The 144,179-nt window shown below is 38.1% G+C and overlaps 2 long non-coding RNA genes across 2 annotated transcripts; both read right to left on the bottom strand.

Moving 5' to 3' along the window:
* Positions 1-13,305: 13,305 nt before the first annotated feature.
* LOC129493017 (uncharacterized) lies at positions 13,306-86,186 on the bottom strand. Its single transcript, XR_008661011.1, has 5 exons — positions 85,894-86,186; positions 85,647-85,739; positions 85,265-85,370; positions 22,149-22,320; positions 13,306-13,723 (listed from the first exon to the last, which is right to left on the bottom strand). It is a non-coding gene; the product is annotated as an uncharacterized lncRNA (long non-coding RNA).
* LOC129493016 (uncharacterized) lies at positions 68,921-80,281 on the bottom strand. The gene is made up of 2 exons (XR_008661010.2): positions 80,058-80,281; positions 68,921-69,112 (listed from the first exon to the last, which is right to left on the bottom strand). It is a non-coding gene; the product is annotated as an uncharacterized lncRNA (long non-coding RNA).
* Positions 86,187-144,179: the final 57,993 nt, after the last annotated feature.

Raw genomic sequence — 144,179 nt, forward strand, 5'->3', positions numbered from 1 at the left:
TATCTGATTTTTTCCTCTCTTTATGACTTTAAATTGATTAATATTGATTTAATTTTATCCCCACTATTAGTTAGTTACATCTCTTTGCTTTTATTCTTAGTAATTGCTTTAGAGTTTATAATGTACGTACTTAACTATTACAGTCTAGCTTCAAATATTATCATTTTATTGTATGATATATGAGAACCTGACATCAGTATACATCCATTATATCTCTCTTGGCCTTACTTAGTTTTATATGTCATACATTTAAATATGGTATATCTCTTTTGATACAGTCTTATTATTTTCATTTCAAACATTTGGTTATCTTTCAGAGAAATAAAAAATAAGAAAAATTATATTTCTCATATACATAATTTGTGGAGATATAAATTCCTTTTTATAGTTCCAAATTGTTATCAGGTATCATCTTCCTTTTGTCTTTAGCCTTTCTTGTCATGCAGGACTGTGGTTATAAATACTCTCAACTTTTTTTTCACTGAGAAATGGTTGTTATGTTTTGCTGGCTAAGGAATTCTAGGTTAATGTTTTTTCTTTCACTGTTTTAAAGATGTCATTCCACTATCCCCTGGCTGGCATTCTTTCTGACAACAATTTCTGCTGTTATTTTTTGTTGCTGTTTCTTTGTGAGTAGAGTATCTTTTTGCTCTCACTGCTTTAAATTTTTGTTATTAATAATTCATTGAAGTTGATTATGGTGGGCCTCATTGTTTTATTTAGCTTTATTCTGCTTGAAGTTCATTAGGAAAATGTTCTGATCTTATTTTTTTCACATATTTGTATGTGCTTTCATCTTTTACTTTCGTCTTGTTTTGGTATTCCAATTATACATATATTATTGGGCCATATGAACTTATTCCACAGCTCTCTGATACTCTGTTCAGTTTTATTTTCCTTGTGTTTACTTTTGATGTTTCTCTTGCTATATCTTCAAGCTCATTAATTTCTTCTGTAATATCTAATACACCCTCAGTATCATATGATATGTGTTTTCTTAGACATTATAGTTTTTATTTCCAGAAACTTGATTTGTGTCTTTCTTATATATTTTACATCTCTAATGTTCAATCTTCCTTCTTGCTTCTTGAACATATAGAATGTCATTTCAAAAACTGGTTTGATTTTATTTTCTACTAATTTTATCATCTGAATAGTTTCTGGGTTGTTTTAATTTGTTGATTTTTTTCCTCTTGATGAGTTACATTTTTCTGCTTCTTTTCACTTCTGGTAAGTTTAGATGTGTTGTAGCTACTGTGCATCTTATATTATTCAATTTGGATATATTTATAATTCTTACAAATATTCTTAAGTTTAATTCTTAGATGTAGTTAAGTAACTTGGAAAAAGCTTTATCCTTTTGGGTCTTGCTTTTAACTCACACCAAACAGGTGAAAAGCATCATTTTAAAAAGGGCAGCTTTTGTGTCATTACTGATGTAGAAACCTTCTAAAAAGGCTACCTGATGCTGTTTTTCAATTTTGCTGCTGGTAAAAGGAATGATTTACATATTTGTGTTTTAAAGATAGTTCCATCTAATCCTTTCAAAGGTTAATTTCCCAGCCTTAATTTTCCTGCATGAATGACTTTATAAGTGTTCAGCTGATAGACTTGAGGGAGAACTATGGATATCTGAAATTCTACCTCTGTGTATTTCTTTCCTTTCTGTTATTGGGCTGCAAATTCCAACTACATAGGCCTCCTTAATTTCCCAATTCTGTCTCTTCAATTTTGGAAGACTTTCTGGTCTTGCTTGAGTTTCTCATCATGTTCTGAAAACTCTCTCCAGGTAGTAAGCGGGGATAATTATATAGCTCATCTCCTGTTTTTACCCCTTATAGATCACTGTCCTTTATTTCCTGGCATCCAATCTTTTCAAACCATTGTTTAAGGTCTATTTTGGGGTGTTTTTTTTTTTAATTGTTTCAGGTAAGAGGTTAAATCTACTTCCTTTAATTTCACCTTGGCCAGAAGTGTAAATATTATTTACATTTTTCATATTAAACAAAATTAGTAAAAGCAAATTGCCCAGTTTTCCACTTACTGATAGGATGGGAATTTTTAGTATTAGGCAAAATTCCCTGGGATGCTAAATATTTACTCTTGAATTGAATGGTGTGCATGAATAAAGTGATTAGTTGGGATTTTTGAGGTATTTAATAGAAAATATTGATTTAAGTAAAATCTAATAATAAAAATCTAACTTTCAGCAAATTGAAATTAGTTAGTACTTTTATGTTAATGAGAAAAGGGGTAAAGAAACTTTTTAAAAGTATTAATTCCAGCCGGGTGCAGGGGTTCACCTGTAATCCTAACGCTGGGAGGCTGAGGCAAGAGAATTGCCTAAGGCAAGGAGTTTGAGACCAGCCTGGGCAATATAACAAGACCCTGTGTCTACAAAAAATTTTTGAAAATTAGTCAGGCATAGTGGCATGTGCCTGTAGTCCCAGCTGAGGGAGTACTGAAGATGCTGACAGGATGACTGCTCAAGTCCAGGAGTTTGAGACTGCAGTGAGATGTAATTGTGCCACTGCACTCCACAGAAAGAAAATGACAAAGAGGAAGCAAAAACAATAGAATATAAGAAATAGTAAAATAAGATAAAAACTATTTTACATGTTATGATAAGAGAAATTATATAAATGAAACCAACAAATAAAAAGAAATAGTGGAGGAAAGGTAAAATTTAATACTAAAGAGATATATTAGACCCTATCAGTTAGGCTTTGTGTCCCCACCCAAATCTCCTCTTGAATTATATTCCCCATAAATCCCATGTGTTAAGGGAGAGACCAGATGGAAGTAATTGGATTATGCCAGCACTTTCCCCATGCTGTTCTCGTGATAGTGAGTTCTCATGAGATCTGATGGTTTTATAAGGAGCTCTTCCCCTTCGCTCGGCACTCCTCCTTCCTGCCACCATGTGAAGAAGGCACTTTGCTTTCCCTTTGCCTTCCATCTTGATTGTAAGGCTCCTGAGACCTCCCAGCCACACTGAACTGTGTCAATTAAACCTCTTTCCTTGGTAAATCCCTGCCTCTGGCCATTCTTTATAGCAGTATAAAAATGGACTAATACAGACACAATCAGTAAAAAGATTATAACCATAATCTTTTATGCCACAATCTAAGAGTTTTATCCTATTCAAAGGAAAAAATCTAGATTTTGTCAATTATAATCAGTATGAGAAATTGTAATAAATCTCAAAATTTGACAGAACAGGGGAAAAATAGACATGCTTTAAGTATAATAATTAACATATAAATTCATCTATCTTTCCACTCTTGTACTTAGCAATTTTTTTCTATCTATTGATACAGATCATGGAGGTACAGTTCATAACCCTGACAAGGTGGTCAGAATGGCTTTCTGAAGCTGAGCAGACAAAGCAGAGGAGGAAAATGTCAGACAGAGAAAGTAGTATGTGTTAACTAAGGCACAGAGTCTTGAGAAATAATGCCCCATTCAAGGCTGTAAGTACAGAGCTAATTCAGTATAACAAGAACATTGGACGGCCCTTTGAAAAATGATCTGAAGGCTGGGCATGGTGGGCTCATGCCTATAATCCCAGCACTTTGGGAGGCCAAGGTGGGCAGATCACCTGAGGTCAGGAGTTAGAGACCAGCCTGGTCAACATGACAAAACCCTGTCTCTACTAAAATACAAAAATTAGCTGGGCATGGTGGCACATGCTTGTAATCCCAGCTACTCAGGAGGCTGAGGCAGGAGAATCGCTTGAACCCAGGAGAAGGAGGTTGCAGTGGGCTGAGATCATGCCACTACACTCCAGCCTGGACGACAGAGCGAGACTCCATCTTAAAAATGAAAACAAAACCCCAAAACAACAACAAAAATATCCAAAGAGATAAATAAGGAGTCAGTCCAGAGAGGTTTTTTTTGCCTGCCAGATTGCCTAGATTTTTTATCTTGTTAGTGATAAGAAAACTGTTTGTTGCATACATCATAAGCTCTGGATGGGAGCAGGCTTAACTCCAAATGTGACTTTGAGACTTACCAGTTATGTAACCTTGTATACTTTACTTGGCATTTCTGGCTGTCAGTACTCTCTTCAGTAAAATGGGGGTAAAAAATGCTTAACTGTAAGAGTAGGAGGGAAGACTAGAGCTATGTAGTATGGGACATATTGGAGCTACTCAACAAATATTAGCATTGTTTCTGAAGCAGAAGAGTAGCATGGTAAGTTTTTCCTTTAAAAATTGCTGCATTTTCAGCAGGATGGAGCAGGAGACACAGAAGAGCCATGGAGATGCCTTTGATAATCAAGGTGAAAAATTATATGGCTCTGAAATGGAGCAGTGTTGGGAGTGAGTGAATGTGGGGTTGAAGTGGAGGGAAGGGAATAGGTTAATTCAACTTTTCTGGTTTGATTTATTCACTTAAAGAGGAATTGCACGAGCGGAAGTAGGTTTGGAGGTAATAATAATAGCTGCGTGTATAGAGCTCTCACTAATTTCAGGAATATAGTGACTACTACAGAAGTATAACTACCATATGGTCATCAAAATCAGCATATATGGTTTCTGCCATCTCCATTTTACAAATAAGGAAAGTGGGATATAGACAGATACATTTACTGGACCAAGGTCTCACAACTGATAAATGGCAGAGCTAAGACATAAACCTGGCAGAAATGTTCCATTAATCATGTTGTTAACCATTTTACTCTATTGCATAATTACGAAAATCTTATGAAATATGTAAATCAGATGAGGCAACGTTCTGGGTCTTTCTACTAGAATATTTAAAATATTAGTCTTAGTTTCCTCACCTGTAAATTGTGATTATAAGGGTAGTTGATAATTTTCTTTCATTTCTAAGATTCCATTAACTTTACATTAATAATGGTGAAGAAGAAAGCCAGTGATATACAGAGAGGTAGCAACAGAGTCTAATTGGGAATGCAAATTTTAAAATCCAATTATTTTTCTATAGTAAGGGCTAAATGTAATGGGATTTTAAAATTATTATTTAGTTTTGTTTACAGAAAATATTACAGCACATATGCAAGCAAGCATCAGGATGAGCTTGTTCTTCTCTCTATCTCGGTTCATCTTCCTTATCCTTGGACCTTTATCTCATTGCATCCAGCCACCCTTTGTATAAAACATCCCCGCACAAAAATAAAAAGATGGTATAGTTATTTTAAATATGAAAGTACTTTTTAAAAGAGCACAGTAAAATAAAATTAAATGAATATCTCGTGAAATATATTATGGAATAAAGTTGTACATGGCTACTCCATTACCAATCTGTTCATTAATACCTCTCTTTTTTACTCTGTTATTCATACTTGGAAAGGAAAAATTAAGAATAAGAGGGAAAAGGTGACTGCAGAAAAAACATGAAGCCAGCTGTAGGAGAAAAAGCTAAGAGACAAAAGAGAAAACAGAGACTAACAAAGTAGAAAAGAAGAAGAAAATGAATCAGAAATAATGAAAATACAGATGGAGTGACAAAAGGAAGGCTGATTTATGAGAAACTGTATGCCACATTAAATTAAAATCCTTAAACAAGAAAATACACACAGTTTTAAAGGTTTCTTTAAAAAAAAATAGGTGGTTATGTGGCTATTTTATCTACCAGCTTTTGATGTGCAGAATTTTACAACAAGAACACTTGGACACAGGAAGGGGAACATTACACACCACACCAGGGCCTGTTGTGGGGTGGGGGGAGGGGGGAGGGATAGCATTAGGAGATATACCTAATGTAAATGACCAGTTAATGGGTGCAGCACACCAACATGGCACATGTATACATATGTAACAAAACTGCACGTTGTGCACATGTACCCTAGAACTTAAAGTATAATAAAAATATATTTTAAAAAAGAATTTTAATAACATTTCTTGAGCACCTCGTATTCTGTACCATTTGCACATGAGTAATTAATGAGAATGCTGTTGTTGCCATCTTAGTATTCACCTAAGTGCATACAAGATTATTTGTTATGCAAATAAGATGTAAATGAATCCATTCTGACTTAAGAGACTAGATGACTCAGGGCTATCAAATTCACCTAGGACAGGCAGTTAGGAAACAGAAAAGCAGCATTAACTACTGAATGTGTTATAAAAGAGACCAGCGTGATGGTGATTTGACGGGCCTGGATGCTGTTCAAGGTGGAGCTCTTTTCCAGATGTAATGCTGGCTGTAATGTTGCCTAAACCTATAGTTAATTTATCTTCTTCCATCAAGATCCAAATCACACACAATATAACTGCCTTTGTAAGTAGACTATCCATCATGGCTAACGATGCAAAGATGAACCGGATGGCCAAAGGTCTGATACACTTATCTTTTACAGAATAAAAGAAAAGAACATCTGATTTTTTCATAATATACAAGTCTCCAATAGGTAGAAATACTTTGAATTCTTAAACTAGTTGGGTTTTAATCAGTATACCCTGGCCATCTCTAATTTTCAAAATACATTGAATTTCAGCAATATATACCAATTCAAAAATATTTTTTCTACAGGAGAATGTTAGAAGTGGTGGTTAATTTCCAGGCCAGCCCCAGTAAGCCTAAATTCCTTGAGTCCTCATGTATTATGTGTCAGGCCTCTGAGCCCAAGCTAAGCCATCATATCCCCTGTGACCTGCATGTACACATCCAGATGGCCGGTTCCTGCCTTAACTGATGACATTATCTTGTGAAATTCCTTCTCCTGGCTCATCCTGGCTCAAAAGCTCCCCAACTGAGCACCTTGTGACCCCCACTCCTGCCAGAGAACCCCCCTTTTTCCTTTACCTACCCAAATCCTGTAAAACGGCCCCACCCCTATCTCCCTTCACTGACTCTCTTTTCGGACTCAGCCTGCCTGCACCCAGCTGATTAAAAGCTTTATTGCTCACACAAAGCCTGGTTTGGTGGTCTCTTCACATGGACGTGCATGAAATTTGGTGCCGTGACTCGGATCTGGGGACCTCCCTTGGGAGATCAATCCCCAGTCCTCCTGCTCTTTGCTCTGTGAGAAAGATCCACCCACGACCTCAGGTCCTCAGACCGACCAGCCCGAGAAACATCTCACCAATTTCAAATCCGGTAAGTGGCCTCTTCTTACTCTCTTCTCCAACCTCCTTCACTATCCCTCAACCTCTTTCTCCTTTCAATCTTGGTGCCACACTTCAATCTCTCCCTTCTCTTAATTTCAATTCCTTTCATTTTCTGGTAGGGACAAATGAGACACGTTTTATCTGTGAACCCAAAACTCCGGCGCCAGTCACGGACTAGGAAGGCTGCCTTCCCAGTCAGCCTTTAATAGGGTTTAATCATTGCAGGGACGCCTCTCTGATTATTCACACAGGTTTCAGAGGTGTCAGACCAGGCAGGGATGCCTGCCTTGGTCCTTCACCCTTAGCGGCAAGTCCTGCTTTTCTGGGGGAGGGGGAAGTACCCCTCAACCCCTTCTCCTTCCCCCTTAGCGGCAAGTCCCGCCTTTCTAGGAGGCAAGAAGCCCCAATCCCTTCTTTCCACACCCAGACCTCTTATCTCTGTGCCCCGATCCCTTATTTCTGCACCCCGTCCTCTTATCTCTGCACCCTGATCCCTTATTTCCATGCCCTGACCTCTTATCTCTGCACCCCAACCCCTTATTTCCATGCCCCGACCCCCTTCCCACTTTTCTGGAGGGTAAGAACCCCCCACCCCTTCTCCGTGTCTCCACTCTCTTTTCTCTGGGCTTGCCTCCTTCACTACGGGCAATCATCCACCTTCCATTCTTCCTCCTTCTCCTTTAGCCTTTGTTCTTAAGAACTTAAAACCTCTTCAACTCTCACCTGATCTAAAATCTAAGAGTCTTATTTTCTTCTGCAATGCCGCTTGACCCCAATACAAACTTGACAGTAGTTCCAAATAGCTGGAAAACAGCACTTTCAATTTTTCCATCCTACAAGATCTAAATAATTCTTGTCGTAAAATAGGCAAACAGTCTGAGATGCCTGACCTCCAGGCATTCTTTTACACATCGGTCCCTCCCAAGTCTCTGTTCCCAAAGCAACTCGTCCCAAATCTTCCTTATTTCCCTCCCACCTGTCCCCTCAGTCCCAACCCCAAGTGTCCCTGAGTCTTTCTAATCTTCCTTTTCTACAGACCCATCTGACCTCTCCCCTCCTTGCCAGGCCGAGCTACGTCCCAATTCTTCCTCAGCCTCCACTCCTCCACCCTATGATCCTTTTATCACCTCCCCTCCTCACACCCGGTCCTGCTTACAGTTTCGTTCCATGACTAGCCCTCTCCCACCTGCCCAGCAATTTACTCTTGAAAAGGTGGCTGGAGCTAAAGGCATAGTCAAGATTAATGCTCCTTTTTCTTTATCCCAAATCAGATAGCGTTTAGGCTTTTTCATCAAATATAAAAGTCCAGCCCAGTTCATGGCTCGTTTGGCAGCAACCCTGAGATGCTTTACAGCCCTAGACCCTAAAAGGTCAAAAGGCCGTCTTATTCTCAATATACATTATATTACTCAATCTGCTCCTGACATTAAATAAAACTCCAAAAATTAAATTCTGGCCCCGAAACCCCACAACAGGACTTAATTAACCTCGCCTTCAAGGTGTACAATAATAGAGTAGAGGCAGCCAAGTAACAATGTGTTTCTGAGTTGCAATTCCTTGCCTCCACTGTGAAACAAACCCCAGCACATCTCCAGCACACAAGAACTTCCAAACACCTGAACCGCAGCGGCCAGCATTCCTCCAGAACCGCCTCCCCCAGGAGCTTGCTACAAGTGCCAGAAATCTGGCCACCAGGCCAAGGAATGCCCGCAGCCCAGGATTCCCCCTAAGCCGCGTCCCATCTGTGCAGGACCCCACTGAAAATCGGACTGTTCGACTCACCTGGCAGCCACTCCCAGAGCCCCTGGAACTCTGGCCCAAGGCTCTCTGACTCCTTCCCAGATCTTCTCGGCTTAGCGGCTGAAGACTGACGCTGCCTGATTGCCTCAGAAGCTCCAAAGACCATCACGGACGCCAAGCTTTAAGTAACTCTCACAGTGGAGGGTAAGTCCGTCCCCTTCTTAATCAATACGGAGGCTACTCACTCCACATTACCTTCTTTTCAAGGGCCTGTTTCCTTTGCCTCCATAACTGTTGTGGGTATTGATGGCCAGGCTTCTAAACCTCTTAAAACTCCCCAACTCTGCTGACAACTTAGACAATACTCTTTTAAGCACTCCTTTTTAGTTATCCCCACCTGCCCAGCTCCCTTATTAGGCCGAGACACTTTAACTAAATTATCTGCTTCCCTGACTATTCCTAGGCTACAGCTGCACCTCATTGCCACCCTTTCCCCCAGCTCAAAGCCTCCTTCACATCCTCCCCTTGTATCTCCCCACCTTAACCCACAAGTATAAGACACCTCTACTCCCTCCTTAGCGACCGATCATGCACCCCTTACCATCCCATTAAAACCTAATCACTCTTACCCCACTCAATGCCAATATCCCATCCTACAACATATTTAAAAGGATTAAAGCCTGTTATCACTCGCCTGCTATAGCATGGGCTTCTAAAACCTATACATTCTCGTTACAATTCCCCCATTTTACCTGTCCAAAAACCAGACAAGACTTACAGGTTAGTTCAGGATCTGCACCTTATCAACCAAATTGTTTTGCCTATCCACCCCATGGTGCCAAACCCATATACTCTCCTATCCTCAATACCTCCCTCTACAACCCATTATTCTGTTCTAGATCTCAAACATGCATTCTTTACTGTTCCTTTGCACCCTTTATCCCAGCCTCTCTTCGCTTTCGCTTGGACTGACCCTGACACCCATTAGACTCAGCAAATTACCTGGGCCGTACTGCCACAAGCCCTCACAGACAGCCCCCATTATTTCCGTCAAGCCCAAGTTTCTTCCTCATCTGTTACCTATCTCAGCATAATTCTCATAAAAATACATGTGCTCTCCCTGCTGATCGTGTCCGGCTAATCTCCCAAATCCCAATCCCTTCTACAAAACAACAACTCCTTTCCTTCCTAGGCATGGTTAATGCTGTCAGAATTCTTACATAAGAGCCAGGACTGCACCCTGTAGCCTTTTTATCCAAACAACTTGACCTTACTGTTTTAGCTTAGCCCTCATGTCTGCGTGCAGCAGCTGCCGCTGCTTTAATACTTTTAAAGGCCCTAAAAATCACAAACTATGCTCAACTCACTCTCTACATTTCTCATAACTTCCAAAATCTATTTTCTTCCTCATACCTGACACATATACTTTCTGCTCCCCAGCTCCTTCAGCTATACTCACTCTTTGTTGAGTCTCCCACAATTACCATTGTTCCTGGCATGGACTTCAATCTGGCCTCCCACATTATTCTGGATACCACACCTGACCCTTATGACTGTATCTCTCTGATCCACCTGACATTCACCCCATTTCCCCATATTTTCTTCTTTCCTGTTCCTCACCCTGCTCACATTTAGTTTATTGATGGCAGTTCCACCAGGCCTAATCGCCACACACCAGCAAAGGCAGGCTATGCTATAGTATCTTCCACATTTATCATTAATGCTACCACTCTGCCCCCCTCCACTACCTCTCAGCAAGCCGAACTAGTTGCCTTATCTCAAGCCCTCACTCTTGCAAAAGGACTATGCGTCAATGTTTATATTGACTCTAAATATGCCTGTCATATTCTGCACCATCATGCTGTTATATAGGCTGAAAGAGGTTTCCTCACTACACAAAGGTCCTCCGTCATTAATGACTCTTTAATAAAAACTCTGCTCAAGGCCCCTTTACTTCCAAAGGAGGCTGGAGTCATTCACTGCAAAGGCCCTCAAAAGGCGTCAGATCCCACTGCTCTAGGCAACGCTTATGCTGATAAGGTGGCTAGACAAGCAGCTAGCTTTCCAACTTCAGTCCCTCATGACCAGTTTTTCTCCTTCACATCGGTCACTCCCACCTACTCCCCCTCTGAAACTTCCACCTACCAATCTCTTCCCAAACAAGGCAAATAGTTCTTAGACCAAGGAAAATATCTCCTTCCAGCCTCACAGGCCCATTCTATTCTGTCGTCATTTCATAACCTCTTCCATGTAGGTTACAAGCCGCTAGCCCGCCTCTTAGAACCTCTTATTTCCTTTCCATCATGGAAATCTATTCTCAAGGAGATCACTTCTCAGTGTTCCATCTGCTATTCTACTACCCCTCAGGGATTGTTCAGGCCCCCTCCCTTTCCTACACATCAAGATCGAGGATTTGTCCCTGCCCAGGACTGGCAAATTGATTTACTCACATGCCCCGAGTCAGAAAACTAAAATATCTCTTAGTCTAAGTAGACACTTTCACTGGATGGGTAGAGGCCTTTCCTACAAGGTCTGAGAAGGCCACCGCGGTCATTTCTTCCCTTCTGTCAGACATAATTCCTCGGTTTGGCCTTCCCACCTCTATATAGTCTGATAATGGACCAGCCTTTATTAGCCAAATCAGCCAAGCATTTTTTCAGGCTCTTAGTATTCAGTGAAACCTTTATATCCCTTACAGTCCTCAGTCTTCAGGAAAGGTAGAACAGACTAATGGCCTTTTAAAAACACACCTCACCAAGCTCAGCCACCAACTTAAAGAGGACTGGACAATACTTTTACCACTTTCCCTTCTCAGAATTCAGGCCTGTCGTCGGAATGCTGCAAGGTACAGCCCATTTGAGCCCTGTATAGATGCTCCTTTTTATTGGGCCCCAGTCTCATTCCAGACACCAGACCAACTTGGACTGTGCCCCAGAAAACTTGTCATCCCTACTATCTTCTGTCTAGTCATACTCCTATTGACCATTCTCAACTACTCATACATGCCCTGCTCTTGTTTGCACTGCCGGTTTACACTGTTTCTCCAAGTCATCACAGCTGATATCTCCTGGTGCTATCCCCAAACTGCCACTCTTAACTCTTAAATAAATAATCTTTGCTGGCAGGGCTATGCTGAACCTCCTTAGGCACTCTCTAATTAGATGTCCTAGGTCCTCCCAATTCTTAGTCCTTTAATACCTGTTTTTCTCCTTCTCTTATTCCATTTAGTTTTTCAATTAATACAAAAGTGTATCCAGGCCATCACCAATAATTCTAAATGACAAATGTTTCTTCTAACAGTCCCACAATATCACCCCTTACCACAAAATCTTCCTTCAGCTTAATCTCTGCCACTCTAGGTTCCCACACCACCCCTAATCCCGCTCGAAGCAGCCCTGAGAAACATCACCCATTATCTCTCCATACCACCCCCAAAAATTTTCACCGCCCCAACACTTTACCACTATTTCATTTTATTTTTCTTGTTAATATAAGAAGACAGGAATGTCAGGCCCCTGAGCCCAAGCTAAGCCATCATATCCCCTGTGACCTGCACGTACACATCCAGATGGCTGGTTCCTGCCTTAACTGATGACATTCCACCACAAAAGAAGTGAAAATGGCCTGTTCCTGCCTTAACTGATGACATTATCTTGTGAAATTCCTTCTCCTGGCTCATCCTGGCTCAAAAGCTCCCCTACTGAGAACCTTGTGACCCCCACTCCTGCCCACCACAGAACAACCCCCCTTTTTCCTTTACCTACCCAAATCCTATAAAACGGCACCACCCTTAACTCCCTTAGCTGATTCTCTTTTTGGACTCAGCCCGCCTGCACCTAGGTGAAATAAACAGCTTTATTGCTCACACAAAGCCTGTTTGGTGGTCTCTTCACACAGACGCCCATGAAATTATGGAACACTCTTTATGTGCCAGGCAGTAATTTATGTTCTTGGAATACAAATACAACAATGAACAACAGGGATGGGTCCTTGCCCACAAAGAGCAATAAATGAACAAACAAAAAAGTAAATAAGCCCGGGTGCAGTGGCTCACACCTATATTCCCAGCACTTTGGAAAGCTGAGGCAGGCAGATCATGAGGTCAAGAGATCGAGACCATCCTGCCCAACATTGTGAAACCCCGTCTTTACTAAAAATACAAAAATTAGCTGGGCATGGTGGCACGCATCTGTAGTCCTAGCTACTTGGGATGCTGAGGCAGGAGAACTGCTTGAACCTGGGAGGCAGACGCTGCAGTGAGCAACAGAGTGAGACTCCATCAAAAAAAAAAACACAAAAAACAAACAAACAAAAAAGTAAATACACAGCCTTGCCTTAGTTGCTATGAAAACATATATATATATATATATATATATATATATATATATATACTAGACAAAGAGGAGGTGAAGTAACAGGAAATAGTTTCAGGTAGGTATCCCACTCTAGGGTCCGTGAAATACTAAGCAGGTACTGAGACAGAGTTTGGAGTTCAAGATTTTTATTCGTTTTTAATGCCCGTGAAGTAAAAGGAAAAGAAGAAAAAATGAATAGTGGAAAGAGTCAAGCTGTGATGCAGGCAAGACACACCTTCTGAGAACCCGCTGTGGAGCTCTGGAGCAGGTATTGCTCGTTAATGCCCCTGTAGGTTGAAAATTATCAGTCCTTTTTTATCTCTGCCTCACTCAGTGGTTGAATGTAGACTGCTATAGGAAGGGCATAACTTTGAATGGACCGTTTCTGCAAAGGAGGCAAACCTTGAAGTTGCTGACAGACCAAGGTTTTCCACTGATTGTACTTCCTACAACTCAGCAGCATGTTCTTCCCTGGAATGGGATCTAGGTGGCACAGTTTTATGTCCACCACAATAGGATCACCAAGGAAGGTTTTTTCTGAACAGAAACCTGAATGAAATACAGAAATAAACTTTGCTAACATATAAAAATGTATAGCTACACTCAAGACCCTAAAAAAAAATTTAATAAACTATTTTACCATTCTTTAATTTTATTAAGCAACAACTTTTTTTTATAAGAATATCTGAAGGAAACAAGAGACAGGCAGTCAATGAAGAGATCAGGAAAGGGGTTCAGAGAGCCTGGGAAGTGATAATAAGGACAGAAGTACAAGAAAGGGGAGAGAGGATAAGGGTGTACTAGGCACAACGATCAAAATATTCATTGAGCCAACATTTCTTAATAATTGAAGGTGCCTCATGGCAAAGGCAGCCAGGCGGCCATGTTAAGTTCTAGGCCGCCCTAAACCCACCTTGGCATAGCCGTTTGAAGCCAGCACAGATACTTCACCCAGGGAAAAGTAGCTCACACAGGCTAGACAGCACCTATGACTTGGCATGTCATAGCACTATAGCATTTTTTTAAATTCAAAGAAAACAAGCCAAAACAATACTTATTTGCAAAAATCTTTGTTGATTTATTTGACCTTACTTGATGTGCATTATTTAACCTCACAGCGAGATTAAAAAATTCAGCCAAACTATTCATAAACGTTAGAATATAATTTCATATAATTCACTAATTTCATATAATCCTAAGTAATCTACTATAAACAATGAAAGTGAAGAGTAGCTGAAGCATTTTAAAGAAGAGACAATAAGACCACCAAAAGTGAGAACCAGCAATATTTAGGAATAAAAATATCTGTACAAATCTACTTTCTAGATGAGCAGTTTTTGGATGTATTTTAGAACATGCATAGGTAAGCCTATAGATTTCAAATTATATATTCACAGACAAATCATTTTTCTAGGATCGTAGAATGTGACAAGACAGAAAAACAAAACGAAACAGCAGTATATTATAACAAATATCTAGTAATACAAAGCTCAGGCTACTTCACAGCCCACCATTATCCTTAATTATGCCAACAGTTAATAACAAAAGTATTTTATTTGCAATATTACATATCTGTGGGAAAGTCATAAAGCTGATGGAGACCTACCAGGAGCAATAGCCCTGCCCAGAATTCACAGATGACAGAATAAGAAATGATGCTGAATTTCATAAGGTGCCTGATATTTAGTAAGCAACACAATTATCATTCATTTTTTTCCATCAATATTTATCAAAGGAGAAAAAATGTTGATATTTTACTATTTCCAAAATCTACTTCCCAAGCAATTAGCCTTTTTAAAATAACCAATTAAAGCACAAAAATGTGGCACTGAATTTTTATATTTATGTATTTTTTTGTATACAGTAATTAATTATAACAAAATGTTTCAGTTCTACCCAAAGGGAGTTATGCTTGAAAAGTATAAGACAATTTACTTTAATTAGGTAACACCCTTATTTGAGCTATGTTATATGAGAATTTTTAAAATATCTTTTTTCTCAATATATTAGGGTACAAACAATTAAAAAGATGGAAGTCAGAGACATTTTCAAAAGTACGTTGAGCTTGGTTTAGCTGCTGAAGGATAGCAGATATACAGACACGAAATCTTCAATATTTATTTTGATGTTGTCTGGGAATATCTGCTGAGCATGGCAGCCCACTCTCTTTAGATCTGGCTTCAATCTTTAGCAGTGCAGGAAAAGACTAGGCTAGAAGTGGGCTGGCATTGACAGAACTGACCGTCTGTACTCAGTCCAAGCTCAGTGTCAAAATATATGACAATATATAGAACGACCCAGACAAAAAGTTACCAAGTAGGTGAAGTCCCATGATAAAGTATGAGAGTGTCTCAACAGGTGCCTGGGAAGGTGAGGGCTGCAATGGTTGAGGTGATGCTTAGGTAATCATGTCAGCAGAAAGGTCCTTATCACTGCACCACAATCCCACTCACTAGCAAGTTCTCCTCAGACCTATCTGTGGTTATAGGTATGAGGAAAGCTACTGAAATAAAAGCTTGGGAAAGGAAGCATAGATCAAGCATAGTTATATGATATGAGGCACCAGATGTGAGCTCCTCTCTGGGACTAGGAAGAAACACAATTGGTCTATGTGAACTGATCTCCAAATGTACTCAGTACTTCCCCATGTCAAATCAAACAATGCTTTTATTTGGTCATAACTTGTCATCTCTCTTTTTTTCTTCCCTTCCAAATATCTTATTTAATGAAATTGAATTAACTCTAATTTTTACTCACCAGTATCACCAGTACCCAGATAACTCTCAGATCCAATGGTTTCATTTCAGTCCTCACCCTGAAACATACATCCCTGTGTAGAATACTTCCACTTTTTTGGAATCAGCTCTCACTTCTTTTCCTTCTTTCTCTCCCTTCAATCCTGGGACAGAGCAGGAAAGAGGAAGAGAACTGCAAGATGGGTAGATTTTTACAATCCATCCCAAGAGGGAGAAAAGAGGAACTCTGAGGTTACATGAAAGCCAGGTTTTGAGAATTATTTAGACACGTCATTGTATTCAGTGGACTGAAACTATTATTGAAAATAAAAAAAATGAACACAGTCATTTTTATAATAAGGAATTATGTAGAGAAGGATCTGTTGAAGATGTTATCCAAGTGGTTAGAAAATAGCTCTTTGTGAGAGTTTTAAGGGTCAGTGAAAAGAAAGGATAAAGCTATTTTCTGCTTATAAGTAATGAAGTCTGGGATTTCCACATGGATAATTATACTAATGGGTATCAACATGTTATCTTCAGCCCCTAACTCATTTAAGACTCACATTTCCAGCTTCCTATTGAGTATCTTCACCTGTTAGTCAGGCACCACGTTATTTTCAGGCATCTTAACCAAGCATACTCAAAACCAAATTTGTACCTATCAAGCATGTTTATTTTCCTATATTCTCTCTCAGTAATAAGGACATTATAGTTCATCCAGCCTAACATGTTAGCCATTTCAAATCAATTCTGACTTCTACTTTTCTCATGAGTCTGACATTTAATTCATCAAGTACTTTGTCCTGTCTCTTAAAGAAATTTCACTTCTAGCCCTTGTCCTTCTTTGTGTCCAATCCATTGACTAAATTCTAACCATCAAAATCTTTTGTCTAGACTTTTGAAATACTCCCTTATCCATCTTACTGTCTCCAATGTCATATTTTAGCTGCTCTCCCAAACTACCTCCAGTTTCTCATTTGTAAAACAAATATGATTACTGCATCCTCCTTTGTCTATGCACATTGCACATGATCTCTCCTCAAATAGAACCGTTTCTTCTGCTAGAGAACTCTTACGATCATTCAAGAAGAACTCATCAGTTTCTGTGTCATAGCAGGATAAGTCCCCAACTCTTTTTCTTGATCCCATCACTTTGTATGAACATGAATTACAACATTAATCACTCTGAATTGTGATTATGCGCCCCCTCCTCCCTCCAGAGGCTGAGTGCCTTAAGTGCAGGGGCATTTTTCAGTCACTTTTTTATTGTCCAAATGCCTGGTTGTTGGATGAATCATCCCAATGACGGGCTACCATAGGTGGTGCTAGATATTCTTACTCCACATTTGACTAAAACTAGGGTTAAATCCTAGGAATTAAAGGTAAAGCTGAGCCTTTAGTTTGAGCCCAATATCAAAATGTAATCCTTGATAGAAATGGATAGGTGAGGTAGGTGAGGTAAGTGAGGGAGATGAGTCAAAGGCTGGAAACCAGACTAATCTTCCTAAGTACTAGGATTCAGCAAAGCTAAAAGCCATTCATTCATTTCAGTCTTGTTTTTCTTCTTTCAATATTTTATCCCTGTGGTTACTTAGAACTAGAGTTATTTGTTCAACACATTGTTAAGATATCATCATAATTCACTACTTTTCATTTGATTGTTCAAACATCCTTACAGTTTTTAAATAGAAGTCATTTGCATTATAACCTTGCTGCTCTGCTTTAGTACTTATTCAATTCTTCAGATTGTTGAATAATGAAGTATTACATAAATGCTCCATAAGATTAAACAGTCAGTATGGACTGAGGAGCTGAACACATCTATGTTTAGAAATTGAATGAGGACTGCATCAAGAGAAGATTGTCTACAAAATGCAATGATTCTGCTTATTATTGGAACACAAATGTAATTGTTTTTTATAATAACTCTTATAGCTTTCTTTTACATTATTGACATGAGAAAAGCTTATTTGCTAGAGCTGTCAACCAGAATGAAGTACTGTGTTTGGAGAAAGAGAGAGAGAGAAAGATAGCATGTAATTATCTATGTATCTATATCTATTTCTGTGTCTTATACGTAAGAAGCTTTAGTGAATATATGGATCCCTGTGTGTTAGTCCATTTTCACACTGCTATAAAGATACTACCGACTGGGTGCAGTGGCTCACGTCTATAATCCCAACACTTTGGGAGGCAGAGGCAGATGGATCACCTAAGGTCAGGAGTTTGAGAGCAGCCTGACCAACATGGTGAAACCCCATCTCTCCTAAAAATACAGAAGTTAGCCAGGCATGGTGGCATGCACTTGTAGTCCCAGCTACTGGGGAGGCTGAGACAGGAGAATTGCTTGAACCCAGGAGGCAGAGGTTGCAGTGAGCCAAGATCATGCCACTGCACTACAGCCTGGGTGACAGAGCGAGATTCTGTCTCAAAAAAAAAAAAAAAAAAAAAGATACTACCTATGACTGGGTAATGTATAAAGGAAAGAGATTTAATTGACTCACAGTTCCACATGTCTGGGAGGCCTCAGGAAACTTACAATGAAGGTGAAGAGGAAGCAAGGCACATCTTCAAAAGATGGCAGGAGAAAGAGCACAAGGGAAACTGCCACTTTTAAACCATCATGGGGGAAATGGCCCCCACAATCCAATCACCTCCCACCAGGTCCCTCCCTGGACATCTGGAGATTACAGTTCAAGATGAGATTTGGGTGGGGACACAGCCAAACCATAGCACCCTGATTAAACAATTAGCCCCTAAACTAGGGACCATGTAGCAATATAATTCCTGATGTGTGCTTAATTTATCATCTCTATGAATTTTTTGTAATAATTTAGAAATTTCCTTTTTTTGGTAAAAATTCAACATGTATTTGTGATTTTAAAACAACCTCTCAGTAGATTATGAATAAAAGGAAAATATCTTTATTTTTTATATTTATTTATTTAAGACAGGGTATCCCTCTGTCACATGACAGGATCATGGCTCACTGTACCCATAACTTCCCAGGATCAAGCAAGTCTCCTGCTTAGCTTCTGGAGTAGCTGGGACTATAGGCGTGTGCTAAGTTTTGTATTTTTTTTTTTGTAGAGACAAGGTTTCACTATGTTGCCCAGGCTAGTCTTGAACTGCTGGGCTCAAGCAGTCTGCCTGCCTCAGCCTCCCACAGACATGAGCCACTGTGCCTGGCCCAAAATTTCTTCTTCTTATTTTTTTTAGAATTTTTAAATTGACAAATGAAACTTTTTAAATTGACAAATGAAACAAGTTGTTTTGAAGTCTGTATACACTGTGGAAAGACTAAGTATAGCTAACCAACATGCATTACCTCTCATAATTATGATTTTTGTGATACAAAGATTTTATATCCACTCTCAGCATTTTTCAAGAATGTAATTTATTGTTAGCTGTGGTCACCATGTTGTGAGATAGATCTCTTGAATTGAATCCTTTTTCCTAGCTGAAATTTTGTATCCTTTGACCAGCATCTCTCCCCTTCCCCCTCAGCCAACCACCCAACTCCTAGTAACTATCATTCTACTCTCCAATCTATACTAATGTCCTAATAGATAAGATATCTCCAAATGACATATGATGGCAACAGTGATTGATGCATGCAGCAAAATGCAGGGCACTCTACCTTGAAAATGATACTGTAATGCTGTAGATGTAGAGTTAGTTAACAATTGTAACCTAAACAGATATATATCCTTAACACCAATAATTTCACTTCTACACATAAGCCATTTGAGAAAAGAGATTCTGTCTCCGTGTCTCCCAAAATGCCTAGCACAGTGGTAAAAAAGATAAATATGTAATAACTGGTTATCTGTTAAAATTGTGTAAAATTTTTGAGGAGGCACAGACAGGCACCTACTTCTTTCTTGGGTATTGCAATTTTCTCTTCCCACCATTTTCTATTACTATAATCATAGTCATCTTTATTACTTACTTACAATATGTGACTGTTATGTTATCATTGCAGAGACCTTTTCCTTATTACCAATCTTCTTTTAAAGCATTACATGGAGGAACATGAACATTCAAAGTTCAAGATTTCAAGACAATCAGTTCTGTTTGCCTGATTTACAGGATGAAGGTCACAATAAGAGAAAGTGATCATAATAGTCAATATTTAATATGTATTTTATATATATATTTTTTTAGATTTAACAGCTGGTTAAATCTATTAACCATATATCACCTAACCATTTCTATACCTTCCTATCACTCTTCTTTTCCCATTCTCTCTTAATTCCAATTTTCCTACAACACACACACCCATATACATATACGCACACATGCACCCACTATCCATAAGACCATCATGTCTGGAGATTTTGGACATACAGAGACTAATAAAATTCAGCAACAAAGATCGTTCAAATTCATAACTCAAAAATTATCAGGTGCAGAAATATATGAGCTGAGATGAAGAAAAGCCAAAATACTGTGAGAAGTGGAGTATCTTTCACAAAAGACCTTCTAGGAAGATCATATGGTACTGTTCTGCATATCTTTCCTTTTACAACATTGAATGTTTTAATGTGAGCTTTGCTGATTCAGTTTCGAATCTTATCACTAATCCTGCCCTTAAGCAAAGCTGTAAAGAAAGTGAAATTAATTTTATACATTTCCTATTCTGCATTCTGTGATCCTCCCCTTCCTTTGAGGGTCTAACAACCACTTTCTGCTTGTGCCCATTACAACCCAGATTTTCACCTTTTGCACCTGGAACAGGCCTGGCCTTCCACAGTGCTCTATGTGCTGTGAAATCCAGTTTCTGCTATTAACAGTGTGTTCAATTATTTCATGTATTTTCTAATAGCCTTAAAGTTTACTTTGAATAGGCCTGGAATCTCTAACACAATTAAATACTATAGCAGGCATATAGTATTACCAAGGAAAGTAAAGCAAGATATAGAACAAACTTGAATGATGAAAACTGAGACAAGCTGGAGACAGGGACCACGTCCAAAATGGACATCCATTATTCAACTGTAGCCTAATGTTATCATGTGGGAATGAAGGCCTAGTGTTGTAAGATTTTAGATTTTTAAAGAGGAGCCAGAAATGTGGATCTTCATATAAAAATTTCAATATTTGTAAAACACCATAAAAGTGAAAAAAATACCTATAAATCAGAATTTAGACTATGTTGACATTAACTTGCTTCCTCTGTTATAAGCGATTTTAGAATAAGATTTTATTCTTGCTTAATTCTTCTCTTCAGAGACACCTAGTGTAGTAGAAAATCTAACACTTAAAAACGGGTCAGGTATGGTGTCTCACACCTATAATCCCAGCACTTTGGGAGGACAAGGTGGGTGGATTGCTTGAGCCTAGGACTTTGAGAGCAGCCTAGGCAACAGAATAAGACCCTGTCTCTACAAAAAATACAGAAATTAGCCAGCTGCAGTGGCCTATGCCTGTAGTCCCAGCCATTTAGGATGCTGAGGTGGGAGAACACTTGAGCCCAGGAGGTCAAGTCTGCAGTGAGCCATGATCATGCTACTGCACTCCAGGCTGGGCAAGAGAGCAAGACCCTGTATCAAATAATAATAATAATAATAGTAATAATACTAAAAATTTTGTGATGGGTGATAAATATCATAGGGACAAAATGTCATGGGAGTACAGAGATGGGAGAGGGGACTTTCATAAGCCTAGAATGTTCTCAAGGAGTATGTCTCAGAGAATATGAACCTCAAATGAAAGTAGGCCTTTACCAGAGAGAGAGAAAATAAAGGGTATTCCAGAGAGTTGTGTGTGGGAAGATGCAGACGTAAGAAACAGCAGCATTTACTTGGGGAAAAAATAGTTTAGGTTCTGTTCCCAGGTAAGTGGAATTATAACAGATACAGTTTTTGAGGAGAGTCTATTTGGGGCAGGAGGGCCTCTTGAGTTCTTATTAATAGTTTTAAAATGTGAACACACCTTACTGCACATTCAGCACATGTACCCCGGAACTTAAAGTATAATAAAAAAAAATTTTTTTTAAAGAAAAAAAATGTGAACACACCTCTATTTCTCTCTCCAGGTAATTTTAACATGACCTTGCTACTCCCTTGGATGAAAGGATCATCACAAAGTTTTACAACAAACTTTATGGTTATGGAAGTTCTATATTTACATTTGGAAGATGACAAGTTTGCCAGTAGCAGATATTTTAATTAAAAATATTTTCCTTACTGTTCCAACATCTCTAATGTTTTTAAAAGTAGATTTATCTTACTTACAGGTTCATATGAGGTAATTGAAAACATGGTGATCTCAGATACAGCAGCACACATGTGAGGAAATGTAGTAGTCAGTCACATTGGAATACCTTCAAAATCTTCAGTAAAATATGGTTGACGTTGGCAAATAGTTCATTTTCTCTATGGAGCTGTCCACAGAGGCTAAAAATAGCTATAAATAGAAGAATCCAGATAAAATTATGTTGTATCATGTGTCATATCAATAGTAATATATACAAGTGAAAAATATTGTGAAAATAGTAGAGGTAGAGGCCAGATATGTTAATAAAGGGGTTTAGAGATAAAAGCATGAATAAACATGGCATAGGTATTTTGAGCCAGGCTTTTCAATGATCATAACATATTCTATATTTATATATTCACATATTTTTGCATATATACAACCTATTCACATTCAAAGAAGTTGTTGCAAGAGTGTACAAAAATGTCACTAAGAAAAACAAGATTTATCAGGTAATTGCAGTGTTTGCCATTACTTTTAATTACTTTTAATGGCGAACACCGCAATCCCTTTTGCACCAACCTAATATGTGGCCTCAGGTAATATGCCTGTAATTAGCTTGTTGGTTTTATTTGAAAACAACTATTGTGTAGCAGTTGGAAAGTCATTAGCAGGACTCTTTTGTCACATTCATTTTATGCAGGATAACCTTGAGTCCACTCTGTTATATACCTATTTGCAAGAAAAGTCAGGTTAGTTCATCTGTTTCTTTTACCCTGTTCCCCCACCATGTTCTTATTTTATGAATGTATTTTGAGTGTGTTTACTTAACCTGTAGATTTCTATTTTGTGTGGATTTTTTCATGGCATTTTCAGCTGATATGTTGATTAAATTTATTCATATTCTTAACCAAATCCGAGCATGCTGATCAATATTTTCTGAACAGAATTGAGTGTGAAACACCAGATAACAGGAGCAAATGCACACTCATTGATGTTTCTCTACAGTGAAAATTATTTTAAGATGTGGAATGATTTATGTGTGTGGATGTGTGTCTCTTGAGATATGATGGTATAATCAATATGTCCCACTGAGGACAAAGTCCTAAGGCTAAATGGTTTCAGCTGGGCTGTGAAGGAAAGCAACTGAGAGTATCATTATTTTGAGAAAAATATGAGTTTATCTAGATAATGAGAGTTTGCACTGTAGCAACATTCCTAGATGAAATCTCTGTACACCAGAGGTTTCCTCTAAAGCTTCATCTTATATACTTAGGTGAGGGTGAGGCAAGGGTTAGGTGGCCCACTAGAAGGAGACTTCTGTGAGATTCTTCATTATGCATCTATTATTCTAGGATTTTCTCACTTGCTGAGTTCCATAGTTTTTATTTATTCATAAATATCAGGAACAGGAACAACCAAGCCAGATTCAAAGAGCCTAACAAGGAAGAAGATAAAACAGCAAAAGTTGAAAATGAAATGTAGATGATGACACATAAAATTAAGGCATCACTGATTCATTTTTAAAATAATTTTTAAAAAGTCTTTCTTTTGTGAAAATCCAAAGAAAAAGCTCCTGGATAGAGTATGGGGAAGAAAATGGCATTTTCTTGGTATCCTTCATCTCAGCCAAGAAGGAAATCTTACGTTAAAAATGAGTGGTTGCGTTAAAACCTTTTTTTTCTGAGAGTCTTTAACATCATCAGAATAAATTATCCTTCTGCATCAAATTCAAATGAAATTTATCTGGAGCATTTAATGTAGGTAATATGGCTTGGCTCTGTGTCCCTATGCAAATCTCATGTCGAATTGTAACTCCCAGTGTTGGGGAGGAAACTGGTGGGAGGTGATTAGATCATGGGGGTGGATTTCCCCCATGCTGTTCTTGTGATGTGAGTTCTCACAAAATCTGATGGTTTAAAAATATGTGGCACTTTCTCTCTCTCTCTCTCTCTCTCTCTCTCGCTACCATGTGAAGAAGGTGCTTGTTTCCCCTTTGCCTTCCACCATGATTCTAAGTTTCCTGAGGTCTCGCAGTCATGCTTCTTGTCAAGCCTGTGGAATTGCGAGTCAATTAAACTTCTCTTCTTCATAAATTAAACAGTCTCAGATAATTCTTTATAGCAGTCTGAGAATGAACTAATACAGTAGGACTATCAGTTTAAAATACATAAGAGACACAGAATTATGTAGTTTAAACTAATTTTTGCAGATGTGAGGTGTTCTTTCCTCTTTTAATTACTAGACAAAACATTTGAATGAATCTTAAATGTATTCAGATAGATGAAATCACTTTTCCACCAACCCATCCCCAAGGCCGTCATGAACTACCAGTTAAGAAAATCAAATTCTGTGCATTTCTATTAACTTTTTAATTTTATAATTTATACTCTAGTCCAGTATTTATAGCTTTTTGGGTTGTGTATATTTTGGGGGCAATATTACTTACGGATAAGAAAATGGAGGCATGAGAACTTTATCAATTATTCTAATTTTAAAGTGCAAGTTGCACTGTAAACAGATCTCAAAGTACTGTGTGAAGTAGATTGGAGTCACAAGTAGTACTATTAAAATTGTGAATAGCTTGATGTTGCAGCTGTAGTTGAAGCTTGAACAAGTAATTGTGAATGTGATACAAAATGAGACTGATCAGCCAATAACCACAGAGTCATTGCTTTAAGTTCAATGTCAAAGTCACTTCAGACATGCAGCACAATCTTTTTGAACAGACTTGAGTGTGTAATAAGTGGAATAAATGTTTACCTAATAATTTACCTCTGCAATATAAGTTATTCTAAGGTATGAAATGCTCCTTGAGCATTTACGTGTTCTCCAAGGTTGTGATGGAATAATTTATTCATTCTTTTAAAGATCAATTGCTAAAGCTGCATAATTTCAGCTAGAAATGAAGGAAAGGAAGAAGCAATTGCATCATGCTTAGAAAGGCAAATGTGAGTTACATTGAGTAATAATGGCTTACACATTCCAATGAAACCTCTGTGGCCCAGTATCTCCAAAAGTAAATAAATGCCTTGAAGAAAGTAAGATATAAACTTAAATGGCCTGCTAAGCAAGCTCTGATCTAAGGCCTTTCATTTTGTATATCTGTTATCCCAGGCATGTATCTTACTAACAGTACTGTAAGTATTGATTTATGCATAAAGTGTCAGACATAGGAGCTCACATCTTTGGTCTGAATATGGTTTTTAACAGTGTATCTATCACGGCAGCTTTTTAAAGTTAAGTTCCTTCAGGATATAGAAAACCTTTAAAGAAAAAAAGTGACACGTGGATAAGTTGTTTTCTTCTCATTTCCAAGGATTGACAATTTTTTCCTTCCTTCCTTCTTCCTTTCTTTCTTTTTACTTTTCTTTTTTTTTTTTTTTTTTTTTGAGGTGGATTCTCACTCTGTCACCCAGGCTGGAGTGCAGTGGTATGATCATGGCTCTCCACAGCCTTGACCTCCTGGGTTCAAGGAATCATTCCCACCTCAACCTCCAGAGTAGCCGGGACCACAGGCACATGCTACCATGCCCAGATTGCCATTTTTTTAATGCAATATTTATAAAAAGTGTTTTCCAAGTCTATAATCTATGTGATATAAATGGCATTTATTCACTTTATAATCCACAAATATCATTTTTCTCATTTGAGAAAATCCGTAATTATGAACATTGTGGCCAAATAATTGGCACCATGCTATTTACATTTGCTGTCTCTAAGTTTTATAACCTATTTTTATTTATTGATCCTGATTATTTTATTTAATGATTCTTCTATATTTAATGAGATGCCTTCTAGTTCTAATATTCTAGAGCTGAATAAATATTAATCATATTCACATCTTTTATAATTTTATAAACTTTGATTCCTCCAACCCTATGTTCACTCTTACCTCTAAGTTTTTGTCTCTTTAAATCACATGTCTTACAAAGCCCATTGATCTTTGTACAGTTGTTCTTTTCTGGATCAGTTTCTTTTTTTTTTTTTTTGAGACGGAGTCTCGCTCTGTCGCCCAGGCTGGAGTGCAGTGGCGCAATCTCGGCTCACTGCAAGCTCCGCCTCCCGGGTTCACGCCATTCTCCTGCCTCAGCCTCTCCGAGTAGCTGGGACTACAGGCGCCCGCCACCACGCCCGGCTAATTTTTTGTATTTTTAGTAGAGACGGGGCTTCACCGTGGTCTCGATCTCCTGACCTCGTGATCCGCCCGCCTCGGCCTCCTAAAGTGCTGGGATTACAAGCGTGAGCCACTGCGCCCGGCCACAGTTTCTATATTGTTATTTCTTTCTTAAGGTATGGCATACAGAACTGCATTCAGTACACTAATTTCAATAAATAATATTTTATTCAAGGATAAGAATAAACTAACTAGCTAATTTTCCTTTTAACTACATTCTCAATAATAAGCCTTATTGTTCTGTTGACCTCATGTTTCTCAGAAAATATTCTTAGGAATGATTCTACAAGAGGAATGCATTTTCCTTGCAGTATAGAAAGTATGGATGTGGGTATTGTGTGTGTGTGTGTGTGTGTGTTTAATTTTTATTTTTCAAATGCATTATTATACTAGTTCATTCAGATATTTAGCTTCTACTCATATGCCAATTTATACGTAAGACTCAGTTGTAGCCTATACTCCTCCACCAGACATTTCATTTTCTTTAAGTATTTAGTGCAATTTGAAAGTCATGAAGTTTCCTTGCTGACTTTCTTTCCTAGTGAAGATGTTCAGGTAGGTCTTGGCAGATCACCAAGAAGGTTAAATCTTATGTATTAGGGTTCTCCAGAGAAACAAAACCAATTGAATATATAGAATGAAAGAGTGATTTATGGTAAGGAATTGGCTCACATGATTATAGATGTTGGCAAACCCAAAATCTGCAGAGCCAATGTCCCAGTTGGTGACTGAAATTGGAAAGCTGCTGTAGAACCAGGAAGAGCTGATGTTCCAGTTTGAGGACCATCAGGCAGGAGAATTCTCTCACTCAAGAAATTGCCAGCCTTTTCTTCTATGTAGGCCTTCAACTGATTGGATGAGGCCCATCCACACTATGGAGGGCAATCTGCTTTTGTCTAATGACTTAATTGTTAATCTCATTTAAAAATACTCTCACAGAAACACCCAGAATAATGTTTGTCCAACTATCTGGGCACCTGTGGCCATTGTTACATCATGGTATCTGTTTCTCATTTTTGAAAGGAGCCTATCTCTTCCTAGCCTTTGTTTTTCTGTCTATGAGTCATCCCCTCTTTAAAGAATTTGTTCTTCCCACTTCATACTGATCAACTGCTTTTAATACCCTTAATTACATAATTTTGTATAATTTAAATTCTGAATAAATTGTTTCTCATATAAATGATCTATCAAATAATTCTAAAATTAATAGAAACAATTTCCCTTGAAAGAATACCATATTGCCTTTCCACTAAATTTCTATGCATATTTAAGTGTAAAATAATCTTGCCTTTTATTGTAATTCCAGACAGTCAGATATGGTAGTGTATTTTAACAGTTTGTACTTTTCAGGGTCTTTTCTGGGTGCAAATTACATTAGCTATGAGCTTGTTCCAGTTGTTCAGCAGAGTATGGATTTGGATGTTGTTTCTTGACAAATGAGCTGAATAATTACTTACTTTAGCCATGATATTGTTTATATTTAAGTTCTAGATTGCTATTAGATTTGGAACAGTGATTCCTAAACAAACCAATCATCAAAATCACATGGAAACTTATGAAAAATACAATCATAGGCCCCCAAATCCGTAATTTTAAAATATTACTTTTCTAATTCTAAGCCATTGATGAGAATATTTGGATTTACAAAGTATTTTTATTAATTGTCTGGTTTCTTTTATTTTTTACAATTATGTATAGCTAGATATTTAGCTTTTTCATAATAAAAATCAAAATAAAGAATCCATTGATTCTCTTTGTTGAATTCTATTTCAAAGGTCAGCTTTTCAACTACCATCATTATATAGTCCTGGTGATTCTCAAGCTGGCATCCTACTATTGATTGATTGATTGATTGATTGATTTAAAGATGGCGTTTCACTCTTCTTACCCAGGCTGGAGTGCAATGGCGCAATCTCGGCTCACTGCAACCTCTGCCTCCTGGGTTCAAGCGAGTATCCTGCCTCAGCCTCCTGAGTAGCTAAGATTACAGGCATGCACCACCACACCCAGCTAGTTTTGTATTTTTAGTAGAGACAGGGTTTCTCCATGTTGGTCGGGTTGGTCTAGAACTCCTGACCTCAGATGATCTGTCTGCCTTGGCCTCCCAAAGTTCTGGGATTACAGGCATGAGCCACCATGTCTGGCTGTTGATTTATTTTTTTAAAAAGCTTTTATTATTTTCTTTGGAATATAAAGCACAGTATTCCTTAAAGTCTTTTTTTTTTTTTAGCTAGTCTTATGGGGTTTTTTGCACCTGATTTACCTTACTTAATAGATTTTCTTGTTTTGTCCCCTTTACCAGTTGTACCTTTAAAAAATGCCATCTCCTTTTCCTCACCCACAATGACCTTTTTTGCTTTGCCAGTTAGCCATACAGGGTTTTTGTTTGAGCACCTGGGTTTCTTGATCCTTGGCACATATTTTCCCTGGGCTTCTAATAAGGTGTTTTAAACAGTTTCCAGGTTTCTGGTAGATTATTTGCTTTTTTTTTTTTTTCCAACTCCCTTGCATTTTATTCTAATATTCACATTTTGATGTAGGTCTCTTTTCCAAAAGTGAGTTAGCATGTGTTCTATGTTTCTTGGCTTTTCTACCCTCAGTAGAAAGTGAAACTTAATCATATACTAATCACTAATATATAATGATTTGTATAATTCCTGATTCACTTCCTGTCTTTTATGCAGAACTTAGTGTATTTCCTTTCAGTGTGAATTCTAAAATTACTTAATCTAAGAAGCAGTTATTTATTCTCCCAAAAATGTATTCCTCATACCTATCCTTAATGAGAAAAATCTATGAATCCAGATGTGAATAATTAAAATTGTATTTGATTACCGTCTGTACTGATTTCGAGTATTCACACCTAGTGTCAATATTCTTAGCATATATATTATATTATGTGTATAGCATATTATACATACTAGCATACATACATATAGCATATTATATATGCTAAGAATATATATATAATACATATATAATATGTATTTGGGCATAAGATGAAGAGGATTGAAGTAATCATAAATCTCAGTGCATAGCACATTATTTTTATTAGCTTCTCTCTTGATTGACTGATTAATTGATCAATTATCTTCCTGCCATAGTTCTCTATTTTCTCCTTCTAGACATGCGATGATGCTAAGAAATTTAACACATCATTTTGCTTATTTGTGTTCTTGCAAAATGTGCATTGTTATTTTATTTGTATTTTGTTGCTTATTGTACTTGGTATATTTGTAAAAAGTATTTTGATAGATATTTCCCACTGTTCTTTATGTTTAAATCCGTGCTCTGTTTCTGTATAGTGCTGAGTCTATCTAACCTTTTGTTTCTAACTGCTGTATAATACTCTGTGGTGGACATCCATGACTTTTCCTTTATTTTCTCTTTTAGTGATGGTGACTCAAAGTGCCTCCAACTCTCCTACATTATTTAGCCCTGGTTTATGGCACCATCCACCACTAATTTCTTGCTTGCAATTAATTTAGGAAAGACTAATTCTCCTCCAAGTGGCTTCATAGTAAAATCTTTATTTAGATGAGTGCTTCTGAACCTTGGCACTTTTAACATGTATTGTAGGATATTTAGCAGCATCCCTAGCTCCACCCACTACATGCCAATAGCACTGTATTTGTGAAAATTAAAACAAAAACAAACAAACAAAAACCTCTCTAGACATTGTCAAATGTCTCCTGGGGGAGCAGAATCAGTCATCGATGAGAACAATTGATATAGATCTTCTAAATTTTTATTTAGATGCTACTTTTGTTAAATCTGATATATTCTTTGTTGTCTATTACCACCTGTAACTCAGTGGCACTATATCTTGGCTTCTTTTTCTACTAGTTTGTTGTTTTTCCAAGATGTCAATTACAGAATTTTACTCATTTCTTGACAAGCATTTTATTGAGGAATACAATCTATCTGCTTGCTTGATTGGATTTTTACATAATCACTGGGGAAGAAAATCCTGGCTTCTTTGCCAAAACACTTCTGACATTTTTCAGTGACTAACTCCTTGTGTGATTTTTGTTTTTCATTTTTTTTTTTTTTTTTGACAGGGTTTTGCTCTGTCACCCAGGCTGGAGTGCACGGCATGATTAAAGCTCACTGCAGCCTCCACCTCCTGGGCTCACACTATCTTTCCACTTCAGCCTCCCAAGTAGCTGGGACCACAGGTGTGCCACTAAGCCTGGCTAATTTTTCTATTTTTTATAGAGATGGGGTTTCACCATGTTGCCCAGGCTGGTCTCAAACACCTGGGCTCAAGCAATCTGCCTGCCTTAGCCTTCTAAAGTGCTAGGATTAAAGGTGTAAGCCACCATTCCTGGCCTGTGTACATTCTTTATATATAATGATGTTCTTTTTTTACTTAATACACATAAGGCAGACTTGAGGTTAAACAGAAATGTCAGCACTTATCTTTAATTACTTAATTTCAAATTTGCAAGGAAACAAGCCCATGATTTTTGTCATACCCTGATTTTAATTATAACCTGAGTTATCCAATTATTTCACAGATTTGATTTTAGGCTCCTTCTGTCTGTATTAAAAGTGAAGCTTCACCAAAAGGTCCAAGATCTCATTACTCAATTAAGTGGCAGATTCATTACCCAAAGAATCCAACTATCAGCAGCTATCTTCTTTTTAATTACTATCAAATATGAACAAGAAAATTACATATTTAGAGCCTGAATTAACATTTCATTTCAATGACTCCTAAAAATATATGAAATGTTATGTTGAACTTCCAATTCATATGGGTCTGAAATCATGCAAGCAGCATATTTTTAGAAGTTTAAATTAGTGACAAGGTTAAAACTCTCAACAAAGGGTTTAGAGTCAAAATATTTGAGTTTAATAACTGATTTGTCCTTATTCATTTTGCTTTAAAGTCTCTAAATTTTGTTTTTTCAACTGAGAAATGGCAAAATTATTTTAAGATAAAATTACATTAAAGTCCATTAAACTCAAAGATGCTATCAAATAGATGGGATCATTTAATTCTTTACTGGAATTTGAACAAAATTTTGACTCTGTCATGTATGAGACTTTATTTGTAGTGGCAGAAAATTATCTAGAGAAATTCATCTGGACTCCATGAAGCTACCAACATCATCTGGTATTGGTTACATACTCATCTTTGATGCTCCCACCGCTCTATTTCTGCTATGACATCATAACTCACCACTTCCAGTTTGTCATTTGTTTTTCCTCCCTATCTTATCCATCTATTCTTGGCCAACACAAAAGATCTGCTTACTTCTGATTTTTGGTCCAACATTTCTTCAACCTGTCCCCCACCCAGCTCTGGCTCACAAATATTTCTCACTAAATATTCCATTAATGGACCTAGTCATAATCCCTCAACTGGTGTTCTTATGCATGGAACTCAAGAATATATATTGCCCATAAAGATCCAGCTTACAGATATTCATCAAAAGAGCAGAAACAAGTCAAGATAGTATTAGATTCTGAGGTCATGTAATGCCCCCAATGAATAGTCTCCATCAGCTTCCCATTTAACCGAGAGTAGAATTCAGTATCCCTACAAACACATCCAAACATGATTTGACATATCTATACCATCTAACTTCATCTGCTGCAGCTGTACCGTAGCACATTCTACTTCATCCACACTGATTTTGTTTCTCATCGTTGAATAATACAAAATAGACCTTGCAGAGTTGTTTTTCTTTCCACTTGGAATCCACTCCTTTCACAGTAAATGCCTAATAAGTATTTGTTGAATGAATGAATGTTTCATACCTCTTACTTACCTCTGTTGCCACTTGTAAGGGCTAAGGATGAAAGCCAATGTTCTATTATGTGACTTACAAGGCCATCTCATCTAAATGCTATGTCTATTCCCAGTTGCTCATTGGTGGTTATCCACTGAACTTCCCTCCAAAAATAAATGCATAACTATGTATCAAATGAATATTTTCATAAACCTAAAAGGTCAGTATGTAATAATATATTTTACAATATTTTAGAATAGATCACGTGAACTTAAAATATGCATTTTGTACCTGATCTGTTTTCCAGCTATACAAATCATAAAAATAATTATTAGTTAATGACATTAAAAATCTGTAACCAACTTATTTTGCTATTAATTATGTGAAAGTTGTTGTTGTTGTTGTTTTGAGACGGAGTCTTGCTCTGTCACCTAGGCTGGAGTGCAGTGGCACTATCTCGGCTCACTGCAAGCTCCGCCTCCTGGGTTGACGCCATTCTCCTGCCTCAGCCTCCCGAGTAGCTGGGACTACAGGCGCCCCACCACGCCCGGCTAATTTTTTGTATTTTTAGTAGAGACGGGGTTTCACCGTGTTAGCCAGGATGGTCTCGATCTCCTGACCTCGTGATCCGCCCGCCTTGGCCTCCTAAAGTGCTGGGATTACAGGCATTAGCCACCGCTCCCGGCCATGAAAATTTTTTAACTTCTGTGTTTATTGATTTATAAAATATAAATGAATTTGTATGGAAAATGGGTAAAGTAAAAAGGAATGAAAATGTTTATAACATTCAAAATTGAAATCTGTGATACATAATTTTTTAATGATTACAGGAAACTGGCAGACCCATGAAAAGCAGGTTAAATTACTGTTTGGATTGATTCTCTTTATTCATGCTGAACTTTGCTAATACTATCTAACATATGAAGAAGCTGCGAGCTTAATCGTTGCCATAATCAGAAAATATAATAGTGATAATACACTGCAGGCTCGCACAGTGCTGTGTAATGTTTCCAGCCAGCTGCAATCTCTCTCTGGCAACCAGATATGCCGAGCTGTATCTCCTGGGGGATGAAGGAGAGACAATGCATTTATACATTCAAGTGAGTGTGTATCCAATTTGAACATTCTCATCAATGAGAAAGACCGATATTTTATGATTATTTTTCCTTTTGTTTCCATTTCTGCATAAAATGCTTCTTAAACAACATAGTAGGAGGAGGTTATTAATATCTGTTACGTAAACTACCTAAATGAAGAACACCAGCACTTACATGTTAACAGGCCATTGGTGTTGAGTCATAAAAACATCTAAATCTCAATTCTGCCATTTATAGCTAAGCTTGGGCAAGTTTCTTCATTGTTCATAATTTAGTTCATGTCAGTAAAATGGTGGTAGGTGATGTTTAACTTATAGGTCTAATCAGAAAGATTACAGTTGAAATGCCTTGCACAGTTGTTGACCCACTGAGCACTCAGAAAGTTTAGGCCTTGAAAAACCACACCATCAATTATCTAACTAATGATAGATTCAAAGCCGTGTGGGCAGCACTCCATTGAAGAATTTTTATTGGTGTTATGGTTGGAAACCATGTCTTGATTGACTTGGTGTGATTAGGATCTTGCTCTGTGCCTGGCTCATGTGTGATTAGGATTGTGCTCTTTGCCTCTCTCATAATACGTGCTCATTAAATGTTGATTGCTGTTGAATGATACTCAGCTGTTCAAAGTGAATATGGAGAACCGAGGGTAGGGGAGAAAGGGGAAGGTGGGTCATCTCCCTTTGTTTACCTTTCTACCAAAGAGTTTGTTGATTGCTTTTATCCTAACGATTTGAGTGTTCTCTCATCAACACTTAGTTTCTCAACAGCTTTGAGTTTAGCAATCTGAACCTTCCCCTTGTCTTCTACTGGCCAGACTCTGGGTTATTTTTTAATCCCCTGGGTTAAGTCCTGGGTGATTACCACAGCATCCCTTTCCTCCAGATCTTGCTGCTCTACAAAGCCATACAGAGCCCTTCAGATATTCAAACACAGAAATGGTTTCATAATAATTTATTTGTAACAGAACTCTGTTGTTTGCTTTTCTGAGATCTGCTCACTCAGGAAGCAGGGTTCCTTAGGGCAAAATCTCTGTGCAAGGCACAAGGTGAGAGGCTCAGAACATATTGCACCGATTTAAATAAAAAAGCCTCTCCTAGGCCTGTGTGTCTAGCTCCTCTGCTGACAAAGTCTTTCTCATAGGAGAAAGAAGAGAACCAGGAAAGGTGGCCTGCCCTAAACACACTCTACCATCTTAGATATCTTTAAAACAGGCTTTCAGAACTCTTGTGGGGGACATATTGCACTGCCCAATTTAATTGCCAGTGTCCTGCAGTATCTTACCAGGGCAGCTATGGTTCTGCCCAGTGTCAATAAAATGGGCAGAGTTTCAGTGAAGCAAAATAAACAGGCTCTAGAGATCTGCTGTAACCCTTGTCAACAATAATATACTGTACACTTAAAAATGTGTGAAAAGAATGGATCTCATGTTGTGTTCTTATCACAATGAACTAAAATTTAAAAAAACACGTATGTTTTAAAAAATAAGTAATACAAAATTGTGCCTTCTTCCCTACTAGTGTGGGAAGAAAGGAAGCTAGACTCTTAGAAGCAACAAAGGCAGGCATAGAATAAGATGAAATTACATTTTAATGTGGTGAAATCTAACAGCAAAATTTTGCGTGCAGGGAGGGGAGGGTGCAAGGGGGAAGGAAACGATTTACCATTCTCTGTCACTCTGGGGTTAAAATTAGTTTCAGTGATTCACTTGTTATTGCTGTGTACTGTGAAGGCTTTATTTAGCTTCCCATTTGGGCATTTAAGTCCTTTGTTCATTTAAAACCAATAAGGAGAGAATATTAGTTCATGAAAGAATAATATTCTTCGTATCATCTCTCAGGGACATTTTTTCTCGTTCTTCCAGAAACCTGGGGCTATTGCATTGATTTGCTTTTCCATCTACAGGCAAGTAGAGAACACTAGTAGAGCTTTGCTTACGGTATCATAGATGATTTCCCCTCATTTTCCAGTGTTGAAAATCAGAATATCTAGTTCTAAACAGGTTGTCATGGTTGTGTGTGTCTCTCTTTTCAGGTTGGGTTTCAAAGCGAGTCTGCTTTATAATTTGTTTCTGAAAATGCTCATTGACTTGAATGCCAGTTGGATTAAAGGGAAAAAACCTCATTTTATGATTTGTACAGCTGTTCCTGAGCCCAAATTCTTATAAAAGGTACCGTGGTGGCATTTCCTTACCACAAGATTGACAGACTGGGGAAAGCTAAACATTTTCTTTTCTAAAGAACTAGTGGAAAACGGACCTATTTTCAGGATTGGCTTGTCCCTGGTAACAAGTTTGAAACCACTGAGTTGCATCATGACCATAAAGCAAAGAAGTTATTCCAATGTTTTAATTTCTAGCCAGTGTTTAAGCAGCTGCAACAGAAAATATAAGGGCTCCTGACCTTCCATGTCATTCCCAGTAAACTGATTTTGCTGAGAAATTTCACAATGGTTATTTCCTCTTCATGTCCAAACAGATGTTTAGTGTTTTTAAGACCCTTTCTGTAAATGTCATATGGTACTTAAAGTATAATTTAGTGTGTACATGCTGTATGCCTTGGTGGTATTCTTTCATTTGAGAAAATATCAAAAATATCAGAGAGTAGGAGGATAGGAAGTTTAGGTAGGATTTCTTGGGGGAAACCACATATGCACATGTTTCTTGAGGAGCAGACATCATTGAGATTTAGCAGTTGGAGTATCATTTAACCTAGCCTTTTTTTTTTCATAATTTTTCTTGCATTCCTTAGTGAGTTTCATTACCATGTGAAGGCAAGCTCTGCAAAGATGAAGAGGCATCATCTGCTCCCCAGAGAGGAAGGGAGACTAATATAACAGAATTTCAGGGTGTGAGCAAGAGTGCAGACACACAAACCTCCTGTGGATTGTGGGAAACCAGACAGCTTTTTTTTTTTTTTAATATTATTTATACTCCAAATCTAAGGGGAGAAACACCATAAGACTACATGTTACAGTCCAAAAATAATTCCTTTTTCCAACAGAAAAAGGCTGTGATATGGTTCTAATTGATAACATACTTGTACCTTTTTTCCCACAAACAAATCTTCTTTCTAAACCTGCTGGCTGTATTCCTATGGTCTTTGAACCCCACAATTTCTTCCCATGTCTGTCTAACTAAAGAACTTGGTTAAAAGTTAAGTAAAAAATAAAAATAAAAAACCTTTAATTTCTTAAAATATTTAAACATAGGTTGGTTTCTTTTTTTTTCTGTTTTCCTTTTAGATGAACTATTTAGTAATCTAAAACAATCATCTTATTATTGTATGATTTAACTTTCCTGTCTATGCAATAGAAATTGTAAAATGCTAAATATAAATCTCTCAACAAAAATATTTTTTTCTCTTGCTCTCACTCCTAATGAGTGGTATGTTCAGATGGATCAGAGATGAAAAACAATAAGAGAAACCTGAAGTTGACTTTATTGGACATGTAGAACATTGTTGACCTAAGAGACATTAGAAATTGAGGTGGGGATATAGAGAACATTAAAAGAAAGAGAATTTACTGCTGAGAATAGGGAAAAGGGCGGGAAGTGGCTATAAAATAATGATTGCTGTTTTCCATAAACCACATAAAAACCCCATCTCATTACCATATAGACATGGGTATACACACAGTAAAACCTTTGTAATACTGCATTTTAGAGGAAATGAGTTGCCAGCTAATGTCAAGTTATGGTTAATAAAGACTTAGTTCATGTTATCTCAGGTGGTATCCTTCTTGTACCTCCCTTATTCTCCCCTTAAAGTCTTAGACCTAAGGCATAAAAGGTCAGTGGTTTATAGAAGTAAATCATTATTATCTATTTAAAGAGAAAAGACTAGTACGGCGGGGATCTACCTTCTCACTATTCATCAAAATGGTTACATGACAAAATGGACCCATTAACCTCCATGTTTCTCTCCTTTCAGCATCCTTATCAATGAATCCTTTGCAAATAGCTAGATTCATCTCATTAATTTTAGGAGAAAGGGATCGATACACACACATATAATATATATCTTATATGTACATATTAGATTCCATAGCCCTTGAAACAGATATATGACACTCTGAGGAAAAGCAAGGAATAAAGCCACTCACTGATCTTTTAAAGTAGAGCTAAATATAGCTGTCCAACTTCCATGTCCTTGATCATTTAAATGTTAGTCTAAACCTCATGCAGTATGAAAGTAGATAATAGACATCTATATCTAATATACTTCCCCTCGTTCTTTTTAATTTTTGGTCTTCTCCTCTGAGTTGCACAGACCTTAAAAAATGTTGATGGTCCACTCTCCCCAGTGAGAATGCTGTTTTCATTGATCAAGCCCTTTTTATCTTCAAATCCTGTGCCAGAAGTGAGGATGCAAATGAGACACAAATGCTGCCCTTGAGGAGTCTGATGTGCTAGCTTGGGGGACTGACTCTCAATTCCCTTTACCTAAACATCTGGGCCTAATACTGGCCCTTTAGAATAACTACTCTTTCCCATGTCCTCAGAGCTTTGGTTCATCAGAATAGTTCTCATATTCTTCAAGCATGAGAGAGTAAGCTTTATGATTGGGATTTGTGTTAGGGGAAAGTGATGGTGCTGTGAGTCAGAAGTTCTTAAAGTTAAAAATATAACAAATTACTTAGATATCTAGAGGTTTTTAACACATACATTCCTAACCCCAGTTTGATTCTTCTGAATTAGATTTTCCATACATGAAGCCTATGGGATTCTGGTGGGCAGTAGAAGATAAACTGTACTTTAAGTAAGGTTTTTATAAGCCAGCTTGGGATCAGGCAAAGATCAGGTGAATCCTTCTTGATCTATATTTGTATTTTAATCTATTTAAGAATTCTATGTAAAATACTTTAAAAGCTTGGACTGGGGAATCCTTCATTGTCCAAGTGTGGGGTACATTTTCACATCAATTTTTCTGTTTCCATTCTTATGCAATTATAAGTCCACATTATGCATAACAAATAGTGCAAGAATTTCCTCTGTCAGTATATTGCCATAGGTATTTCTGACAGATGCATGCAGACAGACGTGAAGTTTTTTTTTTTTTTACTGTATAAGCATATATAATCACATTACATATTTTTTACAGAATCAATCTGATTATATGTTAAACAAATATGTGCAGTGTATGTTTAGTCAGAGGGTCTTAGGAATATATCCAGAGACAACTGGAAAATTTTCGTTCATAATCAAAAATTTTTACCACCAGTTCCAGTGAAACATTTCAAAGAGATCCATGTGTACTAAATACAAATTGTACCTTCATTTGGAATTATTCAATCTTTAAAGTCCATGTAGCCTCAGAAAGCCCATCTTTCGTCCACACAAGCCTTGGGATGTGTTTAATATATTACAGGTAGAGTGCCAGAGCCACTGACCTTGCTGCTTTCCAATCCTCTTCCTTCTCCCCTCTTCAGAGTGGAGAGTACCAGCCTAGAAGACTAGCACAGGCAGCCTGAGCCACGCTAGCCTCTATGTGGTGTGCTCTGTAAGCCTTGGTTGGAGAGGTTCTGGCTCCCTCTGTCACATATGATTCTGTGGTTTTGAACATCAGTTTTCCTTTTCCACTTTTTCCCTAGTGCTCCGGACTTTTTTGTGCAGAAAGCAGCCTCTCACATCATCCTGCATTAATCATCATAAACCCCTCAAATCAAAAGTGGAAAAGACCCAGTGATTCAGTCATCTGTTTGCTAACAGTAATCTTTTTGTGGGTTTGTGTGTCTGTGTTCTTTGTTAAGTTCTGTTTTAAAAGAATACAGGCTCCCATACTGCTGGAGTGTGGTGTGCTTGCAGTAACCTCTCTGTGAGATGCTCCAGAGAGAAAGGCTTCCCAGTGAAAACACTAGACTCAGAGTTGTTTTCAACTCACATAGCCCATGACTCTGAAAAAAAAAAAAAAAAAAAAAAAAAAAAAAAAAAAGAAAGAAAAGAAGAAAAAAGCTCTTTTTGGAGCACATTTTTTCTCATCATTAAAGTGAAGAAATAGAGCCAGGCTGACTTTAAAGTTCTCATTATTTTATCATTCTATGGCTCCTTCTAGGAAGTTTGTCTTCTTTACTTTGGCCCAGCATCTCATATATTTTATTTAGTCATCATGTTTTCCCCATATCTTTATTTATCTGAGTGGGGATGTCACCTTTCCTCAGGGCTGGGTGGTTTCTATTCACATCTTTGCAGACTGATTGCAAAATTATCCTTAAGGGAACACAAGCATTGACCAGCATTTATAAATCCCTAGCAGCACACCACAGATGGTTAATGAAATAAAATGCATTATCTCATAGGCTTAGCTAATCTCAAAGTTATGGACCATCTCTGGATGTGAGGACTTAATATGGAGGCAAGCTGTAGAGTGACAAATTAAAGCTGATAAGTTTGCTGCTCTGCCTCATCCTTCAACTATGCATAAACTTTGAACCGAGTCTCTCACAGGAAGCAGGGATCACTACGGAGATATGTTACATATTGCACTTGCTTGACAAACATGCATGAACATGAAATATAGGAAATACTAGGCACAGTTACCATCACCTGTTGCTCAAAGTAAAATTAAGAAAAGAGCCGGGTTCAGAAATGTTTGCTTTAATCTAATTATATGGTATGTTCAAATTTGTCTCACTTAAGAACTAGCTAAGCAGTGGTCTCCAACCTTTTTGGCACCAGAGACCAGTTTCATGGAAGACAATTTTTCCATGGATGGGAAGGATTTGTTGTGGGGCGGCGGGGGCAGGGAGGGGGGCCTGTTGGGGAGGGTTGTGGGGAATGGTTTTGGAAAGTCTTCCACCTCAGATCATCAGATATTCTCATAGGTGCACAATCTAGATCCCTTACATGCCCAGTTTGCAATACAGGGTGCAAGCTCCTGTGAGAATCTCATGCTGCTGATGATCTGATCTGACAGAAGGAGGAGCTTAGGTGGTAATGCTGGCTCGCCCACCACTCACTTCCCGCTGTGCAGCCTGGTTTATAACAGACCATGGAGGGTACCAGTCTGTGGCCTCATGGTTGGGAGCCCCTGAGCTAAGGGACTGATAGAAACATTTTATAAGTAAAATTAATTAAACGCACACACAAATAGTTATTTTTAAAAAACAGTCCACAAATATCAGCTTATTGATCCCAAATGTAAAAGAAAATCCTCAAATGTTTACATAATTAAAGAAATGATCAGTATCTTTATTGAATTTTCACATGCTTTTATCATTCTTAGCTTAATCTGGTAAGAATGAGGTCATAGCAAATTCTTTGGGTAGCGAATTCTAGGTCTCCAGATTTGTAGTAAAATAAGGTACATAAAGTAGACAAAGAGAAACAAAAATGCATTTTAGTCTGGTTCCTCTTTCCTCATTTACTTGAAATGCAAATATATATCTATGAATAATCACATATAACTTCTCCTTTCTAATATTCTGTAAATATAAATTACAATTTCTAAGGATTGAATATTTAATAAGTCTTTTCAAAATGATAAAGCAAGCACATAATCTTGCTCTTGTTTATTGTAGCAGATGTCAGAGCAGTTTACTGCAGAAATTAAATTGTTATTTATTTTGAATATTGGGTTAAACAATTCTCTCATTAGGGGAAAAATATACTGCTAAAATAAGTGATAGTTATATCAAGAATTAGATAAGAATTAGTGGAAAAAACCCACCAGTGTCTCTGTTTCCTTAGGAGAACAGGCTATACAGTGTTGCAGCAAGACAGACATCCTCACACAGCAGAGGTGCTAGGGACAGACCATCCCTATAGGCAAGTACTTCTCTAATGTACTTGTAGTTTGCAGATTCTCTGGTTACACTAGCCCCTGCTAACATTGTTTTTCTTTGAATTTGATTAGTCTGAGCTCATTCACAATTCTGTCACCATGTGAGTGGGAAGGGAAACAGGGCTCTGTGCTGCCATATTGCTTGGTTTTCATGCCTAGATTCAAGAATTCTTAAATGTGCATTGGACACAGATCACTCATGGATGCTTTCCACAGCAAATAGTTAGCTTCTTACAAATAATTTAAAAGCATTGAGGATTGTGATATTTCTCTGGTTTTGTCCTTAAATTTTGTATATAACTATTTATTACATTTACTAGCTATTTTTGTGTGTCTAAGTAGCAAAGACAATGTTACAATTGCAAATCTAGACTAGGATCCTTGGATAACCAGCTTCCAAATGGCCCCCAATGATCTCCACCTCCTGAAGTTTATATATTTGGGTAGTTCCCGTGTATGTTGTTCCAGGAGATTCCAGATCAGTGTGACCAATAGAATATGGCAGAGGTGATCTTATGTCACTTCCAAAATTAAGTTATAAAAGATTCCCTGCTACATGCTTCTGTTGTACTCCGTACTTTTCCTTCATAATACTTACATGTAAGTAACATTCTGTGTCTATCTTTTTTTTAAAAATTTTTTTATTTTTTGATGGAGTCTTGCTCTGTCACCCAGGCTGGAGTGCAGTGGTGCAATCTTGGCTTACTTCAACCTCCGCTCCCTGGGTTCAAGCAATTCTCCTGCCTCAGGCTCCTGAGTAGCTGGGATTACATGTGTGTGCCACCATGCCTGGCTAAATTCTAAATTTTGTATTTTTAGTAGAGATGGGATTTCACCATGTTGGCCAGGCTGGTCTAGAACTCCTGACCTGGTGATCCAACCACCTCGGCCTCCCAAAGTGCTGGGATTACAGGTTTGAGCCAACACACCCAGCCTATGCTGTGTCTATCTTCCAAGCCTGACATTAAACTCATCGAGGACAGAAATCCTGCCTTTCTTATAAATTATGCATATCACAGTACCTAGCAGACACTCATTGTCTAATAACAAAAGAGTTACGGGTGAGAAAAGTAATGAATTAATTTAAATAGCCACCATTTTTAAGAAATCCAAAATGTTTTCCCACTTTTTACTGATCCCTAGTTCAAGGGGTTCCCAATCCCCAGGCCATGGTGTTGGTCTGTGGCCTGTTAGAAACTAGGCTGCACACTAGGAGATGAGCAGCTGGAGAGCAAAGCTGAGCTCTGTTTCCTGTCAACTCAGCAGCAGTATTACATTCTCATAAGAATATGAACCCTATTGTGAACTGCACATGCAAAGGACCTAGGTTGTGCGCTCCTTATGAGAATATAGCTAATGCCTGGTGATCCGATGGGGAACAGTTTCTGAAGCCATCCTCCCCACCCCACACTGTCCATGGAAGAACTGTCTTCTGCAAAACCAATTCCTGGTGCTAAAGTGGTTGGGGACTACTGTTCTAGTTCTCTCACATATTACCATGAAAGCACTATAAGGTGATTATCTGGGGGGCGGTTCCAAGATGGCCGAATAGGAAAAGCTCCAGTCTACAGCTCCCAGCATGAACGATGCAGAAGATGAATGATTTCTGCATTTCCAACTGAGGTACTGGGTTCATCTCACTGGGGATTGTCAGACAGTGGGTGCAGGACAGTGGGTTCAGTGCAGTGAGCGTGAGCCGAAGCAGGGCGAGGCATCGCCTCACCCGGGAAGTGCAAACAGTTAGGGAATTCCCTTTCCTAGCCAAGGAAAGGGGTGACAGACAGCACCTGGAATATTGGGTCACTCCCACCCTACTACTGCACTTTTCCGAAGGTCTTAGCAAACGGCACACCAGGAGATTATATCCCACGCCTCGCTCGGAGGGTCCTACACCCATGGAGCCTCGCTCATTGCTAGCACAGCAGTCTGAGATCAAACTGCAAGGTGGCAGCAAGGCTGGGAGAGGGGAGCCCGCCATTGCTGAGGCTTGAGTAGGTAAACAAAGCAGCCGTGCCACTGGGAAGCTCAAACTGGGTGGAGCCCACCGCAGCCCAAGGAGGCCTGCCGGCCTCTGTAGACTCCACATCTGGGGGCGGAGCATACCCAAACAAAAGGCAGCAGAAACCTCTGCAGACTTAAATGTCCCTGTCTGACAGCTTTGAAGACAGTAGTGGTTCTCCCAGCATGCAGCTTGAGATCTGAGAACAGACAGACTGCCTCCTCAAGTGGGTCCCTGACCCCCGAGTAGCCTAACTGGGAGGCACCCCCCAGTAGGGGCAGAATGAGACCTCACACGGCCGGGTACTCCTCTGAGACAAAACTTCCAGAGGAATGATCAGGCAGCAACATTTGCTGTTCACCAATATTCACTGTTCTGCAGCCTCCACTGCTGGTACCCAGGCAAATAGGGTCTGGAGTGGACCTCCGGCAAACTCCAAAAGACCTGCAGCTGAGGGCCCTGATTGTTAGAAGGAAAATTAACAAACAGAAAGGAAATGCACACCAAAACCCCATCTGTACGTCACCATCATCAAAGACCAAAGGTAGATAAAACCACAAAGATGGGGATGAAACAAAGCAGAAAAACTGAAAATTCTGAAAATCAGAGCTCCTGTCCTCCTCCAAAGGGACGCAGCTCCTCACTAGCAACAGAACAAAGCTGGACGGAGAATGACTTTGACGAGTTGAGAGATGAAGGCTTCAGACAATCAAACTTCTCGGAGCTAAAGGAGAAAGTTCGGACCCATGGCAAAGAAGTTAAAAACCTTGAAAAAAGATTAGACGAATGGCTAACTAGAATAACCAACGCAGAGAAGTCCTTAAAGGACCTCATGGAGCTGAAAACCAAGGCATGAGAACTACATGAAGAATGCACAAGCTTCAGTAGCCAATTTGATCAACTGGAAGAAAGGTTATCAGTGATGGAAGATCAAATGAATGAAAGGAAGCAAGAAGAGAAGTTTAGAGAAAAAAGAATAAAAAGAAATGAACAAAGCCTCCAAGAAATATGGGACTTTGTGAAAAGATCAAATCTACATCTGATTGGTGTACCTGGAAGTGATGGGGAGAATGGAACCAAGTTGGAAAACACTCTGCAGGATATTATCCAGAACTTCCCCAATCTAGCAAGGCAGGCCAACATTCAAATTCAGGAAATACAGAGAATGCCACAAAGATACTCCTCGAGAAGAGCAACTCCAAGACACATAACTGTGAGATTCACCAAAGTTGAAATGAAGGAAAAAATGTTAAGGGCAGCCAGAGAGAAAGGTCGGGTTACCCACAAAGGGAAGCCCATCAGATGAACAGCTGATCTCTCGGCAGAAATTCTACAAGCCAGAAGAGAGTGGGGGCCAATATTCAACATTCTTAAAGAAAAGAATTTTCAACACAGAATTTCATATCCAACCAAGCTAAGCTTCATAAGTGAAGGAGAAATAAAATCCTTTACGGACAAGCAAATGCTGAGAGATTTTGTCACCACCAGGCCTGCCCTACAACAGCTAATGAAGGAAGCACTAAACATGGAAAGGAAAAACCGGTACCAGCCACTGCAAAAACATGCCAAATTGTAAAGACCATCAAGGCTAGGAAGAAACTGCATCAACTAACAAGCAAAATAACCAGCTAACATCATAATGACAAGATCAAATTCACACACAACAATATTAACCTTACATGTAAATGGGCTAAATGCTCCAATTAAAAGACACAGACTGGCAAATTGGATAAAGAGTCAAGAACCATCAGTTTGCTGTATTCAGGAAACCCATCTCATGTGCAGATACACACATAGACTCAAAATAAAGGGATAGAGGAAGATCTACCAAGCAAATGGAAAACAAAAAAAGGCAGGGGTTGCAATCCTAGTCTCTGATAAAACAGACTTTAAACTAACAAAGATCAAAAGAGACAAAGAAGGCCATTACATAATGGTAAAGGGATCAATTCAACAAGAAGAGCTAACTATCCTAAATATATATGTACCCAATACAGGAGCACCCAGATTCATAAAGCAAGTCTTTAGAGACCTACAAAGAGACTTAGACTCCCACACAATAATAATGGGAGACTTTAACACCCCACTGTCAACATTAGACAGATCAACAAGACAGAAACTTAACAAGGATATCCAGGAATTGAACTCAGCTCTGCACAAAGTGGACCTAATAGACATCTACAGAACCCTCCACCCCGAATCAACAGAATATGCATTCTTCTCAGCACCGTACCACACTTATTCCAAAATTGACCACATAGTTGGAAGTAAAGCGCTCCTCAGCAAATGTAAAAGAACAGAAATTATAACAGTCTCTCAGACCACGGTGCAATCAAACTAGAACTCAGGATTAAGAAACTCACTCAAAACTGCTCAACTACATGGAAACTGAACAACCTGCTCCTGAATGACTACTGGGTACATAATGAAATGAAGGCAGAAATAAAGATGTTCTTTGAAATCAATGACAACAAAGACACAACATACCAGAATCTCTGGGACACATTTAAAGCAGTGTTGTAGCAGGAAATTTATAGCACTAAATGCCCACAAGAGAAAGCAGGAAAGATCTAAAACTGACACCCTAACATCACAATGAAAAGAACTAGAGAAACAAGAGCAATCACATTTAAAAGCCAGCAGAAGGCAAGAAATAACTAAGATCAGAGAAGAACTGAAGGAGATGGAGACACAAAAAGCCCTTAAAAAATTAATGAATCCAGGAGCTGGTTTTTTGAAAAGATCAACAAAATTGATAGACTGCTAGCAAGACTAATAAAGAAGAAAAGAGAGAAGAATCAAATAGATGCAATAAAAAATGATAAAGGGGATATCACTACCAATCCCACAGACATACAAACTATCATCAGAGAATACTATAAACACTTCTATGCAAATAAACTAGAAAATCTAGAAGAAATGGATAAATTCCTGGACACATACGGCCTCCCAAGACTAAACCTGGAAGAAGTTGAATCTCTGAATAGACCAATAACAGGTTCTGAAATTGAGGCAATAATTAATAGCTTACCAACCAAAAAAAGTCCAGGACCAGATGGATTCACAGCCAAATTCTACCAGAGGTACAAGGAGGAGTTGGTACCATTCCTTCTGAAACTATTCCAATCAATAGAAAAAGAGGGAATCCTCCCTAACTCATTGTGTGATGCCAGCATCATCCTGATACCAAAGCCTGGCAGAGACACAACAAAAAAAGAGAATTTTAGACCAATATCCCTGATGAACATCAATGCAAAAATCCTCAATAAAATACTGGCCAACAGAATCCAGCAGCACATCAAAAAGCTTATCCACCATGATCAAGTGGGCTTCATCCCTGGGATGCAAGGCTGGTTCAACATACGCAAATCAATAAATGTCATCCAGCATACAAACAGAACCGATGACAAAAACCACGTGATTATCTCAACAGATGCAGGAAAGGCCTTTGACAAAATTCAACAACACTTCATGCTAAAAACTCTCAATAAATTAGGTATTCATGGGATGTATCTCAAAATAATAACAGCTATCTATGACAAACCCACAACCAATATCATACTGAATGGGCAAAAACTGGAAGCATTCCCTTTGAAAACTGGCACAAGACAGGGATGCCCTCTCTCACCACTCCTATTCAACATAGTGTTGGAAGTTCTGGCCAGGGCAATCAGGCAGGAGAAGGAAATAAAGGGTATTCAATTAGGAAAAGAGAAAGTCAGAATGTCCCTGTTTGCAGATGACATGATTGTATATCTAGAAAACCCCATCATCTCAGCCCAAAATCTCCTCAAGCTGATAAGCAACTTCAGCAAAGTCTCAGGATACAAAATCAATGTACAAAAATCACAAGCATTCTTATACACCGATAACAGACAAACAGAGAGCCAAATCATGAGTGAACTCCCATTCACAATTGCTTCAAAGAGAATAAAATACCTAGGAATCCAAATTACAAGGGATGTGAAGGACCTCTTCAAGGAGAACTACAAACCACTGCTCAATGAAATAAAAGAGGATACAAACAAATGGAAGAACATTCCATGCTCATGGGTTGGAAGAATCAATATCGTGAAAATGGCCATATTGCCCAAGGTAATTTATAGATTCAATGCCATCCCCATCAAGCTACCAATGACTTTCTTCACAGAATTGGAAAAAACTACTTTAAAGTTCATGTGGAACCGAAAAAGAGCCCACATCGCCAAGTCAATCCTAAGCCAAAAGAACAAAGCTGGAGGCATCACACTATCTGACGTCAAACTATACTACAAGGCTACAGTAACCAAAACAGCATGGTACGGGTACCAAAACAGAGATATAGACCAATGGAACTGAACAGAGCCCTCAGAAATAATGCCACATATCTACAACTATCTGATCTTTGACAAACCTGACAAAAACAAGAAATGGGGAATGGATTCCCTATTTAATAAATGGGGCTGGGATAACTGGCTGGCCATATGTAGAAAGCTGAAACTGGATCCCTTCCTTACACCTTATACAAAAATTAATTCAAGATGGATTAAAGACTTACATGTTAGACCTAAAACCATAAAAACCCTAGAAGAAAACCTAGGCAATACCATTCAGGACATATGCATAGGCAAGGACTTCATGTCTAAAACACCAAAAGCAATGGCAGCAAAAGCCAAAATTGACAAATGGGATCTAATTAAACTAAAGAGCTCCTGCACAGTAAAAGAAACTACCATCAGAGTGAACAGGCAACCTACAAATTGCGAGAAAATTTTTGCAATCTACTCATCTGACAAAGGGCTAATATCCAGAATCTACAAAGAACTCAAACAAATTTACAAGAAAAAAACAAACAACCCTGTCAAAAAGTGGGCAAAGGATATGAACAGACACTTCTCAAAAGAAGACATTTATGCAGCCAAAAGACACATGAAAAAATGCTCATCATCACTGGCCATCAGAGAAATGCAAATCAAAACCACAATGAGATACCATCTCACACCAGTTAGAATGGCCACCATTAAAAAGTCAGGGAACAACAGGTGCTGGAGAGGATGTGGAGAAACAGGAACACTTTTACACTGTTGATGGGACTGTAAACTAGTTCAACCATTGTGGAAGACAATGTGGTGATTCCTCAGGGATCTAGAACTAGAAATACCATTTGACCCAGCCATCCCATTACTGGGTATATACCCAAAGGATTATAAATCATGCTGCTGTGAAGACACACACACCCGTATGCTTATTGTGGCACTATTCACAATAGCAAAGACTTGGAACCAACCCAAATGTCCAACAATGATAGACTGCATTAAGAAAATGTGGCACATGCACACCATGGAATACTATGCAGCCATAAAAAATGATGAATTCGTGTCCTTTGTAGGGATATGGATGAAGCTAGAAACCAGCATTCTCAGCAAACTATCACAAAGACAAAAAACCAAACACCGCATGTTCTCACTCATAGGTGGGAATTGAACAATGAGAATACATGGACACAGGAAGGGGAACATCACACACTGGGGCCTGTTGTGGGGTGGGGGGAGGGATCGCATTAGGAGATATAGCTATTGTAAATGACAAGTTAATGGGTGCAGCTCACCAACATGGCACATTTATACATATGTAACAAACCTGCACGTTGTTCACATGTACCCTAAAGCTTAAAGTATAATAATAAAAAAAGCACTATGAGGCAAAGTTTGGATATTTTATAATAATATACATGCCTGTCTTCAAAGACCTATAGTATTCATTTTTAATACATCATGTAATAAATAAAATTAAAATTCCCAAATTAAAGAAAAAATCTTTTGTTTCTTAAAAGCGATAAAACTGCATCCCTCTTTTGTTTAATTCTGTGACATGTTTTAAAGCATTTTCATATTAATTTTTTTTAATTTTGTCATTATACCTATCCTGGGAAGTAGCCTGTTTTGTAAGTGAGGAAGTGAATTCCTAGAGGATAAGCAAATATGCTTTGGGCTGCAAAGCTCTCTTTTGGTGGGACCAAGGCTAGAATCAAGAGAGCAACACTCATTACACATTCAGAACCCTTCCAACCAGTGCAAACTGCCTCAGGAACCTAATAACCAACCACTGAGGATCTAATTCCAAGATGTATCTCTCTCTCTCCTGTCTTTAAATCTCCTTAGCTTCTTTCCATTCTCTGCTTTGTGACATATTATTATTATTTTCTCTAGTGAAGCAACTTGCAGAAATCGATTTTTCCTCTTCTTCCTGAACTCCAAAGTGTTTGAGGGGGCAGATCAGGGCTTATTTGTGTTTATCTATGCTTCAACCTATAATATAATTTCTTACGTAGATTAGAGGATGAACAAATTATTGTTGAGCTAAGTTGGAATAAATTTTATAAAGAGTTATCAGCAAAATTATTCAATACTTGATTATTTTTGATAGCAATCATACAATAAAAGTACATTTGGGGTTACATTTGGTTTTATGTAATCAACATTACATAGTTATTCTTTAATGGAATTCTACAGTTAGTGCTTTTCCAAAAAGTATATGGACCACTTGAGGTTGCTTGTTTTCTTGAGTTCCCCTGGACTTTTTTACTTTTTTGTACTAAGTGATTTGGCTAACATAACAATAATAACTAATAATATCTAGCATTATTCAGTGCTTACAACTTAATTTTCATAACACTAGAAAAATAGGCAGTATTAACTATTTTTATATTTCCAGTAATTTTCTCAAAATTATACAGCTAATAAAGGCAGAATCAGGTTTCAATTGCACATTGCTGAAACACAAGGCCCATGTTCTTAATCAAAATAATCAAGAATAAATAACACCCATTGGTCGGTTGCTCCTTAAAACTTCCACCTAATTACTCAATGTATGAAAAGATAATTCTACACTCAATTAAATTAAATTAAATTAAATATCTTTAGAGAAAGGAAATACAAGATAATTATCTGAATCATACTCTGACAGAGACAGTTAATGAATTCATAAATTTTTTCAAAATTTTAAGGAAGATATTCATGTTGAAGGGTCATGTTTTTATAATACAGAACACATGTTTCTGCAAGAAGACGAAGATTCTCAAATTGCCATTGCCTTAAAAAGAAGGAAATTCACAAAGGAACAGCCAAGATGGCCAAACAGAAACAGTTCCAGTCTGCGGCTCCCACTGAGAAGAATGAAAACAGTCAGTGAATTCTGCATCTTTAATTGAGGCACCCAGGTTCTTTTACTGGGACTGACTGGGTGATTGTCCTGCACCCACGGAGAGTGAGGAAAAGCAGGGTGGAGCGAGGGCCCACCTGGAAGCTGCATGGGGCAAAAGGAGCTCCCTCCCCAAGGTGGTTAGGGATTGTGCTACCCCCCCGAAATCCATGCTTTTCCCATGAATCTCTGCAACCCCTGGATAAGGAGGTCCCCCTGTGAGCTCATGCCACCAGGGCTTGGGTCCCAAGCACACAGCTCTGTAGACTCATGGTGCCTGCTCGGGTGGGTGGCCACTCAAGCAGGCACTGAAACACAGGAGTTTTTGCATACTCTGGCTCCAGGAACTCTGGTGTGGCAGGAGATCCATCCACTCTCATGGGATGGGGCTAAAGCCAGGGAGCCAAGCAGCCTTGCTCAGTAGGCCTCACTCCCACAGAACCCCACAAGCTAAAACCTACTGACTTGGAATTCTTGTCAGCCAATGCAGCAGGCTGGAGACTGCCTAAGAAGACTGAATTCGGGCACAGGAAGGGGTGGCTGCCATCACTGCAGCTCCAGTCAGTCATATTCCCCTGCTGCCAATGTCTGCAAGACTGGGTGGTTTGGTCTGGGAGGAATTCCCCACAGTGCAGCATAGCGGCTGTGAGAGTTCATGGCAAGACTTCTTTAAGTGGGACCCTGTCCCATTTCTTCTTACTAGGCAGGGCCTCCCTGCAGGATTCTCAGCAGCGCCAGCCAGGGGTTTACAGACAGAACTCTGATTTCTCTCAGAGAAGCTCCTAGGAGGAAAGGTGGCCACGGTATCATCAATCAGCGGTCTTAGTCTTTTATGCCTGCCAGCTCTGGAGAGTCAGGACAGCCCAGACAAGGGGGATTACCCCCTGCACAGCACATCTGCTCTGCAAAGGGGCAGCCAGGCTGCTTATTTAAGCAGGTCCCTGATCCTGTTCTTCCTGACTGGGTGAGACCTCCTACAGGAGTCTCCAGACACCTCATACAGGAGCATTCTGGCCAGCATCAGGTTGGTGCCCCTCTGGCACAGAGATCTCAGAGAAAGGACCAGGCTGCCATCTTTGCTGTCCTGCAGCCTCCACTGGTGATAATTCCAGGTTTAGGAGGGACCCAGGCAAATAAGGTCTCAAGTGGACCCCCAGCAAACTGCAGCAGCCCTGTGGAAGATGGGCCTCACTGCTAAGAAAAACAAACAGAGAGCAACAACAACAACATCAACAAAAAAGACCCCACAAAAACCCCACCCAAAGGTCAGCAGCATCAAAGATCAAAGGCAGATAAACTCATGAAGATGAGAAAGAATCAACACAAAAATGCTGAAAACTCGAAAAGCCAGAATGCCTCTTTTCCTGAAAAGGATTGAAAACCCCCTCTAGCCAGGGCACAGAACTGGGCTGAGGCTGAGATGGGTGAATTGACAGAAGTAGGCTTCGGAAGAGATGGATAATAAAGAACTTCACTGAGCTAAAGGAGTATGTTCTAACTTATGCAAGGAAGCTAAGAACCATGGTAAAACATTACAGGAGCTGTTAACCAGAATAACAAGTTTTCAGAGATACTAAAATGAACTGATCGAGCTGAAAAACATAACACGAGAACTTGACAATTCAAACACAAGTATCAATAACCAAATAGACCAAGTGGAAGAAAGGATATCAGAACTTGAAGACTATCTTGCTGAAGTGAGGCAGGCAGACAAGATTAGAGAAAAAATAATGAAAAGGAATGAACAAAACCTCTGAGAACTATGGAATGATGTATAAAGACAGAACCTATAACTGATTGGGGTACCTCAAAAAGACAGGGAGAATAGAACCAAGTTGGAAAACATACCTCAGGATATCATCCAGGAGAACTTCCCCTACCAAAAAAGACAGGCTAACATTCAAATTCAGGAAATGCAGAGAACTACAGTAAGATACTCCATGAGAAGCTCAACCCCAAGGCACATAATCACCGGATTTTCCAAGGTCAAAATGAAAGAAAAAATGTTAGGGCAGCCAGAGAGAAAAATCAGGTCACCTATAAAGAGAAGCTCACCAGATTAAGAGCAGACCACTCAGCAGATATCTTACAAGCCAGAAGAGATTGCGGGACAGCCAGGGGGCAATATTCAACATTCTTAAAGAAAAGAATTTCCAACCTAGAATTTCATATCTAGCCAAACTAAGCTTCATAAGCAAAGGAGAAATAAAATCCTTTTCAGACAAGCAAATGCTGAGGGAATTCATCACCACCAGGCCTGCATTACAAGAGCTTCTGAAGGAAGTACTAAATATGGAAAGGAAAAACTGGTACCAGCCACTGCAAAAACACACCAAAGTACGAAAACCAATGACAGTATGAAGAAAGTGCATCAACTAGTGTGCAAAATAACCAGCTAGCATCATGATGACAGGATCAAACTCACACATAACAATATTAACCTTAAATGTAAAGGGGCTAAATGCCCAATTAAAAGACACAGAATGGCAAACTGGATAATCAAGATTCGTTGTTGTGCTGTATTCAAGAGACCCATCTCATGTGCAAAGACACACATATACTCAAAATAAAAGGATAAAGAAAAATGTACCAAGCAAATGGAAAACAGAAAAAAAGCAGAAGTTCCAATCTTAGTTTCTGACAAAATAGACTTTAAACCAACAAAGATCAAAAAAGACAAAGAAGGGCATTACGTAATGCTAACGGGGTCAATTCAACAAGAAGAGCTAACTATCCTAAATATATATCCACCCAATACAGGAGCACCCAGATTCATAAAACAAGTTCTTAGAGAACTACAAAGAGACTTAGACTCTCACACAATAATGGTGAGAGACTTTAACACCAAACTGTCAATATTAAACACATCATTGAGACAGAAAATTAACAAAGATATTTAGAACTTGAACTCAGCTCTCGATCAAGTGGGCCTAGTAGGTATCTACAGAACTCTCCACCCCAAACAACAGGATGTACAGTCTTCTCAGTGCCACATGGCACTTACTCTAAATCTGATAACTTTGTTGGAAATAAGTCACTCCTCAGCAAATGGAAAAGAGCTGAAATCATTCATAATAAAAATCTCTTAGACCATAGCACAATCAAATTAGAACTCAAGATTTAAAAACTCACTCAAAACCATACAACTCCATGAAAATTGAACAACTTGCTCCAGAATGACTCCTGGGTAAATAATGAAATTAAGGCAGAAATTAAGAAGTTTTTTTGAAACTAATGAGAACAAAGAGACAACGTACCAGTCTGTGGGATGCAGCTAAAATAGTGTTCAGAGGAATTTATAGCACTAATGCCCACCTCAGAAAGCTAGAAAGAGCTCAATCAGTGTTGTAACATCACAACTAAAGGAATTAGAGAGCCATGAGCAAAGAAACCCCAGAACTAGCAGAAGACAAAAAATAAGGCAGCTCAGAGTGGAACTGAAGGAGATAGAGACACAGAAAAACCTTCAAAAAAATCAGTGAATTTAGCAGTTGTTTTTTTTTGAAAAAATTAATAAAATAGACTGCTAGCTTGACTAATAAAGAGGAAAAGAGAGGAGAATCAAATACACAGAATAAAAAATCATAAAGAGGATATCACCACAGACCCCACAGAAATACAAACAACCATCAGAGAATACTATAAACAACTCTATGCAAACAAACTAGAAAATCTGGAAGAAACAGACAAATTCCTGGACACATACACCCTCCCAAGACTGAACCAGGAAGAAGTTGAATCCCTGAACAGACCTATAACAAGTTCTGAAGTTGAGGCAGTAATAAATTGCCTACCAACCCAAAAAAGGCAAGATTCAGGTGAATTTACAGCTGAATTCTACCAGAGGTACAAAGAGAAGCTGGTATCCTTTCTTCTGAAACTATTCCAAAAAATTGGAAAGAAAGGACTCCTCCCTAACTCATTTTATGAGGCCAGCATCATCTTGATACCAAAACCTGGCAGAGACACAACAACAAAAAAAGAAAACTTCAGACCAATATCCCTGTTGAACATTGATGCAAAAATTTTCAATAAAATACTGGCAAACTGAATCCAGCAGCACAGCAAAAAGCATATCCACCACAATCAAGTTGGCTTTTTCTCGGGAATGCAAGGCTTGTTCAATATATGCAAATCAATAAACGTAATTTATCACATAATCAGAACTAAAGACAAAAGCCACATGATTATTTCAGTAGATGCAGAAAGGCCTTCAATAAAATTCAACATCCCTTCATGTTAAGAACTCTCAATGAACTAGGTATTGAGGGAACATACATCGAGATAATAAGAGCCATTTATGACAGATCCACAGCCAATATCATACTGAATGGGCAAAAACCAAAAGCATTTCTTTTGAAAACCAGCAGAAGACAAGGATGCCCTCTCTCACCACTCCTATTCAACATAGTACTGGAAGTTCTGGCCAGGGCAATCAGGCAAGAAAAAAAAAATAAAAGGTATTTAAACAGGAAGAGAGGAAGTCAAATTGTCTTTGTTTGCAAATGGCATGATCCTATATCTGGAAAACCCTATCATCTCAGCCCAAGAGTTTCTTAAGCTGATAAGCAACTTCAGCAAAGTCTTAGGATACAAAATCAATAGGCAAAAGTCACAAGCATTCCTATACGCCAACAACAGACAAGCAAAGAAGCAAATCATGAATGAACTCCCATTCACTACTCCTACAAAGAAAATAAAATACCTTGGATAGCCAACAAGGGAAATAAAGGACCTCTTTAAGGAGAACTACAAACCACTGCTCAAGGAAATCAGGCGAGACAAACAAATGGAAAAACATTGTATCCTTATAGATAGGAAGAATCAATATCGTGAAAATGGTCATACTGCTCAAAGTAATTTATAGATTCAATGCTATTCCCATTAAACTACCATTGACATTCTTCACAGAATTAGAAGAAACTATTTTAAAATTCATATGGAACCAATAAAGCTTGAATAGCCAAGACAATCCTAAGCAAAAAGAACAAAGCTGGAGGCACCACACTACCCAAGTTCAAACTATTACAAGGCTATAATAACCAAAACAGCATAGTATGGTACAAAAACAGACACTTACAACAATAAAACAGGATAGAGAACTCAGAAATAAGACTGCACATCTACAACCATCTGATTTTTAACAAATCTGACAAAAACAAGCAATGGGAAAATGATTCCCCATTTAATAAATGGTGCTGGGAGAAATGGCTAGCCATATGCAGAAAATTGAAACTGAACCCCTTCCATACACCATATACAAAAAGTAACTCAAGATGCATTAAAGACTTAAATGTAAAACCCAAAACTATAAAAGCCATAGAAGAAAATTTAGGCAATACCATTCAGGACATAGGCATGGGCAAAGATTTCATGATGAAATCACCAAAAGCAATTGCAACAAATGCAAAAATTGACAAATGGGATCTAATTGAACTACACAGCTTCTGCACTGCAAAAGAAACTATTATCAGAGTGAACAGGCAACCTACAGAATGGAAGAATATTTTTGTAATCTATCCATCTGACAAAGGTCTAATATCCATAATCTACAAGGAACTTAAACAAATTTGCAAGTGAAAAACAAACAACCCCATTAAAAAGTGGGCAAAGGACATGAACAGACACTTATCAAAAGAAGACATTCATGCAGCCAACAAATGTATAAAAAAAGCTTAACATCACTGATCATTAGAGAAATGAAAATCAAAACCATGAGCTATCATCTCATGCCAGTCTGAATGGTGATTATTAAAAAGTCAACAAATAACAGATGTGGGCAAGGTTGTGGAGAAATAGGAGCACTTTCACACTGTTGGTGGGAGTATAAACTAGTTCAACCATTGTGGAAGACAGTGTGGTGATTCCTCAAAGGTCTGGAACCAGCAACACCATTTGATCCAGCAATCCCATTACTGGTTATATACCCAAAGGGAATACAAACCATTCTATTATAAAGATACATGCATGTGTATTTTAATTGCATCACTGTTCACAATAGCAAAGACATGGAATCAACCCAAATGCCCACAAATGATACACTGGATAAAGAAAACGTGGTATATATACACCATGAAATACTATGCAGCCATAAAAAGGATCAAGATCATGTCTTTTGTAAGGATGTGGATGGAGCTGGAAGCCGTTATCCTCAGCAAACTAATGCAGAAACAGAAAACCAAACACCAGATGTTCTCATTTATAAGTGGGAGCTAAACAATGAGAACACATGGACACAGGGAGGGGAACAATACACACTGGGGCCTGTTGGGGAGTAGGGTGGAGAGAGGGAGAGCATTAGGAAAAATAGCTAATGCATGCTGAGCTTAATACCTAGGTGGTGGGTTGATAGGTGCAGCAGCCACCATGGCACATGTTTACCTATGTAACAAAGCTGCACATCCTGCATATGCACCTAAAACCAAAAACAAATTTTTTTAAAAAAAAACCTCTAATGTAAGAATTAAAATTCTGATTTTACAGATAAGAAAACTATATTTTGGTCACACTATTAGTATGAGATTGATCAAGGCCTCAAACCAGGGTCTGATTAACTCCCAAGCCCATGCCTATAACTTTGATATGCACTGCCTTATCACATTGAATGTTCCCAGCATCAGTCTCATAAAGAAACATAAATTTAAAAATACAAGTAAGAAGGAAATTCACATATAGCTCTTATAACTTTTTTATTAAAGTAGACTGTGGGCTCCTCCAAGATAAGAATTATAGGGTTTTTATCAGCATATTTTTTTCAATATGTTTTTTGACAAGTAGGTGCTCAATAAATGCTTAATGAATTAGTAAGTTAATGTGTACGTAAATAAATGAATTTTCACAACTTATGTTGATATTTTCTTCATTATTTGATGTCCACCAATCACAGGAAAGTCATTAGAAGGTGAGAACAGCACTAAATCTTTTCATTTTTGATAACAGCATCTTCTCCTCCCTCTGCATACTTGAGATAGGGCAGACATTCCAAACAAGATAGCTAGATACTAAAAAAAAAAAAAAAAAAAAAAAAGGTGTCCGTTCATTTTTGCTTTGTTACTTTCAACTTATATATTAGGTCAGTAGTTATTTTGGAAAACCATTTCATATCTTCAGAGTTGTCATTCAACACATCCTACATTAGGATAAAGTAGCTTGAAAATAGCGTGACTTTTCTTGAGTAAGTAGCTCTTCTGCATCATACCTATGTAACTCAACTCTGAGTTTCAATTTCTTCCTCTACAATGTAGTGTTTAAAAACTCACTTTCCATTGTGTGTGACAGCAGAGAATGAAGGTAAGTTCTTTTGTTCAGTGCTGGCATATGGTGATGTTAATAATAGCTGTGATGAACACCTGCCAGCAGCCATTCATTGGACTGAGTGCTTCCCATGTGCTGTGGTTTGAATGTCCCCTCTAAAACTCATGTTGAAATGCAATTATCCTTCTAACAATATTAAGAGGTGGGGCTTAAAAAAGTGATTAGGTCATGAAGGCTCTACTCTCATGAATGGATTAATCACATTATCGAGGAAGTGGGTTAGTTACTGTGTGAGTGGCTTTGTTATAAAAGCAAGCTCTCTTTTGCCTTCCACCCTTTCACCATTAGTGAATGGGTTGACTCTCTCAAGATGCCAGCACATGTTCTTGAATGTCCCAGCCTCCAGAACCATAAGGCAAATAAACCTCTTTTCTTTGTAAATGTTCCAGTCTGTGTTATTCTGTTATAGCAGCAGAAAAATGGACTAAAACAACATGCACCATCACACTTAATCCTTTCCACATATACTCCAAAGGAGGTCTTCTTGTATCCCTTCACTTCACAGAGAGCTTAAGTCACCAGTCCTAAGTAATAAAGCTCCTAGATGGCAGAACTGGACTCACAACCCAGGTCTGCTAAGGCAATAATTACAGGCTCTTGTCCATCATACAGCACCAGCTGCCTAGATGTCCAGGGTAGTTCTCAAAATAGCTGTTATAGTCATGTATCACCTAACCATAAGGATATTTTTAGAAACGTATCATTAGAATACTTTATCATTGTGCAAACATCATAGAATGTACTTACACAAACCTAAATGGTATAGCCTATTACACACCTAGGCTATATGATATAGCCCCTTGCTTCTAAGCTACAAACCTGTACAGCATATTACTGTACTGAATACTGTAGGTAATTGTAACCCAGTGTTAGTATTTGTGTATCTAATCATATCTAAACACAGAAAAGAGAGAGTAAAAACATAATATAAGAGATTTTGAAAATAGTATACCTGTATAGGGCACTTACCATGAATGGACCTTGCAAAACTGGAAGTTGCTCTGGGTCTTAGTGAGTGAGTGGTGAGTGAATGTGAAGGCCTAGAACATTAGTGTATACTACTGTAGACATAAACACTGTACACTTAGCTAAAACTAATTTTGTTTTAAAAAAATGTTTCTTCAATAATGAATTAACCTTATATTACTATAACTTTTTGACTTTATAAACATTTTAATTTTTTAAGCCTTTTGTCTCTTTTGCAATAACACTTAGCTTAAGGCACAAACACGTTGTACAGCTGTATATAAATTTTTTAAATCCTTTTTTAGGTTTTTTTTTTTTTTTTTTTTTTTTTTACTTTTTAAACTTAAAAAAAATAACAAAGACACAAGAATGCGTATTAGCCTAGGCCTACATATGGCCAGGAACACCAATATCACTATCTCCCACCTCTACATCTTGTCCCACTGGAAGGTCTTCAGGGATGATAATACGCATGAAGCTTTCATCTTCTATGGTAACAATGTCTTCTTCTGAAATACCTCCTGAAGGATCTGTCCAAGCCTGATTTACAATTAACTTTCTTTTTTTCTAAGTAGAAGAAATACATTCTAAAAAAAAAAAAAAATGATAAGCTAGGTACAGTGACTCCTGCCTGTAATCCCAGCAGTTTGGGAGGCTGATGTAGGAGGATAACTTGAGGCCAAATATTTAAGACCAGCCTGGACAACATAGGGAGAGCCTGTCTCTATCAAAACAAACAAACAAACAAATAAATAAATAAATTAGCTATATGTGATAGTGCGTGCCTATACTCCCAACTACTCAGGAGGCTCAGGCAGGAGGATCACTTGAATCCAGGAATTCAAGGCTACAGTGAGCCATGATCATACCACTGCACTCCAGCCAGGGTGACAGAAAAACAACTCATCTTTAAAACTGTAAATAAATAAAAATATATATTAAATAAAATAATGATTAAAAAATGTAATAAATTAATAAATCAATAACATGTATGATCATTATCAAGTATTTCATGCTGTACATAATTGTATATGCTATACTTTCATACAACCGGTGGTACAGATATTTTTACACCAGCATGACCACAAATATGCTAGTAATGCATTATGCTACAACATTATAATAGCTATGACATCACTAAGGATTTGAAATTTTTCAGTTTGGAAATAATATTATGAGGCAACCACCATATACATGGTTTGTTGCTGACCAAAACATCATTATGTGATATGCATGACTGTGACTGTATTTGCTGTTCTAAATTTATCTTAAAAATAATAATAGATGGAGTGCGTGTACAGATTCAAGCAAGTAAAAGGAAAATTATACATGTATCCAAACAACATGCTCCACAGTCATCATTCATTTACCAAATGAGCTCTCGAATGGGAAGATTACGGGTTTTCCAATCTTAATGAAAATGGACAAAGTGAAAACAGGTGTCTTTCATGTGTTTGCTAATACGTTTTCTCTCATGTGGTTGGAATTGGAAGGGATTCAAAGCCTGGCTTAAGCACAATGTAAACTGGGCATAAGAAACCATATGGATGCAACTATTTATTGCTGACAGGGTGTTGACCAAATTGTCACATGCATTGACTGCCTTACTCAGAGGGTTGGGAAAAACCACTCCAGATGGCCTATATTCCAAAGTGGTGCCTCTTTCCAGGATGACCATCGCGAGGTTTTACCAAATCCTAAAGGCTATCTGATTTTGAGGAACTGCCTCAGGAAACCTGAGCAAACCTGTAACAAGATGTAATGATCACAAAAGGCATGGGGTTTATAACTGGCCCATGTAAATAGAGCATAGCCTCCAGATTTAAGGCTTTGTGGTTCTAGTTTAGAATATTAAACAGGAGGTCTATACTGGGTTCACTTGCTTCCGGCTCACTTAAACCCACTTCTGATCTTGCCTACTGTTCTTCTGTCATTATTCCTGCTGTTGCTATCTGTAGACAGCCCAATCCAGTACCTTTTCCCTCTTAAATAGTCAGTAGTTATTGGTAAGTTGTATTAAAGGCATAGTAATCTTTGAAGACTTTTTTCCTAATGTAGGAAAAATTTGAAGAATTTGAAAAGCTGCAAGATAACTGACAGCTTATATATTAAAATTTTATTCCCTGAAAGAACAGTCAAAAAGGCGTCCAAAATAGATACTTACATAAAAAATTTAAATGCTCATCATAGAATGTATTATTCTTTAAGAGCACCTGAATCAAAGTTAATATGATATCTTGTTTCTGCTATGTTGACATTTGAGTTCAGTCTTCCTGTGTTTCTAGCATAAAATGATGAGAATGGAATGAAGAAATATAAAGGTGTATCTTACCCTGGTAAAGAATGGCATGCACAGAATTCTACTTAAGAGTGAGGGGATGGTGTGGTTTCACTAAACTTAGAGTCTCAGAAACAAGGCAATTAAAGCAGGTGTGTTCAGAGGTGCATTTCTCCTACTCTCTGCACATTCACCCTTCCCTTGTCAATGACTTGAAGTGGTAGTATCTCATTTGGAAAATATTAGTGAGTAATTTTTAAAAGAACCAGAAATAGTAAAAGAAAGAAAACATCATGGCAAGTGTTGTTCCACACATATGAACTAAACAATTATATCTGCATTTTATATTTTATTCTAGTTGAAAAAAAATCTTTTTTCCCTTTTTCTTTTTAGTACTCAGGTAGACTACATTTTCCAGGCTCCCTTGCAGTTAGATAGAGCCATGCACATGCATTTTAGCCATTGGGATGTGGGTGGAAGTAACGCATGACACACAGTTACCTCCCACAAAACTTCCTACGTGAGATCCTCCATGCTCTTTACCCATCTGCCTCAGAGAGAACTCAAATGACCTAGGAGAAGGAGAGCCACGGGAGCTTGCATACCTTAGTCACTACTACAAGGATAGCTGCTAAGACAAAGAACATCACCTTAAGATGGTTGTGTGAATTACGGTGCACTAAACTAGTGATTTTTTGATATAATTTGAATAGCAGTTAACCTACCCTCACTAATATAATCAATAATAAATAAATCAGACCCCTTTGAAATTCAGTAAGTGACAGCTTATAGCTCTTGAAAGTGTGCGTGTGAAATATAAATTACATGCCCTCCTAAATTGTATTTAATTGCATCCAATGACCTGAGCCCATACTACAGATGTACAGTCCTTATATAGGTAGCATGGGAACACCTGAGAATAGATGTGGTAGAAAGAAAAGGGCCTGTAAACTAAGAGAGGCATAATTCTCACCTCCACATCTGTCTCCTTCCAGATGTTTACATTCAAATGACTTTTTTTGAACCTCATCTCAAAATGGTGAAATATTATCCCTCTCAAAATGAGATAAACTGGCCCCTGCAATGTGCCTGGTATAAAGTAAGCACTCTGTATCAGGATTCTTATCAACCTAAGGTAACTTTTAGGATATTAGCATATTTCTGAATATATACTCAATTTTCTTCTTGAAACTCTTTTTCTATTTTTGTGAAATCAACCTTTTTTATTAGTCATTATTATTTATATAGTATTTAGTGATAGTAGACACTCGGTATATATTTCCTGAATTAATAAAAGAAGTAAGTTAGGAAGGCAGGGAGGGTAGGACTTTGATTTAATTGCTTACGCATTTAGCCTGAACATTGAGAGTTTTGAAAGCTCCCCAGATGACTTGACAATGTTGAGAACCAGTTATCTAAAGCCTTGATAGTCAAAATATAATTCATAGCATCACCATCATCTCGAAGCTTGTAAGAAATGTAGAATCTTGGGCCCCACCTTGGAATTTACTGAATCAAAACCTGCATTTAACAAGATGCCTAGGATATTTGTATAAACATTAAAGGTTGAGGGGTCATAGTCATATCAAATGCAATTCAGTTATTCTTTAAATACCATGATGTCAAATTCAGTGAAGAGACAATTGCAACATTATTTCAGTTGGCAGTCCAATGCAAAAGTCATACAAAGCAGCAGGTGATGCTGGAAAATTTGTTCATAAAAGTGATTGCATGTCATGCATCTAAAGCATCAATAGAATATAAAGATTCTCTTTTGGTGTGGACTAATGTTAGCATTCCAGCAACCCCATGAAGTAAGTATTGTTCTCTCCATATTACAGATGTAAAAACAAACATTTACAGAAATTACACAATTTGACCACATTAGGGAATTTGAAAATGCAGTATCCTGGACACTGGGCTGGTTCAGTATGGCAGTTGGAAATACTGTTACTTGAAAGCTACAAGGCCACCAAAATTCACCCCACATATCTCAGGTCTCAGGACTGTTTGCTAGTGAAAGACATTTAGGAATGAATATGGGAGCTCAGCTGCAGAGCAAGATAGCTCAATCAGGTGATCATACATAATCATAAGTGTAACTCAAATTAAGAAAAGGAAAACCCAGCTGTCAGTGAGGGGCAGCATAAGCAGGCCTAGGAAGAGAGGTCACCTAGGACATGGGCCTGAAAGCAAGTGTTCCAAAGAGAAATGTAAGCTGTTCCATAACGGGAGAAATTTGGGAGTTCCCAAACTCTTATATTATCATTGTAGGGAAAAATCTTAATCTATGTTTTTAAAGCAAATGTGGAGGGGATGTCCTTTCTAGATTTTGAAAACTATGTCTTTTCTGGCTTGGATATGCAGACACTATGTAAATTGCAAGGGTTTGACATTAATCTGGAGTTACAATGTCAGCAGAGGCACACTAGTTAACTAGGCAGCAGCTTGCGAATTGATAGATGATGTTTTGGCACAGTATAGAGTCTTGTAATCATTAAGCAATAGTCAGAAATTGTATAAATTTGCTACTCCCAAATAAAAATAATATGAAATGCTGCAAAACCTGAGGTGCTCAATGGGATTTACACAGTAGTTGATACCTTTTTCTCTTGAATTGCCTTGAAATTTTACCGGTGTTCCCAAAAGAAAAAGAACAAAATATGCGGTGACCTTAGTAGTTTTCATTGGGTCTTCTCTGAGCAGCCCTCTCTATAAAAGAAATGCTGTCTCTTTACCATTTGCACTCCAACTGGGACTGGATTTAGGGAATTAACTAGAAAATGCCCTACTTTGAAATACCAATGTATCTGCTGTTTGATTTTCTGTGTTGTTTGAGCCATGACTTAAATGTATGTATTAGGTACAAGAGCCAGAGGGAATTGTCAGGGTACTTGGGTGTATCTCTGTCACAGCAGAGCTGAGAACACTACATATTAAAGATGAAGTTATAACCGTAGTATCCTGGGCCTTAGTTCTAGAGAAGTGGGACTAGATTAGAAGATTGGAAGAAAATGAGCCTCACAGAACATATTGGCTTCTTCTCATAAACTTAACTGAGCACAAAAAAATACATATATATATATATATATGAAAATTATACTCCTGAGTAAACCCAAACCCACAGCAGGTCACTTCTGTATCATTTAGAGACGTATTCAGTTGGTTCAGTGGCCCAAGTGGGTGTGAAATCTGCCAGAGCTGAAAGGCAGTTCTTTCTACTGCTTCTTAGAGGGGTCATATCACTGCCTAGAAACAACCTGCACTAGCATGCTGGCCTCCATTTGTAAAGGTCAAATAAGAGCCTTGTACATTTGTAGGTCCTTCTGATCTACAAGCTTCCATCTATTGACAGACATTAAAGCAGTCTAATGATCTGCCAGAGAAGCATCAGGAACTTGCATGCTCAGAGGGAGAGGGCACCTCTCCCTTCCTATATCATTCATCAGCAGGAGTCTCGCAAGAACCCCAGAACTCCTGGCAAGACTTCCAACCTTCCCCCAAACAACACTAATAGATGTTCCACTTTGATATTCCTTGGAACCATCAGGACTTATTTTATCATATTCTTTATTTATGTTTTTGTCAGTCACAAAAGCCTAGGTGTCCCAGGTCATACTTCACTGTCTAATTTCCATAATTTTTGTATATTCCCTTCCCGATTCCTGAAACCCTTCTATTATACTCTCTGGAATTTAAAGGGATAAATTCATCAGCAAAATATCCTATACTCTCAAATCCTTCAACTGCTCACTTCACTATCTGGCTCTAAATGAAAACTGGGCCTCCCTTGAAGACAACACTTCCCCTGTGGTCCCCTCAAGCGAGGGCTTGTTCTCTTCCTCAAGCCCTTTACTGCTGGGCCTGGAGGTAAGTTAACAGTCCTCTTTGCCTCCCATTCCTACTTGCAAACAATTTAGACTCTTCTCCTTGCACACCTCGACCCCAGCTTTGCATCTCATTTCATCTTCATGAGCCCCACTACCCTCCTTGTTGCCCTCCGTGATCAACCTTTCAAGCACTTCCCCTTGTTTCTTAAAGACTCACTGTCACTCTCTCCAAGATCACGCTGTTTTAATTCTTGGTGATTTTAATGACCATGCAGCTATTTCTTCTAATACCATAGTCTCTCAATTCCTTGAATTCCTCTCTCTAGTGATCTTTTCTTCCATTCCCTGAGCCGCTTACTCTATGGTTATTCCTTAGACTTGTTATGATTTTTCTAGTTTTCTCCCTGACATGAGGTAATTTCAGAAATACCTTACCCACGTAGGGATCTAGAATCTACTGATCCTCCCACCTTTTCACTCTGTCTCTCCCCTTTCATACCCTTGCTTCCCTCCTTCTCCGGTTGGTTTTTCATGATCAGTTATAATCATTCTTTTCTATGCACTGTCAACTCCTTTGTCTCTCTCTTGCTTTGTCCCAGAAACCAACAACATTCTTGATTTAATCCAACTTTCAATATACTTCACAGCTTTCTCCTTCACAGCTGACCCATATTCTGTGTGTTGTCAAATGAGATTTCCTTTTATCAGCCATGTAAGCATTATTTGGCACATTTGAGCATTTCTTTCTTACTTACTTGGCTTCAGAAATCATGCTCTCCCGGTTTTCTACCTTATTGGCCACTCACTTTCAGTTTCTTTTCAGCTTCTACCTCATCTTCCCATCCTTATATTTTTGGAGAGCTTCAGGACTTGGTGCTTGGATATTTTTTCTTTCAAGTCTATACTCACTCACTTATTGATCTTATCTGCTCTCACAGTTATAAATACTACTTAGATTTGTATACTTTGCAAATTTCTATCACTAGACCAGACCTCTCCTCTTAGAGTCCAGAATCATATGTCCCACTATTCAGATAACTATTCAGCATCTCTACTTAAATATCTAAGAGAGTGGGATCCTACTACAGATTTTTCTGTGTATCCCAACTCACTATTTAAACTTTTGTCACACAAATCTAGGAACGGAATGGATTCAAACAGAGAAAGATCATTCTACATCCAAATTCAACTCCTGATCCTCTTTCCAAAACATACTACTCTTACTGTCTTTCTTATACCTGAAAATGATGATACAAGCTTTCCAGCTTCCTCAGGCTAAGAAACAAAAAGACCTTGGACCCATCTTTTTCTCCTCTCTACTCTGTCAGAAAATCATGTTGGTTCCACTTTAAATTTAAATTCAGAATCAACTCTGTCTACCAATCTCACCATCACTTTCCTTGTCAAAGCTACCATGTTCTCCCTCCTAACCAGTCTTCTGCCTTTACCCCTGCTGCCCTCAGTCTCTTCTCCGCACAGCAATCTGAGCAATCCTGCTAGTCAGATGGTCTCTAATGTGCTTACAAAATGCAGTGGCTTTCCAGTTCGTACTGGCTAAAAATCAAATGCACTAGCATGCCCCTCAAGACTTTCTCCTGTGGCCTCATCCCTTAGGACCCCTCCCCGTGCTCACTCTGTTCCAGCTGCACTGGCTTTCTTTCTGTTCTGTTCTTTAGACATGTCAATCCTGCTCTTACTTCAGAGCCCTTTTCCTTGATGTTGTTTCTGCCTAGTATACTTTCCCTTGGACTCTGCATATCTTCCTTCCTTGCCTGTATCAGGTCTTTCTTAAAATTGCATCTTGTATCTGTAGTCTTCTATGACCACTGACCAAAATGAAACAACTCCAGATGCACACACTATCCTCCCTGCTCTCTTTCCTGCTTTAGCTTCCTCCACGTGATATGCTACACATTTTGCTTATGTATTCAGTTATTGTCTGTTTCTTTCCCAGAATGTAAACTCCTTGAAGATAGGAATTTTTCTGTTTTTTTTAATTGCTAAGTACCCAGTGTCTGTAACAGTGCTTGACACATTTTAGGCACTCGATAAATAAATACTGAATGAATAGACAGACCTGTTACTCATAAACAAAATCACTAACATCACCTAGGCCTTATGTACGGGTTTTGAGCCATGACATTCTTCCTGCACTGGCACTTGGTGGAAATCCCTACTGTGACAGCACTTATGCCCTTTCTCTCTCTCTGTTTCCCCTACCCTCTTTACCTTCCAATTTTCAACACTTCTTTGTCTGCATCTACTCTGTAGTGACTAGGAACTCATGCATGTCTACCCAGTGTCTTCATGAGCACACCTGGCCATAGCTTATCACACAAAGGTCTGTGGAGACAGTACTTAAGCAGGGGTCTGGAAGAGTTTCCTAAGGCTGCATAACAAAGTGCTACAAACTGAGTGGCTTAAGCAACAGAAATTTATTATTTCACAGTTCTGGAAGCTAGAAGTCAAAGATTAAGGTGAGAGAAGGGTTAACTCCTTCCAAGGGCTGTGAGGAAAAATCTGTTCTATGCCTTGTCCCCCAGAAGTTGACTTCACCAGACGGTGATTTTCTCCCAGTCTTTGGCATTCTTTGGCTTATAGATGCATCACATTGATCACTGACTTCATCTTCACATGGCCATCTCCCTGTGTGTCTATATCTTTCTCCAAGTTTCTCCTTTTTACAAGGACACCAGTCAAATTGGATCAGGGCCCACTGAGTGACCTCATTTTAACTTGTTAACCTCTGTCAAGACCTTATCATTAAATAAGGTCACATTCTAAAGTACTGAGGGTTAGGACTTCAGTGATGATTTTTGGGGGGATGCAATGCAACCCATAAAAACTTTTATATCCCTGCTTGGAATAGCACGTTGTTAGAGAGGACGAGTGTTTGATTCTCTTGAAGGTCTCAGAAAGAGCAAATACCTAAATGATAAGAATGAATTCCCTGAGTTTAGACTCCCTGACGGTCTCACCTACAGTTCCAACAATGTTACAAAACCCTTTGAAAAAAGCCTTAATTAGGACATGTAATATTAAAGATAATTAGGACACATAATAATTAGTAAGGAACTCAGATCAAAATAATACAATTTCATGGATTTCATGTTACAATTAATTCATCATAGTGGAAGGAATTCACATATAGAAAAGTAATTGAAATATTTCAATCCAATTTAACAGTTTCAAGAGAAGTCTTAGGAGACAAAGCAACAGATGTCAGCCTGACCAGGCTAATAGAAGTGAAAGCACCCAAGGGGTATCTCTGGAATTATGAGTAATGAATGAAAGGCTTATTTTGTCCAAAGGCACAGACTTTAATTCCTTCCAACAAATCCAAATATAGAGCTTACTATTTTCAAGGCTGAAAATATATAACAGCTGCCACAACTTCTGAAGTGGTAGAGGAATGACTTCTTGGGGCTGGGAGCATGTTTCAGCAAAAGCCTAAATATAACAGTGAAAATAAAACGATGCTCACATAAGGTGAACAGATTTCTATAGTAGAGAATAATGAATTCTCATTTGTTACGGTTAGAAAATAATGCACACATCTTTACTGACTTAGCACTAATGATGTGTTTATTATTATGCCTTCTATGTGTTAGACATATTTCGGATTAATAAGACACAATTCCTGACCTCAAACTGCTCACAATCTAATGAGATAGTTAAGGAAATTAATGTTTCGATACAATGAAATAAGTGACCTAAAGAGCATATCAGACGAGTACATAACAAAACAACTTCCTTGCCTTAGCCTGGAAAGATTAGGAAATACATCCAAAATCCGGATCTCAGCTGAGTCACTGAGGAACATTTACTTGGCAAAGAGGGGTTGGCAGGTGTTTCAGGTGTCAGGAGAAGCAAAGAGAGAGGCAGGAAGGCATGAGGTAACACAGTGGGCACAAAGCACAGGAAGTAATTCAGTATGGCTGGAACATATTTTTATGAAGGAGAAAGAACATAATCTTTTCTTTTAAAGACAAAAAATAAAAGGTGAAGAACAAGCAGGAAGAATGGTAAAATGGAACAGCCTGCTACCTGAAGGAGAGGGTGTTTAATGATATTGAATATCTCAGAAAGGCAAGTACCAATGATGAAGAAGAGCCCAGAGTTTGACACAGAAGGTCAGTGAAAATCTTGGTAAATACTTTCTCAAAAAAAATCTTAGATAATTAAATGTCATTAGCCTTATGTGCTGATATTTAATTGATGTCTATGATAGTAAAATAATAAAAAGTTACTGTCTTCTTGCAGAGCTTAGGTTCTAATATGAATGAAGTAAAACCATGGGAAATATTTTAAAAAGTGATGCATACATCTACAAGGAAAAGAAAGCTTGTTGGGAATAAGTTTGCATTTTAATTTTTGTTTTCTGTAGTTCTCTCTAGATTATTTTATGTATTATAAAGCAACTGGGGAAAAGGAAAACTGAAGAGAGAGAGATTACGATGTGAATTTATGAAGCCGTGGTAATGGAGTGTTTGTGTCATCAGATAGAAATTTCCAACAGGTATTTCAAGCCATTTCTTCTCATCTGTCAGCCATTTTCTATTCTTATTTTCTCTTTTCCTTTATCTTTTCACCCTCGGATTTTTCTCTCTTCTGACAGCTTCATCAATAAAAGAACATTGCTGGATTAGCGAGAAACACAATAGAATATTTTAGATGAGGTAAGACTGAGGATTCCACTGTACAAGCAAGGCAGATACAGGGGGTCCGAGCCAACTAAGACCTTACAAACTATACATTTTAGTGCAGTACATTTTTTGCAAATCAGTGACAAAAATCTTCCATAGTGGGTTTTTCTAGGTTTTGAAATGTACATGTAACTATTCATCTCCATGAACATCAATGAGCTTTACAATGTTGAGGGCATTGTAAAAGGTGGTTAAAAAAATGAAGGTCCATAAGGCACAATACTGTTCTGAAGATGCTTGCAGACACGTACAGAAATGTGGCTTTTACATCAATAGTACTTCGGATTGAAACAATTTCCAATGTTAAACTTCTGTTAAAATGATAACACATACCAAGCCAACATAGATTTCATTTCATGGAATTGCTATCCCAAATGGCTGTGAAGCCCTTTTTGCCATTACATCACCACACTAGGTTACCCTTTGTCCACATTCTCCCTTCACCCATTTGGTACAGACCCAGACCCGTAACCTCCACTGACTTCTGGCTGCTTATTTGTTGCTAGAATTGCTTTGTGTTAGGGATTTAGGGTGGGAGAAGCATGTCTTAACGAGTTCTCTCTTCTTTTTTTACCACCACATACTGAGGCTGTCACCTTTAATTTCTATGTTAAACTTCCAAGTCTTTCTTGGTGATAAAAGAAAACAGTCACCAGCAGTCTAGCTTTAATCTTAGTTCAGGGCTCTAGAAACCCCAAATTCACTGTTGTCATCTATGTAAACATTGTCTTTTCCTAGATGGAGACAGAGGAAGGAAGCAGTACACAGATAGAGGGCATGTTAGGTAAAAAAAAAAAAAAAAAAAAAAAAAGAAGAAAAAATAGGATAACCTGATTTTACCCAGATTACTCCTAGCTGGCTATCGTTGTCCCAGTGAAACTATATAATAGCTATCCTTTCAGTCTCCAAAGTGTCCCATTCTGGACAATAAATTATATAATCACTGCAGTTAAAGTTCTATTCCAGGTCCAAGGAATTACTAGTGATTAAGTGAGGTTCCCATAAATATGGGAAGAAAGCGGTGGAGCCAAGATGGCCAAATAGGAACAGCTCCAGTCTACAGCTCCCAGCGTGAGTGACACAGAAGACGGGTGATTTCTGCATTTCCGTTTGAGGTACCGGGTTCATCTCACTAGGGAGTGCCAAATAGTGGGTGCAGTACAGTCGGTGCAGCGCACTGCGTGCGAGCCGAAGCAGGGCGAGGCATTGCCTCACTCAGGAAGCTCAAGGGGTCAGGGAGTTCCCTTTCCTAGTCAAAGGAAGGGGTAACAGATGGCACCTGGAAAATCGGGTCAGTCCCACCCTAATACTGCGCTTTTCCAACGGGCCTGGAAAACGGCACACCAGGAGATTGTGTTCCGCACCTGGCTCAGAGGGTCCTATGCCCACGGAGTCTCGCTGATTGCTAGCACAGCAGTCTGAGATCAAACTGCGAGGCAGCAGCCAGGCTGGGGGAGGGGCGCCCGCCATTGCCCAGGCTTGCTTAGGTAAACAAAGCAGCCAGGAAGCTCGAACTGGGTGGAGCCCACCACAGCTCAAGGAGGCCTGCCTGCCTCTGTAGGCTCCACCTCTGGGGGCAGGGCACAGACAAACAAAAATTCAGCAGGAACCTCTGCAGACTTAAAGGTCCCTGTCTGACTGACAGCTTTGAGGAGAGTAGCGGTTCTCCCAGCATGCAGCTGGAGATCTGAGAACAGACAGACTGCCTCCTAAAGTGGGTCCCTGACCCCTGAGCAGCCTAACTAGGAGGCATCCCCCAGTAGGGACAGACTGACACCTCACTCGGCCGGGTACTCCTCTGAGATAAAACTTCCAGAGGAACTATCAGACAGCTGAATTTGTGGTCTCACGAAAATCTGCTGTTCTGCAGCCACCGCTGCTGACACCCAGCCAAACAGGGTCTGGAGTGGACCTTTAGCAAACTCCAACAGACCTGCAGCTGAGGGTCCTGTCTGGTAGAAGGAAAACTAACAAACAGCAAGTACATCCACACCAAAAACCCATCTGTACATCACCATCATCAAAGACCAAAAGTAGATAAAACCACAAAGGTGGGGAAAAAACAGAGCAGAAAAACTGGAAACTCTAAAAAGCAGAGCACCTCTTCTCCACCAAAGGAACACAGTTCCTCACCAGCAACGGAACAAAGCTGGACGTAGAATGACTTTGACGAGTTGAGAGAAGAAGGCTTCAGACGATCAAACTATTCCGAGCTACGGGAGGAAATTTAAAACAATAGCAAAGAAGTTAAAAACTTTGAAAAAAAATTAGATGAATGGATAACTAGAATAACCAATGGAGAGAAGGGCTTAAAGGAGCTGATGGAGCTGAAAGCCGAGTTTCAAGAACTACGCGAAGACTGCAGAAGCCTCGGTAGCCAATGCGATCAACTGGAAGAAAGGGTATCAGTGATGGAAGATGAAATGAATGAAATGAAGTGAGAAGAGAAGTTTAGAGAAAAAAGAATAAAAAGAAATGAACAAAGCCTCCAAGAAATTTGGGACTATGTGAAAAGACCAAACCTACATCTGATGGGTGTACCTGAAAATGACGGGGAGAATGGAACCAAGTTGGAAAACACTCTGAAGGATATTATCCAGGAGAACTTCCCCAATCTAGCAAGGCAGGCCAACATTCAAATTCAGGAAATACAGAGAACGCCACAAAGATACTTCTCCAGAAGAGCAACTCCAAGACACATAATTGTCGGATTCAGCAAAGTTGAAATGAAGGAAAAAATGTTAAGGGTGGCCAGAGAGAAAGGTCGGGTTACCCACAAAGGGAAGCCCATCAGACTAACAGCTGATCTCTCGGCAGAAACTCTACAAGCCAGAAGAGAGTGGGGGCCGATATTCAACATTCTTAAAGAAAAGAATTTTCAACCCAGAATTTCATATCCAGCCAAACTAAGCTTCATAAGTGAAGGAGAAATAAAATACTTTACAGACAAGCAAATGCTGAGTGATTTTGTCACCACCAGGCCTGGCCTAAAAGAGCTCCTGAAGGAAGCACTAAACATGGAAAGGAACAACCAGTACCAGCCACTGCAAAAACATGCCAAATTGTAAAGACCATCGAGGCTAGGAAGAAACTGCATCAACTAACAAGCAAAATAACCAACTAACATCATAATGACAGGATCAAATTCACACATAACAATATTAACTTTAAATGTAAATGGGCTAAATGCTCCAATTAAAAGACACAGACTGGAAAACTGGATAAGGAGTCAAGACCCATCAGTGTGCTGTATTCAGGAAACCCATCTCACGTGCAGAGACACACATAGACTCAAAATAAAGGGATGGAGGAAGATCTATCAAGCAAATGGAAAACAAAAAAAAGGCAGGAGTTGCAATCCTAGTCTCTGATAAAATAGACTTTAAACCAACAAAGATCAAAAGAGACAAAGAGGGCCATTACATAATGGTGAAGGGATCAATTCAACAAGAAGAGCTAACTATCCTAAATATATATGCACCCAACTCAGGAGCACCCAGATTCATAAAGCAAGTCCTGAGTGACCTACAAAGGGACTTAAACTCCCACACAATAATAATGGGAGATTTTAACACCCCACTGTCAACATTAGACAGATCAACGAGACAGAAAGTTAACAAGGATATCCAGGAATTGAACTCAGCTCTGCACAAAGTGGACCTAATAAACATCTACAGAACTCTCCACCCCAAATCAACAGAATATACATTTTTTTTCAGCACCACACCACACCTATTCCAAAATTGAGCACATAGTTGGAAGTAAAGTGCTCCTCAGCAAATGTAAAAGAACAGAAATTATAACAAACTGTCTCTCAGACCACAGTGCAATCAAACTAGAACTCAGGATTAAGAAACTCACTCAAAACTGCTCAAATACATGGAAACTAAACAACCTGCTCCTGAATGACTACTGGGTACATAATGAAATGAAGGCAGAAATAAAGATGTTCTTTGAAACCAACGAGAGCAAAGACACAACACACCAGAATCTCTGGGACACATTCAAAGCAGTGTGTAGAGGGAAATTTATAGCACTAAATGCCCACAAGAGAAAGCAGGAAAGATCCAAAATTGACACCCTAACATCACAATTAAAAGAACTAGAAAAGCAAGAGCAAACACATTCAAAAGCTAGCAGAAGGCTAGAAATAACTAAAATCAGAGCAGAACTGAAGGAAATAGAGACACAAAAACGCTTCAAAAAATTAATGAATCCAGGAGCTGGTTTTTTGAAAAGATCAACAAAATTGGTAGACTGCTAGCAAGACTAATAAAGAAGAAAAGAGAGAAGAATAAAATAGATGCAATAAAAATGAAAAAGAGGATATCACCACTGATCCCACAGAAATACAATCTACCATCAGAGAATACTACAAACACCTCTATGCAAATAAACTAGAAAATCTAGAAGAAATGGATAAATTCCTCGACAAATACACCCTCCCAAGACTAAACCAGGAAGAAGTTGAATCTCTGAATAGACCAATAACAGGCTCTGAAATTGTGGCAATAATCAATAGCTTACCAATGAAAAAGAGTCCAGGACCTGATGGATTCACAGCCGAATTCTACCAGAGGTACAAGGAGGAAGTGGTACCATTCGTTCTGAAACTATTCCAATCACTAGAAAAAGAGGGAATCCTCCCTAACACATTTTATGAGGCCAGCATCCTGATACCAAAGCCTGACAGAGACATAACCAAAAAAGAGAATTTCAGACCAATATCCTTGATGAACATTAATGCAAAAATCCTCAATAAAATACTGCAAACCAAATCCAGCAGCACATCAAAAAGCTTATACACCATGATCAAGTGGGCTTCATCCCTGGGATGCAAGGCTGGTTCAACATACATAAATCAATAAATGTAATCCAGCATATAAACAGAACCAAAGACAAAAACCACATGATTATCTCAATAGATGCAGAGAAGGCCTTTGACAAAATTCAACAACCCTTCATGCTAAAAACTCTCAACAAATTAGGTATTGATGGGATGTATCTCAGAATAATAAAAGCTATCTATGACAAACCCACAGCCAATATTATACTGAATGGGCAAAAACTGGAAGCATTCCCTTTGAAAACTGGCACAAGACAGGGATGTCCTCTCTCACCACTCCTATTTATTATACTTTAAGTTCTGGGATACATGTGCAGAATGTGCAGGTTTGTTACATAGGCATACATATGCCATGGTGTATACCTATGTATACACGTCTCCTCCTCCTCCTCCTCCTCCTCCTGCTCCTCCTCCTCCTCCTTCTCCCCTTCTTCCTCTTTCTCTTCCTCTTCTTCTTCTTCTGTCTCACTTATTGCCCAGGGTAATCTCAAACTCTTGGCCTCAAGTAATCCTCCCACTTTGGCCTCCCAAACCACTAGGATTGTAGATATTAGTAACCATGCCTGGTTTCCTTTTTTTTTTATAGTTGAGCTCCAAGAACTCTTTCTATGTTTTGAATATAAATCTTTTATTGAATATACATTTTCTGTTTTCCAAATATTCTCTTTCAAATTTCTTTGTGTGTCTGTCTTTTTATTCTTTTAGCAGTGCCTTTCAAAAAACATATTTTTTAGTTTTAATTAAATCTAACATTAAATTATTTTTCATGTATCATGCTTTTAGTGTGTGTCAAAAATTTAATGTCAAACCATAGGTCACCTATATTTTCTTCAAGAAGTTTAATATTTTGTATTTTACATTTAAGTCTATGATCCATTTTGAGTTAATTTTTGTGAAAGATATAAGGTTTGTGTCTAGGTTAAGTTTTGCATGTTGGTTTCAATTGTTCCCACATCTTTGCTGAAAGGACTATTATTTCTCTATTTAGTGGCCTTTATTCTTTTATAAAGGATTGGTTTACTATATTTGTGTGATTATATTTCTATTCTCTTCCATTTATCTAAGTGTCTGGTCTTTTACCAGTATCACACTGTGTTGATTACTCTGATATTATAGTAAGTTTTGGAATTGGATAGAATTTCTCCAACTTTTTCTTCTTCTTCAATATTATATTGGATATTCTAGGTTCTTGGCCTTTCTATATAAATTTTAGAATGAATTTGTCAATATTGAAAAGATAGCTTTTTGAGATTTTGTTGAAATCTATAGATTTGAGATTTATGTTGAATCTATAGATCAAATTGGGAAGAAGAAACATCTCTACAACACTGAGTTTCCTAATCCATGAACATGGAATATCACTCCATTCAATTAGAGCTCCTTTGATTTTCCACAGAGTTTTGTATTAATAGCTTTTAGCATATAAATTATGTACATATTTTGTTAGAATTATGTCCAAATATTCCATTTTTGGGTGTTATTGCAAATGGCATTGTTATGTTTATTGCTGGTATGTAGAAAAACAACCTTTATATGCTAACCTAGTATCCTGCATCCTTATTAATTCCAGTATATTTTGTTGTCATTGTTGATTAATTGGGATTTTATCATGCTCATTGTGAACAAAGACTATTATATTTCTTTCTTTCTTTTTCTTGTTTTATTGCATTAGCTACCACTTCCATGATAGTATTGAATAGGTGTGGTAAAGGGGACCTCTTCATCTTATCTTGATCTTAGATGGAAAGTATCCAGTTTCTCACCATTAACTAGTATCTGTAGCTCTCATGTTATTTATAACTGATACTTTAAAAATATTTGAGAACACCTAAGGTTGTTGCTATTTTTCACTTCTGATATATTCCCCCTTTTGTTGCTACCAATAAGCTGCTTATTATCTTCCAAAGAGCTGAGTTCATTTTAAAGATAGGCTAGGATAGAAAAGAATGCAAGGATTTTCTGTTCTGATGAACAGTAAAGGATAAATGAAATCTTAATCAGAAGCAATAAGTTGAAGCTCATAAGCCACTCCTTGGAGCCATATTAAAAAACAAGGGAAGATCTAAACCCCGTCTCTACTAAAAATACAAAAATTAGCTGGGCGCGGTGGCACATGCCTGTAGTCCCAGCTACTTGGGAGGCTGAGCAGAAGAATCGCTTGAATCTGGGAGGTGGAGGTTGCAGTGAGCTGAGATCACGCTGCTGCACTCACTCCAGCCTGTCAACAGAGCAAGACTGCGTGTCAAATAAACAAACAAAAAAAGAAGATCTAAGTTTCTAAATTTTGTTCCTGGGTTGGGAAGTGTCTTTCTAGAAATACCTATTTTTATCTGATCCCCTTGGAGTTTAAAGAATTTGATCAGCACGTCGAGAATGGGAAAGATGAGGAAAGGAGATTTCAAGTCTCATAACCTGAAGGATTTGTTTCTTATATTCCAAACTGGAATTCTGAATGAATTCTATTATAGTAACATATGTATATCTGGTAGCTATTTTTCTCTAGAATTCTTGGTCAGATACCATGTTGTACTTCACATATTATGCATTCATTTATTAAACATCCATTGAGTGTGATCTCTATGGCATTGAAAACCTACCTAGTACATAATTTATCCGTATGCATGAACATGCTCTGAATTCAAAACAGCTGATTTCCACATGCAGCATTAGATCCCAACTATTTGAACCAGTTGAGTCCCATTAGCAAAGTTTTCCTTTTGCAGGGACAAGGCAAAATCATCACATAAAAGGTAATTTTTAGTCCTAATGAGAGTAATATCTCTGGGCTCATCTTTCCACTTTTCTTTCAGTCCAGTTTATTCTGATCCAATATCTCCAATTTTCATTCTGGTTTTTATTATCTTTTGTGAGAGAGATACAAAAATATAATAAATTATAATAAGTATACATCCCCTCCAATTGATTTACATAAGAAAAGGCTCCTTCTGGAAGAGAAGAGGTGTTAGGAAAGATACAAGGGAAGGAAAAAGCAAAAGGAAAGAGTTTGGACCAGAAAGAGATTAGATAGATAGGTAATTAGATTAAACATGTGTAGTAAAAGAACAGTCATGGTGAGTGAAACCGAGTAGAGAGAAGGGTGAAGAGAAATTTTGCTGTGTATTAGGCAACATAACTTCTTCATTGTACCACATTGAGCATATTTAATAAACAGTTGCACTCATTTTTTTCAATATTGAAATAGTGCTTCCTTCTCTGTGACCTCACTCAGATTACTTGGTTACACTAGTTTCTTTCTTTCTGCCTAACCCCTTGCATACTAAGACTAATTGGCTGCTTATGAGGCCTGATTCTAGTTTTGCCCCTAGAATCTATGGCTCAATTTTCCCTTGATTCTAGCCCAGCCTGCCTGCTGGAACAAGCCTATGCTAACAGATATCCCAGCCCATATCCCACATTCTGCATTCCCTCTTGCCCAAGGCTCTTGGACAGTCAATTGTGTCAGGAAACTCATAACAAGTGATTACATTAAGAAAATCAAATTTTATATGGCATACTAGTTATAAAGCTTCCAGGAGGATCATAAAACAAAGAAGAAACAAATTAACCACAGCAGGAATTGACTAGCATTACTAAGACGGCAAAGACACAGGGAGAAGATGTTATACAAACTGATAAGCCAGGGCCATGCAGTGAGAAATCAGAGTCAATTTAGGGGAGCTGGGACTATGGAGAGGGAGACACAGCCACTGCTAAATACTGTCTGAAACCAAAAAGGTAAAGAGAATACTCTGGCTTCTCTCTTCCTTCCACCTTCCAGTTTCCCACCAGTGCTTCCCATTGATGAAGCTTAGCCAGAAGCCAATGGACAAAGAAGCTAAGAAAGGTGATTTTTGAATTTGTGGGGTCAATCAGCTCCCTATAATTCAGAGCAAAGCAGAGGAAGAACAGAGAAATAAGCTGAAAGCAAACAGAAGAATTACATACGAAGACAGTCATTCTCTGGGGACCTAGTTCACAGGTCCTCACCACTGATCTCAATTCTCAGATCTATCACTATTACAGATACTGCCTGCCCATTGAATATTCATTCATAGTTGCTGCATTGTATCCCAGTTAATGAGGATGTGTCCAGAGTTTTGGGTTTAAGGATCTTCAGTGCTATGCTATGACTTTATGAATCGATGCTAAAACTGCAGATGGTTCTCTGGATTTCGGTCCGTCATAGAGAGCACCACCCCTGCTGTCTCCCACCTCCACAAGAGCAATTTCTGAAGAAATGTATGTGCCTCTTCCTGGTTTCATGCCTTGCACAGAAGCCATATAATTGGGCCATAACCCTCCTTTCTCCAGGTTGCTTGTTGAAGATACCTTACCTCCAAGCAGTACTAAGCAACATCTTTCACAGGTTCACCCTGGGATGATGCCCACCAATAAGATGGGTAGATGCTGACAGGATCAGAATCAATGACCTGTTGCCCTGTAGAACGTTGGCCATAAAATTCCCAGACAACATGCCCCAGAACAACCAGTTAAAAGGGAAATTTAAAATATCACAAGACAAAATGGAAACGCAAAATACCAAAACTTATGGGATGCAGCAAAAACAGTTCTAAAAAAATGTTTATACCAATAAACACCAACATCAAAAAGGAAGATCACACCTGTAATTCCAGTTACTCAGGAGGCTGAGGGGGAGAATCACTTGAGCCCAGGAGTCTAGACTGATGAGCTATGATCATGCCACTGCACTTCAGCCTGAGTGACAGAGTGAGATTCCATCTCTTAAAAAAAATTAACAAATAAACAACATTTTGTCTTAAGAAAATAGACAAAGAAGAATACGCTAAGCCCAATGTTAGCAGAAGAAAACAAATAATAAACATCAGAGCAGAAATAAATGAAATAGAGGCTAGAACAATACAAAAGATTAACAAAATGAAGAGTTTTCTTCAAAAAGATAAAATTGACAAATTTTTATCTAGAAAAAACAAAAAAGGCTCAAATAAATAAACAAGATATTAGAGAGGAGATATTACAACTCACATCAAATAAAAATATCATGAAACTGTTATAAGCAATTATATGCCAAAAAATCGGAAAACCTAGAAGAAATGAATGAATTCCTAGACACATACAACGTACCAAGACTGAACCATTAAAATAAAAAAAAAAAAAACAGAAAATCTGAACAGACCAAAAAATGTAAAAGAAAAAATGTAAAAGAGGCATTAAAAATAAACAGGCTTTGGAATAATGAGTAAACAGATTGAATCAGTAATAAAAAGTCTTCAGCTGGGTGCAGTGGCTCACACCTGTAATCCCAGAACTCTGGGAGGCTAAGGCAAGCAGATCAACTTGAGGCCAAGAGTTCCAAACCAGCCTGGCCAACATGGTAAAACCCTGTCTCTATTGAAAATACAAAAAAATTAGCCAGGCTTGGTGGCACAAGTCTGTAATCTCAGCTACTCAGGAGGCTGAGGCATGAGAATTGCTTGAGCCTGGGAGGCAGAGGTTGCAGTGAGCTGAGATTGCTGCACTACACTCCAGCCTGGGCGAGAGAGCAAGACTCTGTCTGGAAAAAAAAAGTCTTCCATCAAAGAAAATTCCAGGACCCGATAGTGTGATCGTTAGATTCTACCAAGCATTTAAAGAACTGTTACCTGGGATAATGCCTATGTGACATAGCTGAATTTCTACCCTGCCCTAACTCTGCCTATCTTTAAGAAACAAGACACCTATGATAAAAATTCTCGTTGTAATCAGACTGGTTAGAACCAGAGCTCTTTGTTTTGAGATTGTTTAGAAGCAAGATAGCCAATTAAATGACTTCAAAAAGACTCAGGCTTTATTATAATCTCATTTCTACACTAAATGACACTACCTTCAGTGCCATGACAGTTGACAATTGCTGTGACAATGACCAAAAGAAGCCATGAAAGGAAGAAAAAGGGAGGAAGCACTCCATTTCCAAAAAGTTCACCACTCATTTCCAAAAAAGACATGAATATCCTTTCCCTCACTTTTAATGCCCACCCCATGCATTAGACATACCCCATATTTTAATCCACTCACCCTTTGCTAGTCAAGCAGTTCACTCATGAGCCATGCTCCCACTTCTCAATTCCATGGCCATTAAAAAAAGTCTGCACTGCTTGAAACTCACTTTCGGTTTCCTATATTTGGTTTCATGACACTGAACAGGGAAAGACTCCATCTTATAGGGGACCAGCTTTGTCAGTAACAGAACTGGTTAACCAGTATGGGGCCCTGGACTAAATGGTCCACCTCCCTCTATGGGAAGCCCATTATCTCCCTGGAGACCTAGCAACTGGCACCGGACAGCATCAGCTGACAAAGAATTCTGACCTATACAGAATATTCCATCCGACAGAATACACATTCTTCTCAAGAACATACAAAACATTCTCCAGGATAGATCGATGTTAGGTAACAAGACAAATGTTAGCAAATTTGAAAAGATCAAATTATATCAAGCATCTTTTCCAGTCACAATCAATAACAACAGAAATTTTGGTAAATTTGCAAATACAGAGAAGTTAAACAATATGTCCCAGAACAACCAGTTAAAAGGGAAATTTAAAATATCATGAGACAAATGAAATGGAAACACAACATATAACTTATGGGATGCAGCAAAAACAGTTGTAAAAAAATGTTCATACCAATAAACACCTACATCAAAGAATGTACATTTATCCTGACTCTCGGTGCCAGGGGTCAGCTTTGAGGAATGTAATATATTATTGTTGTGATGAAGTAGGCAGGCAAAGGGTTATAAAACTGTACTGGGAAGGACCCGCTGAGCAATGTATGATGGGACATTTTCCCAGGATTATGGTTCTGCATGGGGTCTCCTGGCACCACATTATTGTCCCACCCTCAGTAAATGGCTCCTTACGTCGCAAGACTCCCTTAAGTGTCTCGGCAAAGGTGAGAAAGCTATGCCCCAAGTAGAGGGCCTGCAAAAGGTTCTTGAAAAGATGAGAGAAGAAATGAAGGGCTGACAGTCTAGACTGCAGGATTAGGAAACAGCCTATAGTTAAATTGTGTGTGTGTGTGTGTGTGTGTGTGTGTGTGTCCTTCTCTGTTTCTCTCTGTTTACTCCTCTTAGTGTTTGTTCTCTTACATCTATAAAAACCTCCAACGTACCATTTTTCTTGCACTGGAGAAGCTTGGGTTTCATCCTTCTTGGAAAACACCTCCTCCTACTCTTTGACAAAGCCACAAGGACAAGGTGGCCTTGGCTACTCTCCTGAAAGGAGAGATGCCAAGGATGCCTAGCTGGCCTTCAAGGAGATATCAGGGATGCCTGCATGCAATGATAAATAGTAGCTTTGTGCACAGTAAGAGATATTTAGAATTCAAATGGCTAGCCTGCACTTACCGAGTTAAGCAGTTTTCTAAAGCTATTTTCCTCTCTCTTTTTTTGCCTGCTGTGAATCCCCTGTTATTCAGTTGCTGGTGCTGAGATAAGACTTGTTATTTCTGGTCTAACTGAAATGGAGACACTGAAAACCCATTTGAAACTGAAGAAAAACTGTAAAAGAGGATTACAAAAAAAAAAAAAACTGCCATAAATACTGCTTTACCCAAATTTTCCAATTTTGTCAAAAAAAATTAAATCCACTATTTTATCATTTATAAAATGGTGAGTCTGTATTGTATCTCATGGCTAAAATTCTGAGGTAAAAGCTCTTGGATCTTTGTGTATGTACAGATGTATTATCTTATGTGGGAAGTCCAGCATACCACCAAAGTGGCTTATAAGTAAATAAGTACTCATGAAGTAAGTCCAAATGCTCTTCAAGTTCACATGAATTTAGTAACCTTTGATAAAAATGGTTTTCAAATTAATAAAATTAAAATTTTAAACATGTCTTCAATATTGTTAGGATATATTTTTGTCCAGATTTGCTAATTATTTTATACTTAAAACTCAGTGAAGGGAAACAGAGCCTCTTACCCGCAGGAAAGAAAGAGAGGTGGCAGGGTTTTGGAAGAGAGGCAGACCTGACATTTTCACATTCCTTCACACTCACCTTCCAGGATCCTGGGCGAGGCCCCAGTTGAAACGGGAAAGGTTCCCTTGTCCCCCTCGCAGGGAATGTGATGAGGCTGTGGCTTGCTTCTCCAGTGCCCCACTGCTGGAACCTCTAGGGGAGCATACAGACAGGCAGGCTGTGGGGCAACAACCCCGCGGCAGTGTCTAGAGGTGAATGTTTACAGCTGAAGCCCCAGTGGGCGTGTGTTACAGGGACCTCTTTTAGTTTTCCTGTATAGGCGACTTGTGATAACCAGCTCAATTAGACCCTCTTCCTTATCACAAGGACAGAAGGATTTCTGTATCCCAGGGTTTCTTGCCTTGGTGTACCAGAAGAATCAGATCACTCGTGGGCTTGGAGAAGGAGTGCAAGGTTTTATTGAGTAGAAGTAGCTCTCAGCAGATGGGGGAGTCAGAGGGGAGACGGTTTGCCCCTGGAGTTGGGCAGACTTTCTCTGACTGCCCCAGCTAAACTCTGCCTCATCTCACTAGTGGATGGCCTGTGATGTGCTAGCGTGCCTGCCTGCATCTGTCGGTATGCTCTTCTGCTGGCATGCTCCCTCCCCATCCTCTCGTGTCCAGCCGCTTGTGTCTTCCTCTGCTGATGTGTTCCTCTTGATATCTGGCTGCCTGTGTGTCTGCCCACTAAGGTCTTGGGTTTTTATAGGCCTAGGATAGGGGCCTGGCGCGTCAGGATGGTCTTGAAAAATGCAACATTTGGGCATGAAAGCAGGAGTGCCTGTCCTCACCTAGTTTCACGGGGGTGAAGCCCTTGCCAGGGACCTGCCTGTCTCTACCAAGCACTGCCTTGCCCCACTCCTATATCACTGTGTGGACCCAGGCATTCAAAAACTGCCCCACAATATTTAGAGAAGCCTTAGCTAGGGACCCGGAGCAACTGATTCTTCTGAATGGACGGCATAATGTGACCAAGCATTCTGAAAACTTAAAACCCAACTCACGAAGCCCCCACCATTAGCCCTAACCAGCTTAAACAAACCTTTTCATCTTTATGTTTCATAAGAGGAAGGAATTGCTCTAGTAATACTAACTTGAAGATTGGGCCCACTGACCTGGATAAACGATCTACTTTTCCAAGCAACTGGAATTACTTGCTAAACGCTGGACTCCTTGCCTTGGGTCAGTGGCAGTCACAGCCCTCCTTTTAAAAGAAACAGAAAAGTTAACCTTTGGCCAACCCCTAACTATCTGGACTCCCCACCATACCCAGACCTTCATGAATGAAAGGGGGCAGAATGGCTGTCCCCAGGCAATGCTCTCCAGTTACAGACAACCATCACATAACTTTGAAGGTATGCAATAGCTTGAACACAGCCACTCTCCTTCCACCTGAAGATGGTCACTTATCTCACAACTGCTTAGAGGTGATGGAGTAAGTTTACTCCAGTAGGCCGGACCTTAAACGTGACTCTAGTGAGAATGCAGAATCTCAGTGGTTTACCAATGGGAGAGGCTATATGCAACAGGAACAGGGGAGGGCAGGGTATGCTATGGTCTCTCTCACTGATACTGTAGAAGCGGGCACTCTTCTACCAGGATGCTCTTAGCCTGCACTGTCAAGCCCGCACTGCTTGACCCTCACTTTCAGTTTCATTGTATTGGCTTTGTGATACTGAACAGAGAGAGGCCCCATCTTTTGAGGGACAGAAGGCAGAGCTTGTTGCTCTAACCGGGGCATAAAAATCGAGTGAAGGGAATGCACTTAAGCATATGCTGATTCCGGGTACTAATATTCCATCTTACACACACAAGGCACTAGTTAGAGGAAAAGGGGCATGTTAACCTCTGATAATAAACAGGTCAAAAATGGCACCATCATTTTAAGGTTATTAGAGACTGTAAGAAAACTAGCCCAAGTGGCAGTAGTTCATTACCGCAGCCACCAGAAGTGGGATGTTAAGGTAATTAAAGAAAAGAATAAAGCCAACCTAGTGTCAAAACAGGTGGCTTTAGGGAAGGTCACTTTCCAAATGCCACCTTCACCTTCTTTCCTGGGTCCTGCTCTTTTTATCCTGTTTTACTCTCAAAAGGAATGAAAAAAGCCTCCAAATGGGGTTATACCAAAAGTGTTGATCAGTCAGGATGGCTAATAAGCCCTCATGGACAATTTCTTTTCCCAAAAGCAGTTGCCTTGCAGACCGTTAAAACAAAAACCATTCTAATACTCACTGATCAAGAGGCCCTTTCACTGGCTTTGCAAAAGTATAACTGCCCCAACCCTCAGGGAGCTAATCAAAGAGGTAGTTGAGACTAGCCCCATCTGCTATGTTAATAACCCTAATATCCACCTTATGCAGTGGGGAGAAGGGAAGGGAGACTACTCAGCTGGTCTAGTACCAAGGTAGACACCTAGGGAAAGCTTGGTAAATCGGTTTCACAGTTATGCCCAGAGGCTCTAAAAACTTATATACCTCCTGGTTCTTACGGACACCTTTGCAGGATGGGTAGAAGCCTTTGCCACCCACACTGAAATTGCACATGAGGTGGCAAAGGTCCCCAGATTCAAGCTGCCTTGGTCAATCCACAGTGATAATGAACCAGCATTTATAGCTTTCATTACTAAGGCTGCTTCTTGGAGCTTATAAAATGATCCCTACATACCACCTGGAGACCACAGTCTCAGGCAAAATAGAGCACACCAACCAGACCCTTAAAAGGACTTTAGCCAAAGAAAGCCAGAAAACCCATGGATTTCATTACTCCCTACAGCCTTGTTAAAAATAAGAAAAACTCCAAAAGGAAAAATCAAACTGAGCCCTTATGAGCTAATGTATGGCCAACTGGTCCAGGTCTGGTAAGGTAACCAGGAGGTCCTCAGAAACATGAAAAAAATAAAATATGCTACCAAGGTTAGAAAAATAATAAAGGCCTTTCAGAAGTATAGAATTCAAGGATTACCTTCATCATCTCATTTGGTCCTACATCTTTTACAACCCAGGACTAAGTGTTGTTAAAAACCTAAAAGTGGGAAGACCACAAGATTATTTAGAACCTAAATAGACAAGACCATATCTGGTAATTCTCACAACTAACTCTGCCTTAGAGTTACAGGGAGTGATGCCTTGGGCCCACCACACCCAGATAAAGGCAGCCATGGAACCTAAGAAAGAAAGTGCAACTTACAGAGCTGAAGCACTCTCAGACCTGAGGTTCCTTTTCAAAAGGACGGACAAGAAACCTCAAACAGATAGGTTACCTTGGGACCACATATACTTTTTTGTCAGGGCTTAATCTACTTGTCTTGCTTGCAGATATTCTAAGCTTTGCTCTTGGAGTCACCCTGTTACATCCAGAGCCTACCCCTGTTTGGAAAACACATGACATCAAGGAGAGTGCAGTTAGGGAACCTAACCCCCAGAGAAGTCAAAATATTTGTTTTCCATTCGCCTCTTGGTCAAGGAATAAAACGGCGATTAGGCTTATTCTGACTGGCATCAGGATAGTGGGCAGTCTCCTTGCCCCTTAGGGAAGGTTTGCCTACCATGAAGTTACCCTCCACAACTTTCAAACAGTTATAGAAACTTTAGCCAATAAGACCGGTGATGGCCTTATCTGCCTCACAGTCTCCCCAGACTTACTAGCCAATATCGTGCGTTATAACCATCCGGCTCTTGATGACCTCTTGGCAGAACAAGGTAGGGTGTGTGTAGTCACCAACTCTTCCTGTTGTGCTTGGGTAAATAATTTTAGATAAATAAAAAAATACATTAAAGTCATCTACAACCAGACCAAGTGGTTGCACCAATTTAACCAAAAGGGCATGGGCCCTCAGGGAATATAGAAAAATTATAAAACAGGCCATCTCTAATCTCACATGGTTCTTACCCTTCCTGGGCACTTTAGCTGACATCCTACTTCTCATGATCTTTGGGCCCTGTTTCTTAAACTGCCTTGTTTCTTTTGTGTCTAAGCAAGTTGAGGCCATATAGCAATATGAACAGCTAGGCTTATACCCAGGAGATAACTAGACCTACCCAAGACTAGCTAGGAAAAATTTCACTCCTCTAATGGGGCCCATATCAACAGCTGGATTCAGCTTAAAGAAGTTATAGAAGATAGACCTTTGTCCCTTCATACCCCTCAAGAATGAGGAGTAAATATAGAGAAAAGGAGGAATTTGTTACACAGTTTAATGGTAATATGACATAGCTGAATTTCTACCCAGCCTTAACTCTGCTTATCTTTAAGAAACAGGACACCTGTAATAAAAAATTCGCTTTGCAACCCTTACGAGCTGAGACTGGTAAGAACCAAGACAGCCAATCAAATCACTTCGAAAAGACCTGGGGCTCCATTATCATCACATTTCCATGCTAAATGGCACCATGACCACTGACAATCACCATGACAATGACCAAAACAAGCCATGAAAGGACAAAAGGAATGGCAGCTCTCAGGTTCTGGGACATTTCCCTCCCATTACCAGAAAAGACATGAATATTCCTCTTCTCACTTTTAAGGCGAACCCTTTCATTAGAGAAATCCTGTATTTTAACCCTTTCACCCCTCGCTAGTTGAGAAGTTGATTTGTGAGCCATGCTTTTACTTCTCAATCCCATGGCCATTGAATAAAGCCTGCACTGCTTGACACTTTCAGTTTTAGATATTGGCTTTGTGACACTGAACAGAGAAGGACCCCATCTTTTGGGGGACCAGCTTTGTCAGTAACAGAGTTAATACCAATTCTCTACAAACTTTTCAAGAAATTAAAGAGAAGGGAACACTTCTAAACTCTGTTTACAAGGCCAATATTTTTCTGATACCAAAGCCAGACAAGGACATCATGTGAAAAGAAAACTACAGGCCAATATCATTAATGAACATGATGCAAAACTCCACAACTAAATACTGGCAAACTGAATTCAGCAACACATTAAAAGGATCATTCACCATAATCCAGAGAGATTTGTCCCTAAGACACAAGGATGATTCCACATTCACAAACTGATAAATATGATACACCACATCAGCAGAATAAAGGACAAAAATCATATGGACAAAAATCACCTCAAAATGTATTAAAGACTTTAAACATAAGACTTGAAACTATGAAACTGCTAGAGGAAAACATAGGAGAAAAACTACATTACATTGATTTGGGCAATGATTTTTTTAGATTTGACCCTAAAAGCATAGGCAACAAAAGCAAAAGTACACAAATGGAGTTACATCAAAATTTAAAAATGTCTGCACAATAAAAGAAACAATGAACAGAGTAAAGAGAACTTACAGTTTGGGAGAAAACATTTGCAAGTCATATATCTGATAAGAGATCTATATCCAAAATATAAAAGGAACTCAAACAATTCTATAGAAAAAAACAAATACTCTGATTAAGAAATGAACAAAGGACTCGAATAGACATTTCTCAAAAAAGACATACAAATGGCTATTAGATATATGAGAAAATGCTCAACATTACTAATCATAAGAAGATGCAAATTAAAAACACTTCACCCCTGTTAGAATGTCTGTTAGCAGAAGACAAATGATAACAAGTGTTGGCAAGGATGTAAAGACAAGAGAACCCTTATACACTGTTGGTGAGAATGTAAATCAGCACAACCACTATGAAAAACAGTTTGGAGATTCCTTTAAAAATGAAAAATAGAATTATCATATGACCTAGCAATCCCACTACTGGGTATTTACCCAAAGATTTGAAATCAGAATGTCAAAGACATGTCTGCATTTCCGTATTCACTGCAGCACTATTCACCATAGCCAAGGTATGGAATCAACCTAAGTGTCCATCAAGGTATGAAAGGATAAAGAAAATGTGGTATATGTACACTATGGAATACTATTCAGCCTTAAAAAAGAAAGAAATTCTATCAATTGTGACAATGTGGATGAAACTAGAGAACATTAGGCTAAATGAAATAGCCAAACACAGAAGGCAAAATATCATGTGTTCTCACTTATATGTGAAATCTAAAACTATTTAACTCATAGAAGCAGAGAGTAGAAAGCGGATTACCAGGGGCTGGGGGCAGGGTGGAGAACGGGGAGATGGTAATTGAAGAGTACAAGCCTCTTAGCAGGGATAAGTTTGATTTGTTTTGTTTTGTTTTTTTTTTTTGGAGATCCATTGCACAGCATGGTAAACATAGCTTATAATTGACTACTGTACATTTCAGTATTGCTGAGAGTAAATTTCAAATGCTGTCACAAAATAATTGTAATACTTGAGGTGATAGATGTTAATTAGCATGATTTATTCATTCTACATTGTATTCCAAAATCATAACATACTTTTTACCCCATAAGTATATTTAAGCATTTTTTTTTTTTTTTTTTGAGACGGAGTCTCGCTCTTTCACCCAGGCTGGAGTGCAGTGGCGCGATCTCGGCTCACTGCAAGCTCCGCCTCCCGGGTTCACGCCATTCTCCTGCCTCAGCCTCTCCGAGTAGCTGGGACTACAGGCGTCCGCCACCACGCTCGGCTAATTTTTTGTATTTTTAGTAGAGACGGGGTTTCACCTTGGTCTCGATCTCCTGACCTCGTGATCCGCCCGCCTCGGCCTCCCAAAGTGCTGGGATTACAAGCGTTAGCCACCGCGCCCGGCCTTAAGCATTTTATATATATATATATATATATACACCTCCAATTTATCAATATAATAAAAATAAAATACCCGAAACTACAAAATTATATTCAGGTCCCCCAGATTAGACCATTTCAACTTAAATCTTAAAATACAAACAAATAAACACAAATTCTCCATTTTTTTAAAATAACTATCTTTTTAAAATGTCTCATTTTATCACAGTTTTACAGCAGCAATAGCATGATGCACATAAGCTTGAGTATCCCTTATCAGCCTTCCCGGGAGAAGGATGGCAGAATTAAATTTCCATGCAACACACTAAGAAATAACAGGCACAACTTAGAATCAGGGATAAAAATTCAAATGGACTAGATTCTGGGACGAGATATCACCTAGAAAATGTGGCAAACATTAATGTTTCCAAGCAGTGCCACTCTGCCTTGTGAAATTACCTGGGTCTTTTGGTGTGCTGGCTACTTCTTTGTAAGTGGTTGAGTAAATTCATCATCTCAGTGTCATATGAGCTCACTGTTGGCATGGTTTCAAGAAATCTCATTATTTTTTGATGTCTATGATGGATTAAAGATGAGAATATTGCTGGCCTAAGGGTTCGTTAGCCTTGCCTGTCATATTTGTCAGCTACAAAGCAGCTCTGCTAAAGGGTTAGGAGGGCGTTTGGGAGAGTGGGCCATTAAAACACAGTTCCATTACTTACGCTCAGTTAGACTGAGGAAATGGAGGTAACAAGTGTGAGAGTTGCCCCATGGGATCCATTTTCTTTGTTACACACCCGAAAAGAAAAAATCAAGATGACAGCAGAAATGGCAAGAAGCTCTCCCAACACAGGATGGTTACATCTTGTAATTTCTCACTGCAGGTGAAAAGTGCTTGTTTGGGTAACCTCACAGGCCATTCTGGGAGTTATGCGGCCAGGCAACATCCTGCATGATCAACCCCAATTCTTACGTGAACTGACCTTAGATTGCTCTCTAGCCACTTAGAGGTAGAACAAGGCTATCTGTTCTAAGTCCTAGGAACAAAGGCTATTTGTTTCAATCACAATAACACATTGTGATTGAAACTATTAAACATATTCTCAAAGATATTTTAAATGCCTAACATAACGATAGTAAAATTATCTTTAGTGCTGTAATTTTTAAGTAGATATTATGTTCACAAGTTTTCAGGAATGTTGTACATACAAGGTAAAGCAATGGACATCCGCAATGTTACTGAAAAATTGATTACCTAATTGATGGTAATGCCTTCCAGGATTATTCTTCTCATGTTCATGTAGGAGGTGCTACTTATAGATCAGACTATGCAGGGATGTAGATACCTTTGGAAATTTCTTTTCTGAAGTCCAATATAGCCATTTACTGCACCAAGTATTCTACTAACTGATAAAGTGGTGAAAAAAAAATACAAGTCCTTTCCTTGCTTTCATGAAGCTTACAATTTAATATGGTTACAGACATTAAACAAATCTTATCCTATAAATACATATTTCTTATTTGGTTTAGTTCACTTAAAAATGTGTGTGTATCTACTACTTGTAAGATAATGCGTTAGTAGTTCTGGATTCCACAGACATGAAAACAACACAATCCTTTTGGCCTGCATGATGCTTACAGTTTTGTGGGAGAGAAAGATATGTAAACAGATCATTACAATACTTTGCAATACATCTAGGCTTCTGTCTCATTCAAGAGAATCCCTTCCCTTCCCCTTCTGCTTCTGCTTCCTTTCCCTTTTCTCTTCCCCTTTCCTTTTCCCTTCCTTCCCCCACCTTCCTTTTTTCTTGCTGTTTATTACATTGCTAATATATATCAGAGGCTATATACTAAGTGAAGTTCAGATAGGATCAGTTGTCTGCTTACTATGTGCCAGGCACAGTGCAAATTGTAGTACATGCATTATTAACTCAAACAATTCTCATAATGGTATTATTATTATTATTCCCATTTTATAGAAAGATTAAATAACTAAAGAGTCAAATGGGAATGCTTACATTTGAGCAAAGATCTGTGTGATTTCATAGTGTGTGTTCTTATCCACTATATATCTATATAGGAGATCTGTGTTAGAGTGAGATGTTATTCAAGAAAAAAATAAACTTTAGCCAAAAGTGAATAAAGATAAATTATTTCTATGAAGTGAAAATATGTACCCAAGAAAAATTAAACTTGTCACTTTGATTTATTAACATTGTCCCCAAATGGATTAAGTAACACTAAAATGTATTTTTAAATAGTACAGTATAAAACCTTTCATTAAGTAATACTATAAAATAGTGTGTATATGTGTAGGTACATGTGTCCCCACACATGCAATTGAAAAAACTTAAGTAAAAATATTTTTATCTTTAAAATATTAGCTCTGGGCTTAGTGGAGGAATTATTGGGCCTCACTAATTGCACCAAAAGCAATGGCTGTAACAGTGTAACCCTAAGAAAGTGTAACTTTGGATGAGTGGTGGTGAGGGCTTGGGGGACATCACCACCTGCTCTGTCAACTCCACATGCACATCCAGGAGGATGGAGGGAGGCCAGTTGATGGTTGTTGAAGGATTATGTTTTTTGTTATCTTAGTTAACATGGAGGCCACATGAAAACACACATTAGCTCTTTCTAAGCCGAATTTTCCCCTTGAGGTAGTCACGCAAGTATACAATACAATGCCTTATAGCTTATTCAGTGGTGTTAGAGGGAAACAAAGTTAAAAATGAACTGCCAGAGCCATGGATCCTCCCGTACCACCTCTGAGGGTGAAAGTCAGTAGAAAGACAGATCAGGCTCTGCCTTGAGATACACACAGGCTAGCAGAACCGAACCATCACTTGACACTGTAGAGACTACTGAGCTTTGCCGAACGCAGTGTTGGTAGGACCATAATGAAGCCAGGTCATTCCTACGTATTTAAATTCTCAGAAACACCAAAGCCAAGCATGTTTCTCTGGATTCACCATGGGCTCTGGCTTAAGAAACAACTCACTCATTTGTTTGCAGGGATGTGCACATCTAACCCACAGCATAGGCCATTCACATTTTCTCACTCCCACAGGCTCTTGTAGGGGAACTGTTCTTACTCAAGAGAAGAATCAGCTGTCTAGAGTCCCCAAGATAAGTAAACTAAAAATCTCTGCCTTAGGGCCTATTTGGTAGACAATAATTGTAAACAAGCTAAGATTTGTACTCCTCACCCTTACAGTGTTATATAATAAACAATTCAAAACCTCCAAATTTGATTTTACACATTCAGGGTTTTAAGAATTTAATCTTACTGTGTCAGTCTCCAAATCAATCTCCTAACACATTGTTTTGTCCATCCACCACTTACTGAAATTTGTTCAATAATGTATCTCATCTGCACCCCTTACCCATTGTACATACAACTTCTGGCTGCAGGATAGAGTCTACAGTCTAGAAGATTAAGGAAAAAGTGTTGAATCTAAATTCCCAGAAGTGTTCCCATAGTATTCTCATGAGTTCAAACATCCTAGAGTAAAAGGACCATGTCTATTTTTTTTTTTAATTCCCAAGTGCAATATCTAGCGTGGTGCCTTAAACATAACATGTTTACATTAGCACTTGAGAATATCTGCCTCTTTAATATTTATTATTTATTTTTCATACATTATTTTGGAGAGTACTTATTATTTTTTCTATTTATTTATTAAGTTTTGGGGTATATGTGCAGGATGTACAGGTTTGTTACACAGATAAACATGTGTCATGGTGGTTTGCTGCACCTATCAACTCCTCACCTAAGAATAAACCCCAGCATACAGTTAGGTTACTAATTTGGAAACAAAATATATTAGGAAGTGAGAATCATTCATCCCATAATTTTTAAAAGAGAAAATAATATATTTTAACATTTATCTGTGCTTACTCTATGCAATACCTTGTTCTACCGAATTTTTAGAATTTACTTTTAGCTATCCATACTTTTCTAAGAATGGAAACATGTCTGCTATATTTTGCACTAGAGAGTTACTGAAGCTTGAAATTTTCACAACAGAAACAATGTCTTTTGCTTTCCCTTAGACAATTCAGCTGCTTCTTTTCAATACAATCTGGTCATTACACTTTTTAAGAGCCACAGAAATATCCCCTCAGGGATGTTTTTCCCTTTCTTTCTTCACTCCAGCACTTTCTAATCTCAGGGGAAAGGACGGTCAATGTTTTCTGCGTACATTTTCCATACTGTACAAATTCCCTGTATTTTCTTCCAATGGACACAACCAGTCACCTTTCCTTTTATTAATTCCCCCATTGCAAAATGAAAACTTTTTTTAAAAAAATTGAGTATTAGGTTTTTTAATTTGTTATTTTTCGTGAAACAAAATAAACATTTTAATTACTCAGATAATATAGAAATTAAATAGAACGATGAAGGAATATAATAAATGACTATATGCTGAAAAATTCGTATGTAGATAAAATAGCAATATTTCTGAAAAAGTTTACATCAGGAAAAAATAGAGAATTTGAAAATACAGTGTTAAAGAATGAAAGATGAAGATAAATTATTTAATTTAAAAATTATCACAAATTAATGTAACCAGAATAACTATTTAATTTTACGTTATATTCATTTGAAACTGAATATTTAGTACTTACACTTGTGAAATTACTATAAAGGCATTTGATATAATATGAAAATATTTTTCTATGAATCCATCTTATTTATGAATATTATTTATGCTAGATACAGTGGGCATTTAGCAAGCTTCTTGGAAATTTTGAATGGTAAGACAAGATGCTGGACACTAATTCAAGGACAAAGAGAAATTAGCAACTTTCTAAACTTGGGGTCATTAAACCCAGTGAGATCATTACTTTTTAAATAACAGAGTAGGCGAATAAATATATAGATAAATAATTTAAATATATAAATAATTTAAATATATAGATACATAATTTAAAACTTTTTCTCTTCTTTTGAATTTTTCACATAAGTTCTACACATGTTACATAGATAATACAGCATGTAAACCTTAAAAACTTTGATTCACTTTTTGTACCTTATGCCCAAAAGCTGTTATTTTATTCATGGCAACTCAAAAGGACTGTAAAAACCATACGAATTAAGTCACACGATTGTCTGCATCTCTTGTCCAAACTCATTGATTAAAAGCCAACTGGTAATTTATCCCAGCATATCAGGAAATGATCATTCTGTTCCTTGTTCTGTGGCTGTAATGGCTTTACAGTTATTCATAAGACTCCAGAGAATAAACATTTAATAAATTTTCATTCTCACATCCTAATGTTTATACTTGAGTAGTAATAAGAGGAAGATTATTTTTCTTTCATTTCTAAAAGTTATATTTTAATTGTGTATGGTAATAGAGTGAGATTATTAAAATACCACATGAAATATAAAAACTATACAAATGGTACTAGTAGCCAAATTAATCCTGCAAAAAGGAAAACATTGCAGAAAACCCAAAAGGAAATTTAAAGTTTTAATGCTAGAACTTACAGATTCCACTTCAAGTTGTCTTAATGAATAATGAGGGTAATAAAATGACCCTTAATATACTCAGTGAGTTTTCATCAATCACTTCTTAAAATGTCTGTAACAACAAATTGCTAGCTTATTTCTGATAGCAAATTGTTGTGTTGAAGGATCAGGTACACACTGATAGAATTTTAAAACCAACATAGCTGTGAGTTACTCCACATAGAAGAGGTAGATCATGAGTCATGAGTCTTGTGTACAGACAACATCGATGCATTTGGGAAAATGAGGTTGAGTAAGGTGATTGATCCGGGAAAGGAAGCTTCTATATCTGGATGACTTATATCCTGAGTTGTGTGAAAAATTTACAGAAGGAGCTCATTAAAACTAAATCAATCTTTAAAAATGTCAAGGAGATGAGAATAATGTCAGAAGACAGAAGAAAGACCAATAAGATAAGACTTTCTAAATGATGTAAAAAATGGATATTTGACAGTGACCTTCCCCCCAAAGATACTATGATAGATTCTCCAACTGATGATCTAAAAATTTAGTTAAAAACCCACTCACTTTTCTCTAGGAGCACATACCAATTTACCAAAAGCAAATCATTTCCAATAACTTTCTTTTCTCTTTTGTTGAGCTTGTCTCAAAAGCAGAGATTGATTAGTAGGTTTCATTTGAATCTTTGGACTCAGTAAATTAGGGGAAAAAGACAAGATTACCTACCAGAATATGCTGAGCAGAATGAAGTAAGACATTTTTTGCAATAAAGATCATATATTCGTACTGTTTGAGAAATAAGATGCAGGATTTCATCAAGTCATGTTTGAGATCACAAGTTACTCTTCACAGAATTCTGTAGTTTAGCAACATGGAGTTGAAGAAGTGAAACAATTTTCTGTGGTGTGTAGATGAGGTAGCATAGATGCCATTTTGGTTCCATTGAAATCAACATCCTGACAAACTGGCCCATAAAGTCCCATTCCTGATACAATTTTAAGCTAGTTTTCCTTTTTTAAAATGAGAATTTATATAGTTATACATTTTAATAAGTTTAAATCAAATGTTCATTAACATTTACAATGAGTTAATTTAATTTGAAAATAGTTTTAGGAGCCATCCTGCTCTCATAAATATTTTTATCTCTAAATATTTTTAGATATTTTTAGATATTTTATCTCTAAATATTTTTAGATGATTTTTGCTGTTTTCTACCAGTTCTAACTTTGCTAGAAGCTTGAAATGATCAAAAATATTTTTGTGAAATTGATATAACAATTTCTCCTTGGTCTTAAACCCAGAAGAAATTATAGACTTTAGGGACCTTTAGGGTATTGCAAAAGGTCAAAAACTCTATAAAAATGCAAAGGTTTAATTAATAGAGATGATGAAGAGCAGACAAGGCTTGATGGCTGGTAAGAAAATGTGTGGAAAATTGTGCTTCAGAGTACAGCAAATAAAGCAAAACATTTATACAAACCAGCCCTAGTCTGATCTGTATCTGAAACATAATGTCATCCTTTTGATTTTTACTTGCTTGGTTAAATTTCATTAAACAAAATATATAAGCATCAGTAATTTCCTGAGAAGCACTGTCATTTGAGAAAAGTGTAACTACAAAAGGAATAAAAAATGCACAATAATTAAGCCCAAGCTGATTACATTGAAATAAATTTGTTAAGTCCTCTTACCTTTAAATTACATAGTAAACATATCAAATAAATGCCTGTACACAAATCAAGTTTTTATATTTTATTTTTGTAAAAAGGGTATTTATTCCATTGACTCAAATTTATCAACTTACAAAAACAACAAAAATGCTAGACATTAACCAAATTTAATTTGAAGCTTATCTCTCTAAGTCGTCGTCAAAGAATATGAATCCAAGGAGTAATTAACATATGTGCCTAATATCCTTACGTGTTGCTTTGGCTGTGATTCAAATGCACAGTAAGAAATAGGGTTAGGCTCACTTTTTTGATCTATAAGACTCTGAAAATGTCAAGAGGCGAAGCCTGAGTTTCCTTTGCCTTTTGTCTGCTTGTGGTGAGATAGGATAACTATCCCTCTGGTTTTCCCTCTGGTATAAGCTGAGCATTAGGGAGAATACAGGGCAATTTGAAGCAGCTGTTAGAAGTAAAGCTGGAGAGTGATAAAAAATTTGTAACAACTGGACTAAAGGATCATAGTTCCTTATAAGGTCCCTTTAAGCAGCGATCCCCAACCTTTTGGGATCCAGTGACTGGTTTCATGGGAGACAATGTTTCCATGCATAAGGTCGGGGGTGGAGGTGGGGTAGAGGAGATTGAGAGTTCCACAATAGGGTTCATGCTCTGAGACTCTAACGACCCTGGCTGATCTAACAGGAGATGGAGCTCAGGTGTTAATGCTCCCCTCCCAGGCCGCTCACCTCCTGCTGTGCATCCCTGATCCTAACAGGCCATAGACTGGTACTGATCTGTGGACCGGGGTTGGGGACCCCTACCTTTAAAGGCCAAATAGCTTTGTCCTGGTAAACAACTTATAAGGAGGTAACATGTGCTTCCTAAAGTCATGGTTGCTGTCTTAAAAGACATGGATGAGAAGAGTTAAGAGGAGGGCTGGAAAATGGCAGAAAATACAACTGTATCAAAAATAAGAAATGAACAATTCTATGAGGAATTTGATTCTTTTTCACCTTAACCAAAGTGACACTATTTGATTACTTTCTTTTTTTCCAATCACTCATTATTTTCTGTCTTTCTAATCACTCCTGTCATTGTCTTACATTTACATTTACTCTTTACTTTTGTCTTCTCCAGTTTTGGTCCTTGGATAGCTTCTTGTTTCACTTCACTTTCTTTTCCTATGGAATCTCACTATGCACATCTTTTCCTGTCTAGCATTCCTCTTCAAATCCTGAAATTCTTCTCCTTTGCTTCTGTAGATGCAGAGCATCATTTACAGAACCCCCCAACCTGTGCTTTGAACATTCATCTCACCTTCTTGCTCTACGGGAAATCTGGCTTTGTCCTGAGAACACTGCTTCCTCTGGGACCCTCCAAAAAGTATCTGTTTTCTGTAATAACACCGGGCCCTAGGGATAAGGTATTTCCTCATTTCCATTTTTATAACATTCACTTTCCCCTTTCCACAGAAAACCTTATGTCATAAGTGTATCCCCACTCTCTGATTATTGCTACACTCTACTGAACCCCAAGTCATATCCCTCATTTCTGAGGAATGTCATTGTCATTATTTTTTCCAAATTCAATATATGTACAAGTGAGTCAGTCTTAAGCACTCTGACCTCCCAATTGCTTGAACTTCTCTTCCTTAAAGATCTTATATGGCTTATTAATTTATCCACTCACCCCTTCTGTCATACTCCAAATTTTGTTATTAGCACCACCCATGCCTTTTTGAAATGCAATTCCCTGCATCCCACCCTCTGACAGCCCCTCCTATCTATCCAGGTCCCTCACTCTAGTACTTTTCCTACTCTCCTGTAGCTGAAATTCTATTGTCAATCTTCTTTATTCTTTTGTATATACTCTTTCTCTTGCCCATCTGTACTTCTGTGGTAATCTCTTGGCAAAACTAAAATCCTGGTTAAATCTGTCTTCCATCTATTCCATGCCTGTATCTGTTCAGCTGAATATAATGAAGAAAAAAATCCCCAGTAATACTATTAACTCTTTAATGTGATGGCTACTAATACAAAGTTGGCTCTAATTGCTCCTGGTAATCACACTACACTTCAGGAGTCAATGCATTCACCTACTTTCTTAGGTGACTATGTCAAACATCTTTTCTTCAAATCTCCAATAGCTCCTCTCCTAGCGTCACATTGCCCTGATAATTTAGCTTCTAACTTCATCAAGAAAATTGAATAATTCAGAAGAGAGCTTCAATAATCCTCTCAACATATTCACCCACGTCAGCAGCTGAACTCACATGTGCCTTACTTAATGTTAGCCAGAAGAATATCCATGACCCTATCTAAAGCCAGTACCGCCACTTTTACACTAGATCCCATCCCCATTGCCTTATCAAGAACATGCTGGCAATTCTCACCTCCCATTTCTATATCATTAATTTTCTCTCTACTGGCTAATTCCTCCCAACCTACAAATTTGTTCTCCCTCACATCTCAAAAGAAAAATATTGTCTCTCAACACCTTTTCCTGACTATCTACCATCCATTTTTGTGAAATCCTTTTCAATAGAATTCTTCAGAAGAGTAATCTATATTCTCTGCGTTTAATTCCTGTCCTTGATTTTTAGACTCATGGCAGAAAGGCTTTTCCCCCTTACAGTTTAAAATAGGTACAAACTATTGATTTTGTCCTAACACACTAGTCACTTCCTCTCAATCTGCTTTTCTGGTTCTGCCTCTTTTCCTTGATATATAAATATTATAATGCCATAGAACTCAGCTCTTGGACCCTCTTGTCTTATATATCCACATTAATTTCTTCAGTTTCTCATTCAGTTTCAAGGGATTATATCTCTCCAGCCCTTCCAAATTCCCCATAACCAACTGTTTACTGAACATATCCATATGAATGTCTAATAAATGCTGCAAACCCAATATAGCTCAGATGGAATTCTTGGGCTAGACATTCCCATCTCAGTTGATGGTAACTCTATCCTCCAATTGCTGAGGTCAAAATCAGTGCAGTCATCTGTGACTCCTCCCTTTCTCTCATATCCCCCAAAAGCCTGCTAACTCAACTTTTGAAACATTCAGAATCTGAACGTTACTCACCCCTCAACTGCTACCACCTTGGTACAAGCTATTGTATCCTCTAACTTGAATTACTATAGTAGTTTCCAACTGTTGCCTTACTTTAACTCTTACCTCTTATTGTCTATTCTCAATGAAACAGTCACTGTAAAAGTTTGAAGGTGTGAGTTGAACCACGATAGGACTCTGCTCAAATCCTTCTAATGTCTCCTTATTTTTATCTCAATAAAGACCATACTTCTTCAGGGGGGCTACAACTTTCTATCTTCTGCCTGCTACCTCCTTCCTTCCTCACACACTCTCTCACCCTATCTCTCTCTCTTCCAGGGACATAAGCCTCTACTCTACTAACTTTTTTCCCTTGTAGCACATATCACCTACTAAAACACTATATTATTTGGTTATTTAATATGCTTATGCACTTACTTAATATGCTTACTCACTTTGTAGATGCAGAACCTCAGAAAAGGATTCTACTGACAATTGTGTTTTAGTGGGAAGTGGAATAGGGAAGAAGGACAGAGAAAGGAGCAGAGCCAATAAAAGATGTACTATCAAGCAAGGTACTACTATGGATAACTGGAGATAATCCTAATATTCTCCAAGTGATGAAGAATCCTCCAAAAATTTATGCAAGCAAATGACACAACTGGATTGTGCTTTTTAAATATAACTCTAAAAACATTGTAAAGAAATACAGCTGAGAGACTCAAATTAACCAGCAGAATTTTTTTCAGGATATTTCAGATGTTATTGCTGTTTTCATACAAGAAACGACAAATTCTAAACTAAAATATTTGCAATACAGCTGGAAAAGAGACTGATAGATAGCATAAATAATCCACATGAAAGGTATAAAGGAGATGGGACACATTTTTGCCAACTGTTTTAGATTATTGTTTGCGGGCTTCTTTTGACAAGGCACAAGAGAGTCCTCAGAAAAAAGATACAGATAGTTGGAAGTTAACAGTGATGGGAATTATTAGTACTAAGGGACCATAGGCAGGGCACTAACAGAGTTTTGTACAGTTTGACATAACATTTGTGGCCCCAAATAAAATATAGGCTGCAAGAGAGTGGAAATGTTCATTTGATTAGTTCATAGATACATCCCAATTACCCAGAGCAGTCCTTGTGAAAAAGAGGTGCTGAGTAGGGATTTGCAAAATAAATAAATAAATAAACTAATTTGCACTTGAATTTGCCTGCTACATACATGCAATGACTTCCTAGTCTATTTATCTACCTTGTCTCTGATATCCTCATGAACATTCCTAAAAGCATCCTGGATATGTCCAGTGGAGGTTCTATAGGCACTTCAACTACTGGATGTTGTGAAACACACTTATCTACACATAATTCACATCAACCTTAGACTTGGCTACTGTATTGCCATCCACGCTATTTTTAAGACCAGAAGTCATGGGGTCAGCTCAACTTCTTTCCTGTCATGAATCAATCAACAACTTTTACCACTAAGCTACTTTGCATGTGTTCTCCTTTCCATCCCCATTGCAAATAGTTTAGATTAGAATGTGGTCATTTCTTCCACGAAAAAATGAAATAATTCCTAAAATACTCTGAGAACAATTTTGCTTATTGAGTCTCTCAACTGTATCTATTACAGTGTTCTCAGAATTATATTTAAAGAGCACAATCTATTTGTGTCATTTCCTTACAATTTTTGGATGACTCTTAGTTGTTTGGAGAATATACTTTAAACTCATTATTAAGGTATACAAGTCCATTCCTTTCTGACCACAACCTTTCTCAGTTACTCCTCAGTTTCATTTATTTATCAGTGGATTTAACTAATATATGCTAGAGGTGCTATATGCTAGATGTGCTGCTATGTGCCACACCCTGTGCTAAGCGCTATTACTTAAGAGTATCTTTCTTTTCTAGAGTGGGCCTAATGTTTACTCTTTTAAAACAAAAAAAAAATATGACTTATTAAAGGATTTTCACTATTTCTTTATTCATAATAATAAACAGCATAACATTTTAACCATGTGATTGTTTCAAAGGAATCAAACCTTTTCTGTTCCCCTTTTTTACCTCTCAGGTGCAGAAATCATTGGTCATGGTGAGCCCGGATCAAAGCACCATTACCTTATTTGAAATGCATTTGATGACCAATTTCCCCTCTGTTTTTTGATAATAACAATATAGCAACTAAGAGTTAAAGGTTCGCTTGTAATCCCAGCACTTTGGGAGGCCGAGGCGGGCGGATCACGAGGTCAGGAGATCGAGACCACGGTGAAACCCCGTCTCCACTAAAAATACAAAAAAATTAGCCAGGCGTGGTGGCGGGCGCCTGTAGTCCCAGCTACTCGGAGAGGCTGAGGCAGGAGAATGGCATGAACCCGGGAGGCGGAGCTTGCAGTGAGCCGAGATTGCGCCACTGCACTCCAGCCTGGGTGACAGAGCAAGACTCCATCTCAAAAAAAAAAAAAAAAAAAAAAAGAGTTAAAGGTTCTATTTGTTAAAATACGTGCATTTTATTTTATAATTTTTTTAAAGTTTTAATTTTTAAATTTCCTGTATATATTATAGTTGTACATATTTATGGGATGCATGTGAACTTTTGATACAAGCATACAATGCGTAATGATCAAATCAAGGTAACTGGGATTTTGTTTTTGTGAAATCATATAAATCTTAATTCAATTATCTAAAAACAGCAAAGAGTAATAATTTTCTAATCTTATTTCCATGGGAGAGAAAAGTATTTTTAATTCTATGTTTATATATATTTGTATCTTTCCAAAGGCTCTCAGTTTTCATTTTTGACTTCTTATCCCTAATATTTTGAAGAAATATAGTCTCTTTTGTTTCTATATTATACATTTATAAAACTATACATTTTACTGGATTGATAGATTTGCATGTTAAGAGGTGGTCCTACATATAGGATGATGAGAATTCTCTCTCTCACCCATTTCTGTTTAGTGCAAATGATTCATTCGGCCTTTTAGGTACTGATTTCAGCAATGAATTAAACCAGTTCTGTATGGTTGGCAAGGCTTCAGGAAACTTACAATCATGGTGGAAGGGGAAGCAGGTATGTCTTACATGGCAGCAGGAGAGAGTGTGTACATGTGTGTGTATGAGTGCAGGAAAAACTACCACTTATAAAACCATCAGATCTCATGAGAATTTACTCACCACCATGAGAACAGCATGGAGGAGACTGCCCCACAATCTATTCATTTCCCACTTGGTCTCTCCCTCAACACCTGGGGATTACAATTAAAGATGAAATTTGGGTGGCAACACAAAGCTAAACCATGCCATTCCATTCCTTGCCCCTCCCAAATCTCATGTTCTCACATTTCAAAACAAATAATACCTTCCCAACAGTCTCACAAAGTCTTAACTCATTTCAGCATTCACTTAAGAATCTGATTCCAAAATCTCATCTTAAAAAAAAAGCAAGTCCCTTCTGACTATGAGCCTGTAAAATCAAAAGCAAGTTAGTTCCTTCCAAGATACAATGGGGTTACAGGCATTGGATAAATGTTACCATTCCAAATGGGAGAAATTGGCCAAAAAAAAGGGGCTACAGGCTCTATGCAAGTACAAAATAAAGTGGGGTGATCATAAAATCTTAAAGCTCATAAATAATCTTGACTCCATGTCTCACATCTAGGTCATGCTGATGCAAGAGGTGGGGTCCTCTGCCCCTGTAGCCTTGCAGCATACAGCCACACTCCCAGCTGCTTTCACAGGCTGGTGTTGAGTGTCTGTGGTTTTTCCAGGCACATGGCACAAGCTATCAGTGGATCTACTACTCTGGAGTCTGGAGGACAGTGGCCCTCTTCTCACAGCTTCAGTAGGCAGTGTCCCAGTGGAAACTTAGTGTGGGGGCTCCAACCCCACATTTCCCTTCTGCACTGCCCTAGCAGAGGTTCTTCATGAGCGCCCCACCCCTGCGGCAAACTTCTGCCTGAACATCCAGGTATATCGTACATCCTCTGAAATCTAAGTGGAGGTTCCCAAGCCATATCAAGCATTTAGATTGATTCCAAGTTTTTGCTATTGTGAATAGTGCTACAATGAATGTATGCATGCATGTATTTTTATAATAGAATGATTTCTATTCCTTTGGGTATATATCCAGTAATAGGATTGCTGGGTCAGATGGTAGATTTGTTTTTAGCTCTTTGAGGAATCACCACACTGCTTCCACAATAGTTGAACTAATTTACAATCCCACCAACAGTATATAAACATTCCCTTTTCTCAACTTTGCTAGCATCTATTTTTTTTTGACTTTTTAATAACAATCATTCTGACTGGTGTGAGATGGTGTCTCATTGTGGTGTTGATTTGCAATTCTTTAATGATCAGTGATACTGAGTTTTTCATATGCTTGTTGGCCGCATGTATGTCTTCTTTTGAAAAGTATCTCCTTTTGCTTTTTTCTTGTAAATATGTTTAAGTTCCTTGTCCATGCTGGATATAGACAAATGGAATAGAATAGGGAGCCTAGAAATAAGGCCACACACCTACAACCATCTGATCTTCCCAAAGTTAGCAGAAACAAGCAATGGGGAAAGGACTCCCTATTGAATAAACGATGCTGGAATAAGTGGGTAACCATATGCAGAAGATTGAAACTGGACCCCTTCCTTATACCATATACAAAAATCGACTCAAAATGAATTAAAGACTTAAATGTAAAACCCAATACTATGAAAACCCTGAAAGACAACCTAGGCAATACCATTCTGGACACAGGAACTAGCAAAAATTTTATGAAAAAGATGCCAAGGCTGGGTGCGGTGGCTCACGTCTGTAATCCCAGCACTTTGGGAGGCTGAGGCAGGTGGATCACGAGGTCAGGAGATTGAGACCATCACCTAACACTGTGAAATCGTGTTAGTAGTGAAACCCCATCTCTACTAAAAATACAAAAAATTAGCCGGGCCTGGTGGCAGGCGCCTGTAGTCCCAGCTACTTGGGAGGCTGAAGCAGGAGAATGGTGTGAACCCAGGAGGCAGAGCTTGCAGTAGCCGAGATCACACCACTGCAGTCCAGCCTGGGTGACAGAGCAAGACTCCGTCTCAAAAAAAAAAAAAAAAAAAAAGAGAGATGCCAAAAATAATTGCAACAAAAGCAAAAATTGACAAATGGGATTTAATTAAACTTAACAGCTTCTGAACAACAAGAGAAAATATCAACACAGATCATGGCAGATGGGAGGCAGAACTAGATTACAGCTCCCACTCAGAGCAGTGTGTGGAGGCTTGTACTGTGAAATTTTGCTTCAGAACGACTGCAGGAATACATTAGGAAAGCCAAGAGAACCCACAGACCCTCTGAAGGAAGTAGATTGCTCCTGCAGGACTCAGGAGACACCCAAATACTGTGAGTGCCCAAACTGTGGAAGCTGGAAAAGAGGATTGTCTGCCCCAGAACACACCCCCACACTGGGGAACCCGAAGGTCTAGATTACAGGAGAAGATTCTTATCTTACCTGGAGCTGAGTCAACTTAGAGACCTGAGAGGAATACAAGGGTAGAGAAAGCAGCTGGAAAAGCCCTGTGGGCTTGCTAGGTCCCCAAGCAAGCTATTTCTACCCTGCCTCACAGGGGTCCTTAGAGAGGGCAGCCAGAGGTACTGGAAAATGGCTTCCAGGAGAAGGAAACCTCCAGCTGAACTTTGTTAACAATTTGAACCGATGGAGAAGTCTCCTGGCCAGAACTCAGGAGAGAGTTTGAATCCGGTGTGCAGACTCCACAGGCAGGGGAAGAACAAAAGCCCTAATTGTTTTTGCAGCTGGGAGGTGGGTAGCCTGGGGCAAGTTCTCTTACCTGCTTGCTCACTGCCTGGAAACAGACTCGTGCTGTTGGGGGAGGCACAGTGGGAGTGAGACCAGCCCTTTGGGTTACGTGGGAGCTGGGTGACTGCTCGCTTTCCCCCACTTCCTTGACAACCTGCATGACACAGTACAAGCAGCCGTAATCCTCCTAGGAACATAATCCTATTGACCTGGGAACCTCACCCCCATCTCCCAAAGCAGCTGCAACAAGACTAGCCCAAGGAGGGTCTGAGTTCAGACATGCCTAGCCCTGCTCCCACCTAATGGTCCTTCCCTACCCACCCTGGTAACTGAGGACAAAGGGTATATACTCTTGGGAGCGCTAGAGCTGATGCTGTCTTGAACACGCCACCTCCTGGCAGGAGGCCAACCAGTGCAAAAATAGTGCATTAAGCAACCAAAGCCAAAGACCCTCACAGAGTCCATCTTACTTCCCTGCAATCTCCACTGGATCAGGTGCTGGTATCCATGGCTGAGAGATCCACAGACAGTTTACATCACAGGACTCTGTGCAGACCACTCCCAGTACCAGCCCTGAGTCTGGTAGCCTTGCTGGGTGGCTAGAGCCAGCAGAGAGATAAAAATCACTATAGCTCAGCTCTCAGGAAGCCATGTGCCTAGGAAACGGGAAAGAGTACAACATCAAAGGAACACCCCACGGGACAAAAGAATCAGAACAACAGCCTTGAGCCCTAGACCTTCCCTCTGACAGATCCTACCCGAAAGAGAAGGAACCAGAAAACCAACTCTGGTAATATGACGAAACAAGTTATTTAATACCACCATCACCCCAAAAAAATCACACTAGCTCACCAGCAATGGATCCAAACCAGGAAGAAATCCTTGATTTACTTGAAAAAGAATTCAGAAAGTTAGTTATTAAGCTAAATAGGGAGGCACCAGAGAAATGCAAAGCCCACTCTAAGGAAATTTAAAAGATGATACAAGAAGTGGAGGGAGAAATAGTCAATGAAAAATAGATCGCATAAATAAAAAACATTCAAAACTTCAGGAAACAAGGGACATACTTATAAAAATGCAAAATGCCCTGGAAAATCTCAGCAATAGAATCAAACAAGCAGAGGAAAGAACTTCAGAGCTCAAAGATAAGGTCTTTGAATTAACTCAATCCAACAAAGACAAAGAAAAAAGAATACAAAAATATGAACAAAGCATCCAAGAAGTCTGGGATTATGTTAAATGACCAAACCTAACAGCAATTGACATTCCTAAGGAAAAAGAGAAATCTAAAAGTTTGGAAAACATATTTGGGGAAATAATCAAGGAAAATTTCCCCAGCCTTGCTAGAGACCTAAACATCCAAATACAAAAAGCTCAAAGAACACCTGGGAAATTCATCACAAAAAGAACATTGCCTAGGCGATGCATCAGGTTATCTAAAGTTAAGATGAAGGAAAGAATCTTACGAGCTGTGTGGCGAAAGCACCAAGTAACCTATAAAGGAAAACCTGTCAGATTAACAGCAGATTTCTCAGCAGAAATCCTACAAGCTAGAAGGAATTGGGGGCCTATCTTCAGCCTCTTCAAACAAAACAATTATAAGCCAAGAATTTTGTATCCAGCAAAACAAAGCTTCATAAATGAAGGAAAGATATAGTCTTTTTCAGACAATCAAATGCTGAGAGAATTTGCCACCACCAAGCCAGCACTACAAGAACTGCTAAAAGGAGCTCTAAATCTTGTAACAAATCCTGAAAACACATCAAAACAGAACCCCTTTAAAGCATAAATTTCACAGGACCTATGAAACAAAATACAATTAAATTTTAAAAAAACAGCGTATACAGGCAGCAAATAGCATGATGAATGGAATGGTACATCACATCTCAGTACTAACATTGAATATAAATGACCTAAATGCTCCACTTAAAAGATACAGAATTTCAGAATGGATAAGAACTCACCAACTAACTGTCTGCTGCCTTCAAGAGACTCACTTAATACATAAGGACTCACATAAACTTAAAGTAAAGGGATGGAAAAAGACATTCCATGCAAATGGACACCAAAAGCAATTAGGAATAGCTAGTCTTATATCAAACAAAAAAACTCTAAAGCAACAGCAGTCAAAAAAGACAAAGAGGGACATTATACAATGATGAAATTCCTTGTCCAACAAACAGGAAAATATCACAATCCTAAATATATATGTACCTAACACTGGAGCTTCCAAATTTATAAAACAATTACTAATAGACCTAAGACATAAGATAGATAGCAACACAATAATAATGGAGACTTCATTACTCCACTGACAGCACTAGACAGGTCGTAGAGACAGAAAGTCAACAACAACAACAAAAAAACAATGGATTTAAACTATACCCTGGAACAAATAGACTTAACAGATATATATATAGAATATTGTAACCAACAGCTACAAAATATACACTCTATTCAACAGTACATGGAACTTTCTCCAAGATAGACCACATGATAGGCCACAAAACAAGCCTTGATAAATTTAAGAAAATTGAATTATATCCAGCACTCTCTCAGACCACAGTGGAATAAAACTGGAAATCAACTCCAAAAGGAACCTTTAAAACTATGCAAATACTTGAAAATTAAGTAACCTGCTCCTGAATGAGCATTGGGTCAAAAATGTATCAAGATGGAAATTTAAAATTTGTTTAAACTGAATGACAGTAGTGACACAACCTATCAAAACCTATTGCATACAGCAAAGGCAGTGCTAAGAGGAAAGTTCATAGCATTAAAAAGTCTGAAAGAGCACAAACAGACAATCTCAGGTCACACCTCGAGAAACTAGACAAACAAGGATAAACCAAACCCAAACCCAGCAGAAGAAAGGAAATAACCAAATCAGAGCAGAACTAAATGAAACTGAAACATAAAAATCACAAAAGATAAATGAAAAAAAAAAGCTGGTTCTTTGAAAAAACAGATAAAATTGATAGAACATTAGCAAGATTAACCAAGAAAAGAAGAGAGAAAATCCAAACAAGCTCAATTAGAAACAAAACAGGAAATATTACTACTGAAACAACTGAAATACAAAAGATTCAAGGCTACTGTGAGCACCTTTACCCACATAAACTAGAAAACCTAGAGGAGATGGATAAATTCATGGAAAGTTACAACCTTCTTAGCTTAAATCAGGAAGAAGTAGATACCCTGAACAGACCAATAACAAGCAGTGAGATTGAAATGGTAATAAAAAAATTACCAACAAAAAAAAGTCCAGGAACAGACAGATTCACAGCAGAATTCTACTAGACATTAAATAAGAATTAGTACCAATCCTATTGACACTATTCCACAAGATGAAGAGGGAGCCCTCCCTAATTCATTCTATGAAGCCAGTATCACCCTAATACCAAAACCAGGGAAGGACATAACCAAAAAAGAAAACTATAGACACTATAGACCAATATCCCTGATGAACACAGATGCTAAAATCCTTAACAAAATACTGGCTAACCAAATCCCGCAACATATCAAAAAGTTATTCTATCATGATCAAGTGGGTTTCATACCAGGCATGCAGTGGTGATTTAACATACACAAGTCCAAAAATGTGATACACCACATAAACATAATTAAAAACAAAAATCGGGGGGTGGAGCCAAGATAGCCAAATAGGAACAGCTCCAGTCTCCAGCTCCCAGCCCGAGCGACACAGAAGACTGGTGATTTCTGCATTTCTGCTTGAGGTACCTGTTTCATCTCACTAGGGAGTGCCAAACAGTGGGTGCAGGACAGTCGGTGAAGCGCACTGTGCGCGAGCCAAAGCAGGGCGAGGCACTGCCTCACTCGGGAAGCGCAAGGGGTCAGGGAGTTCCCTTTCCTAATCAAAGAAAGGGGTAACAGACGGCACCTGGAAAATCGGGTCAGTCCCACCCTCATACTGCGCTTTCCCAACAGGCCTGGAAAACGGCACACTAGGAGATTGTGTCCCTCACCTCGCTCGGAGGGTCCTATGCCCACGGAGTCTCGCTGATTGCTAGCACAGCAGTCTGAGATCAAGCTGCAAGGCGGCAGCGAGGCTGGGGGAGGGGAGCCCGCAATTGCCCAGGCTTGCTTAGGTAAACAAAGCAGCCAGGAAGCTCGAACTGGGTGGAGCCCACCACAGCTCAAGGAGGCCTGTCTGCCTCTGTAGGCTCCACCTCTGGGGGCAGGGCACAGACAAAAAGTCAGCAGGAATCTCCAGAGATTTAAATGTCCCTGTCTGACTGACAGCTTTGAAGAGAGCAGTGGTTCTCCCAGCACGCAGCTGGAGATCTGAGAATGGACAGACTGCCTCCTAAAGTGGGTCCCTCACCCCTGAGCAGCCTAAATGGGAGGCACCCACCCAGTAGGGAAAGACTGACACCTCACTGGGCCGGGTACTCCTCTGAGACAAAACTTCCAGAGGAACTATCAGACAGCTGAATTTGTGGTCTCACGAAAATCCCCTGTTCTGCAGCCACCACTGCTGACACCCAGCCAAACAGGGTCTGGAGTGGACCTCTAGTAAACTCCAACAGACCTGCAGCTAAGGGTCCTGTCTGGTAGAAGGAAAACTAACAAACAGAAAGGACATCCACACCAAAAACCCATCTGTACATCACCATCATCAAAGCCCAAAAGTAGATAAAACCACAAAGATGGGGAAAAAACAGAGCAGAAAAACTGGAAACTCTAAAAAGCAGAGCACCTCTCCTCCTCCAAAGGAATGCAGTTCCTCACCAGTAACGGAACAAAGCTGGATGGAGGATGACTTTGACGAGTTGAGAGAAGAAGGCTTCAGACGATCGAACTACTCTGAGCTACAGGAGGAAATTCAAAACAACAGCAAAGAAGTTAAAAACCTTGAAAAAAAATTAGAAGAATGGATAACTAGAATAACCAATGGAGAGAAGGGATTAAAGGAGATGATAGAGCTGAAAGCCAAGTTTCGAGAACTACGTGAAGATTGCAGAAGCCTCAGTAGCAGATGCGATCAACTGGAAGAAAGGGTATCGCTGATGGAAGATGAAATGAATGAAATGAAGTGAGAAGGGAAGTCTAGAGAAAAAAGAATAAAAAGAAATGAACAAAACCTCCAAGAAATATGGGACTACGTGAAACGACCAAACCTACGTCTGATTGGTGTACCTGAAAATGACGGGGAGAATGGAACCAAGTTGGAAAACACTCTGCAAGATATTATCCAGGAGAACTTCCCCAATCTAGCAAGGCAGGCCAACATTCAGATTCAGGAAATACAGAGAACGCCACAAAGATACTCCTCGAGAAGAGCAACTCCAAGACACATAATTGTCAGATTCACCAAAGTTGAAATGAAGGAAAAAATGTTAAGGGCAGCCAGAGAGAAAGGTCAGGTTACCCACAAAGGGAAGCCCATCAGACTAACAGGTGATCTCTCGGCAGAAACTCTACAAGCCAGAAGAGAGGGGGGGCCGACATTCAACATTCTTAAAGAAAAGAATTTTCAACCCAGAATTTCCTATCTAGCCAAACTAAGCTTCATAAGTGAAGGAGAAATAAAATACTTTACAGACAAGCAAACGCTGAGTGATTTTGTCACCACCAGGCCTGCCCTAAAAGAGCTCCTGAAGGAAGCACTAAACATGGAAAGGAACAACCGGTACCAGCCACTGCAAAAACATGCCAAATTGTAAAGACCATCGAGGCTAGGAAGAAACTGCATCAACTAATGAGCAAAATAACCAACTAACATCACAATGACAGGATCAGATTCACACATAACAATATTAATGTTAAATGTAAATGGGCTAAATGCTCCAATTAAAAGACACAGACTGGCAAACTAGATAAGGAGTCAGGACCCATCAGTGTGCTGTATTCAGGAAACCCATCTCACGTGCAGAGACACACATAGACTCAAAATAAAGGGATGGAGGAAGATCTATCAAGCAAATGGAAAACAAAAACAGGCAGGGGTTGCAATCCTAGTCTCTGATAAAATAGACTTTAAACCAACAAAGATCAAAAGAGACAAAGAAGGCCATTACATAATGGTAAAGGGATCAATTCAACAAGAAGAGCTAACTATCCTAAATATATATGCACCCAACACAGGAGCACCCAGATTCATAAAGCAAGTCCTGAGTGACCTACAAAGGGACTTAAACTCCTACACAATAATAATGGGAGATTTTAACACCCCACTGTCAACGTTAGACAGATCAACGAGACAGAAAGTTAACAAGGATATCCAGGAATTGAACTCAGCTCTACATAAAGTGGACCTAATAGACATCTACAGAACTCTCCACCCCAAATCAACAGAATATACATTTTTTTCAGCACCACACCACACCTATTCCAAAATTGACCACATAGTTGGAAGTAAAGCTCTTCTCAGCAAATGTAAAAGAACAGAGATTATAACAAACCGTCTCTCAGACCACAGTGCAATCAAACTAGAACTCAGGATTAAGAAACTCAGTCAAAACCGCTCAACTACATAGAAACTGAACAACCTGCTCCTGAATGACTATTGGGTACATAATGAAATGAAGGCAGAAATAAAGATGTTCTTTGAAACCAACGAGAACAAAGACACAACATATCAGAATCTCTGGGACACGTTCAAAGCAGTGTGTAGAGGAAAATTTATAGCACTAAATGCCCACAAGAGAAAGCAGGAAAGATCCAAAATTGACACCCTAACATCACAATTAAAAGAACTAGAAAAGCAAGAGCAAACACATTCAAAAGCTAGCAGAAGGCTAGAAATAACTAAAATCAGAGCAGAACTGAAGGAAATAGAGACACAAAAAACCCTTCAAAAAATTAATGAATCCAGGAGCTGGTTTTTTGAAAAGATCAACAAAATTGATGGACCGCTAGCAAGACTAATAAAGAAGAAAAGAGAGAAGAATCAAATAGATGCAATAAAAAACGAAAAAGGGGATATCACCACCGATCCCACAGAAATACAATCTACCATCAGAGAATACTACAAACACCTCTATGCAAATAAACTAGAAAATCTGGAAGAAATGGATAAATTCCTCGACAAATACACCCTCCCAAGACTAAACCAGGAAGAAGTTGAATCTCTGAATAGACCAATAACAGGTTCTGAAATTGTGGCAATAATCAATAGCTTACCAACCAAAAAGAGTCCAGGACCTGATGGATTCACAGCTGAATTCTACCAGAGGTACAAGGAGGAACTGGTACCATTCCTTCTGAAACTATTCCAATCGATAGAAAAAGAGGGAATCCTCCCTAACACATTTTACGAAGCCAGCATCGTCCTGATACCAAAACCTGGCAGAGACATAACCAAAAAAGAGAATTTCAGACCAATATCCTTGATGAACATTGATGCAAAAATCCTCAATAAAATACTGGCAAACCGAATCCAGCAGCACATCAAAAAGCTTATCCACCATGATCAAGTGGGCTTCATCCCTGGGATGCAAGGCTGGTTCAACATACGCAAATCAATAAATGTAATCCAGCATATAAACAGAACCAAAGACAAAAACCACATGATTATCTCAATAGATGCAGAAAAGGCCTTTGACAAAATTCAACAACCCTTCATGCTAAAAACTCTCAATAAATTAGGTATTGATGGGACGTATCTCAAAATAATAAGAGCTATCTACAACAAACCCACAGCCAATATCATACTGAATGGGCAAAAACTGGAAGCATTCCCTCTGAAAACTGGCACAAGACAGGGATGCCCTCTCTCACTGCTCCTATTCAACATAGTGCTGGAAGTTCTGGCCAGAGCAATCAGGCAGGAGAAGGAAATAAAGGGTATTCAATTAGGAAAAGAGGAAGTCAAATTGTCCCTGTTTGCAGATGACATGATTGTATATCTAGAAAACCCCATTGTCTCAGCCCAAAATCTCCTTAAGCTGATTAGCAACTTCAGCAAAGTCTCAGGATACAAAATTAATGTACAAAAATCACAAGCATTCTTGTACACCAATAACAGACAAACAGAGAGCCAAATCATGAGTGAACTCCCATTCACAATTGCTTCAAAGAGAATCAAATACCTAGGAATCCAACTTACAAGGGATGTGAAGGACCTCTTCAAGGAGAACTACAAACCACTGCTCAATGAAATAAAAGAGGATACAAACAAATGGAAGAACATTCCATGCTCATGGGTTGGAAGAATCAATATCGTGAAAATGGCCATACTGCCCAAGGTAATTTATAGATTCAATGCCATCCCCATCAAGCTACCAATGACTTTCTTCACAGAATTGGAAAAAACTACTTTAAAGTTCATATGGAACCAAAAAAGAGCCCGCATCGCCAAGTCAATCCTAAGCCAAAAGAACAAAGCTGGAGGCATCACGCTACCTGACTTTAAACTATACTACAAGGCTACAGTAACCAAAACAGCATGGTACTGGTACCACAACAGAGACATAGATCAATGGAACAGAACAGAGCCCTCAGAAATGATGCCGCATAGCTACAACTATCTGATCTTTGACAAACCTGACAAAAACAAGAAATGGGGAAAGGATTCCCTATTTAATAAATGGTGCTGGGAAAACTGGCTAGCCATATGTAGAAAGCTGCAACTGGATCCCTTCCTTACACCTTATACAAAAATTAATTCAAGATGGATTAAAGACTTATATGTTAGACCTAAAACCATTAAAATCCTACAAGAAAACCTAGGCAATACCATTCAGGACATAGGCGTGGGCAAGGACTTCATGTCTAAAACACCAAAAGCAATGGCAACAAAAGGCAAAATCGACAAATGGGATCTCATTAAACTAAAGAGCTTCTGCACAGCAAAAGAAACTATCATCAGAGTGAACAGGCAACCTACACAATGGGAGAAAATTTTTGCAACCTACTCATCTGACAAAGGGCTAATATCCAGAATCTACAATTAACTCAAACAAATTTACAAGAAAAAAACAAACAACCCCATCAAAAAGTGGGCAGAGGACATGAACAGACACTTCTCAAAAGAAGACATTTATGCAGCCAAAAAACACATGAAGAAATGCTCCTCATCACTGGCCATCAGAGAAATGCAAATCAAAACCACAGTGAGATACCATCTCACACCAGTTAGAATGGCCATCATTAAAAAATCAGGAAACAACAGGTGCTGGAGAGGATGTGGAGAAATAGGAACACTTTTACACTGTTGGTGGGACTGTAAACTAGTTCGACCATTGTGGAAGTCAGTGTGGCGATTCCTCAGGGATCTAGAACTAGAAATACCATTTGACCCAGCCATCCCATTACTGGGTATATACCCAAAGGACTATAAATCATGCTGCTATAAAGACACATGCACACGTATGTTTATTGCGGCACTATTCACAATAGCAAAGAGTTGGAACCAACCCAAATGTCCAACAACGATAGACTGGATTAAGAAAATGTGGCACATATACACCATGGAATACTATGCAGCCATAAAAAAATGATGAGTTCGTGTCCTTTGTAGGGACATGGATGAAACTGGAAAACATCATTCTCAGTAAACTATCGCAAGGACAAAAAACCAAACACCACATGTTCTCACTCATAGGTGGGAATTGAACAATGAGAACTCATGGACACAGGAAGGGGAACATCACGCTCTGGGGACTGTTGTGGGGTGGAGGGAGGGGGGAGGGACAGCATTAGGAGATACACCTAATGCTAAATGACGAATTAATGGGTACAGGAAATCAACATGGCACATGGATACATATGTAACAAACCTGCACATTGTGCACATGTACCCTAAAACCCTAAAGTATAATAAAAAAAAAAAAAAAGAAAAGAAAAAGAAAAAAAAAAAAAAAAAGACACATGCACACGTATGTTTACTGCGGCACTATTCACAATAGCAAAGAGTTGGAACCAACCCAAATGTCCAACAACGATAGACTGGATTAAGAAAATGTGGCACATATACACCATGGAATACTATGCAGCCATAAAAAATGACGAGTTCGTGTCCTTTGTAGGGACATGGATGAAACTGGAAACCATCATTCTCAGCAAACTATCGCAAGGACAAAAAACCAAACACCGCATGTTCTCACTCATAGGTGGGAATTGAACAATGAGAACTCATGGACACAGGAAGGGGAACATCACATTCCGGGGACTGTTGTGGGGTGGGCGGAGGGGGGAGGGACAGCATTAGGAGATATACCTAATGCTAAATGATGAGTTAATGGGTGCAGGAAATCAACATGGCACATGGATACATATGTAACAAACCTGCACATTGTGCACATGTACCCTAAAACCTAAAGTATAATAAAAAAAAAAAAAAAGTCACATAATCATCTCAATAGATACAGAAAAACCATTTGACAAAATCCAGTATTCTTTATGATTAAAACTCTCAGCAAAATTGGCATACAAGGAACACACCTCAATGTAATGAAAGCTATCTATGACAAAACCACAGCCAACATAATACTGAATGGGGAATAGTTGAAACCATTCCCTCTGAGACCTGGAACTAGACAAGAATGCCAACTCTCACCACTCCTCTTTAACATAATACTTGAAGTCCTAGCCAAAGCAATTAGATAAGTGAAAGAAATAAAGGACATCCAAATCAGTAAAGAGGAAGCCAAACTGTCACTATTTGCTAATAATATGATTATTTTCCTAGAAAACTCTAAAGACTCTTCCAGAAGGCTCCTAGAACTGATAAAAGAATTCAGCAAAGCTTCCAGATACAAAATCAATGTACACAAATCAGTAGCTCTTCTATACATCAACAGCAACTAAGCTGAGAATCAAATCAAGAACTCAACCCCTTTTAGAATAACTGCAAAAAATAAAACAAAATAAAATAAAATACTTAAGAATATACCTAAGGAGGTGAAAGACCTCTAGAAGGAAAACTACAAAACACTGCCGAAATAAATTATAGATAACACAAGCAAATGGAAACACATCCCATGCTCATAGATGAGTACAATCAATATTGTGAAAATGACTATACTGCAAAAGCAATCTACAAATTCACTGCAATTCCCATCAAAATGCTACCACAACTCTTCACAGAATTAGAAAAAAAAAAATCAGAATTCATATAGAACCAAAAAAGACTAAGCAAAAAGAACAAATCTGGAGGCATCATATTACCTGATTTCAAACTATACTATAAGGCCATAGCAAAATAGCATGGTACTGGTATAAAAACAGGCACATAGACCAGTGGAACAGAAGAGACAACCCAGAAATAAACCCAGATACTTATAGCTGACTGATCTTCACCAAAGCAAGCAAAAACATAAAGTGGGGAAAGGACACTCTATTCAACAAATGGTGCTGAGATAATTGGCAAGCCATGTAGGAGAATGAAACTGAATCCTCATCTCTCACTTTATAAAAAAACCAACTCCAGATAGATCAAGGACTTAAATCTAAGACCTGAAACTTTAAAAATTCTAGAAGATAACATTGGAAAACCCCTTCTAAACATTGGCTTAGGCAAGGATTTCATGTCCAAGAACCCAAAAGCAAATGCAATAAAAACAAAGATGAATAGCTGGGACTTAATTAAACTAAAGAGCTTTTGCATGGCAAAAGGAACGGTCAGTAAACAGACAACCCACAGAGTGGGAGAAAATTTTCACAATCTACACATCTGACAAAGGACTAATATCCATAATCTATAACGAACTGAAACAAATTAGCCAAAGAAAATAAAAGCAAACAATCCCATCAAAAAGCAGGCTAAGGATATGAATAGACAATTCTCAAAAGAAGATATACAAATGGCCAACAAAAATATGAAAAAATGCTCAACATCACTAATGATCAGGGAAATGCAAATCAAAACCACAAAGCAATACCACCTTACTGCTGCAAAAATGACCATAATAAAAAAATAATAGATGTTGGCGTGCATGCAGTCAACAGGAACACTTCTACACTACAGTGGGAATGTTAACTAGTACAACCACAATGAAAAACTGTGGAGATTCCTTAAAGAACTGAAAGCAGAACTAGGATCCAGCAATCCCACTACTGGGTATCTACCAAGATAAAAAGAAGTCATTATACAGAAGAGATACTTGCACACACATTTATAGCAGCACAATTCGCAATTCACAACTCGCAATTGCAAAAACATGGAATCAACCCAATCAACAAGTGGATAAACTGTGTGTGTGTGTGTATATATGCGTATATATATGTATATATATGTGTGTGTGTATATGTGTGTATATACATATGAATATGTATACATATATACACGCACACATATATATATACACACACATATATATATATATATATGTGGAGTATGATGGTATACTGCTACTCAGACATAAAAAGGAATGAATTAATGGCATTCCCAGCGTCCTGGAGGAGACTGGAGACTATTATTCTAAGTGAAGTAACTCAGGAATGAAAAAGCAAACATCATTACATTCTCACTCATAAGTGGGAGCTAAGCTATGAGAATGCAAAGGCATAGAATGACACAATAGACTTTGGGGACTCAGGGGAAAGAGTGACAAGAGGGTGAGGGATAAAAGACCATACATTGGGTGCAGTGTATACTGCCTGGGTGATGGGTGCACCAACATTTCACAAATCACCAATAAAGAACTTATTCATGTAACCGAACACCACCTGTTCTCCAATAGCCTATGAAAATAAAAAAAAATTAAAAAATAAAACTATCAACACAGTAAACAGATATCCTGTGGAATGGGAGAAAATATTTGCAAACTATGCACCTGACAAAAGTGCTTTGTTATATTTTCCTCTAGTTAAATCATATTTCTGGTATATGAGTAATACTAGAAAAAAAAATCAGTAAACAAGAATGTTTCAGTTCTATCCTGTATGTTCTTGCTAAGAAATTCTAAGAAGGAACTGAAAGTCTGTTTTACTACAGACATCAGCTTGTGTTCTCTTAACAGAATGACATAAATGACAGTAGAAAAAACTAGGAATAGCATGTGGACGGGTGAAAATGTAAGTACACTCAGGTTTTTGGGCAATCATACATGATTGGTATATTAATGCCGAGATTTTGAAGACAGTAATTTCCCTCTTTTTAGCACCTCTCTTCCAAAGTACATTACAGAGTAACTTTTTTTAACAAAAGCAACTATAATTCTTGTCCAGGCTTATCATATATCAACAAAGTTTGAGAAAGTCAAGTGGAGAATAAATAGACCTCAAATACTCTTGCCTTATCTGGTTTTGTTACTTTGAAAGGCCCCCTTCACTCATCTCTCAATCTGCAGTCTGTGGGTCCCAGGTGTTGCTGAGATTTAGATAAATAAAGACACCTCAAGGCACAAGAAGACATACTGAACATGATTAGTAAATGTTCAGTGCTTTCTTTGGTAGACAGTGTGTAGCCAGTGAATTTAGGGCTGCACCAAATGACTTCTAAAACCTTTTGCAGGCCTGAAATTCTATTATGAGGAATCAATTAACAAGAGAAAGTTTCTGATGTGTACACCTGCTCCCCTTATTTTGAGGAAAGAGAAAGATAATATATATTCCAATAGAACAGATTAACATGTAGACAAGCTGGAGGGGGTATTGGCCTAATATTTTGAAACCTTTGCTTCACAGCTTGGGCCATAAAGATACAGCTGGTATATTAGGGATATTTATAAGAGTATTTATTTTGAAATTCAAGTTTGGTTTACCTGCAGTATATAAAAATCACTTCAGATTTGTATATATATAGGATTGTATATGGAGAATATACAAAGATGGTGTGACGTCCCAAAGGTAACATTTATTTCATTATTTGAAAGAGATATTTCAATATTACTAGAACTATAAAGCACCTGACTCCTAGGATAAAATGATACTTCATATTTTAATATTTGGGGTAAAAATTATATCTCTCCTTACATGTTTATACTGAACCTGGAACCCAAAGAACATTTTGTAAATACTGGTGGGCTGTATCCTCTCCCTGTTCTATAATTACTAAATCTAACATGCAGTAGGTTCACATGACAAATGTCTATTTCTATCTGTTGAGCTGCCGCTTCTAATTATTTGCTTGGATTCAAAGGGGCCTGACTGATGCAAAATTCCAAGCCAAAGCTTTTGCTAAAGCAAGACTGTGTCTATTGATACCGCAATTTGTGGGGTTCAATATTTATGAATGGTGAACCAGTCACAGGGGAAATGACTAAAACAGAAAGCATTGAGCAATAAGATAGGTCATGTCCCAAACTTTAACATAAACTTTGGTCAAGGAATTGGCTGACTCCTAGGTATCTGGAAAAGAGAGATTCTGTGTTGTATTGTTGTGCCAAAAAGTGGTAGGTTAGCGGACTACTCACAGAAATGGTTGCAGACTAGAAGCTACAACATCTTGAGTGTGTGCCCACATATGGCCTTTCACTGCCCATTATGAACATCAAGGAATGTCAGGATGCACTTCAGGCCATTTTCTAAAGAATAGTCTGGAGTTGTTGATAGGAAAGAAAGCTGACCTTTTTATATAGCATAATTTTCCCTGTCAGTGCTTCATAAATACAGGTATACCAACCTGCTGCCTTTCCCTCAGATACTCTGGTTTAGAAAATAAATGAAGATAATTATCGCTTTTAATTGCGGCTTGGAGCTCTCAATTCTTTGTCCAGGTTAGTTTTTTCTAAACTGTGTATTAAGGTCAGTTGAACTTCTCTAATACAACCATATTTATTTCAATGAGAAAAAAGAAGGAAAAAATTAAAAAGTCATCCGTTTCCACCAGTTCTGCATTTGCACACCCCCTACCTAGGAATGTATTCACCATCACAGATGGTTACAGTGTCGTCCTTGGGTGTTAAGTTCTCTGTTCTTGATGCTCCAGCTGTTATTTTCTAGTAATGCAGCAAGTATCTCAGAAACAAACGCTATCGAGGCATGTTTTCCCATCTGTAATACATAAAGGTGTATTTATACAATGCTATTAACTGTGCGGTTTTACAAAGCACCTCTCTTATAAATTTTACATTCCTTTGAGAGAAATGTTTTTTCTCATATTTCTTTGCTTTACTTACAATCTCTAATTCACTGAGTCAGATAATATTAGAGTGAAAATTACAGTGCAGGCAGATCACTCAGGCAAATACAGTGCAGAACTGAAAAAAATTTGAATTGTTTGAATTCCAATTCAAGTTTAAATCTACTAGGTAAAGTATATATTTTGATATATAAACCCTCATGAATCTCATTCCAGATATAAATTTTATTTCATTTACATCAACTTTCTAATCAGTTAGTGAGGCACACAAATACGCTTAGTGCACTGGGAAATGCAAGCTGTTCTCAATAAAGGCCAGACAGAACATTTATTTTCCTTTATCAGAATTGGCAAAGCAGAAAACAAAGTTGGAACATTACTTTGAGACTTGTTTTAGCAAAGGGGTTAATGAACTCTCAAATTGTTTTCTGCTCTATTTATGCTTTACATGAAAATCTATGATGTTCAACTCCATCCTATTTTATCCCCACATTAACTTCTGTAATGGCAGGCTCCAAAATGTATCCTGAAGAGAATGCTGAAACAGAAAGCAGCGAGCAACAATGCTGCCATTCAGGCTGCAATATAAATGACATTTACTTTGAAGAAACAGGTAACACCTCATCTATAGGAGTAGTAGTCCTATTGTAGGAAGAAGTGATGAGGAGATAATTGCTTATTGTATCACTTTTCTGGAATGGCTATAACAAGGGCCACAAACTGAGTTACTTAGAACCACAAAGATGTATAGTCACACAGTTCTGGAGGCTGGAAGTCTGAAATCAAGGTATTTGCAGGGTAAATTCCTCCTGAGGACAGTGAGAGAAGGATCTGTTCCAGGACTCTTTCCTTGACTGGTATATGACCATCTTCTTTTTTTTTTTTTTTTAATTATACTTTAGGTTTTAGGGTACATGTGCACAACGTGCAGGTTAGTTACATATGTATACATGTGCCATGTTGGTGTGCTGCACCCATTAACTCATCATTTAACATTAGGTATATCTTCGAAGGCTATTCTTCCCCCCTCCCCCCACCCCACAACAGTCCCCGGTGTGTGATGTTCCCCTTCCTGTGTCCATGTGTTCTCATTGTTCAATTCCCACTTATGAGTGAGAACATGCGGTGTTTCATTTTTTGTCCTTGCGATAGTTTGCTGAGAATGATGGTTTCCAGCTTCATCCATGTCCCTACAAAGGACACGAACTCATCATTTTTTATGGCTGCATAGTATTCCATGGTGTATATGTGCCACATTTTCTTAATCTAGTCTATCATTGTTGGACATTTGACTTGGTTCCAAGTCTTTGCTATTGTGAATAGTGCCGCAATAAACATACGCGTGCATGTGTCTTTATAGCAGCATGATTTATAGTCCTTTGGGTATATACCCAGTAATGGGATGGCTGGGTCAAATGGTATTTCTAGTTCTAGATCCCTGAGGAATTGCCACACTGACTTCCACAATGGTTGAACTAGTTTACAGTCCCACCAACAGTGTAAAGGTGTTCCTATTTCTCCACATCCTCTCCAGCACCTGTTGTTCCCTGACTTTTTAATGATTGCCATTCTAACTGGTGTGAGATCATATCTCATTGTGGTTTTAATTTGCATTTCTCTGATGGCCAGTAATGATGAGCATTTTTTCATGTGTCTTTTGGCTGCATAAATGTCTTCTTTTGAGAAGTGTCTGTGCATTTCCTTTGCCCACTTTTTGATGGGCTTGTTTGTTTTTTTCTTGTAAATTTGTTGGAGTTCATTGTAGATTCTGGATATTAGCCCTTTGTCAGATGAGTAGATTGCAAAAATTTTCTCCCATTCTGTAGGTTGTCTGTTCACTCTGATGGTAGTTTCCTTTGCTGTGCAGAAGTTCTTTAGTTTAATTAGATCCCATTTGTCAATTTTGGCTTTTGTTGCCATTGCTTTTGGTGTTTTAGACATGAAGTCCTTGCCCATGCCTATGGCCTGAATGGTATTACCTAGGTTTTCTTCTAGGGTTTTTATGGTTTCAGGTCTAACATTTAAGTCTTTAATCCATCTTGAATTAATTTTTGTATAAGGTGTAAGGAAGCGATCCAGTTTCAGCTTTCTACGTATGGCTAGCCAGTTTTCCCAGCACCATTTATTAAATAGGGAATCCTTTCCCCATTTCTTGTTTTTGTCAGGTTTGTCAAAGATCATATGGTTGTAGATATGCGGCATTATTTCTGAGGGCTCTGTTCTGTTCCATTGGTCTATATCTCTGTTTTGGTACCAGTACCATGCTGTTTTGGTTACTGTAGCCTTGTAGTATAGTTTGAAGTCAGGTAGCATGATGCCTCCAGCTTTGTTCTTTTGGCTTAGGATTGACTTGGCAATGCGAGCTCTTTTTTGGTTCCATATGAAATTTAAAGTAGTTTTTTTCTTCAATTCTGTGAAGAAAGTCATTGGTAGCTTGATGGGGATGGCATTGAATCTATAAATTACCTTGGGCAGTATGGCCATTTTCATGATAATGATTCTTCCTACCCATGAGCATGGAATGTTCTTCCATTTGTTTGTATCCTCTTTTATTTTCATTGAGCAGTGGTTTGTAGTTCTCCTTGAAGAGGTCCCTGGGATGCAAGGCTGGTTCAACATATGCAAATCAATAAACGTAATCCAGCATATAAACAGAACCAATGACAAAAACCATATGATTATCTCAGTAGTTGCAGAAAAGACCTTTGACAAAATTCAACAACGCTTCATGCTAAAAACTCTCAATAAATTAGGTATTGATGGGACGTATCTCAAAATAATAAGATCTATGACAAACCCACAGCCGATATCATACTGAATGGGCAAAAAGTGGAAACATTCCCTTTGAAAACTGGCACAAGACAGGGATGCCCTCTCTCACCACTTCTATTCAACATAGTGTTGGAAGTTCTGGCCAGGGCAATCAGGCAGGAGAAGGAAATAAAGGGTATTCAATTAGGAAAAGAGGAAGTCAAATTGTTCCTGTTTGCAGATGACATGATCGTATATCTAGAAAACCCCATCGTCTCAGCCCAGAATCTCCTTAAGCTGATAAGCAACTTCAGCAAAGTCTCAGGATACAAAATCAATGTACAAAAATCACAAGCATTCTTATACACCAATAACAGACAAACAGAGAGCCAAATCATGAGTGAACTCCCATTCACAATTGTTTCAAAGAGAATAATATACTTAGGAATCTAACTTACAAGGGACGTGAAGGACCATCTTCTTCCTGTATATCTTTAGATGGCATCCTCCATGTTTGCATCCCTTTGTACAAATTTCCCTTTTATAAAGACACCAGTAATATTGGGGTAGGGCCTCACCATACTCCAGTATGATCTCACCCTAACATAAAGAATCACATCTGCCACAACCTTATTTCGAAATAAGGTCACATTCTGAGGTACTTACTGCTAGAATTTTAACATATGAGTGAGGGCGGAGCACAATTCAACCTATAACATTCATATATTTTAGGCATGTTCTCATACTTGCAAAAGATATGAGAAGAGTATTCAAAATCATATACCCTCAGGGGAATGAAACACTGAAGCCATGAGAAATACCATTTTACCCCACCATAATGGCTAAGGATTCACACATCTTTCAGTAGTAGAATGGATTTATTTGTTGTGGAATATTCATAGTAAAACACTACACGGGAATTAAGAAGGAAAAACTGCTACATGCTACACAACAGTTGAATTACACAAACTTTGGCAAGGATGTAGAGCAACCAGACCATTGTTTATTGCTAATGAGATTATAAAATTGTTCAACCACTCTAAAAAACTGTTTGGCATAATCTAATGCCACTTGAATTAGTCCATTCTCACACTGCAGTAAAGATACTACTTGAGACTGGGTAATTTATAAAGAAAAGAGGTTTAATTGACTCACGGTTCTGCTTGGGTGGGGAGGCCTCAGGAAACTTACAACCATGGTAGAAGAAGCAGCAGGTACCTTCTTCATAAAGCAGCAGGAGAGAGTGTGAACAGAGAGCAAAAGGGGAAGAGTCCCTTATAAAACCATCAGATCTCATGAGAACAGCATGGGGGAAACCACCCCTATGAGCCAATCACGTTCCACCAGGTCCATCCCTCCACAACTGGGAATTACAGTTGGAGATGAGATTTGGGTGGGGCCACAGAGCCAAAACATATCACTACTTATCCTATGACCCAGCAAATTTCACTCCCACGTATATGCCAAAGAAAAATGAGTGCATATGTGCAGCAAAGGACATGTACAAGAATGTTCAAAACAGCTTTGTTAAAATTATCAAAAACCTGGAAACAACCATGTCTTTCAACAGTAGAATTGATAAGTGAACTGTGATATATTCATAGTAGAATTCTACCCAGTGATTTAAAAAAAAAAAAAAAACTACTGCCACACACAACATTATAGCTGAATACTACAGGCATAATTTGGGCCAAAAAAACCACAACATAAATGAGTATATACTATAAATTTCTATTTATATGAAATTTGGAAAAAGGTAGAACTAACAGTAATAAAAATCAGAATAAGAATTACCTTTAATGGGGTGATACTGATGAGAGGGGCATGAGGAAAGTTCTTGTGATATACTTCATGTTCTACATCTTACTCCAGGCTGTGGTAAAGTCAGTAGATATATATGTAAAATTTCAACATTTTTTGTATGTGTGTTATTATCTAAATAAAAAAATTACAAAATACAAGAACGATAAAGATTAGGTAACATGTACAGTACAGTTCTCATAAAATCATAAACAGAGTTGAAATAGCAAAAGCCAATTACTAAAGGCAGAATCTAGTCATATCTTCCAGTTTTAAGATTTTATACCACTGGTTCAGAGGCTCAGCTATAGTAGAGAATTGGGAAATTTCACTTAACCTAAGAAAACTCTTTGCTTTCTACCTGCTTAAGTTGGGAAGCAGTGGTAGTGAGATGCTTTGGTCCTCACTTTCTGCCTCACCAAGGCCTCTCTCAGACATCACACCTACACTATACTTTCCTAATTCAACATGCATTAGGAAGTTCCCATTTTATGATGGGTATTTATGGAAAATATAGGACTCAGGGGGATGATTAAAGATGTCCCTATATATTACATTCATTTTCAATCTTTTACATTTGAATCAAAACTCAAGACCTAGGCCTGAGGCATTTTCAGTTTATGCCAAAATACTGTAAGGAGAATATTTCCATTGGAATGACTCAGGCTACTCACCAAATATTTACACGTCCTTTCACACCCTTACCTCTAAAGAGCTGTAATGCAATGAAGAATTTGTAAATCTGGAGATGTTCCAGAATCATATAAATCCTCATATTTTGAATTCGAAACCGAATATCTTAAAAGAGAAGACTAACCCTTATTGAAAGTATTAGGAACATTGCTTATAAATGTCAGAAAATAAATATTGTAAATAATTTATCTAGCACTGTGTATGTTTCACCAACGGAAGAAAGGCAACAACAATATACACTTCAGGTTAGAAGTTGAACTCCACCTATTTTCAACTTTGAGTTGTGCATAGAGAAGAAGGAAATTCTTCTGGAGTCCATCAACTCACGGACAGATGTACATATGTGCTGAGTCATGTTGCAAGAAGTCTTCCTTTTTCTTTCTTCTCTTAATCAATTGCCTAATTAATTGCTTTTTTTAGCAGTAAACATCAGGTTGCCTTAGGGCAACTGCCTTCTGATGCATAGCAGAAAAGTAATTTGTAGTTTTAAATCCATGAGATCACTAAACTTTTGAGTCAAGATTCAAGACACTCTCTCTCTCTGGCACTTTTCATGGACAAAGGCACTGAAGTATTAAAAAATGTAAGGGATAAAAATGTATGGGTAAAAAACAATGAAGAGTGAAAAAGATAATTAAATATACTAATTATTAGGCCATTGATAACTTTTAAGGAAGTAGTTTTGGTAGGGTGATATTGGAGTAAAAGCCTTTGTTTTATTAAAATCTGTAGTGATGACTGACATCATTGGGTGGGCTAAGTATGGACTCTACATAGACATTTCAAGCATTGCTGCTATATTTTCTGGATATTTTCTCTCTTCGATTCAGCAAAATAACTGTCACCTACCATTGACAAATGCCTCTAGTCAGGGCTGATCCCAATCAATGGTAGAATGATGATGAGGTTTGATCCAACCACCTTTCTGTTTAGTTCTTGCTCTAAAACCCAGAGACCCAGTGCTTAGAGACAGCCCTGTGTGGGAGGAGCAGCTGCCTGTGTATTCTTCCTGGTTTAGGATAACGCACAGTCTCCCAATTTACTGCTTCATTAAACTCTGTCTACTTGATCTCCATTGTACCAGACACTGAATGTGGCAGCCATGAGTGGCACATGCAGGAAACCAATGCAATGGCTTCCTGAAAAGGTACCAATCTCAGCTCAAATGATCAGTTTTTATGAAGGTACTTTAGGAAGTATTTAATACGGGAAAGTTCAAACAACTTAAGGAGGGTCCATTTGAAGGTGAGGGTCTATTTCTCTCTCCCCTTCTAATCACACCTCATAAGTCATTATTGGCTCTGCTTTTTTAATGCTGCCCTTGCCTAGAGTATTAAAGACAAAAATAGGGAAGTAAAGGGAAGTGGAAATTATTCATCAACATTTACTCTTCTTTCTATGTGTCCAGGGCATAGACACAGAGCTGTGGCATTCTGATGCATCTCTGGTTTCACCAGCTGCGGAAGTGCACGTGTATGTTTTCTTGATACTGAGAGGTTCTGTAGATACGTTATTATTGAGTTTTTCCTCTCAAGGGTCTTCTGCTCTTGATGCTTCCTGAAACATATGTAGATATTTTACGGCAGGAAGCTATAGAATTGGGCCCACTGGGAATACTTTTATTAGAACTCAACATGGACTGAAATAAAGTTCTATTGCAGTTGGGACAATTTGCAAGCTCTCCTACTTACTAGTACATTCCTAATTTCCAAAAGCTCATCTCTTCCCTACACACAAAGTACCCTCGGGAAATGTCGGTTGACGTATGTAAGTAAACCACAATTATGTTTTATTGTGCATGACCAGTCTATTAAGGGGTAGATTCATTATGTACTAGAGACAAAAGTATTTTCCCTCTTTCTCATTACTCTGACTTCTAAAGTACTAACAAAGGTTTTAAAATAATGTATGAACAAGCACTGGATCCTTTCTTCTCCCAGGTCTCCCTCTTCAGGTCCTCAAATCAGATCCTTGATATCACAGTAAGTGAATCCCCCATTGATTGAATCTCTGGATAGCATACAGAGTGGAGTATTGCTGAAATCACTTTCCTCTGCAGCTGCAATTTAATAATTCCAAAATAGTTTATCAAAGACAAAGAAAATATAGATTTATAAGAGCATTTGAAGGAAAACTTATTCCCACCGTGTCTAAACTTCTCATCAAAAAGAAATATTTAGAAAATTCAGGATATATAGATTTTTTTCTGACTTCAAACACAAACCTGTTGATTACTTTGTTCATGCTAATATTTTACCAGTGTCTCTGGTGGTTCTGAAACTTAACATTATAAAGTTTTGGTTGTTGATGTTATTTTTTTACATTCACCTGAAAAATGCTGAATATAACATGATCAGAAAGTATTATTCCTTAATTCACTTACCAGTGGTGATATATGCTGGGAAACCTTTGCACATAATTCTTTGCTAGATACTGAGTTTCTGAGAAGGGGAATGAGAAAGGCGATATTTACAAAGACTATTTTGCCATAGGAGACATTTTCCTAAATTATTTTATTTCTTTCTGACAATTTATTTAAAGATAATTATTGCTATATGGGACAATTTGCCATACAGAAAAAACATAGATGATATAGGTAGCAGCTGAGTACTTTGATATCAAAGGTTTGTGTAAGCCTCTTTCTAATAATAAGGAATGGAAACAACCATGTTTCTCATATACTTTTCTGAGCTATCAATTTATAAATAATTTATTTGTATTAAAACCATTACAGCTTTCTTTTAAATCAGAGGAGAATGTAATTAGAAAATGTTTAATGCCATAGAAGCATAATAATGAATTTGAAAACCTGTCCATAATCTCACAAAATCCACATAAGACATGTGCCACTTGCACATAAAACAAAGCTGTTTAATCAGTATGACTGAAAGATCCTCAATCCTCGAGGCAGAAAAGGTTTAGAACAATATTGTCCTAGTGATGATAATAATAATTAGGTGCCATAAAGAATTATGTAAAACCTACAAAGCTAGTGGTAGAAATTAATGTTTTCCCCAAAGTATTAGTTACACATTGATTCTTGTAATGTTTTAGCCTAGGATTATAGGAAAATGAAGCTTAAAAAAGCATGAACAATCATCTCAGAACACATTTTTGGGAATTGTTCCTTTCTGAATTTTGGAATAATAGGAAATATAACTAGAAGAAAAGAGGAAGATAAAAGCAGAGAAGGATCTCAGTAAAAAACTGATGACCTTATTTTGTACATAGCAAAAGTAATGCAGAAAAAAATTCTATTATTGGAACATTCAGGGTTTACTTCTCAGAACAATAGTCCCATGCTCTGTGCCACACAAGGACAAAAAAGTCAAAAATTATTCACATACATGTACGATATTAATTGTAATCAGGTGGTGAAATTTTATATTCAAATTCCTCTATTTAGCAATATTACTTTAACCATTATCAAAGTAAAGCAGAGTTTAAATTGGGACTGAAAAGATAAAAGCAAATATTGCACCACTTCATAATTCATTCTGCATAATTTTAATTGTATCACATTTTAAGGAGTAGCATCTTACTATGTAAAAAAAAAAATGCATTTGACAAATACTTCTATCTCTGTTGATGTGACTGGATGCATTAGAAAAGGTTTGTTCCAGGACGGAAAGAATTGCCTGCTTCCAAAATCTCTTTGTAAATCAGTTAGCCATAGTTCTTTTATTGTCCTTTATGGGAAGGAAATTCAGCTTGTTGAGGCAAGTGTAGGTTCATCACCCCTGGAAGGAACATTTTTACCCAGCCTCTCCTTGAATCAACCCTTTTTTCCTGAATTATTAGTAAGCCAAATTTCCAACAATTATAGTAAGTAGATCCATGAGAAAAACAACAAAAAAATGCTCTTGACTTTTTAGGGAATGTATGCTGGGGTCATTTTCTTAATTTTAGTGATTGATTGCTCCCCAAATTCAATAATTACAGAATCTGTATGAAGAAAGCAGCTGCAAAGCTGCTGCTACAAGTAAAAATATTACCCTCACATAAAAGGTCTCTCAAATGAATGGCTCTGTGCCCATTAGAGAAACTCTGTATTGTGATAAAACTACTGCAAATGTATGTGAAGAGCATAGGAATGTCAAGCAAATTCATTGTCTATAGTTATTACTTTCTTAGTTCTCTAACCTTTACTTACTAAACAATTAACACTAAAAACAAAACAAAACAAAAAAACAGCAACAGGAAAACAATACTTTCCACTGTGATTCTAAATCTGACTTCAGCACATGTTATAGCATTATAGTTCTCTGTGCTGTGATTTTGATTCAATTACCCACATTTTGTTTCAAAATGGAGTAGAACCCAACTCTGCAGAATGTAGTGCCTTAATTACCCTTCATTTACAGTACTCCCTTTCTTTTAACCAGATTTGTACTATGAGTTAAATTTGAACAAGCACATACCAAAATATTTTATTATTTGATATTTAAATATGTGTTTACCTTAAGTACTTTTGAACAGCCTCATTGTATTCCTTGAAACAATTAAACATTATACCTTTTAAAAAATTGTCTGACTATTCTTTGGATATATCTTAATGCAGGAAAAGTCAGATTTCAAATGTGTTAGCAAGATATCTTATTGTGACTTTTAACCATGAAGTTTATATTGATGCAAAGGCTCCATTTAAAAAGAAAGTTGCCATAATATGCAACTCATTGTAAATCTCAATACATAATTGACAAGACTAATTCAGTTTCTTTGAAGGAAGGCTCAACTTCCAATCATATTTTTTCCTGAAAAACCCTAATTATTATATTTTACTGGTTCTTTAGTGGAATAAATCAGCCTTTCTCTGCTGTTTAGTTTAGAGCTATAATGACTGTCCAGATACATAAACCAAAAACTGGTGAAGAGCTTGTGCCATTGTCCAGTGAATTCAAGTTTCAGGAATAGTCACATACTCATGGAACCAATGTTTATGGAACATCTACAATGAACAAGGTACATTTTTGGTATTGGAGAGCAACAATAAACAAAATAGACAACACCCCCTACCTTCATAGAGCTTGCGTTCTAGTTGCAGAAACAATAACTCAGGAAAAATTAAATATTTATTATATTCTTTATACGCCTCCCGGGTTCACGCCATTCTCCTGCCTCAGCCTCCTGAGTAGCTGGGACTACAGGTGCCCACCACCACGCCCGGCGAGTTTTTTGTATTTTTAGCAGAGACGGGGTTTCACGGTGTTAGCCAGGGTGGTCTCGATCTCCTGACCTCATGATCCACCCGCTTCAGCCTCCCAAAGTGCTGGGATTACAGGCGTGAGCCACCGTGCCTGGCCTATTCTTTATAAAATTTCTAACAAGGAATAAAAGCCTAAGAGTGAAAAAGGAACATGTGTGCATGGGGGCAGGGTGAGGGGGGTGAGGCAGTGTCTCTATATATGTTAGCCTAGGAAAAAACTGCTTCCAGATAATTCAAGAAATGCATTTAACTAATTTAGTTTATACCCTGAGAGAAACACACCACTTTATTAAAGAATCAAAATGATGCTTCTTCCAGTGAATTCTGATGAAAGTGTGGTAAGAAATATGCTCTTCAAGAAGTATATTTGAATCCAGTATAATAAGCAGAAAACAAATCTATTACATTGCATATTGATATGTTTGGTCTAGTTGGGTCTGTCTTTACCATTATCTTTCACAAAACTGAAAGATTCTGAGGAACAACAAGCAAGTTGTTTCACCTCAGTTGGAGGTCTAGAATTGCAAATGAATTAACAGTAAGGGAAAAAAAATATTTTGGTTCCAAGCTTCAGTCCCACATGTGTTAGAGTGGATTATAAAACACACAAGAACAAGTGATCTTTCAAGTTACTTGGCAAACTAAACTTAAGCATCTTAATATAGGAACCATAAAATAATATTGCACATTTTTGTAGTTCCAACAAGCACTTTGAATTATTTTTAAATACATTTTTAATAAGTGGTTTTGACTGAAGGAAAACTATCATGGTAATGATGCAAAATATACTAAAAAAAAATAAGGAACATTTCTCACTAAAAGACACTGGAAATACATATACCTGCCTTTGAAGAGATGTCAGCACATCACATTTAAGCCATCTAGTCTTTAGAAAGATGACAAGGTATCTTATACTTTCTGTAAGATATTTAATATCCCTCTATCATTTTCCCATCAGAACAATTTGTAAATTTCCCAAATCCGTGTTCAAGTTACTCTGCCTCTCAAGATTCTCAGAGCAGCTGCCAATTTCTAGTACCAAATGTAGAGAAGGATTTCTCATGACCATAAATCAATTCTGTCACCATTTGGGATTACATAAGGACATAGAAGAAAGACTTTGATCTGGACACTAAATCCAATTAACAATGAGCTAGACATTGGAGCAGTGAGTCCCTTTTTCAGCAATCTCTTTTCTGAAGTGTCCTTGGCCTGAGATCCATTGAGATGAAGGTCCTTGTGGGCTCAAAGACTACTCTCTCATAGCCAATATTTGGACCTGCTCTCAGCAAGAGCCAGTGTTCCTATGATATAAGCTCTTTCAGATTCTGGTCTTAGCTAAACTACCTCTGGTGAGGAGTGATCTGTGTGTGAAATCTAATGAAGCACTCAGCAACTAGCTTCTAAAACCTGGGTCCTGCTGGAGGCAGATGAGTTTTATTAAAACGTTACCAAGCCACTAATTTTGTTATTTGAAGAGCCCCACTAAGAGTTGCTTACAGAATTCTTTGCTTTTTTTCAAAGAACTAAGAAGCAAAAGTTGGAATTTTTGTTAGCGGTGTTTCATCTTTCAGATACGATCATTCTTGCTCAGCATACCCACCTTCCTCACTAAAATGAAAGGGAGTAATTCCCGTAGGAGTAAAGCTGCCTCTGCCAATTTCATTTTCACTAGAACCAATCAAGAAAAGACCATAACATCTTTTATTTCTCAGCAGAGTTCTTCTGTCTTCCCAAACACGGGTGTACTTAGCCAATTATTGCGAACATATGGATCTTTCATATTTATATGATTTAATATCAGTGATGACAATCTATCTCAAGGGAACTGCCTCATGTAAGAAAAAAAGTTTTCTGGATTTGGATTTTTCAAAAAGGTGGCCAGGGTTTTCTTCTCTAAGGGAAAAATCCCCTTCAAGCTGCCTGTAGAGATGTGATTTCTAATTATGTGTAAGGCACGCCAGGAGGGGCCTGACACCTGTGTAGGGGAGAGATTCTGAGTACTGTGGTAGTGACCAGGGTCAGGTGGCTCAGGTTAGAGATGCCAGGTGTACACGCCCCAGGCCAGTTTCACAGGCAGCCATTGTTTCCCCAAATCTAGACAAGACCAGAATGTCAGTGATGAACAACCTTGAGGGAGCTAGTTCTCACAGCGCTGTGTATCCAACTGTGTTGGAAATTACCCAGGGAAGCCTGTTTCAACAGGACTTCTAGCTGCAGTTGTAGGCCCAAAAGATTCAAGGGAGTCTTTGAACTTGAGGATGCCTATCATTCCCAGGTTTTGAAAGCTTCTAAGAACTGCTAGCTGCCAGTCGCCAGGAAACAGAGAAAGGAAGTTAATAAGCTAACTCACTTTAGCTGTAATTTATTGCAGTTCATGTTTTTCCCTGTCATTTTCGCACATTTGGAATGCAATGTTACCATAGAAGGATCTACTCCTCGGAATGTATTTTGAATCTTTTTTCTAATCCTTGCTTCATAGAGTTTCATAATATCTGAAAAAAATATGATTTTAGTTATTCCTTTTGGTAAAATTTCTATGGGATCTAGCCACAACAAGCTCATAGATACACCTAGAGATTAATAGACACATAGTCTAATAGACTCACCTTCATTTCTGCTGACTTCTAGTGACAGGCACAGACTGCTGTATTGCATGACGCAGTGAAAGAACTTGAGAAAAATAATCCAAAATTGGAATGTGAGGCCCCACGCTGCAACTACTGCTTTAGGACCTGGGGATAGTTTTCCTAACCTTTCTACAGTTTTAGATCTATAAAGTGGCCATAATAAAATATGCCCTATATCTCAAGACGCTTGCATATGAATCAAAGGAGATAATTTATTTAAAAGCTGTTTGATAAGGGCAATATCCTGCAGAAATAAGCATTTCGATTTTTACAGATACACTCCATCCAGAGCTTTCCCAAATTTGGGTTGTCTACTATTGAATATTTTATTTCTTAGGCCTCTTGCATTTATATAATTATATAATTCTCCACTCTGGGTGATAATTATATGTATATGAAGAAAAACCCTCGATAAAGGGAAATAGAAAAGGTTGGATATCTTCCTCCCCTAATGTTGCTCCCCTGAGGGTACAGTACCTGGCCATGGTGGACTAATCACAAGAGAAATGCACTGCAGACATTCCTTCATGCTTCTGAGTTTGTTTTTTTTTTAAACTATAAAAGTCAAAGCACCATGAGAAACATGCCATCTTGAAGGGGAAAGACCCATTAATTGAACCAGGAGTGGAGTAACTTCTAATGGGGAAAAACAATAAAAGTTAGTTAGAGATAGTGTTTTCAAAAACCTCTGTTATGCCAATTCTCATGAAAAATACATAAGTCATAGGACATTTGATTCTGGCCCTTAGGTGATTTGCAATTCAATGTGCCCAATCCTTCTGACCTCACTGACCAGAAAATAGCCAATGAAATTATTATTAATAAAGCAAATGAATGTTGTTCATGTTTTATGTTGTTGTCGTATATTACTTAGGAGTTAATTAGGGATGAACGGGGAGTGTATGGCTGCTGAGTTGACAATGTGGTTTTAATATCACTACTGATTTCCTACTGTCAAATTCACATCACATCACTTTATAAAGTTTCCTTCTTCATTTGAATAATCATATTTTAATTTCATAATGGCCAGCTATTTCTATCAAAGTATTTCTTATTTTTTGATTCTTAAATTGTTTAACTTTTCTTCCAAGACTTCCTCAGAATAGATTATCTAATAAAATTATTGGAAGAATCTAGATGCTTCTTTTTTATTCCCCGTTAAGTTTTTGAGTTACAAGTCCTGTCTTCTAGCTCATGACTATTTTTTTGTGTGTGTTCTCAGGTCACTTCTCTACTTGTTGGGCCAGTTTATCATCTCTTGGTTTTCAAAGGTACTTAATTTTAACTACAACTTCCTCCAAAAATCAAATATTCTTTCTCTTTTTCCATTTCAAATACTTGCAGATAAACCAACATTGTGAATTCTCATTTTAAAAAAATACAGCCGTAGAAATAGGAAATATTATTTAAAACTTCCTCTAGAAGTAACATTATAAGTAAAACTTGAAAATGAATTACTATCTTTTAAAAGTAAATGTGAATCTAAACTTGATGTATTAATAATGGAGGGAAATCAACAAGACAATAACAACCCCATTTAAAAAATGGGCAAAAGACACAAACAGACACATCTCAAAAGAAGACATACACGTGGCCAACAAGCATATGAAAAAATACTCAATATCACTGATCATTAGGAAAATGCAAATCAAAACCAGAATGAGATACCAACTCACACCAGTCAGAATAGCCATTGCCACAAAGTCAAAAAATAACAGATGCTGGTGAGATTGCAGAGAAAAGGGAATGCTTATACACTGCTGATGGGAATGTAAATTAGTTTAGCCACTGTGAAAAGCAGTTTGGAGATTTCTCAAAGAACATAAAATAGAACTACCATTAGAACCAGCAATACCATTACTGGGTATATACCCCCCAAAATATAAATCATTATACCATAAAGACACATGCACGTACATGTTCATCACAGCACAATTCACAATAGCAAAAACATGGAATCAACCTAGATGCCCATTAATAGTGGACTGGATTGTTGGGAGCAAGCCCCCCAAAATCTGGCCATAAACTGGCCCCAAAACTGGCCATAAACAAAATCTCTGCAGCACTGTAACACGTACATAATGGCCAAGCTGGAAGCTTGTGGATTTACGGGAATGAGAGCAAGGAACACCTGGCCCGCCCAGTGCGGAAAACCGCTTAAAGGCATTCTTAAGCCACAGACAATAGCATGAGCGATTTAGGCCTTAAGGGCATGTTCCTGCTGGAGTTAACTAGCCCAACCTATTTCTTCAATTGGGCCCATCCCTTCGTTTCCCATAACAGATACTTTTAATTAATTTAACATCTATAGAAACAATTCTAATAACTGGTTTGCTGTTAATAAATACGTGGGTAAATCTCTGTTCAGGGCTCTCAGCTCTGAAGGCTGTGAGACCCCTGATTTCCCACTTCACACCTCTATATTTCTGTGTGTGTGTGTCTGTGTCTTTAATTCCTCTAGCACTGCTGGGTTAGGGTCTCCCTGACCGAGCTGGTGTTGGCACTGGATAAAGAAAATGTGGTACATATACAACATGGAATACTACACAGTCATAAAAAAGAATGAAATCATGTCCTTTGCAGCAATGTGGATAAAGCTTAAGGGCATTATCCTAAGTAAATTGACACAGGAATAGAAAACCAAATACTGCCTGTTTTCACTTTCAAGTGGGAGCTCAATATTGAGTACAAATAAGCATAAAGATGGGAATAATAGATACTGGGGTCTATTTCAGAGGGGAGTCTGGGAGATGGTTAAGGGTCAAAAAACTACCTATTGGATACTGTGCTTATTCCCTGGGTGATGAAATAGTTCGTACGCTAAATCCCCACAACATACAATTTATCTCTGTAACAAACCTGTACATGTATCCCTGAACCTAAAATAGAAGCTGAAAGGAAAAACAAAAAAGGAAACAGCTGGAATCACTTGGGGAAAAAAAGACATAGTTGTGGAGAGCAGGATTTCAGAACAAAGCTGCTTTGAAAAATATGGACATTGACACCCAGGATATGCAGAGGTTTGAAAAGACACAGCAAATGAAAAGGATTCTTTGGACACATTTTTAAAAAGGGAAATAATTGATTTAATACAGGAATCTCAGGACACAATTGCAAAAAAAAAAAGATATAACTGCAAAAAATGTTAAAATTAAAGTTTCCGATATGTCTGACTTAACTAAAATTTGAACTTGCATTAAAGGAAGCAAAGACCAAGGAGATGACAGTCTTTCTGGAAGAAAGCAAAGCCTAGCAGCTGGAGACCTGGAAGTCTTCCATGGACAAGAGACAGACAGCTTGAAATACGGGAGTTAAATCAAAAGATTCAGATTAATAATGAACATATTCAGGTGGACTTAGCAAAACTAAGAATTTTAATGACAAATCGAAAAGTTCAGTGCATTTCAGAGTTAACTAGTAAACATGAGTCAAATTTCTTTAAGGCTGAATTAAATAAAAGGAAATTTCTAAGTTTTTCCATGAAGCTAACATCTGTATTTATTACAATATCATAGTAGAGCAACATTAATGTGAATGAAATAATTATGTGAAAATATAACACCCACTACTGACATTTTGGAAACAAATGTCTTGAATAATGATTTCCACTGGTCCTGAAATCATGAGCATTTTAATTTTTATAGACCTTAATTTTTCTTAAACCTTTTAATTTTAATTTTTATAGACCATTATTTTTCTTAAATCAAGCCCATTTTAAGACTTTTAAGAGCTTTGAATATAAAAACAATTTGTTTATGTAAAATAGTTGTTCTCAAACAACTCTACACATTGGAATACTGTGTGGAATTTTAAAAACGCTAATGCCTGAAGTCCGGGCCTGGAAATTCAGCTTTAATTTGTATGGAAGCGCAGTCTGGGAAATGGGGGCTTTTTAAAGCTCCCCAGGTAACAACAATGCACAGCCGTGTTTGAGAATCAATGATGTAAAAGGAATAAGAAAAAAAAAATCAGTTGATGTTTGTTTACAAGAATACAGCAAGCTACTTTAGCACAATCACCTGCTTAATGCACTGCCTCTTCAATTTATTTTCCAGCTGGGACTGAAATTATTGACCACAGAGTGTTTATGCAATTAGTAACACTCATTCCAATTAAATAATTTTCTTTCTGTTGTTTCTTTCCACAGGGTTGCGCAGTAGTATCTGATATTCTAAACAGGTGTCTCCATTAATGTGAATTTGCAAAACCAAATATCAACAGAGCTGCTTGTTAAATACGCCAATACTGTTTGTGATGGCTTCTAGTTCTGTCCTTTGGAACTCACTGTGAGCCACCAAGAACAATTCATAACAGGTATCTGCTGCTCCAGTTAACTGTGTAAGAATTCCAAAATGATTTTAATCATCTTTTTGGTAACAGTGCTTTTTATCAAACAGAAAATTATCCATGCAAATTATTAACTTTAAACTCATGAATAATAGTGAGGAATTTTATACAATCTTAGAAACAAAACATTCCTCACTGATGACCTAAAAGGTACTCTCACTTTTTCACAGATGAGAAAATTAGCCCCAAGAGGTTAATGTGACTCACTTGTTACCACATATCCAAATGAGACAAAGCCCTACCTGGAACAAACATCATCTGTTTCTCAGTCCACTATTCTTTCTGTAATAGAATAACGTCTCTTGGAGATTTCAGAATACTACAAGTAAATATTTATTAGTTGCTGGAATCAGACTTTCTATAAAATTAAAGGCTATTTCACAACCTTGATGAAAACATAAATTGATTTCTCAGAGTTCTTATATTTCTTATCGGTGAAACTTGTATCAAAGTTAACTATTAAAAGAAAGTAACCAACATTTAAATTTCTCAAAAGCTTGTACCACGTTTCATCAGAAATAGTTCCATTAATCGAATGCATTTCTTTATAACTGTTGATTGGTTCTATTAATGTCCATTTCTTAAGTATACCTCTAATTAGGATGAAAAGTTCCAACATTTCATCTAATGAGAGGCAAGAGTGACAGTCTAAAGCCTAGTTTCCACTTATGAAATAGAGTTCATGAAACATGGCTTTCATTCATGCAACAGCTTGCACAGCCCTACAGTGGGGCTGCTCTTTATTGTATTTTGGAGGACTCTCAAATTCTCACCAGCATTCAGACCAGTGTGGTTAGCCTCTAAGCTCCTATTTTAGTTACTGGTGCCTTCCTTTTGCCCCTTTATGATATTATTTGTAGCTTAAGTTAAATTTTCTTGACAAGAATTACCATATTCACAGCTTTATATTGAAGATCAAAATTTCTAGTCCATGCAGCTGCCTTTGCAAGGTTTTATTTGCCCCTTTCTGTGACTGTGTTTTAATAGAAGAATTGTAAAACAGCAATGGACTTTATCTTCACATGAACCTCCACAATTTCAAACTCAGAGAGTTGTATTATATTTCCTTTATACTCTTCAAAGAAGGAAACTGTGACATCCTCTACTCAGGTATTGCTATGTGTCATGCTATTTCTAAATACATGACTGTGTTTTTCTAATATTCTTTCATTGTGGTTCCTTAAATTTTCATCTATTATAAAAAAAATTAGTGGACCAATTACAAAAATGATTCTATCCCACGTTAAGAATAAAAGTTTTGTTTTTTGACTTATTTTGTTTTGTTTTCCAGGGAAGTTTCTAAATCTCTTTCTTGTTTGCTCTTTTAGTTATTGGTGGCTTCCTTTGATGCATTATGTCATTCTTGCCTCAATTTAATTTTCCTGGCATGCAATACCTGGGTTTGAATTCCAGCTCCACCATTTCCTAGTTATGTGATCCTTAGAAACTTATTTCAACTCCATAATTTCTGGCTTCCTATGAATATAAATGAAACTAATAATAATACTAATATCAAAGTATTATTACTGGGGCTAAACATAAGGCATATAGCAGGTGTCCAGTACAAAGTAGTTTTTTGAATGTGAGTTATTTTATTGTTTTTACAATTGGAGGTAGTGGTAAGAGTGAACAACAGAGAGCTAAAGAGGAAAAAAGAGGCTGTATGAGTTCGTTCTCATGCTGCTAATACCCAGGACTGGGTAATTTATAAAGGAAAGAGGTTCAATTGACTCACAGTTTCACAGGGCTGGGGAGGGCTCGGGAAACTTACAATCATGGTGGAAGGGAAAGCAAACACATCCTTCTTCACATGGTGGCAGCAAGGAGAAGTGCTGAGCAAAGCAGGGGGAAAGCCCCTTCTAAAACCATCAGACCTCATGAGAACTCACTCACTATCATGAGAACAGCATGGAGGTAACTGCCCCCATGATTTAACTACCTCCCACCAGCTCCCTCCCACAACTCATGGGGATTATGGGAACTACAAGGTGAGATTTGGGTAAGAACACAGCCAAACCATATCAGAAGCCAACTCCAATTTTGACCTCTGGGATCAGTAAAACCTATTGGTATAGGGAGAGGGATCCCAAGATTCCTTGTTGGTTGTCTTCCATCGCTACGATAAAGGGGAAAAATAGATTTAGTCACTGGATCCAAACAGGTCAATGTTTCTCTAGATTGAATGCCCATTAACTCCTTAGTATTATCAGCACAGATTGTACTGCACAAGTTATACATTCCTATGGTAACAAAAAGCATGAAAAGATTATAAAGGGTAATTGGGTTTCAGTACCTCTCAGTTTTTAGCAAATTTGTATATTTCACTTACCGTCTTTATTGTCTTTACGGAAGAACATTTCTGGCTTTCTAAATAATGTCTTCAGGACATATCCTTCCCTCCTCAGAGTGTCTAATGAATGTACACAGAAGCCTGCTGTGTTCTAAGAGCAAACATGAAAATAACTTTTAAGCTATCTTTTTCTGTCAAAAATTAAAAAATCAATAGCAAACTAAGGGCTCTATTTCCTGCATTCATATTATAACCTCAAGTATAATAGGAGATTTCTATATAAATTTATATTCTTAAGGTTACAAAATGCTTTACTAAACCTTTATATTTGGGTAGTAGGAATTCAAGGAAAGACAATACAAAGTAAATCACAACTCCACTGTAGTATACTTTGTTTCTCTCATTCGTGAAATTATATAACATTACAACTTCCACTTTTGAATGTATTGACAGATATCTTCATCATAATTTAAATTTGAACACAAACATGTGTTCTTTAATCTTTCCTTTGCTACAAGGTCATTTAGCAGACAAATACAAAAATTTTATGTGTCTATATTTTTCTTAACTTTTTCATAAAAGGTTAAAGGCCTCAGGTAACATGATAAAATAAAATTCAAAGAATTAATAAGCCTAAAACATAAATTATTCATCAAGTAAATGAGATATAATACAGCCATGTTACGTTTTTACCTAAAATAAGAATTAAAAGAACATCTGATAAATAGTGCAGAAAATCAAGCAAGAGAATGGTTAGGTTTCAAGGTGAAAAGTCTAGTACTCTTTTATAACTTAATTGAGGAAGAAATCACATCAGTTTAGGAAAGAAGTCAGAAATCGAAGAAAAGCAATAAAATAGGGATTTCGGTATTATCGAATTTAGCACCTGAACTGAAAGAGTGTAAAACGTTAGTCTTTCCTGATGAACATTGGGCATTAAAAAAAATTATTTGCACTACAGGCCAGAAAAGTTAAGAGGTGAGGTGCAAAGGTGACAGTTTGACAGTTTTACCCAGGTGTGGGATCATTTGACAAAAAGTCTAAAATCTCTACATTGATGAATTTGTAAGTAATGAAAGTGGGAAGAAATTCACAGTGATTGATGGCTTTACTGTTAGAATTAGACTGAAATGCTTGCCAATATTAAGAGAAGGTCAAATAATGAAAACACAATTTATTTCTATAAAGTTTCCCAGGTTGTGAGAACTTTCAGATACATTATCTTACTAAAGCTTGTCAATGATTTTAAAGTAGATATGTCAGGAATTATTGTTTTGATTTTACAGAGAAGGCACTGAGCCTCAGAGAAGGAGCTGCCTAAGGTGATAATCATAATCAAAGCTCTCACTCAAGTTTTCTGACTCAAACTCTTATGCTCTTTTCAATATGCTATGCAAGGAAGCCAAAAGAAGGAGATAAGTACATACTTAACATTTATTTTTTTCAGGAACAACACATTTGTGATTCCATTCAATCTTCATGACACCCCAATATTAACCAATGATAAAGAACTATCATTTACTCTAGCCCTACTGTATTTTTCAGGACATGCATATCTATTATTCCTAAATGCTCATAATAGCACTGCAATGTAGTGTTAATATTTCCAATATGCAGATCAAGAAAATGACTCACAGAAAGATTAGAAGACTAGCCCAGGATCCACCAAGCATCTTTTAAAAACACAAAGCTCATGTCACCTAGCCCCTTCTGTTTAACCCACTAATGGATCCCCACTGGTCTTAAATAATGATTTGCTATGTGAAGTCTTGATCTTCTTTCTCCAATCTTATATTGCCCCATTATTTTCCTTGTTATCACCCTTGTCCCATTCTCTTTGCATGAAACTCTAGTCTCATTCACCCAGTTAACTCTTTTATTTCCTCAGACAAACCTTCCTGACTAAACCAGTCTCTACCATCACATTCACTCACTTTTTACTCTTGTACAGCCTCTTTTTGATAGCACTTCAACAGCTATAATTTTATATGTATCTGTGAAATTAGTGGAATATTGTTTCTGTCACCCCAAATCATAACTTAGATGAGGGCTGGGACCCTGTCTTTCTTTTTCTTGCCATTTTATCACCAGCTTCAGTAGAGCACTTGCACAAGTCTTTTTAAAACAAAGACTATTTATTCTTTTATTTAACAAACATTTGTAGCATACTTCAATGTGCCACACTAAAACTGTAGAATGTACCAAAGGAAAAGAAACAGTATCTTGAATGGATCTGCTCTTTCATAAAGTAACTCTCATTCTTGACTTATTTCTTCCTAATTATATAACCTAGTGTTACATAGGTGAGAAATTTTTCAACATATTGGTGGTGAACTTTTCTGTATGTCTTTGGATGCCTTTAATTGGCTCCATTTTTCAAAGACAAGTCCAAATAGGCATTCTTCACAGACGCTGTTTATTACTACTATTAGTTGTAGTAGTATTCACTGTCTCCCAACTTACAGAAACTGTTTGCTTTTACATACTTTTATGATACCTTGGTTTTGCCTCATAATCTGTCTATTTTATGGTATAATTTTTGAATGTGAATTTCTTTAGCTAGTAAATTCAGATTCTTCATTACAGAAGCAATGTCTAATTCATCTTTCTGGCCTTTGCAGTTCTAGAGTAGTGATTTGCACATAGTCAGGACTCAGGAAATTCATGTTAATAGAGAGCCCATGAAAGCAGAGACATCCTGGTAAAAAGGGTTGGTGTTATTAGTAAGGTGCCAGAAACCTAAAAGCATAGCTCCCTTTGACTTGCTTCTATTTCCAGACATTTCATATGTTGTGGTGTATGTAATTTCCACTCAAACTCTCTAATACCAATTGGATTCCTACAATTCACTTCAATTCTGACAGTAGCTACCTAAAGTTAATGTCAGTTACCACCACAGGTTTGAGGGCTTAGTCTCACGAGACTACCCTCACTTCAGAAGTTCCACACTTCTGAGGTACGGGGACCACCCATACTATTGATCAACTGGCTATAAATGCAGGGTTCTCATGATCCTCTTTCAATTTTATATAATTCACTGCAATGACTGACAAAACTCAGGAGTGCCGTATTTATTATTACAGTTTGACTATAAAAGATACAACTCAGGAATAGTCAAGTGGAAGAGATGCGTAGGGCAAGGCTAGGGGCATAGGACCTGTGCAGAACTTCCATATCCTTTCCAGGCTCCCAACACATCTATGGGTTCACCAACCCAGAGGTTTCTTGAGCCTCATTGTTTCAGGGTTTTTATATGAGCTTTTCTTTTGTATATGTGATTGAATAAAATATTGGTCACACGATTAAATTTAATCTCCAGTCCCTCTTCTCTTAGCAGGTCAGGGAGTGGGACTGAAAGTTCCACCTCTTTAATCAGATGGCTTGTGATAAATAACAAAAGACACTGTTATATCTGAGGATTTCCAAGGGTTTGAAGAACTCTATGCCAGGAACCCAGGAAGAAGCCCAAATGTATTTTTTATTATATCACATGATAGAATTGGGAAGGAAAGTTGGGTAGAAGACATAACCCCACCGCTAACCTTATCGCCAATGAAAGTCAACCAATCTGTGCCTCAAATTGAAGAATTTTGATTAAAGTAAAACAGCTTTCCTCCAAATTTGCTAAAAACCTAAGAATATGGGTTGAATTAAAAAATTACCTTTAAACCATTTTTTATAAACTAAAAAATATCTTGAAAACAACATAAAAATAACTAAGATTTTGATTTTGGATCAAAAGAATATGTCAACAACTTCAAAACAATTCCTGCTAATGAATCTACTATATATATTTTGGAACATTTAATGAAGTGATAACATTCATAAATGGCCTTAAATACTGGAGACATTCATTCTCATTCTCTCTCTCCCTCTCTGTCTCTCTCTTTCTGTCCTCTCTCCTCTCTCATGCTCATGCACTAGATTGCTTGCTTTCATTTTTCCTCCTTCCTCAAACAGAACAACCATCACTCTCGAACTGCAGAGACATGAAGATCAACTGCTCCACATCTCCGTGTAGCAGGAATGTTTTAAAATTTAGTACGGGCATGGCTGATTTTAGGGATCCCATTCTGCCATTCCCTCCCAAGTAAGAATTAGAAAAAAATCTATCATAGCAGCAATAAAAGGATGAGAGAGAGAAATTGGGATCTTCAAAATGTATGCATGTTCATGTTTGTGGGGGAAGGAGGAGACATATTATTAGGTGGAGGAGTAGATAAGATCCAACCGCATCAAACAGTAGGGAGGCAAATGCATAGGACCTCTTTATGGTGAAATTTAAGAGAAGGAACCTGCCAACTAGCTGCACAGACTTTCATACCGTGCAAAGCATATATATAAAAACCATCATGCTGCATTTAGAATATTTTATAAACTAAAAATTATATTTGGATACACTGAGATATTTTACTTGCCTGACAGAAAAAAAAATTACAAATCACACTATGAAAGCTTAAAGATTACATTCACTAACATGAACGTTTTAAGTCTTACATAGCTGTTTCTCCTCCCTTCTTGACAAAATATGGTATTGGGTGATTGCACTGCTTAGTTACCATTCCATTAAATGCGGTCAATCTTAGCTTTTCGTTTTCTAAGATTCTAATGAAAGCCATGAACCACGTCTCCAGAAAATATAACTCACATGAATGTAATTTGGGATAATTCACAGATGCTGTAAAGCCTAGGAAAATCCTTAGACAGAAGAGAGGAGTATGCAAACACAGTTTCCCAGAACTTCTGCCACTCAGATCAGATCATTTTCTGAAAATATGGTGGATAACAGAGCTGTTCTCCTTCTTGCAGTGGAGAAACTTGTGCAAAATATATAGGTTGCCTTTAAGGCCATACAGAAATATCCA

Source organism: Symphalangus syndactylus, chromosome 11 (genome assembly GCF_028878055.3).
Source record: "Symphalangus syndactylus isolate Jambi chromosome 11, NHGRI_mSymSyn1-v2.1_pri, whole genome shotgun sequence".
Lineage (NCBI taxonomy): Eukaryota > Metazoa > Chordata > Mammalia > Primates > Hylobatidae > Symphalangus > Symphalangus syndactylus.